Below are 143390 nucleotides of genomic sequence, written 5' to 3'. Positions count from 1 at the left end.
CATTTCTAGCTTCCAGTGCCGATGTTTCCAGGAAGAAAAGGTTTTCCTTCTGAGCAAACTCGCTGGCATCTTCTGTGGACACAGCCCTCTGGTCCTCAAGATCAGTCTTGTTGCCCACCAGCATGATCACAATGTTCTTGTCAGCATGACTTCGCAGCTCCTCCAGCCACCGTGGTATGTGGTCAAAGCTCTGACGCTTGGTTATGTCATAAACCAGCAAAGCCCCTACAGCACCTCGATAGTAAGCACTCGTGACAGCCCTATACCTGTAAATGTATTAAAAATCAGCAACATCAGACTCCAGTAAAGAAGAAAATTTCAGAGCATTATAGGAGCTGCATTTTTTTATAAAAAAAAAAATCATGGTTACCATTAACATGAACAGACGTTTTAAATATATTTCAAAATTTAAAATAGTACTGCTAGCTGGACGGTTTGCTTTTACATGCCATGAAGGATGGAAAGAGATAATTAGTCTTTTGATAGTGGTTCAAATTATGATCATCATAGAGAAGATATTTATCTCTACCATATTTAAAGATGGCAGTTATAGATTTTGGTTCACACCATCTAGATCACATCCCGATTTTTCAGATGTAATCGTTTTTCAAACCTACTAGTCTCTATTTAGCAAATCTTAGCAAAAATGGAGATTTGGACAAAGAGCTAGATGTCTTTCTTTCTTTGGGAAAATAAATAGGATTATATATAGCTCCTTGTCTCTATATTGGTCCAATTTTAATTTCTTGATTCGCACATCTCTCCAATCATCAACCAGTTAAACTATTCTTGACTGATTATAATTTAAACTTTAAAAAAGAAATGTTCACTTTAGAATCTTCCATCTCCATATAGTATCTATCGTTTTCCTTTTTAAGTCACAGCAACCCATTTTTATATAACATCAGTTCTTATTTAAATAATAGCTTTTCGTACATAATGTACTTTAAAATCTTATTTTCATTTCTTTCTTGTATGCGCCCAATGGCCAGTAAGCGCTCAAAAATCTCAGTTATGGTGAAAAGACACAAGTAGCTCTAATGGATATGTGCGTAGCTAATGGCATCAATATATAAACACTGTTCAAGATCAAACATCATATTCCATCACCCGAGAACATAATTGAGGCTACATTTGGAGGTTGTTAATTTGAGAATCATGACTTCATTCTATTTCTAGTATTTTAAAGCTAAAGAATTCAAGAGTAAAGATTTTTCTGAAACATGTTCAATTGTTACAAAGAGAAGTCTAATACTGGAAAAACATAACATGATAAGGAAAAAAATGTGAATTCAGAATACTTTCCAATTTCATAGTTTTATGACTATGAAGAAATTGCATGTTATAGATAAACACCTTGTATTATGAAATCATAAATTCTAGTTTCAAAAAGCATGTCAATGATGGAGTATCATGATTTTGTATTTTATCCAAACAATTATAATAACATCAGCCTAAAACCTTCATCAGCCTTAAAATTAAGCACCAGCATAACAAAATTATTCTCTTTTTACAAAAGTTCCCAAAAACAAAAGATTTTTACATAATCATGGAGTTTTAGTCTAACCCATGTCTGTATTATACCTCATCCATGGAGGCCCTACTCGGTAGACTAGCAAAATTTGCCTCACTATAGCAAAATAGCAGGGTGGCCATTCATCATCTTAGTATCAGGACCACATTCATAATCATCCAAGTCATGTGGCATCCCCAAATTCCTGATAAACAACTTATCCATCCTGGGTCCCAGATAATGCAGCCCCACCTAAAGCACTTGTTCTTATGCCACTCCTCTATATAGAATCATCTCTGTTATCTACAGTTTTGGAACACACCGGTCATGCTGTTATACTATTTTGTTAGAAGCAGTTTAAGTCCATTGTGAAATAGAAACTTATATGCTGAAGATCTTGAGATTGAGAAATGCCATAATGTGTTAAGAAATGTATTTAGAAGTTGTGAAGGACTGCTCAAATCTAAAAGTCCACCATCTATGGCCAGCAGGGCCCGAGGTGGAACTCGGTTTCCATTCCACAGCAGACCTAAACCACACTCCATTTTCTGATGTAACACATCTTAAGATGATTTTGTTACAGGACAAATTATCAATTTTCTCTCATTTTGGATAAGAATTAACGACAAGATCTTCTTTTTTCCAGAAAGTCGATCATTATTATTGATGATTACCATTAAAAATCATTATTCTGAGTGGTATCACTTAAGAAAGTATGAGGATCAATTATTTACCATGATTGTGTTCATCCAGTTTGTAAAATGGGCTTCAAACACAGCAAGAAAAGAGGTTCAGACTTCTACATAGAAATATTAACTTACAATTTATGAAGAGTAATATTTGCCTTGATCAAGAGCAATACTTAAGATGATATATACAAGAAAAAGTTTGTGAAAAAATCATCAATAATGCCTCTTTCAAAAATATCATCTTACATATGAGGGCTAATATATGGGAAATTAATAACATTCCAGCAACTTGGTTCAAAAGGTGATGCAGTTTGTCTCCTGAAATGCCTTTATTCTCTCATCATTTGTTGGTAAACATGATATGTAGTATGTTCACTCCATACACATCATATGAGTAGCTTGCACAATCAAAAGTATGAAGAATTTTTAGACAGTAGAATAACTGGATACTTCATATTGGAGATCAATATTTGTTGGATATGACTAGGATATGCATTGGATAATTATTTTAATTTTTCAGTGTAACATTTTTTAAAATTTAAAAAGGCTTCAGATACTTTCTGGATATGCTGAGGGTACTTATAATATGATGAAGCTACAATCAACTTATTAGGAAACTTGAGATCGCACCAACTCTAATAGTAACAATCATGAATATACTGTTACAATTTTACAGAGGAAAGGAAAAGCCTAGCCTCTGAGGAAATCAGAGGAAATGAAACCAAGGACCAAATGATCCCCAAGCAAAAGAAAAATGCAGTTTTGAAGGTATCAAAATAGAGAATAATGCAAAACATCATTTATTGTCACAAAAATGAGAATGAGTTTCATATAGTCAGGAAATAATGATGATGTGATCTAATATCACCAGAAGATGCATTACCTGTAAAAACCTTTTCACATCTGGGAGTAATATGGAAACTATTGTGTTGCATAAACATGAAAAAGATAAACCAAGGAAACCCAACAGCACTTTATACTGAAAATTTAATGAGAACAAGAAATTTGGTGTCCATCTAAAAAGAAAAGTGTGTATCTGAAAGTAAAAGGAGAGAGCAGAAGAGAAGATATGGAGTATCATTCCTCTAACTAAATTTGATCCCAGAAAAGGTAAAGAGTGTTACATAATCTCTCCATACAGATGCATATTGATGCACACATGCATGCATGCACGCCAATCTTAAAGAGAAGATTGACAGCTCCTTACATATGTCAGTCTACAAGAATTGCTTACGGACATCGCTCTCTAAAGCCAGGCGGCGGTAGTTAAGATCCCCCAAGGGAAAAAGAGAGATGACTCCTATGTTAATTACCAGATCTTGTCCACATCAGATAACCTTCCACATGTGGTGTTAGTTCCTTTTTTTTTTTTTGCATCTTGTCATCCAAGAACATAATGTGCACTACTGGTTATTAGCTTGGGACCATAGTAATCTTATACTTTCTTTTCACTATGGTATCTTTATTCAATGTTTGCAATTATCATGTCAACCTTATCACCTTGATAAAGCATGTAGGAGATATACACTTTGTCCTCCATGTGCTTAAAAGTCAGAAAAAACAACTAATAATCTATTATAATTTAAAAGTTGAAACTAAAAAAGCAGAGAGAATCAATCATCCAAATTTGGTGCAGTAAAAGACCACTATCTTCTTTTATAGAAACATAGATGTTACCAACATATGCATATGACTTTGACATCCATGTAAGGCAATGGATAAGTGCACAACTGGGTCGTGACATAACACGACAACAATACTGTGGGCCATATAGCTTCAAGAATATTTTGAATATGCAGCCAACATACATGTGCAAACTTTATACATAAATGCAACCTAAAAATTCAATTAGTTTATAATTTGAAAATGCATGCAGTGTGCATCTAAGCTCTTGATGGACTTTTGTTCAAAATATTGTATCATAAACTTGTGAAATATTGTAATGCACGGATGCATCATCCATGCCCCAAATACTGGAAAAAAGTTCAAGCATATAATATAGTTTTTATTTGTTCCATATTATTATAGCTATATATGAGTCACCATTAACAACCTATTTCATTTGCGTCACACATACTTAATGTTGGACCATCTGATGTGGAAGCTTCCAGAATATCTGAAGTGTGCGCTATTATAGATAAGTGAAAAAAAAAGCAAGAAAGCATTAATACCATTCATATTTTTAACACGATTTTTTTTTCAGAACCAGAGAATGAGAGAGAGAGAGAGAGAGAGAGAGAGAGAGAGAGAGAGAGACCCACCCACACTATATTTACTCAAGTCCAAATACTTGGGGATGCACCACCCAAGTCTTGAAATGGAAACCTCTATTTGCTAGGCAGAAGGGGTGCGATCACTGGAGCAAGCCCCAAAGCAGCACATAAAACCCCGTCTATCTAACAAAGGGATATGTAAGTACCCCTTATAATAAGTAAAAAAAGCTGCAGATAAAGGGAAACCTACATGATGAGGAGACATTGTCGTTATCGAACACAGATTGCACAATTCCATGATTCCCGCTACTGGAATAAAAAGTAGCACCAATCCAATACAGGATCGGAGAAAACCAACCAACCCTCAGCTAGAAATGGGAATTATCTGGCCTAATTATGGTATCTACAGATATTCTAACCAAAGCCTGGGTTGAGAGTGGTTTTTCACATACAACGTGAAGTTTGTTCATCAGTTGCAGGTTTCACTTGATTCTTCCAATCATACAATCAAGAAAAAAGATTCTGATAACCTCCAATTGCAGAGTAAAATCTAGAACAATAATCAAAATCTCAACTATTGGTCTCCGCTCCATGAACCCGGAATACCAATATATTTAAAATTCTACAATCTCCGAGTGCACATTTTGGCAACAACTAATAAGCAAACACAAATCCTCCAGTTTCATTGCCACTTTACTACACCACTTATGCTATGAATTAATAACAGAAGGAAACACAGTTGCATCCAGGAATACAAGAATCTCATTACTGATTCAGATCCTCGATGATGTCAGTAAATGAGTCAGGAAAGGATTTAACCATCCTTGAATACAAGCAAAATCAGAACATTTCTGGTCACCTCCCAAAGACGAATGTTCAACAAGATCAAGTAGCCATAGGATTACGAAAACAATACTCAACAATAGCTCAAGTATTAAAGACACCAAAAACACTCAAAAAGCATTCAAAATTTAATGCATTGGATCATCACGCTACACTCGATTCACGGAAAACTCTCGAGACACTCCAATCTAAAATTCAACAAGATCAGAAAGCAACCAAAATTTAAAGCATTGAATCATTACGCCACGCTCGATTCACGGAGAACTCTCAAGAAACTCGAATCTAAAATTCAGCAAGATCAATAAGCTCCCGGATAAAAAAAACAAACACACAACTCAAACACTAAACACGACCACATAGATTCAAACTCAAACGCCAACGAGAAACAAGAAGCCATTACTGGATCCAAGGAGTTCCACACCAAAGAAGACAAAATGGGAACAGATCCAAGAATGGAAGAGAACGAGAACCGGATCGGAAGTCTAGGGTTTGGGAGGAGGTACCTCTCTTGGCCGGCGGTGTCCCAGATCTGGGCCTTGACGCTCTTGTGCTGGATGACAAGGGTCCGTGTCTGGAACTCGACCCCTATAGTTGCCTTGGAGTCGAGGCTGAACTCGTCCCGGGCAAATCGGGCCAGGATCTGGGACTTCCCCACCGCCGAGTCTCCGATGAGCACCACCTTGAACACGTAGTCGATTTTCTCGCCGACGGCCGCCATCGCCTCCGCCGCTGTCACCACGAGAGTAGTAGAAGGAAGGAGCGGAGAAGAGCGAGACAGTGGAGGAGAGTGACCGTATCCCGCACGCGGCTCGCTCTCCCCTTAGTCTCCAGCTAACGACCGCGGAGTCTATTGAGACCTCAGAGGAGGAAAGCAAGGGAAACACTTGAACCGAGTAATTAAAACCTCGACGGGTTTTCGCTGGAGGCTAGCTGTCCTGGTTTTCGTCACCATTGGTGAGGATAAGCTCACCTGAAGGGCTTACCCGGCTCACCGGCTGGTATAAGGATTTTGGAGATGGCTATTTAGTTTGGAGCACCGGGTCGTGCGAAGGTGACGGGATCTTGGACGTAGTTACAAGGCTCCGTCAAACGACAAGGGTATTTTTTTTTTTTTTTGATAATCGGGAATTTAGCCGATCGAAATTTTGGTTGTAAAATTAGTTGGGTCGGCGAATGTTTCGGGCTGGAGGAAATGGAGGCAGGCAATGGGCGCATGAGGTCGCGGAACGGCACGTTGCTAGCTAATTTGAAATTTTGTAACGTGACATGGTATTTTACCCGCAGGGTTTTGTTCGCTTGTATAGGTTGGTGGGATTTCTTTATGCATGGTTGGTATGACTGTTTCTCGATTGGTCTGGTTTAATGTGGCCGACACCGTGTGGCCGAAGCTACTAGGGTGTTGCAACATCATTTTCTTTGCATTATCATTACTGGCCCATAAATTCTAGAAAGAACCAAGGGAAATTATCTAAATTTGTACTATTCCCTTTTTTTTAGCTGCCCACTATTTTATATGCGATATCACTTCGGATTTTTTTTCTGTTGTTCATAATTTTATAAAAATTTATTTGTTTTAGAATCTTTTTTTGGTTTTGAGGAAATCAAATTAGTAATATACAAATGGGTTGGTTTCGGCTATGGGGCGCAATTTGATGATTTGAGTCGAGGACCCAATCCAAAATATCCTCAATTATAGCGAAGCGGGTTAGATTGCAACTAACTGGAAACAAAATTGATATTTAAATAAATGATTTGACGGTATGGATGAGATGTAAAACTTTGATGAATTAGATGGTTTCCCCGAGTCAAAGAAAGTAGCTATCAAAAAGAAGTTACTTTAGCACAATGGTGCATTTGCTCTTCATGTTTTAAGATACTTTTCCTAGTACCCAACCTGCATTGTAATCTTACTAACTCTCTTTTTTTTTGAAAAATGGGAACAATGAATGGTTTTCTTTATTTTTAAATCGAGCATATGCCCTCCAAAAAATTTGGCATGCTATCCTAGTTCTAAATTTTGGGGGAAATGCTATGGTTCTCATCAATAATATAAGTATATGATCTCTAAATGACCTTGATCTAAGCAATGGGGGAGAAGCGCTAGATGGTTATTACCTATACGACCAGGGAAAGCAATACCAATGCATCAATTCTCAGAGCTAAGACTATAATAGTGTTGAGTATTGGTTGCTGATTGAGTTTGAATTCTCTATAGTGCCCAATTTGCACCGCAAAAAGCGGTGTAGCCTCGAATGGTTGCTACCTCGTTCGATTATAAAGATGGATGGCTATCAGACAGTATGAGCGTTGTATACCATGCACATATATTTTGCTTGTCATACGCCACTCTTAGTTTGATAATTGTTTATCTCCATAAATGAATCATGCAATGGCCATCCAAGGCCCTACCGCTCTATCTTTGGTACAAAATGCATTGCTCGAAAACTGTAAGAACATAGTTCTATTCTTATGATTATTGGCATGTGATGAAGCAATAGAAATTCTGATACCTACCAAATTATTTACATAATAAAATCACATGGTGATAAGCAATAAATGTTAGGTAGCATTCCAAGAAGGAAAATATGAGTATCTTCAACAAATACAATAATCCTTATTTGTTCAACAGTAATGATTCTTGAGTACTGTACTAGTGTAGAAAATGCAGCACAAGATGTATCATTGCGCATAAGGTAGCTATACATAAGTAAAACCATTTTAGATTCTCTTCCGCCACCACAATATAACCATGGCTTTATTCTCAATTATTTCAGGCCATCTTTAAAAACCCTTTACCACCATTTGTTCTTGTTACCAGGTACATTTGCTGTCACCGCCATCTATATGATCTCTTTTAACCACAATTCTTTTTAAGGCTGATCCTCTCCAAAACAAATTAGTTTTTTAAATAACTACATAAACAATTAACCATGAAAAATCAAGCAATGAATGCCCATGTTAATAATGATGTAGATAATGCCCATTAGCATCATAGCACTCAAGTTTAGCAAGAAAGATGTTAGAAAGAATAATCTTATTCTATTTGGGCAAACAGTGAAATGAACTAATACCTAGAAGTTTGCAATAAATAGTACAGAGCTTTCTCTTTCTGCAGTGATAAGTAATGATATCATATCAACTTAACAAATACAGGAGTAGTAAAAATGTAGCTTCTCCATATGGCAGTATACACCAACAAAAATACTTATGGATTGTATTCTCTAGTTAACAAATCTCTGCAATTATTAAATCGAAACGGCTGCAAACGGTTGCCTTCACAAGAACCACAGAAGACCATCCAAGATTGCCTTGCCGTTTGGAAATAGCCATTTTCCCACTCGACAGTGTGGCAAAACCCTTGTCCAAGAATCATCACAACCTCCTCAGATAAAACCACATACCAAGAAGAAGAACAAAAGCCACGGAGATGAAGGAAAAGAAGAAAGAGAGAAAGAAACATAACTTCATTTTGGAGTGGTTCTTTAGGATCATTCAGAGTAGATCTAGTAAGGCAAATAAATTCATTTAAAATAAGTGTTCTTCTTTAGCATTCACAGGTGTAGGCTTCATTTTTCAGAGATGTTCTTTGTACATGTTTAAATGTATTGCAAGAACTCTTAGACTACCAGGTATATCTAGATAAAAACAACGTTAGCTTTCAGATTGTTATCTTTTGATATGTAATTATGGATATTCCTTTAGGTCATGTAGTTGAGAATTGGTCTTGTAGTCAAATATTTTCACTAACGTGTGTTAGAGGAAATTTGTCGGAAGGCCCATAGTAATATAGTATATGTTTCATCAAAATAATGGTAATTAGTTTTGCAATTAACAGGAGAATAGGTTCCATCATCCCATACAATATGGACCTTTTATTATATCTAAGGAGGTTGGATAGTACTCTAGCTATTTCAAAGGTCATTATTCAACTTCATTTCCATTTATATAGTTAGTAATTATCCAAGAACAAGCGCTGGGATTGGTGAGGAGGATCAAAAATGAGTTCAAAAGACAAATAACTAGCAGGAGTGGCCTAATGCATTTGGGGGCCTAAGGCTAACTCACTAAGAGAGGTCTTTTTTCTTTTCATTTTGACTTAAAGTCTTTCCTGCAGTGGGCCGGCCTAAGGTAAACTCACTAAGAGAGGCCTTTTTTCTTTTCGTTTTGTCTAATTAGGCCCTGATAACCAGATGGTGGTGGCAAACAAGATAGCCAAGATGGATGAGAGCCAGTAATGCTCTCTATGACTTCTTGGAGCTATGCTACTTAGAGTGCCACCAAGTCCTCATCGTTGTTGTTGTCTAGATTATAACATTACCAACGTCAAGAACCATGGCTTTGACAAAGGTTATGTCTCGCTCACTCTCTTCTCTTACACCATGTTCCAAATGATTAATATTCTTATTAGACTATTCATATCCTTTGCCAGGATTAGGGTGAGTCACTTTTCTCTTTATACTCGAGTTTGATTTTGATTTCTTTTTATGTCTATAAAGTTCATCATTATTTAGACAGATATTTATGATAGCATACAATTTGGGATTGTTGATGGCATGGATCCTAAGCATGTATTGAATGAGTAAAATGCTAGCTTAAGTAAAATTAAGGATTGTCTTCTGGTTCTGGAAAAAGTGGGAGTCAAAAGGAAAACTTAGGCTCCTTTGAAGTAAAGTTATTACATATATATGCCATCCAGTTATGGTCTTGTGTCATATTTTTCCTCTTTTCTAAATCTAATATCTAATTTGTCTAATTCCTTTTACCTTTTCGTATGAGTCTGTTAGTTTTAAATCTTTTGGTCTTGAGTAACTTTTGAAAAAAGGAGGTAAGCATAAAAGTAATATTGTTAATAATATTTTATAAGAAAAGGTTCAAGAAATAATCCAATGTTTCTCTACAAGGTTCTTGGGTGTTGACATACATGAACAAGAAGAGACTACTTTACAAGAGAGATATAACGCTGCCGTAGTAGTTGGCGTGGATTATAATTTAAACTTTGTATGCAAATAATGATGTTTTGGGCACTATTTCAACTACAAACTTTGTTCTCGTAAGGCATATTGACCAAAGAGAAGGGGATAAATATTTCACTGATTGCTAATGTATTGTCTTGTTTAAAATGATTAGGTGTAGGTGATGTTTTCAGGTTGCGTGGCTCTCTGTTTTGAGGTTTGTTCTAATCAAGTTTGCCGGAGGTCTCTTTGTTGTGCTAGCCTTTATATGCAACAATCTTTTGCCTTGGGACTTATCTTTGCCATTCTTTGTTATATATATAATCCTCTTTAAATAGTTCATGGATGCCTTTGTACAAGAAAAATCTTTTGGCTTAAACAACACATAGATGAAAAGGAAAATTGGTTGCTAGGGCCTTAGAGTTATGCAGGTGTTGTAACAATTGCTTGATCTTTTTGAGCTTGCAGTTTAAGTATCTAAATCTAGCCTTGTTTTTGGTGGAAATCTATATGGCCTTCTTAACCAAATAAGAGAAAAGAGTCAAGGTCTGGAAATTGGTTGTGCATGTTTAAAAAATTTAACCATCAGCCTGCTATATTAATAATATTAGAGGCCTTTCATATATAGATGTATATAATAAATTCTCCAGATAACTATCACTATTAGTTCGCCATAATTAAACTATCATCAATTTCATTGAAATGGTAGTGATGGTGGTAAAGGATACTTCTCACCAGAAATATTGAAATCTTGCCGAAGGGATTTAAGAAAAAAAAATTGACCAGCAACTAATGAAGTAAAAAATTCATAGGACTATCTTTAGAGTCTGTGCTCGGTAGTTGATAGTATAATGGTTAAAATTTAAAGACCATGACCAAATAAATATTCTTAGCATCAAACTATAAGGCCATAAGAATGGCAGTGTTGCTCCGTTAACCTGGGAATTAGGCATAAGGCCAATCCAATTTGTTAATAGAAATAAGATATAATAAAATTTGGTTAACATGGCTAACGAAGACCAAGTAACATAGGCAGATGAAGTGAGGATGATTCGAACTTACAAGTTCAATTTACCTTTTTCTTTTTGTCACAACAAAACCTTGTTGCATGCTTTGAAATTTTTTTTAAAATATTTATAATTTATTAATTTTATTTTTATTAATATTTTTTTATAATTAATTGTTTTAGAAAGTTCTTGGCTGTAGAGCTTTTATAAAAAGTTGTTTGCTATTTGGTAACTATATTTCTAAAATACTGTGGAACTTTAACCTGTGCTTGGTAACCAAATTGAGAAAATACTTTTGGTATGATAAAATAATATAAGGGATATTACATAGTTTATACAACAGAGTATAATAAAATATAATATGTATTAATACATAAATATATGATATAGTATCATATTAATGTAATATAATATAATATTATTATAATATAGTAATATAATATTATATACTGTAGCATAATAATTTAATATAATATTAAATTATTTAAAATAACATATCAATGTATTATGATATAATGTAATATAATATTATATTATAGTGTAATATAATAATAAAAGTATAAAATATCATAATTATTACCGTAAATTAATTTTCCATCCTCTCGATGACCGTGGGATAATATAACATAATATTAGATTATTTAACATAACATATCAATATATTATGATATAATATAATATAATATTATATTTATAGTATAATACAATAATAAATATATAAAATATTATAATTATATCACATAATACATTTTGTGTAATTATTCTATTTTATTACGAGTATTTTGGTTTTAAAAAAAATATTATAACTCAAAATATTTTTCGATAATTTCTAAAAATGCTTTTTTCAAAAATTGTTTTTTTTACTAAACAACCTAAAAGTACTTTTGGAGGCTAAAAGGTATTTTTTAGCTTCCAAAAGCTTTCCCAAATGGGGCCTATACTTGAAAAGAAAAAAATACCCTCTGAAAGTCATATTTTAAAGCATTGACAATTGTTTGCACAAAAAATAATAAAAAACTGTGTTTGTGGACGCGCCGCATTCACAGAATATTAATCAATTTAAATTTTAATTAGAATATCGATTAAAGATTCTGTTCCAAAATCACATTAATTAAGAGATCCCAATCATGTTTACATAAAAAACAGCTCGTTGCCCCGTAGGCCGTAGCGAGCATATCACCAGGCTAAGGTCCTGTTTGGGGGAACTGTGGGCAGTAGAGCTGTTGGAAGTAGAGCTATCTGAAGTAGAGCTGTTATAAAAAGCTGTTTGCTGTTTGGTAACTACATTTGTAAAGTGCTGTGACACTTTAACATATGTTTGGTAAAAAAACTGAGAAAATACTTTTGTATGACAAAATTACCATAAAGGACATTGCATAGTATTATACAACAAAACATAATAAAACATAACATATTTTAATACATAAATATACGATATAGTATAATATTATTGTAATATAAAATAATATTATTATAATATAGCATAATAGTAATATAATTATCGGAGTAAATTAATTTTTGATAATATAACATAATATTGAATTATTTAACCTAACATATTAATGTATTATGATATAATGTAATATATATTATATTTATAGTATAATACAATAATAAAGGTATAAAATATTATAATTATTAGTATAAATTAATTTCCTATAATATAACATAATATTAAATTATTTGAAATAACATATTAATGTATTATGATGTAATGTAATATAATATAATATTTATAGTATAATACAATAATAAAGGTATAAAATATTATAATTATTAGTAAAAATTAATTTTTCATAATATAACATAATATTAAATTATTTAAAATAACATATTAATGTACTATGATGTAATGTAAAATAATATAACATAAAGGTATAAAATATTATAATTATTAGTATAAATTAATTTTCCATAATATAATATAATATTAAATTATTTAAAATAACATATTAATGTATTATGATGTAATGTAATATAATATAATATTTATAGTATAATACAATAATAAAGGTATAAAATATTATAATTATTAGTATAAATTAATTTTTCATAATATAACATACTATTAAATTATTTAACATAACATATTAATGTATTATGATATAACGTATTATAATATTATATTTATAGTATAATACAATAATAAAGGTATAAAATATTATAATTATTAGTATAAATTAATTTTTCATAATATAACATAATATTAAATTATTTAAAATAACATATTAATGTATTATGATGTAATGTAATATAATATTATATTTATAGTATAATACAATAATAAAGGTATAAAATGTTTTAATTATTAGTGTAAATTAATTTTTCATCATCCGAATGACCATTTATCTCTCTAACAATTTTTCTTGCGGAAGGAAGTTTGACGGCTAGAGTTTTTGGCTCCAACAGATTTTTAGGTTTATAAAGGGACAAACTATGTAATTATTATATTTTAATATGGGCATTTTTGTCAAAAATACAGCTTTCCGACAAAGCTGAAAACAATATTTTCGGAAAGCTCCAAATTGGAGCTTTCCCCCAAAAGCTGTTTTTAGCTTCCTGCAAAAGCTGAAACAGATTTTCAGAAATTTTACCAAACACCATTTTTTATCTAAAAGTACTTTTGGAAGGTCAGATAGTGCTTTTTGGCCCTCCAAAAGCTCTTCCAAATAGAACCTAATAACCACGATTTGGGACCGTAATTAGGGAAGCGAATCAGCAGAAATATCTTGTCCGTCCATTGCCCTTTGTGACCGTATTATGCTTTTGAAGCTATTCCTTTTCCCCTTTTTTTTCGGTACATATTGCTTTGCCCTTCTCAGTGACCGGTCATACTGCAATCGACTCACCACACGTGTAACTCAGCACGTGGCTTTGATAAGAACCTACGAGGGGAAGAAGGTTGTTTCGCAAGAAAGGAGGATTCAGCTCCTTTGCCCGAATGTACCGTTGGATCAACCATCGCACACATCTCAAAGCTCTCAACCTGGGTCCTGCAACCTGGGTTCAACGGTGGATTCGCACGAAGTAAGGTCAATCCTTCTTTCGCGCGTGCACGGCACGAGGAGCCGCGGTACAAGTGTCTCAGCTTGTTACGGGGGTTCAGGATTACGCCTCTCTCACGTGCCAGGCACTCGTAGAATTTTAGCCCATATAAAAGGAGATCCGAGAGAAAGGAAGCGCGGTGAAGGGGGGCGACGGCTAGCGGAATGGAGGAAGAGGAGCACGAAGTCTACGGCGGAGAGATCCCCGACGAGGGCGAGATGGAGGGCGAGATGGATGCTGCCAACGCCGACGTCGACATGTCCCGCGCCGACGAAGACGCCTCCAAGGTTATCCTCCTATCTTCTTTCCTCTTCCCCAAACCCTAAGGCTAACCCTAATCCTCGAAGTTTACGCAGTTACAGGAGCTGGACGAGATGAAGAAGCGTCTCAAGGAGATGGAAGAAGAGGCCGCTGCCCTGCGTGAGATGCAAGCCAAAGTCGAGAAGGAGATGAGCGCCGTCCAAGGTCCGCTCTCCCTGTCTTGCACATAGCTAGGATTTCTCAAATCTTGATCGATTTTGGACAATCCAGGGCTTCTATTTCTTATAGATAGTCCACCTAGATTTTTTTAGATTTGAAACCCTAGGCCCGTTAGCTGGAGGACTCGTCTCTGTTCTAATTTGCTTCTCTAATACTATCTTAAGAAAGGGTCGAAGGTAGGCATGTCAAATGTGTTCATGAGGAAAAAGGGGTTCTGAGTAGCTCCAGACTGCTCTTCCATCATTTTTTTTTTCAAAGTAGAAAAATCATGTGGAGTATATACTCGTATTCATGCACAAGGGACATGAAGAATTGTTGATTTATATTTTTATTTGTTTATATATATTAATAAGTTTTTCGTTTATGTTGTGTGTTTAGATCCTGCTAGTGCAGCTGCAACTCAAGCAAGCAGGGAGGAGGTAGATTCTCGGTCGGTGTTTGTTGGAAATGTAAGTTTCTAATCCCAGTAATCATGCATACTGTTTGAACATTAAATTGTATCATAGTGAATGTTATGATCATAAGCTTATTGCGAAGTAATTGATCCATGGATTGAGAATTACCGGCTGTTCACATAATTTTCAAGAGAGAGTTTTGATTTAGCGTGCATTGAAGACAGTGAGAATTAGCATCATGTTGACCTGTAAGCATCTCCTCTATGGCTAAACTGAACCAAGTGGTCCCTGTTTCTTCACTTTTCACCCATTCCCTTTTACTTTTGCAATCACCATGTGTTGGCCTGTTGAAACCTGTCAATCTGAGTGAAGCTTGTTGTGCAAGAGTTGATGGATATCATGTTGAAAGGTGCATTTATCGAAGTACAGAGAACATCAGAGCAAAAGGGATGAAGGAAATATAGTAAATGCTTTTCTGTCCTTGAAGCAGGTAGCAAGAGAAGATTGATTCTATATAATTGCTTCTATATAAATAGAGTGCGGATATTGGTAGACTGATAATAGAGATTTCCATAAAATAGTTAAAATTGCAAGGAATAATTTTCTCTAGTATTAGATTTTTCTTTTATTGTGCTCAATGTCATGGAAGCATTTGTCTCTTCATGCATGTGCATGGACTGTCTGTTAGCATTCATTACTGATTATTAAGGTTTTCTTCTTTTTTCTTGAGTTTTTAATGCTTTATGAGGTGTGCGATTCTGTACTTCATGATGACTTTGATAAATGAATATTGATATGAATAATCTTGAAATAACATTAGAGGTAGCCCCAAATAGGGATGCTTGGTTACTGAGGATGCATATAGCTGATGTCAAAAGTTGGGAGAGGGCTTGATGGTTATGTTTACAGTTTATAAAGAAGCTACTTCAGTTCTGTTACTGAATTTTGGTTGTAATGGATTTAGTTTAGATAGAAGAGCTTTTTGTGTTTCATGGTGATGTCCTCTATGCTATAGCTGCTAGCAAGGGAACTTGATGGTTTCATATTTTCTCTGTCATGTTAGTACATAGCTCTGAAACTTATGGTTTAAAGGCTCATATTTCCTGAAAGCATTAATACAATTTTACACATTCCATCATTATGATTTTTGATCAGTTCTTTCGTTCTGTACAAAAGAAATTGTCCAATGCCCCTTGCTTTGGTATAATTAAAATAGTTTTCAGTCGCACTTGGGGACATAATTCTCAGCCATATTGCATTGCAGCATTGTCTAGGACTATGCAATACATGCTAATTTCCAGATATTAGAATTTCTTCTCATGTTATTGTTCTCCATTTTGCAACTGTTTACTAGGGATTCCGTTTATCATGTTTTTGGTGTATTGTTCATGACTTATATGTTATATGCGGCGTTTCCTTTTGAGTTATACTAAACTCTGCATCAGCTTTTTTTTATGTATTTGTCTCTGTGTGTGTTTGGAAATCACAGTCTGCTGTATATCTGTCCTAGAATTGATTTTGTACCAAAAGTAAAGTCTTGTAAACTTATATGATGTGAATAGTTGTTTATTTATGTAAGTTGTGAGGCTCATTGCAAAGTAATAAATATAATGTTCTGGATACTGATTTGCACCTTGTGTCACATTAGCAGTCTGTTTTCCCCCCAGTTTTTGTCTGTTGCTATTTTTTTCTTGATTCTATTGTAGTCCTTTGACTGTACGTCTAATAATGGTCGCAGGTGCAATCTTCAATCATTTGAGTTCTCTGATACCCAATGTTAGGGGTGCCAGGAAGCTCTATTTTAAAATAGCTTGTGGTTGGAAAAAAAAAAGAACAAAAGAAGATTAAAAAACAATTCTCTTTAGAAAAAAGGATGAGTGCAAGGAGGCCAAAGAGAGCAGAAAATTCAAGGGCCAAAAAAAGGAAAAAATCTCAGGAAGAGGGGAAAGGAAAAAGAAAAGGGGAAAAATAAAAAAAGATGGATATGACTATAGAGTTAGATGTTTATATTATTGTTAACCAGAGGATGAGGAAAGAATGTCAGGATATAAGTATTTTGGCGAGAGCAAACTGAATTATAGGACTTCCTGGCTTGGCGTAAGACAATGGTGCAAGTGGAGTTATGAATTCCTTCGTGCTGTCAACATAATGGAATATCATGTGAACATGCAACTTTAGATGCTGAAGCCTCACCATTCTTGGAGGTGGAGTTGAAGTTCTTGGAGTGTCTTGTTGCTTTGCATTATATGGTGAGAGGTCCTTGATCTCTTGCTTGTAACAATAATAATTTTTCTTCTGCCACTTTTTATAAATACTTTGTGGACTCATTTTTCCTGTTTGATAGTTTCTAAATTTCCAGTTTAGTACATTCATTATCTTGTCTTTAGGGTTTTGGCTGTTGATTTTGTAATATACCACTAATCCAGAGTCACCAGTTTTCTGATTGTGAAGAGAACATGCCGGATATATTGCAGAAGGCAAGGTTTATATTTAGATTTAAGATACTCAGTCATGACTCTGCACCTTTTAGATGGGTCTTGGGAGCGTCATGCTCTTGTTCTTCCTAATAGCATCATTACAATGTCCAGTTCTGTGGCTATTACTGAGTAGCTATACGATATTAAAACTTCGGTTGAAAAAAATCAGATATTAATTTTCCACCCTTTTTTATCCTCTTGCTTTGTTTTAAAGCTTGCTCTTCTGGCCTTCATCTTGATGAAGATATTGTGCTTGTGCCGCTTTATGGATTATAGATAAGGGGGTCAACATTTTGGGTTTTAGTCAGGTTTGTCTATATTCATACAGAAACTTAAGTTATATATGTCAAAATCCAAATTTAAACCCGACTTATATCCTACATCCATACCAAAAATAGACTTAAAGATAACTTGGTATCAGTCGAGTTTTGTGTTATTGTCAGGTATTTATTGGTCTTACTCAACTCTATCCTATCCATGAGGTCAGGTAAAAGGGTAAGTCTCAGTGCAGATTGTGAAGGGATAAGAAGAAAAATAGTCATCAGATAGTGTAAACTAATACTGTAGTCTAGCAGACCTGGTATACAATTACTATACATAGCTCGTCATTTGATTAAATCAGTCTTGGAAGGTAAACTAAACCTAGAATGTGAGACATGGGACCAATTATTTTTTGATCTCTCTGGTTGGATTGAATTTTAATTGTGAAACATTAAGGTTTAGTTGGTAGATGTAAAGGCTTTTTTATGGGTTGAATTGAAGGCTTAGTAGTTTATGCTGTTGAATTGGCTACTTGCTGACTCTAAAGGAAAGGGAAGAGGGCGCATTTACTTCACCCAAGAGACATGGATGATTAATGTCCCTACTGTTATATGGACATGTGTGGTTTACTAATCCTCCACTCAATACACATTCTTCCATTTGATCAAACCATCAAGGACTCCTTCATGAGACAATTTATCATCCCCAATTGACAGCAAGGTGTTAATGGTCTTGCATCATCTTGTCCTGATGTGAACCGTAATAAGAGTATCCAGAGCAGCAGCTTTTCAATACATTTTTTTAAAAAAACATATTGCTTGAGGACAAGATGTTTCAAAAATAAATTAAGTATTTCCAAATTGGCTCCTGAGATGAGGAAGGGAATATTTTTCTTCTAATATTGCTTCACAAACTTTCAGGTTTTTAATATAGACCAAAAGAGTTTAAACTTTAAAGAGCACTTTAATAATGCTACTGTGAAGTTTGTTGATTAGACAGTATCACTTGAAGAAGAGGGAAAGGGAAGGATGAATATGGAGGAGGACAACAGTGAATAACTATTAGTCAGGGTTAATACTTAGAAATGCAAAATCTAGAGTAGGAATTATCAGAATAGAGGTTGAACATAGAGGAGAAAAGCGAATTATTATTAGATAGGCTTAATACTTCGAATGGAAAATATAGAGTTAAGAGCTAAGGTGGTAAGATACTTTTTTTTCATGTAACTTAAAAATCCTGTACATAAATGGATTTGTGTATGAAAAAGAATTAGAGGGAATGACTGATGTGGAGAGAGATGCATTAGGTGATTATCTTTCCATTGAAGGTTATGTTTTATGAAGAAGGGAGGCGAGTAACCAACTTGGTAGTTTTGTATTTTGTCCTTTTCTTCAGGACTACAGATGTAATAGTATGCTGTTTGAATTTTGTGGAGGAGGTTTCGATAGGGGGAAGGTTCACAAAATGGTCTTTGATTTGACAATATGGAAACCTTTGCATAGGAAAGATTATAACATCTTTCTATGAATAACTGCAGGACATCTTCCAAGATGAAATTGTGGATCTGATCAAGAATTCCAGAAGACGAGAAGATGGATGAAAACCTCCATTTCATTACTCTTTAGCCTATTGATTCTTTTTTGCTAGGGCAGCCAAGGTGATGGCATTATAAAACCAAGGTGGTTATGTTTAATGTTTATTTTGCTGTCCAAGTTGCTATTACTAAGAGGAAAGGAACTTAAGATGGAATGTTTATTGCATATGAGTGTTTCAGATAGAATAAGCAAAGATGGAATGTTAATTGGAATGCAAAAGAGGTTTGATATGGTGGAACTAGACTTCTCGTATACATATAAACGAATTTGAAATGCTGTGCAAGTTGATCTTTTTGGGTAGTCTTGCATAGACATGTCCACATTTTTTTCCTGCTTTCTAATGGTAGTTCTAGAGTTTGTTTTGATGCTTCAACCATTTCAAGCCAAGATTTCCATAACAAATTTGGCATTTTGCTTTTAGTGGGAAGCTGGTGGCTGTTGCATTATGTTTTTAGTTGTGCAAGTCATTTATCTTTTTGCAAGGATGATGAGCTGCTCTTGCATGGATAACATGAATCTTATGTTTCAAGTGATATTTGACTCAAGACCAATGTTGAGACAGTGAGGTGGAAGGAAGATACTAAATCCTGCAAAAGTTTTCGATTGCAATGTGGGGGATGTCTTCTGATGAAAATTATGGGCTATCTCTAGGTATCTTACAAAAGTTGAATTCATGTTGCAATGCTATTGTTGGAAAACATTAGTTTATGCTGCAATGCTATTGTTGGAAGCATAGGGGGATGGTTCACCATTAGGAGTGCAACTATCTTTTTGCATAGAGGGTATATCATAATTCAGTCTGCCTTAAAAGATCTGGTTGCATATATACGTTCCTTTAGTATGCCTTTGGTTGTGAAACTCGAATGACTTGAAGAATGTACTTTGGAGTAATTAACAAGTGGGATAGTCCAACATATTGGTTGGGTGCATGTAGAGGAAAAAAGGTAATGGTTTAGTTACAAAAGGCTCAAGGGGGTGTTTCTCTGAAATTAGATTTTGAGATTCATAGAAAAGTGGAATTTCTATTGGACGAAAGACCTTAAGGACAAATATGGTGGAAACACCAATGGTTTTTGAATTTGGTGTTTTGGGTTTCGAAGAACATCAAGTTTAAAGCAGAGTTTTTATCTTGACTAAACTTTTTTATGGTCATGCGACTGGGTGTCTATCTGTATTTGCCATTGGTGGCTTTTATCCCTTGCAGTACCCACCAGCAATTAGTTATGACCCTTTTTGTCTTTTTTTTTTTTTTTGAGAGATAAGGAGGGGCTAATCCCCCACCTAGTTTTTGCACCCTTGGGGGCTGCCTCTAACCTGAATCAAATCTTAACCTCTTACCCAAGTGGCAAGAGGTGATACCATACCGTTTGAGCAAGTGCTCGGTGGTTCTGAACTTTGCTTGTAGAGACAAAACAGTGACATGTATAAACAAATTTCTAGTATCAGCTTTCTGCATGCCGACTGTGATTAAAGTTTCAAATCTGACATAATTTGGCTGTATTTGGTCAATTGTGGTTGTTACACTGCAGGTGGATTATTCTTGCACACCTGAAGAAGTGCAGCAGCATTTCCAGTCTTGCGGAACAGTCAACAGGGTCACTATTCTGACAGACAAGTTTGGTCAGCCAAAGGGGTTTGCTTATGTTGAATTTCTGGAAACTGAGGCAGTTCAAGAGGCTATTCAGTTGAATGAATCTGAATTACATGGGCGTCAAATCAAAGTATGTTTGGTCCAAGACTTCTAATTTATTGTCTTCTTTTCCCCTTTTTTTTGGGTACGAGCACTATTTTTTTTTCCGAGTTGTTGAAGCAACATATCTGCATCTGGTCAGCTCTTCATACATAGAAATTGTAATTTTTTGCAGGTATCGCCTAAACGAACTAATGTCCCTGGAATGAAGCAGTTCCGTCCAAGGCGCTTCAGTCCATACATGGGATATCGTTTTAGGGGGCCATATATGCCACCATATTTTTCCTCTCCATATGGATACGGGTCGGTCGGCCGTTGGCTCCTAGTATTGTAATAAGAACTTTGTTGCATTCCATACATGAGTTGCCTTTGACAAGTTATTTCTTGCCTTTGCAGGAAGGTTCCCAGATTCAGAAGGCCAATGCGCTATAGGCCTTATTTCTGAGTAGTGGATGGTCTTGTCAGGCTTCCGTGCTTAGGACCAAAGCATACATTTCCTTGAAATACCTATGGTTTAACATTTGCTTCTATTCTAGCCTGTATTTTGTGGGCGGTCAGACTTAAAGCAACCCGTGGTTATCAATTGGGCTTAACCCGTATGTTTTTGTTCGTCTCCTAGAATAGTGACTGCTATGGTGCGACTGCCGGTCTGTTGAAGGATAACATCTTTATCTGTTATGCCATTATTTTTGCAAAGCAACTCTATAGTGCTTTCATAAGAGTCTGCATGGTCATTATAAACTGCCTTGTGGGTACTGTTTGACCCTCAAAAGGTTCCCGATGTGCAGAATGTTTCAGCTAATCTTTCAGTTGCTTCTTTCATGATTGATTTGGTTTGCGTCTCCCCGTTGTCAAGAAGAACTAATTATATTGTTATCTTCTCTATTTTTTTTAACGTGAGAAGTTCTTGGTAAGTAATGGTGGCTGATGGGTCATCATATCCTCGGTAAAATAACATACAAGTTTGTTGGTGGCACTGAATAGTGTCTGTCTTGCAAAGATTGATCAGTAACTTGTACAAATGATATGCTGTACCAAACTAGATGGTATTGAGCATATTGTACTGGTTCGTTATCGGTATACGTGGCGTACCGATATTTGGTACGCTAAAAAAATTTCGTAACATACTGTATTGCATTATATAAGGATGGCATTGGTATGGGTCTAGTATCGAAATGGCGAACCTTGCTTGTAATTACTTCTTTTTTCGTTGATAATCTTTGCCCATGTCTCTTGGTTGTCAAGCTGGCAAATTTCAGCTTCCGATGGAGGACCCAAAATAACTTCCTTCTTTGATGAGGCTGAACCTAATATGCCATAGGTGTGATTGGACATGATCTCTCTTGATGAAGGAAGGGAACAATTTATGGAATCTGGGATATCCGGTAAGAGTAGAGTTGGAAAATGGCGTGGAGAACGCCATGGAAAAGTAAGCGTCGGTATTGCAAAACCTACCAAATTAACAAGTCATTGAGTGTTATCATCAGGTGATTTTAATCGTAATTGATCAACCGTTCCCACTCCAAATCACCATCTCCGGTGCAGGAAAAATTTAATCCGAGAGTTGTGGTGCTTCTTTTAGGCACGTGTGATTGTTCCTCTTAACAGGTACGAGACTATCACCAAATAATTTTTGGGCCCCTCGTGGATAAAATGGCCAAGTGAAATTGAAGGGTTGCGATGGCCGATGGAGGGCTCTATCCTTTGTGTGAAGAGCAATCTTGTTGCGTTCAGTTTTATCATTGGTGGCCATATGTACAATGGCTGCTACATTAATCATGATAGAACCTGGAACATGGAGAAACTATCCTCAATATTTTCTACTGATATGGCGACCCATATAAGCACAATACCTATGTCTGTAGGGCTGTGGGCTGATCAGTTATGTTGGGAGATAAACAAACCAAAACATATTTCCGTCACAGAATTATATAACATATTAACACCATCTGATGCCGCAAATTTAAAGAATTCAAGGTGGATCTGGACGTTGCAGTTACCAATGAGGATCAAAATCTTGTGCTGGAAACTTATGTGGCTCAAATTATCTTGCGAATTCTATCTTTATGAAGGGAATATTTTAGGTGAAGAAATGATATATTGTAACTTATGTCCAGGCCAAATTGAAGATACTAATTAATGGGGGGCGAAATGGATCGTTCAGTCTATAACTAAAAGGCCGTCCCGTTCTGGCCTAATAAATCCGGTCGAATCTTCAGTCTGGCCCCGAACCAGCTCGGCTTCAGATATTCGCCGACTTCTTTGATCGAGTTTTGGGTGCCTCCAATATTCGCCGACCCGCCCCGACCAAACTTGGGGCCTAATTTAGTAGTACGTCTCGACCCTCGAGCTCGGGGCGCTCCACCGAGCACACCTCGGAACCCAGGAAGTCGAGCTACTCTCGGTACCCGTCAAACCGACCTCGTCAAACGTATGATGCGAGCTCTTAGCGGGCTCGGCCCCGCTAACGACCACACCCATGCGCGAGCCTACGCCTATTTACGTGGCCGTACGTTACAACACTACCGTGCCACGTCTCCATAGCCGGCTTCAACAGTCAAAGGACGGCACCATGGCTACTCCGACCATACCCTGCTGTGACTATCAACATCCTACCGTTCTCAAGAACGGACAATACTACATGCCACCAACCAGCTTAAGCTGCGCACCATTCGGCTCGGAGCCATGCCCCCCTTATGATGAGGGCTGATAGTGCCTCTGCTATCTGAGCTTCTCCATTGGGACTATAAATAGCTCGGTTAGGTAACTTCTAAGGGACTGGGGGTTGGACCAAATTTAGCCCACTCTAACTTGATCGTTGGAGGACCCTCACCGGAAACACCGATGAGGCTTTGTGCAGGTTTGCGGCCATCGCGCAGGAGGTGGCTTCTGTCTCCTTCTTCCAACAACCGGCGGCTCCCTCGACTCCACCGGCGTGGTCATCCTCGGGCCAAATTTGAACCACAACACTGATCATGTCATCCTTGCTTGTTCCTCCGCAAGACAGTGCTGGCAGCTAGTTACAGCAGTAACAGGCATATACTCTCTTCTTTGCCAGCGTCGCTAAATTTGATGGCGAAAGCGCCGGTAGAGAGGAGACAGACATCCAAAATGGCTTGCCTAGCTTGGCAATTGTGGACAGCAAGAAATGCAAGGTTATTTCAGAATGAAACACCATCTCCAATCCAACTGGTAAGAACTACTACGTTTTATTTGATTGATGAGCTTTCTACTTTAAAACAGAATTATGATAGGGCTCAGTTAAGGAACTGGGACGCTTTAATCAGGGGTCTTTGGATCCACTATCAAACAGCGGAGTCCTATGGCTTCCTCCACCCCTTGGAGTCCTTTAGCTGCAGCAGGTTTCATAATCAGAGATCGTAATGCTCGGTTACTGTGGACAGCTGGTAGACCAATTTCTTCTTGTTCTGTTCCATATGTAGAACTTGCAGTGGTATGGGAAGGTATCAAAGGCGCAGTGCAGCAATTCCAGGCTACTCAACTGTGAGTCCAAGGAGATTCCATGACTATTATATCCCTGCTCAATTCAAACAATGTACAACATCTACAAGCTAACCCATTGTTACTGGATATCCAGCCATTGAAGCAGGTCATAAATGCATAAGAAACAAAGCTACACGAACAAAGCCGCAGATTGGGCAGCAGCTCAAGCACTTGCAAGGCAATTCAACAACAACTACATACCGTAACATATTTCACTCGTCAGCATGATCTTCTCCTCCATGGCAGCCTAAAACTTGTCATTCTTTGCACGCCAATTCACCGAGGCAAACATCTCATGCTTCTCGACACCATGGAGGAGGAGGAGGATACGATGCTCAAGATTGAAGGTTTACAGGCACGAGAAGGGAAGGGATGAACCCAGTCTTCCCGGCAGAAAGAAAGTGCGTGTGATCTGCGCCGACACGTATCGTTACGGTGCCCGGGTCGCATCTAAACATCGCCCGGAAGGGGCTTGACGAGGATCAGAACAGACGAACATTTGTTATCTTGTGGACCGAGAGTTAACTGGGTCGCCTTGTGAACATTTGTTTATGTATGATATGTATGTGCGCGTATGCTTGCAAGGCTTCTGTAAGGATGTTGCACCATGTGATGACGCAATTGAGGCTGGTAGTGATTGGTGAGTGAATGATGTAGAGACCATGCCTAAAATTCTGGACCACAAAGAGAGATTTCCACCGCATTGTCAGATGACGATGAAATAGAGTAGAGAATGTAGCTATAAACCAGCTTATCACATATTTGCCAAATGTATCTCATATGCACATATTTATAAACTTTTACAGCTTAAAATTTAAGAATATATGCTCTTTCACTAACATATTTATTGATTGATGTATTATTTATTAAAAAAATCTAAATAAGTGTTTGTTTGAGGACTATGATTTTGGTGTGACATCTAAAAATCGATGTTCCTCTTTGGATATATTATTCCAAATATATGCGTCTTTTTTCTTTCATTTTTTAGGCAGATTCTATTTTTAAGGCTGCAAATGAATCAGTTTAAATTTATGACCCAATCTGAATTGATCCACAGAAGGTATTCTAAATCTTTTTTTTTTTGTCAAGATAAAAGTGCTCAAACTAATCTCGCTATATTAGAAATGACTCAACCCTATGCGAACAAACTGCTGGGTCAAATATTTTCCATGAACTCAATTTGAGCCAATCACCTGTTGGATTAGATCTGGATCTAATATCAAGTTATGTTAGGTCATAGTTAAGTATACCCTATTCCGATTCCGATCCGGCCCATTTGTAGCTATATCCATTTTCAAGCCATTGTAAAATTGACTTTGAGAATAGCCAGGGTATAAGAAGTGCATTCAAAAACCCTGCACGGCTTCTTTTTAAGACTTGCATTAAGAACCAATATATCAGCAATTCTGATTGACAAAAGAAGAATATGAGTTGCATGATGAACGCATAAAAATGGACAAGGAACGTTAAGGTGGGAGGGAAAGAACACTTTTGTTTAAATCTGTGTGATAAAAATGGCATCACACGTTTTAGCCCCACCAACCACACTACTGCCTTCTGGGAGAACCTCAGCCACACCGACTTCCAACCCAACCACTGGATGTACAGCGGCCATTCTACTGCTTTTATTCTATTATCAAAGACCGAAACCCAGCCCTCTAACGCGCACTCATACGAACATATAACTTTAATACGATACATAAGCTTATATGATTTATAGTCAGAGAAACCATCAACCAATGATACCGAGATAGACATCCCAGATTATACCGAACTTCATGCACTCAGAAAGGCAATGGGGGCAAAGAGCTCAAATTGGTGAAGCGCGGCAACCGGATCCTCTTATTTCTAAGACGCTCTGCAATGATGAAAGCAAGCTCCAATGACTGAGATGCGTTGAGCCTTGGGTCACAGTGGGTGTGGTAGCGTGAGCCCAGGTCGTCAAAGGTCACGGTCCGAGACCCACCAATGCACTCGGTCACGTTTTGCCCTGTCATCTCCAGATGAATGCCTCCAGGATGGCTCCCTTCCTGCTCATGCACATCAAAGAATGCTTGTACCTCCGCCTGTCAAGAAAGGAGCCGACATTATCACCAGCAATAAGGCAACAGATTTTCATTTCCATCTTGTTAAGCAAATTTTGTGAAGGGTGATGCATTTTGTTCTTAACTTTTATGGGCCTATTTTGAGTAATTCAGCAAGATCTGAGCTGAATTTCTTGATGGATTCGTGGACTAAGAAGTTAATTTGAGCATGGCCATATCAACCTAACACCTCCTTAGTCCGAATCCCACGGAAAGAATGAAAGGCTTATGTCTTGAAGACCAACAAGTCCACAGATTAGGATTTAGGCTGGAACTTTGGTGGACCCTTAAAAGATGCGGACTGGGTGAGACAACAAGCTTGACTCCTACAGGATATTCTTGCAGGAATATCCAAACAAACTCTAAAGAATTTCAAGATCGTCTCAATCCTACAACCTCAACTGTAATTGTGGACCCTAAAGATGCAATAGGAACATGCCCCTAAAAGTCCCCACCAACTTTGGTCCATGTGAGATGGAGTCTCAATTATTGTGAGATGATTGATGAAGAATTAGGTCCGACCATAAAGAGATCTTGAGAAATGGGTAGCACATCCAAGAAAGGCTGCACATGCAAGTTGCTAAACAAGAAATGCTAAATTAACATCCCAAAACATTTTTTTTTTCCTGATGGGTCTAGTTGCTATGAGGTGCCACAGAATACAGACACTACCACCTCAAAACCAACTACATGAAAGCTATGCACTTCATGGTTCCCAAATAGCTTTTATTGTTTCAAACTTAAATTTTATTCTACTCCAAGAGATCAAAGTTAGAAATTCATCATCAGTCTAGAAAAAGAGAAAACGTTAATTGAGATCATTATTTAAAAATGAAATGCAGTATATTGGCAAGAGCTTTACATACAATTCTGGATAAAATGACATATGAGATGGAAGCTGGACATACCCGGATGGCATCAAAAGGTCTAGTCTTGAGGCCACAGGGGGCCTTGATGGTGTTGCCATGCATGGGATCGCTGACCCAGGTGACGAGCTGGCCTGCCCCACGGACCGCCCGGATGAGGTGAGGGAGCTTCACCCTCATGTTCTCAGCCCCCATCCTTATAATTATTGTGATCCTCCCCGGCTTGTTGTGGGGGTTTAGTATTTCTATCAGCTTCACCAGCTCCCTCGGGTCCATCTTATCACTTACCTGCATCAATTCACCCATCAAAGCACCTATTTTTTGTCACCAAAACATCGCATGCTAATGGGAATTTTTCTTTGGAGGGAAAGCTGAAACGTTGCAGCTACCTTGATGCCAAGGGGATTGGCAATGCCACGGAGGAACTCAACATGGGCTCCATCGAGCTGGCGGGTGCGCTCGCCGACCCAGAGGAAGTGGGCAGAGCAGTCATAGAAGAGGCCAGAGGTGGAGTCCTCGCGAGTGAGGGCCTGCTCGTAAGGGAGGAGGAGGCACTCATGAGAGGTCCAGAACTCGGTCGTTGTCATGATGGGGTGGTCCACTGTCAGCCCTGCCGCTGACATGAGCCCCAGCGCCTCGTCCACTCGGTGAGCAAGCTCTTGGTACCTGCAACGTCGTTGCCGCCAACACAGCAAAATAATGAGCAAGTCTTAGATTTCGGACTTCGGATAAGAATAATGGTAACTAGAACAGGTCTCAGTCTTGACTCAGTAGTCGACTCTTTTTTGGATGTTGAAGGCAAATATTTCTTACATTCCCGCTACAACATAAATATTGATAAATGGAAACGATTTAAGGTTCTGGATTCTGAAAACCGAAGATAAAACAGAAAGAACAAAGCAAGAAATATTAGAAGAAAATTATAGTAATGTCATGTAGCAAAGAAGTAACAGAGCAAATAGAAGAGTGAAATTCATGTGATGATGGGAATATATTTTATATTTCTAAATGTCACAAATTCCTAACTCCAAACTATGGTAGCCAATTTGGTATTTGTCGATATTGGACTTAACATGCATCCACTAACAATATGTACATTTATTATTGGAAACCAATTTCATGATCAAATAAATGGACCGATGCAACTTCTACAGAGAAAACTTGATTCAAAATTAAGCATATAAGATTATTAATAGTTTATTTGAGAGTTCAAAAGTTCATCTTTTCTCAAGAAATAAAAGTAATAACGAGAAATCTCCGAAAATTTTGATTACTAAATAAGAAAATAAACATTAGTTATGGAAATTGCTTTTTTTTTTTGTGTGGAAATCTCCAGCAATTTCACCCAAAAAAAGTATAAAAACCGTATCTCTTTGCAACAAAAATAAAGAAAACTCCGAACAAATGATCAAAAAGAATTAAAGCCGATGGTTACGTAAGAACCTAGGACCTCAACCAAAATGACTACACGAAAGGTATTATTTGGATTCTACCTAAAATCTATCCAGCAAATAACCGATGTAAAATTAAACACACGTGCACACCGCCATTTAAGCTATCAGATTAAAAGTTCAAATTCATTTAAATCTAATCACAAGCACTACGACCGGCTCATGATTAACCTCAATAGATCTGTGATGTAGTGTCTCCTTGTCCATATAGATAATAGGGATCCATATCATTAAAAAAAATTAATTAAAAGATATTATTTAACTTCCTTTTATCCTTGATCCTGGAAAGCATTTCCACCAAAGAGGAAAATAATATAGTAAAATATTGATACGTGCGAACGCTGCTAAATTTCTGATCGATCGGGATGAGACGATCAGACGAATCTCCCCGCAACTCACCGGTCACCCTGCTCGCTGTGCTCGGTGAAGTCAAGATTCCAGTGCGTTACCCGCTGCATCGCGGCGTAGCCTCCGGTGGCGAAGGCCCGGAGGAGGTTGAGCGTCGCCGCCGCCTGACAGTAGGCCCTGATCATCCTCTCGGGGTCCGGCACCCTCGACTTCTCATCGAACGCGTCGCCGTTGATGTTATCTCCCCTGTAGCTCGGGAGCTTCACCCCGTTCCTCTCCTCGAACGGTTCCGACCTCGGCTTCGCGAACTGGCCCGCCATCCGCCCCATCTGCGCCACCACCGAAACCACAATCAGAACCCCAGATCCGGACCATACGATGGCCGAGAATCCAGATTAGAGGGGTTTTCAAAGGGATCTTACCTTGATGACCGGCATCTGGCCGCCGAACATGAGGACGGCGCCCATCTGGAGGAGGATGCGGAAGGTGTCGCGGATGTTGTTGGCGTTGAACTCCTTGAAGCTCTCGGCGCAGTCGCCTCCTTGGAGGAGGAAGGCCTTGCCGACGGCGGCGTCCGCGAGGCGCTCCTCGAGGTGGCGGGCCTCGCCGGCGAACACGATCGGCGGGAAGCTCTCGATCGTCCGGAGCACCGACTCCAGCTCTTTCTTGTCCGGGTACTCAGGCAGCTGGAGCGCCTTCTTCGACCTCCAGCTGTCCAGAGCCCACTTCCCTGGAGCCGCCGCAGAGGCGGAGGCTGGGAGCTTCTCCGCGACGGCCGGGTTCTTAGCGGGCTCCGCCGTGTGGATGGCGGCGATCGGGCGGGGGGCGGCGCGCCGGGGCTTAGCGGGGAGGAGGGAGGGGAGGTGGGGCTGCTGGACGCCGGCGGCGGCGGAGAGATGGTGGAGAGGGTTGGTGATGCAGAGAGTGGAGCCGCTCGTGAGGGCCATTTTCTGCTCTCTCTTCGTTCCTTTGTTTAGAATTAGAGAGAGGGAGCCTGAGAAGCTCAAGAGGAAGTGACGGGGGAATTTATAGCGGCGGAGTGGAACGACATGAGTGCGGGAGTTGGTGGGGAGGTAGTTGAGGAGGGGTATTTCGGGAATTGGACGAGAAAAAAATTACAGCATACAAATGCAATGGACCAGACTGCATAGAATCTTCCGTTTAAATGAATGGATATACTTGTGGATTAAAATATATGGGCAGCCATTGTTAACCCTTTAACTTATATAACTTATTTTAACTCGTTATAAATCAATCTATGTTATCAATATAGTAAAATGATCAAATTTAGATCTAAATTTTTTAATCTTGATGGAATTTAGATTGATAGATTTTTTTATCTATCCTATATGACCCATAACTTATCCAGCTTGACCCAATTACCATCCCTATTAAAATATCGGTATCTACTAATTATTTTCTAATCTATGATTAACAAATTGGATGTGCGATTGGTGAAGCCGGGAACGGCTTCAAGCTGAGCTAAGGAGATTGTTTTTCCCCCCTTCTTTAGGGCTATTTAGATATTCATGTAGAAATATTCAATAGAAATCAAGTGATCAGTTCTTCCGACCCGTATTCTAAGAATTCATCAAAATTTCAATCTAAATCTCAGATCATGGATCCATTGTGTTGAGAATCATTACTTATCTAACTTATGCTAAGATTCTATTTCTAGTTTTTTTATTAAAATACTTATCTTTTAGTAGTTATGAAGTCTTATCTTTTTAGTGGTGATAGTTATCATTATTCTTTAATAGTGATCAAGCCTTATCTTTTAGTGGATGATAGTTATCCTTATCCTTTAATAGTGATCAAGCCTTATCTTTTAGTAGGTGATAGTTATCCTTTTAGTGGGTAATAGTTATCATTATTTTTTAGTAGTCTTATCTTTTAGTTGGTGTTGAATTTGAGTAGGAATTAAATATCCCACCCATTGATGCTCTATTTAAAAAGATGCTTTATTTAAAATAATCATTAGTGTCTCCTTTAGTGTGGCATGAGAAAAGAGAGAAGGAGAGGGTGAGAGTTGTCCTTCTTGGTGAGGAGTGAGAGAGAGCACTTAGTGTGTCTCAATTTTCTAATAAAATATTTTTTTCTCTCTTCTAATTAATTTTCTTCTAGATTCTCTTATATATTATTTTGTTTAGTATTTGTTCTAGATCTTGGACCAGCACGGTCGATCTATTCCACACAACGTGCTATTCTACGTAGTATCAAAGCGAGGTTGGAGAGTGGTTGAGTGGTTTGTAGCTTCGATCAGATTTATTTGAAGCACCGTTTTTGGAGCGGCGACTTGATTGTTGGTAGTTCGTGTGCTCTTAGCTTGGCGTGAATGAAGACTTTTCGATAATTCGATAGACAATGGTGCAAGTGTGTGGACTCTTGTTTTAATGATTCAAAAGGTGAATCATCATGGTTGATGCTACTATCTTCTCTCTTAATAGGTTCAACATGCTTGACTTCACCAAAATCAATATGGCCACTTTCGCTACGACCGCTTCTCTCAATAAGTTGAATAACATTTATTTTCTAATTAGGCTATTGTCAAGTCTTATTTGAAAGGACAAGATTTATGAGATATCTTGGATGAGTTAAAAATGATGCCAACAGATACTTCCAACGATGATATTGCAAGAAAAAAGTAGAAAGTAGAATCTAAAATCTAGGAAGGTGATGTGGATTATTCAAGTTTTAGTTGATAGAAAAAATTATCTCCATATTTAGAATATACAAGAGACAAAGAAAGTATGGGATATTCCTGCGGTCGTCTACTCAAATTCAAGTAAGCCGAGACATCTTAAACATAAGTTGCATGAAGAGTAGATTCTAGTTCCATGCTTCCCTAGAAATCTAGATGATCAAGAACAAAATTGGTTTAAAAATAGAAATTTGAATCAGGAGAAGTTTGATTAGTTAGAGATTGGTTCAAGTTTTGAAAACTTAGAGCAAAGCAAAATTGATCAGTCTGAGGGTCAGTCAGGTCTAGAAGAGAATCTAGAGCAGAGGGAGCTTGATTATATGGATGTTATATTAAGTTCAGAAGAGATCATGACTGAAGTTGCTCAAGAAGAGTCAAAGGATGGTATAGTTGATCTGTCTCTAAAGATCCATACTGAGAAATCAAATAATATAGAAGAGTTTTGTATCGAAGCTATCCAAGATATGGATATTTAGTTAGCCATGAGATTGAAAAACTAACTAATTTTGAAGTAGTTTTAGTGATCAAGTAGGAAGAAGACATGCTTGGTGGAGATGATTCATGTTATGCCTTGGTAGTTGACAAGATTTTTAGTGTACCAATTGATTTTAAAGCTACTCCAAAGTTCGAGCTATCAGAAGACTTTATACATGAGGATTTGATTTCATGTGTAAAATCCAATTGTATGAAGATACTTGAAGCTGCTCAAGTGGACGTATATGAATACAACCAAGCTTTACTGCTGATTTTATAGTTGTGCAGGTAACAAGCAATGCTTTGGTAAGTAGTGATTATAACGGGCAACCTGATACTCGTTCGAATAAGCTGGATGCTTGGAATCTCGACATTATGACCGTATAGTCAATGCTAAGGAAAAGTATTGTAGAACATCATCAATTTCAACATATGCATCGACAAGGATGAGCCATCAAAGGAGTTATCGCTCGAGACAATGAAGAAGTTCTACTATTCAGTTATTAGTTCGACAAGTTATTACATATTGTTACTGCGGCAATGCTGGCAATAGCTGCTATGACGTTTCATGACATCGACAACATCAATGTTGTCAACATGGACTTTGCAAGAAGGGGGAATGTTGAGAATCATTACTTATTCTAGATTCTACTCCTAGTTTTGTTCTACTAGAATACTTATCCTTTAGTAATTATCAAGTCTTATCTTTTAGTGGGTGATAGTTATCTTTTAGTAGTGACACTACAGGAAAAAGAGCAATACCGATGTATACATACCAACACGAGGTAGAAGCATCAGTAATTTTGGCTCTAGCGCCAAAATTTGCCAATGCTTCTTAATTGCATCGGCAGGATAAAGTGTAAGATGACATTTTTAAAAGCGTCGTCGGAGGCCAGAAGAGTAGGTCGGTGGTACATGGGAGATGACGCTTAAAAGCATCGTCAGAGTCCCCACGACGCCCTGCCAAGTCCCCTTATAAAACCCCCACTCCCCCAGCAAAGGAAATCTTGCCGCTCAGAGAGAGAGAGAGAGAGAGAGAGAGAGAGAGAGAGAGAGAGAGAGAGAGGAGGATGGAAACCCTAGCCCCGGATCCTGCCGTCTTCGAGGCCACGAAGGCGATCCACACCCCAAAGGTCGATCCCGACGGCGAGGAGCACCCCAGAAGCTTAGATTGGGGATGAGCTTCCTCAACCATCTCTTCGCTTCTTTTTTGTTGGTAAATTTTGTAAATTTGTAAACGAAAAAGAAACATCCTCAGATTGAGGATGTAATTAAGGGGTTGTAAATTTGTAAATGGAACTCAGATGGATTTGGGGATGGGGTTAAGGGATCTTTTGTAGTTTATTATAATTTGTAAAAAAAATATAGATTATATGTAATTTATTATAATTTATTAAAAAAATATTATTAGGTTTCCAACTTGAATTTTTTGAGTTTATAAGCGTCTAGGCTTGAATTTCCCAAGCATGATTAGGTAATTCTCTTCACTTCTTCATCGACAACGGAATTCTTGAAAGCATTTTATTTGTACAGTTGCTTGGCAAATGCCGACGCTTATTAGCGTTGGTGGACTCCAAAATAGGCCGATGCTTATAAGCGTCGGTATAACTTCTGTTTTTTGTCGACGCTTTTTCGAAGTGTTGGCAAAAAAAATTTCCACCCCCACCTACCTTATGCTTTTGCGACGCTTTGAAATGCATCGACGCCAAAATTACCGACGCTTATAAGCATCGGTAGATGCTCTAAAAAACGCCGAAAAAAACTTTTTTTTAATGGTGTGATCAAGTCTTATCTTTTAGAGGGTGATAGTTATTCTTATCCTTTAGTAGTAATCAAGTCTTATTTTTGGTGGGTGATGAATTTGAGTAGGAATCAAACATCTCATCTATTGATGCTCTATTTAAAATAGAGGCGTTGGTGTCTCCTTTAGGGTGGCATGAGATGTTGGAATATTTCAAAATTCTAAGTCTTCCCTTCTTTGTCTTTTGTCTAGTGTACTTTTTTTAGTTCCATATTGGAAAGAGATAAAACTCAAAAGGTCTTTATGTAGTCTTCAACCTTTTAACTTAGCAAAGCAAAGAAAGTAAGTAGCCCGCGCGCGTATGAGCCCAATGGAGGTCCAAGCCAAAATTGGCGGATCCGATTCGGAAACATGTTAATTGGGCGCGTTCTCGATCATCGCGCGCAAGGGGGGACCCCTCCTGTGCGGGAGTTGGGCTTGAGCCTGATTTGTTTTTGTGTCTCTTGGTAAAACATCGTGTCTTTAAATAAACACCTCTTTCTTCTCATTTTAATATAAGCAAATCTTATCTTCCTTCTCTTTATACTCTCTCTGTTTTCTGTTTTCCTGAGCGGTTCTGGGCTATTCGATAGTATCGCTACATTTGCAAGTTTACGCTTGGAGTGACCCGGCTGTTGTATCCTGGAGGATAGGCCGCCATTACTTGCTACACCGAGATCATTCTCAGAGGGGTGCGATCTATTCTTAAGGACAGTGAAATCAAGCCTCAACCGATAAGTTCTTCTTTCCATCTGTTATTTTCGTAACAATTTTAAGAATAGATTACTATGGATTCTGCTATGATTACTGCTAGATCAATACCTGATACTTCTAAAATTGAGAGTTTCAATGGCATGCATTTTAAGAGATGGCAAGAACGTGTTTATTCTGCATTAGATATGCTTAATTTTGCTTGGTATTTAAATCAGTCAAAACCGATAGAAGCGTCTGAAGATTTTGACACTAAACTCAAAGAATGGGAACATGGAAATAAAGTCTGTAGGCACACAATTCTGAGTACACTGTCTAATGAACTTTTTGATGTCTACTGTTCGTACAAAGAAGCTGCAGAAATTTGGAAGAATCTGAATAAAAAATGTGTTAGAAGATGCTGGAGTACAGAAATATGCTATAGAAAATTTTCTGCACTTTCAAATGTCCGAGGATAGGAAATTTTTTTTTCTGTTCTTATTATTTTTATTCCAATGTTTTATTTTTTAATTTTTTGTTTGGTGTTTGTGCTAGATTTTGGGCCAGCACGGTTAATCTACTCTGCGTAGTATATCGTTCTACACATTGATCTAAAAAAAAAAAATTATTGAGATCTTTCTACTATTCCTAATTGAAAGGTATTCTATAGGCTGCGCTTAAATGGAATTCCCAGTTCACTAATCTTGGAAGAGTTCAGCCTCTACCTTGCAAGTGATCCTTTGGTGTTCGTGTCACTATTAAACCCGGCTGTTTCGATTTGCATGTAGCTTGTGCATTTTGTTTCCTTATATAATTTAGGAGCTTCTTTTTTGCTTTTTATATTTGTTTTCTTTGTGCAAAGGGTTTTAATTAACTCATCATCCGTAGCAAGCACAGCAATCTCATGGATCATGATTGCGCAGTAAGTATGACATACCGGGGGCATGGTAATGTCTGTGCAAGGTTGTGCAAGAACGGATAACTTTTTTATTTATAATATACATACGCACCATTCATAGAGTAATCTACGTGCATTTCCAGTTATTTTTTTTTTGTGCCGCAGTTACATTAATTGCCGAGTTCTTTAACTTAAAAACCTAACTAATATAATGATTTGCCAAAAACATTTCCAGTTATTTTGTCAATTTACATATACTAAAAATTGGTTAGCTGTTCTGCTGATTTGTTTTCATTTGATTAGCACTGTTTGAACCCAAAAGGGTGGAGACTAATGCAAGTTACTGTAGAAGGGCATTCCTGATTCTTCAGTACGTTCAAAAGACGAAACCAAATGCTTAGTCACGAATTAATCTTTCTTTCTCAAGAAAAAAATTGACAAAATGACTCCACCATTTCTCTTCACCCATGTTACTGACATTCGATAGAGTACCCTTCGTTTTCTTTTTGGTACAAAAGATTACACTTCTATAATAACTTGTTCAATGCCTAAGTGGTAGCACTTAGCTACCAAAATGGACACAAAGTCCATTTTGTAGGGTAACTTAATGTGGTTATGAAAATATTATTGTCAGCCTTTTTTTTCTTTCGAAAAGGGGGAAATAAGAACATTGAAAGAGACATTACAAATATGAATATAAGAGTATAGCTCACTTTTTTTTTTTCTAAGGAAAATTATATAACCAATTCTTTTAATAGAAAAGGAAAAACTAGTTTGCAAACCGTATTTATAAATTATATTTATAGTGTGTTATTTGATGAAGTAGAATTTATAATTATATTAGTTTCATTAACTTTGTCTTAATTCTGATTTCCATCACCATGTATCTATCTATGATTAGGGGTGACATTTACTCTGTTTATTAGGTACCTAACCTAATCTGACCTTACTCTAATAAGGTGGGTTTTACCCGACCTATTTAGAGTTAGCAACGGGTACAGGTCTTGATTCCAAAACTTGTAGTAGAATAGTAAAATTTGGTACGGACTCAATTGGAATATATATCCCGCTTCTTTGCTCTTATGCTTTAGTCACTCCACTAATTCATTTTATGACTCCCATCATATTGTCGTCCCCTCTCTTTCTAATTTCAAACCCTAGCCGCAGAGCCAATTCGCCACTCCTATGCACATATTTCTATCCACCAACTTGTTATCCTTTATTTTTTATGATCACATATTATGATCATGTATTTGTCCTATGATTTTCTAAAGAATAATATTTTTATTTATTGTACTTCTATTATTTTTTAAAGTTTAGTTTGTTATGCTCTATATCTTAAATTTATTTTTATTTAGTATTATGTGAAGTAATAATGGTTATTTTTTATTTTTTTAGTAATTTGATTTGTACGTGAAAAAAAATTAATTTCTATAATTTTATCTGGTCAAACCTGTCCAACCTACCACATCCCTCCTTAGGATGGATAAAGAGTCAATATGGGTACATGGTTCCAAATTGTGGAGTGAGTACGAGTAAGGCTTATTTGATCCATGCCCGATCTGTTGCCATCCCTAAAGGACCCAAACTTTGTATAAGTTTACTCTAGCATATTCCCAGACCATGTGGCCCTTGGTGTGATTTGCTGGTTGGTTTAATTTATGAATAACTAATCTTATTGTGTCGTGCTATGCCAGCAATGCAGGGGAAAGTTTTAGCAGGAGGATTGAGCTTTGCATGATTTTTCTAAATCAAGTTCTTCTAGGCATCAATGCCTTCATTTCATGCCCATTTATTTAGGTTACGTGATCAAATCATTTTGATGTGAAAGGAGGCCTTGCCTAGGACCTTGCGTTCCACCGCATTAATGCCCAAATTTTAAGATTCAACATGAAAGAAAAAGACATATCAATATTGAGGTAATTATATCGCTTTTCTTCCTTTTTGTCCACCTTTCCTGCATCAACATGGGTTTGTTTTGGGAACAATCCTCAGTATTGAAATTTCTTATTATCCTTTATGTTACAAATGTCTTGTATTTTGATAATTATATTGTAGATACCTCAACAAGGAAATGAATCCAAGAATTCTTATGTACAAGAATGGGTCCTTTCAATAATTGAGATTTTCTTGGGACATAAAGACCATTGTTGGCTGGCCAATGATCATGTTCTTTGCTCAGTATATTCTTCTTGATTCTCTTTCAGAAACTTTTCAGGAGAAAGAGAGAATGCTCGTGCCAACATTAAGCTAAATTTATATATTTCACTTTGATCAATGGAATCTCAACTTCCATCAATTATTTAGCTTCTCTTGCGTTTGTTCTGTTCACCGAGCTGACTGCTTATCTCATGATTTCTTTAGTTTTTGCTCATTTTAATGGCGGGATCGTGACATCAAGATGTAAAAGAGGACTTTAAACAATGCATTCAGATCAGGATTCCTTCACATGTGCTGCTTAAATGAATTCGAGAAATAATCACCTTTTAAACACCCTCCATTCTTTTATTTTTTTCCTGCAGTCTTTTGGTATTCATTCAAATAAAAATACAATGGACCAATTGACGTATCAGACAATCGAGAATATTTGCAGGTTTGGACGGTTCGGACTTTTCTTGGAGACCATGAGGACCAAACATGTTTGTTAATGTAATGTGTCGTACCGCTTCTCAAGTATAGCCCCATAATTTTGAAAATCATTGCACCTGGTTTGTGTTTGATTGACAGGCTTTTTGTGGTCCCTTGCGAGCTAGTGAAATAATAGACACCCCAATAATTGGCTAAGGGTGGTAGTTGCATAATGAGATGTGTAACTACCTCTTTTTTCTAGGGAAGTGATGGTGTCTACCTTCTAACATTTTTTGAGTAGCTCTTAAATTATCATATTATGGATGTAATGAGCAAATTATTATTTTAATTTTTTTTAAATTAGATCTATTTCTTTAATAGTTGTCTTAATAATGATGAGACAATCTTGGGTTATCAATATATCTAAGATTTATTACATGGAATTATACGCACATGGTAGGTGAGAGCAGGTAATTAGTGGAAGAGAGAGGGATTTTTTAATTTAAGGAAGCTTTCAAATTGACAATCCTATAAAATACACAAATATGGTAAATCATATTATAAGAGGAACATTGAATCCTTATTTTTTGGAACTATATGATTTAGATGCTCCTAAAATTGTCAATCATGTTGGGTCAGATTATATACGGGTCGGATCCGAAAATTTCAAATTTGAACATAATTTATTTATTAAACAAATTTATATTTGAAATCTGAACATGCTATGTTTAATAAGTAGGCTAACTTGAACCGATCTGCTTAACTTATTTAATAAGCAGGTCTGGTCCAGTCCAGCAGCAAATCTATTTAACCTACTATAAAAAATGGTTAACTTCTTAATCTATTCGTGACATATATGCAACCAACACTTGCTTAGTGCTAAAAAAAAAAAAGATGAACAGCAACACAAATGTGCCAAACAGGTTACATAGTTAAATATTTTTGATATAGGATAATTAGGTTATAAACGTATTTAGCAGGTAAATAGGTTTGCTACTGGACTTGACTTGATATGATTGATTTATTAAATAAGTTAGCCGGTCGGGTTGGATTATGTACTTATTAAATATAAAGAGTTTACCTTTCAAATCCCAATCTATTTAATAAATAGCTCATATTTAGATTTAGATTTGAGAATTTATGACCAACACAATTGCCAACCCTAGATTCACCTACTCTCCATATTAGTTAACCAAATAGAGGAACCATAGCTGCAACTTTCATATGCAAGCCAAATAGAGACGTGACTACATCTACCAATACAGCTATTTAGAAATGCAGGTAACCAGACAACACTAGATCTAGAAAAAACAGAAATCAATTCTTTATCTAAGAAGGGAGAGGGGAGCGTTGTGCTCTAGGATGGTTGCCGCAACCGAGAGTACCCGTGCCTCCGGCAGAGGAGCTCACCACCATTTGATTGGGGCTTGTGATCAAAGATTTATGCTTGGAGATTCCTATTGTCGCCAGATCCATGTCCATCATTGCCGGATCCATCATGATGAAATGCTGGCCTTTGCTAGATCTATGGTAGGGAGTTGCATTTACCAGGCTTGCGCCTCTCGTTGCTTGATATACGGTGGAGAAGCTTGATAGAGAAGGGTGGCTGGTCCAGGAGGACCTTTTCTTCTTCTTCTAGCCTTGCTCCCTATGGAGAAGGGTGGCTGAATCCATGGAGCAGACTAACCTCGAGGACCGTGGTTAACTCGTGGTCGGACCGATGACCCATGACCTTGCCATAATAGCGGGTCAAATGAGGTCAAGATATCTGTATCTCCTCTTTCGTTGCTCCCCTATTCTTTCTTTTGACCTATTTTTGCCTTGCCCTCCCCTATTTTTTTTCTACTTTGATCTTCTCTGCTCTTGGTCTCCCATTCCTTCTTCCCGTTCTCTCTTCGGCCTGAAACGAATATCAGTCCTTGAGAAAGTGGCCCGGTGCAAGCATCGTTAATCGGTAGCACAAGAGCCGGCCATGACAGCAGGTCAAAATCGGGTCTGCAGGTCCAACGCAGATTATATCATACACTGATGGTCGATTTGTGAATCTCTATTGGATTAGGCTAAAAATTTTATAAAATTCATAAATTAAGTTGTCTATTAAGCACGACTCAGTATCAACCAAGTACCACCCAGTCCAAAAATTCTGTATTTTTTTTTCAACATTCTAAAGACTAAAATTTGATTTGAATTTAGAGGGACTTTTAGAAAATATAAGATAGAAGGACTAATAGGCTAGAGTTTTATAGAATTTTCAGTCTAATTTGATAAAAACATCCAAACAAATCTTGTGGGGTTACAAATGCATAAGCACGTGCATAGCACATGGCAATTTTGTACAAAAGGATGACCCGGCTGGCACGAGCTACCGTTTGATACCTGTTCACCTTCCATTTCTTTGGGCGGAGTCCATGGTAATGCTACTACCTCTACCCACCGCTATCACACCTCCATCCCTTCGGTCCTCCGCCGCGAATGCCGTTACGCTGTTCCCGGGGGGCACCCGTATCCGCCACTTCCCCCGCTCCCACTCCAGCAATGCTCCCACGTCCGACCAAATGCCCGACCGAGATCCCCCTGGTTGGGCCGCCCTGATACGGCGGCGCGCCCGCGACGGCCGGCCTGGCGAGGCCCTCGCGCTCTTCCGGGAGATGGTCGTCGAGCACCGTCACAAGCCGGACGACCTGTCCATCACCGTCGTCCTCGGCTGCTGCGCCTTGCTAGGCGCCGTCGGGTCCGGGAAGGAGGTGCACGGTTTCATGGTCCGAGACTCTGGAGATAAAGTTCGCGACGCCTCCTCCGAGAGCTCTCTTGTTAGGTTCTACGCCAAGTGCGGCCTCCTCTCAAGAGCCCGAGAGGTGTTCGATCGTATGCCCGAGAGGGACGTAGTTTCTTGGACCATCATGCTGCTGGCCTATGCCGATAGAGAGGAATGCCAGAGGGAAATGATGGATTTGTTTGTGGAGATGCTATGTGGCGGTGTCCTGCCGAATGGATATACTTTCACGGTGGTATTGAGTCGGGCTACGCTGGAGCAAGGAGAGCAGCTCCATGCCCACATTGTGAAGAGGAGTTGGGACTCGGATGCATTTGTTGGCAGTTCGCTGGTTGATTTATATGCTGAAAATGGGAACTTGGGGGGTGCCCAGTTGGTTTTTGATAGAATCGAGCACAAGGATGTGGTGTGCTATAATAGCTTGATATCGGGTTATGGTAGAGTGGGGTTCGTAGGGGGCCTGTTCTCTCTGTTTGAGGAAATGCTTTTGGTGGGGTTAGTGCCGAACCAGTCTAGTTTTGTTGCATTGCTTAGTGGGTGTACTAATTCTGGATTTATGAGTCCATCCAAGCAATTCCATGCTCAAGTTATAGTGAGGGGGTTGGAATCTGATCAGATGATTCAAGGCGTCATTGTTGATTTGTATGCAAAGTGTGGAGATTTGGAATTAGCCCGTGTTGCCTTTGATAGAATTGGCGTTACAAAGAATGTTGTTGTGTGGAATTCAATGATCGATGGATATGCAAAGCATGGCCGCACAGAGGAGGCTCTCCAGGTCTTTAGTTTGATGGAGTTGGCTTCGGTTCACCCGGATTACATTACTTTCATATGCCTCCTATCTGCTTGCAGCCACTCTGGGTTCGTTGATGAGGGTTGGAGATTGTTTTGTTTGATGCGTGAGGTCTATGGAATACCAGCTCAAAATGAGCATTACTGCTGCATGGTCGATCTCTTGGGACGGGCAGGGATGGTATGTGAAGCCTATGAGTTTATTTTAAGGAGTAAGTGTGGATTCCTAGCTTCAGTATGGGGAGCTCTACTGAGTTCATGTAGATTCTTGAAGAACGCTAGGATAGGAGAGATTGCTGCGCGGAGACTGTTTGAATTAGAGCCTAAATGCTCAGGATCATATGTTGCATTAGCTAGTATCTATTCAGCAATTGGGCAGTGGGGTGTTGCCGCTGCGGTCAGAGAACTTATGGATGTCAGAGGAATAAAGAAAGATCCTGGCTATAGTTGGATTGAAGTTGATGGCGTGGTGCACAAGTTTAGAGCAATGGAGGGACTAGGGGGCCACAACTTTATGAACGAAGTGTACATAATGTGCAATAGGCTAAATTTGTGTATTCATGATCATTATCACCTTGATATGTTATTTGATTTCGAAGACTACTACTATAGTAGCGAAACAAAGATCAAAATGAAGTAATAGTTCTGAGAGATTGGTTGGTTGATGGGATTAGTAGCGGGATGGAAGTGCGAGTACAGTGCCCCATATTTTGGTTGACAGTAAGGCCTGCAAACAAGCAGTTTAGGGAATTAAAATAGCTAAGCCAAAAATGGTCAATGCTTACAAGAATGAACAGATATTGATAATGAGTACTTTTGTCTCAGTGAGTTGGGTTGGTCAGATTACTACCTATGAATATGAATCTCGAAGGCAAGATCCCTTGCATGTGAACATAGTAGTTGCATTGGCACGCCCTCTTGGAAGAAGGGATGATTTTGTCCAAAGATGACAATCTTCACAGAAAGAGATGAGATCTTTTTGCAGGCGGCTATGAGGTCGAGAACCTCTAGAGAAATTCTTCTTTGAAGGACTGGTTATTTGACAAGTTCATCTGCAATATTTGCTATAGATAGAGAGAACTATTGCAAGTCACTCCATCAGGTAAATACAGCGATTAAACTGAGTTTCACACATTCAACTCAATATACTAGTTTAACTTGCCATGAGTTTCTCACATTGGTTCACAAATATAAATTCGAAGCATTGTAAATAGCACTACAGACAGAAGTGGGAAGTCCTTCAGCATTATTCATGCCAGTTACGAAGCAGGATGTGGCGTCTCTGGAAGGTAACTATGTTCTGCAGCAGTTTCCTGGATTTGAACTAAAATTGAATTGCACAGAAGTATTCAGTGAAACATTGCAAGCGATACGATGGAGTTTATGAGGAATAATTTGCTGACTATTGATTATCCTGATGTATCGAGACTTGGTTGGCACCCCTCTCCACATGGGAGAGGTCCAGGATTTGAAACCAGGTTGTTGTATTCTATGATGAATTCTGTTCTGGAGTGTATTGGTGACCTACATGGTACACCAAGATGGTTGTGATATTCTTGTATGATAATAATTAGCACAATGGGCTCATGTTTTTGTGATATATACCACCAGCTTTAGTGGCTTTCTATCAAGGGTCGACTTTGTAACGTGCATAACAAAGATGCTGTTATCTTGTTGCATTGCAGGGAAGTTGGTACTCGGAGTAAGTTTTCTATTGATTATATGTATGTCACTTAGATTCATTCTTACCATTGTAGTTTTAAACAAATGGTATGATGTCATTCTCAACATGTATTAGTATACCTTCGTTTATTTCCAAATCAAGAATTAAAAAATAGCAGTATGGAGGTGTATCGGTCTTCCGTACCATCCTGTATCCCGATCATCGAGCCAGGTTGCATCCTAGTCGGTCCTTGACTATCTCTTCAGAATTTCAGTGGACCATCCGTTAAGATGCTAATTAAAAGCCCATACGGTACATGAATCCCGAGTCTATGAATTCGGGATTCGTGAAGTAAATGGGGAGGATGAACCCTAACTCCCCCCTCCTCCTGTAGCAGCCGCTGTGCTCACCAGCTCTCTTTCTCTCTCTCGCTCGCTCGCTCTGCTGTTAGAAGACAGCTCATTCTGTCTTATTTTTGTGTTGAAAAAATACAGTACCAGGATATTTAAATCCATGTTCCGAATGATCTAATTCTTGATTGTTCACAATCTAAGTACACATCTTGACTTAAAAATGTATGCCCCATATCATGTTTCAAGAATATTTGAAACTAGCTCGTCTACAATTGTTTCCAGAGTTGCACTAAATCTACGAGTTTATAGGTGAAAATTGCCTGCGTGTACCATGACATACTTTTTCTCCCTAGCATGAAGTGTATCATACATACACAAACTTGAATCGAAAGGACGTAAAAAAATTCAGCTAGAATAAGCTCGGAAAAGTTGCAGTTTCTTTTTGCTGCCTTGCTTTCATCAGAGTCTAGCATTTTTTTTTCTGATGTAGAAGGAAAGACAGGTTAATTGCTCCGAGGAAGTGCTTATTTGCCTTGATATCTTTCCCCAAAATCAGACTCCGTGTGCGCGCGCGCCGTTAGAAGACGGTTCATGAGTTGTATGACTTGCCATGTGTTAGTGTGACTCTTCCCCTCTAGTAGAAAGATAGAAATCCTGTTTGCTATGACAAATTGACAATGCATGCTATCTTCATTAATAGTACATGCACAATCTTTCTATCTGCTTGTTAATTTCTTGTGATATTGCAGTTGCACACTGTCTACTTGTAATAATCTGAAGGTTGTTAAAAATGGATTTTGAGTGGGAAAAGGGCTTCCCAGGAGGCAAAGGCATGCATGCAGGGCCATTTTCTCGTGCAAGCCGTATCTGGTATAGGATCTCCGCTCAATGCAGCAGAGAAACCAAGCTTCACGTGCCAGCCAAGGTGCCGTGTCCTCGTGCAACCCATATCTCTCCCTTGTCAACCACTTCCCTCGCATGCAGCTCGACAGCGAAATCTATGAGAACCACCCCATCCCTATGCGTTGCACCCAGCCCAAGCAACCACCACCCTTAAGTCATGCTCGCCAGATGTCACCCTTCTTACCCGGAATCCCGTGATAGATGATTGAGAGAATCCTTCTTTCCTTGTTCATGAACCCAATCCCGGCCAATCTCCCCTATATATTAACGGTATCACCTTGCTCCCTTCTCACCCCAACCACCATTCCCGATGGCCTCTCTCCATTCACCTAGAAGTACAACTCTTCCTCTCATTCTCCTGCTTCTTATCAGCTTTGTGAACCTTTGTCTTGGGTCCAGAAAGCTAAGTTCTTTATATCAACCACCCCCTACCATCCTAACATACCACGGAAGGGCCTTGCTCGAGGGACACATCCCCATCTCCATCCTATGGTATGGAAAATTCTCACCAGCCCAAAGGTCCATCATCTCTGACTTCCTCCTCTCACTCACTCCCACTCGCCACCACCTCCCCACCACCGCCGCCGCCGCCGCCACCACCACCCCAGCCCCATCCGTTTCCAAGTGGTGGACCACCGTGGACTCCTACGTCCAAGAGGCCGGGAAGAAAAATACCCATATCTTACTAACCAACCAACTGCTCGACGAAGACTACTCCATGGGCAAGTACCTCAGAAGGCCCCAAATCTCCGAGCTAGCGGGGAGGCTGGGCGTCATGAGGAGCGGCCTCGCGGTGGTGCTCACGGCCGAGGACGTGGCCGTGGAGGGCTTTTGCTCGAGCGCGTGCGGCCTCCATGCGTCTCGCCCCGCCGCCGGTGCCGGCGGGCGGGCGCGGGCGGCGTACATTTGGGTGGGGAACGCGGAGGGACAGTGCCCGGGGCAGTGCGCGTGGCCGTTCCACCGGCCGGTCTACGGGCCGCAGGGGCCGGCGCTGGGGCCGCCCAACGGGGACGTGGGGGCGGACGGGATGGTGATCAACCTGGCGACGCTGGTAGCGGGGGCGGTGACGAACCCCTTCGGCGGGGGTTTCTTCCAGGGAAACGCGGCGGCACCGGTGGAGGTGGCGGGGGCGTGCCCCGGGGTGTATGGGAGGGGGGCGTACCCGGGTTACGCGGGTCAGCTGAGGGTGGACCCGGCCACCGGAGGGAGCTACAATGTGGTGGGGGTGAACGGAAGGAAGTATCTGGTGCCGGCCTTGTTGGACCCTGTCAGCCATTCGTGCGTTCCGATGGTTTGATTTGGATGGGTCCACAGGGTACCTTGTGGTTCGAGGCCTAGTGAGTTTGTACATGTTTGTACAAATTATGGCAGTGTTTGCAGAATGTTAAATAAGTTGTAGTTTGGATTGGTTTTAATTATGATTGTATGTTGGAGTTGGAAAAGTGATGAAAGCTGTAGAATCATTGGCTTGGCGTGCAATCCAAGTTTAGTCCTACGTCTTTGGCCCAATTCAAACTCATTTAAGTTAATATGTCAGGCACGATGGGTATATGGTATTGCTTCTGATAGAATTACCATCAAACTCGTCTTATTGTACATAAATTATACCTAATGTCACCAGAGGTGTTGTCTGAGACTTGCACGATTCATGGAATGTTGGGTTTGGAATGAGTAGGAAGGAAGTTAGGTTCCAGCCTAATCGCTTAACCAATTTCATTTGTCTTATTTTGCAGAAATTACATCTAATGTTGTCAGAGGCGTCGTTTGAGACCGCACATTTCATGGAATGTTGGGTTTGGATTCATAGAAAGGAAGTCAATTTCAAGTCTAATTGCTAGACCCATTCATTTCTTCCCATTGTAAATTTTTGGTGATCAACTGAGTTCCTTAAAATTCTTATTTTATGTTAATAGTATTTATGATGCCAGGCATGGCCCGTGCAAACACTGTCGTGGCCTGAAAATTCTAGAAGCTAAGGCTTCATTATTATCATTTTTATCTCTAGTTTTATATTTTTCTACTTTTCATATCTTTATAAATTAATATGTTTGATAAGTATATACCTCTAGTTTCATTTCTCGCTGCTTATGAGAAGAAAAAGACGAGAAATGTGCGACCCAAGACTGTATTAAAAAAACTTATCAAGTTGTACCAGAAAAAAATGGTTATATTGTTATTGCTGCTGCTCTCGTCATTTCTCATGCTAAAGCTAGATTATGCAGTTAGACATCAATCACAATTATCAATGCTCCCCCTTATGCACATTGCAATTTAATGATCATTTCTATCTAAAACAAAAATTAAAACAAAAATACTGAAAAAAATATACCACAAGTTGCATCTTTTATTTTCTTATTTTGGACATTAGTGAGAAAACTAACATTGTCATATGGTATAGATCGGCCATTAACTTACCTCACCAAGACCTATTGGGAGGAAGTAAAAAAAAAAAATCATGTGTACTTCTATAATTACACATAGGTAAATTTAGTTTTTGTAACCCCCCCCCCACAAAAAAAAAGGGGGACGGGCCGGCCCGAAAAGACCGGGCCCATCCCCTTATCACGATCGTGCCCTAGGCACGATTGGGGTGGACGAAAGGAGGGGGGCAAGGGGCGACGGCGGCGGCGGAGAGGCCGATCGCCGGAGGAAAACGAGCGCCGGAGCCGAGAACCGGTCGGCCGTGGAGGAAGCCGGAAAGCCTCTCTTCCCTTCCCCACAAACCGGGAGAAAAGCTTTGGACCCGTGCGGGGAAAATCCGAGTTTCCTCTCCGATTTCGTCGCCGGAAAGGCCGCCGGAGCACCCCCACCGGACCGAGGTAAGCATGGTCCCTTCCTTATGCTTCTTGTTCTGGATTTTGGATGGCGTTGGAGGGGTTTTTGGCCGGTGAATCGTCGGAGAAGAGTCCGAAATAGGGTACCCCTGTTTCGGCCTCTCTCTTCCCGATTCCGCCGCCGCCGGCCGCCGGAATGGCCGAGATGCATGGCGGGAAGGGGGTTGATCGGATCTGTGTGAGGGTTGGAGATGATTTCTAGGGTTTTAGTGGGGATGGGGATGGTGGACCGAGGGCGTCCCGCACGGTTCCACCTCCTTCTTCTCTCCCTCTCGCGTCGGCTGGCCACCGGCGGCGACGGCGGCGGCGGTCGGGGGCCACTGGGGTTGCCGTCGGGTGGGGGCCGAGCCACTGCCAGTGGATCTTCGGAAGAAATGGAGGAAGGGGGAGGGGACAGTGTCGGTGGAAGAAGAAGAAGAAGAAGAAGAAGAAGGAGAAGAGAAGAAAAAGAAGAAGAAGAGGAGGAGACCTCTTCTTCTCTCTTTCTCTTGGCTAGCCACCATCGCCGTTGACTGCAGCAGGGGCGGCCGGCGATGGTTCGGCCAATGGTGGCCGAGGGTGGGGAAGGTGAGGGCACGGCCACCCTGGCTGATGCCCTTGGACCAAAGAGGTGGAGGAAGAACCCTTCTCTCTCATCCACCCCTTCTTTTGGTCTCTTCACCGGAACCGATTATCGTCGCGGCGTGGCTGCGGCCATGGCTGGCGACGACATAGGCCGATGGTACAAGGGTGGGAGTCGGGCCACCCCGACTGCCTTAGATTTGGAGGGATTGAGATGTTTGGGGATCTGGTGATGGACCCCATAGTAGATGTGAATTATGGTTTAGAATATTTAAATATTAAATAATTTAGTTGTGAAATATAATTGATGTTGTAGGGGAAGAGTCAGCGGTGCCAGAAGATTTTGGTCAGGGGACTCAGCACCCCAGCGAGTAGGTTGTGACTCGGATCCGTGATTGAGTCAGTCTACAATTTCTGTAAGAATCCCTACATCTGAGCACCTTTATTTATGCATATATTGGATTTATCGTTGGATATATTTTATCAGTATGTTGCTATTTGTTTTTGAGCTTGTATGACACTATGAGGTGTGCATTTTGCTTATTATGAAAGTATTGAAATAATTAAATTGGGAAGGAAGAACATATTTTTGAGAAATTATGAAAATATGTGACGTGATTGAAATGTAATTAAACATGTAAAACTAGACATGTAAAATGGGTTGGACTAACCTTGTCATGAGATAGCCTCTACGAGCTTATGCGTAGGATAGCTGCCACGAGCTTATGCGTGGGATAGCCTCTACGAGCTTATGCGTGGGATAGCCTCCACGGGCTTATGCGTGGGATAGCCTCTACGAGCTTATGCGTAGGATAGCCTCCACGGGCTTACGCGTGGGATAGCCTCTACGAGCTTATGCGTAGGATAGCCTCCACGGGCTTACGCGTGGGATAGCTGCCACGAGCTTATGCGTGGGATTTGTGCAGTCTTGGACTGGGTCATGATCTTGGTTAGTCCAACGCCAGAAGTAAAAAGTCTGAAGACTTGGGAATCATGGTATTACGTGAATGAATCACGAAATGTGAAAAAGGGATTTATGTATACAAAATGGTTTGTGTATATATTTGTTATTTGTTGAGCCTTTTGAAATGATGAAATGACATATATTTGATGCATTGATTATTTTATGATTTTTACTGTGTGTGGCTGTTGGGATTCTTACTGGGCTGGAAAAGCTCATACTACACTTACTTTCTTTTTCAGAGGCACTGGATTTGTAGAGACCATTGGGTGGAACGAGAAATAAGATCAGCATGGAGTCTGATTGCTGGATAGATAGAAGTTAATCTATCTTTTATTTATGGACATTTGAAATTATGTAATAAATCAGTACATTTTAGTTGGTTTGTTTTAAATACATTAATTATGGATTTATTGGAATTTTTGTTTATCTTAGGCCTTGCATGATCTTTAGGGCACTGCTCTAGGGCTCATGCGGCCGGTCGCGTGCCGGACCCGGGTGCTGGGTTCGAGGCGTGACAGAGTGGTATCAGAGCTTAAGGTTAAGGTATCCTAGGGTTTATGTTCAGGTGAGTATCAGTGGAGAATTATGATAGAAAAACTATCAGAGATTTGGTTTATAATCACTTGAGATTGTAACAAGAATGATATTATAATCTAAGGTTTAAGACCACTAGGGACTGTGGCCTTAGTGGCATTAAAGTTTGAGGTTTAAGATTATTGGAAAATGTGACCAGTTGGAATCTAAGCATATGTTTAAGATCACTAGGGATCGTGACAGAAATATATCATAGCTTAAGGTTATGATCACTAGGGACATGACAATTAGATTCAGTGCTTAAGGTGTAAGATCACTGGGCATTGTGATAAAACGTATGCATCAGGTTTGGTTTTCGATGAGTGTGGAAGGAAAGTATAAATTGTCTTTGATCATGATAAGAGAGGTTTGACCTAAGATAAGTGTAGGTCAACAATGGCATATCGAGTATACCATGTTCAGATATTATTTAAATGATTTGAAAGTTCAAATTTGATGTGGGTTTTGACGTGATCATACTTTTGGTTTTGCTGCTAATTATTAGAGTGGGATTTATACGTTGATTTAGTATTGGAGTAAGCTAAGGAGATTTCATAATATTGAAAGGACCGTTCTTCGAAGTTGAAAATGTATGTGGATTATATCTGGTGTTGGCATGTTGGATATTGCAAATAGGTCCATTTCCTATGGATGTATTTGATTATTTTGAGGCCATGGAATATGCATATTGATGGGAGAATTCTAATTATTTGAATTCTCATGTTTGGATTGGGCTACTGGATTTTACTTATAATTGTAGAAGACTATTTGATGTGTTAATTTAAAACTCAAGCCTAGGTTTAAGATTTAAGCAGGGATCTTTTGTCATTGTTGATGAAGCCACTAATAAATGTCATATTGAGTAGAGACTTCGGTCATGAGATGCTTACATGAATTATCATATATAGCATTGTTGATGGATGTTAAGAATCTTGGTGAAGAAAGATCTGGAGGTTGATAGAGTTAATTCCTACTCATAGTGATATTGGCTCAACAATTCTAACTTATTGAATTTGAAGTAAATTCTGTTGGAAGGAAAATTAATGTAGATTTTCTGATTAAATTGCTAAGGGAATACAAGAATTACCCCTTTAAATTAAACCTAGATATTTTTTGGATTCTAAAAAGGTTGTGGAGATCATGTAGTGACCTTAAACTTGACTAAAGGATTGGGGGTTAGTTATGGTAAGTATACTCTATATAAATCGAGAACAAAAAGATCTAGAGGTTTTGCTCTAGTTCTACTTGAAAATTTAAAATTTGGATTTTCTTAGTCTCGATGCAAAGTGATACTTTGGACAGAAATCATTTTGTGACTTTAGAGAATTTGATGAGTTAGATCAGAGTGCGCAGCGGAAGTGTAGTGGTTTGAGTTATTTTGAAACCGATTAGAAAAAAAAATAAAAATAATGATAATACCTTGATCTGAAGGGTATTATTATGGAAGACTTGAGTTAGTTTTCTAGTAGAGGGGAATGTCATTGATTCTTTGCCTACTGGAAGTAGTTATGGCTCTCCTATTTTTGATAATTCTAAGAAGAATTTTGGGGCATCTCAAATTTAGCGTTAACGGATTGATAGCTCTGTGATTAAGCTTGGGCCTGGAATGATTTAACATAGTGCTTCAACTCCTAGCTCTAACATTGTTAATATATGTTCGTCCGATTTCTGTCTAACTAAAAATATGCTGGACAGATCGTTGTTAGAACCGACGAACAAAGTTTAATTTAAATTTTTACTCTTACCTGTTCTACTCGAAGAATAGCGGTTGTAAGAGGTCGATCCACAGGGAGGCGATTGGAGTTGCATAAAAATTAGAACATTCACTCGGATTCAAAATCGACTTTTGAATGATGGAAGAAAAAAAACATTATGTCGGGGATATTGACTGATTTCCTGGTCTACCAGAGAATTAATTTTTATTGAAATCAACTAGAGGACATATACTTAGATTTAAAAAGCATTTATATATTTAATAAAAAAAAGAAAGCTCTGGCATAAAATGGATGAAAACAGTGCTAGGAATATTGAAGACTAGAACATCAATTGCATGAAAGAAATTTTAATGTATTGCATAAAAAAAAGAAGAAAGATTACAGAATTTGAGGAACGGAAATTAAAAACAACAGAAATTAAAAACTTTAGTATAAATAAAACTCTCTATTAAAATAAAACTAAAAATCCCAAAACAACATGCTCTCAATTAAAATTCCAACTACAAACAACACATTACTCTTAATTAAAATAAAACAAAAAAAAACAAAAAGCTAAAAACTAAAAAAAAGGAAGAAAGAAACACCATGCTCTGTTTTCAATGAAGTTGAAAACAGAGCACAACACTCTCTCTTCTCTCCCCTGTTCCGCCTTGAACAAGCCGATGGCCTCTCCTTCTTTGTTTCTTGGCCTCCACCCCAACCGAGCACTCTGTTTCTTTGGCCCTCAACCGAGTACTCTGTTTCTTTGGCCCTCAACCGAGCACTCTTCTCCTCTCTGCCTGCCTTCTTCCCCTCTTCTTATAGCCCTTGGAGATGCCGTGAATATGGAAGGCGATCTGGGCATTTTCACCGCGTGAAGAACGCGGTTGCTGGGACGAGGAGGAGAATGCGGATCTGGACTTGCTTCTTTGGGCCATGCTGGAATCATTGCGGAAGGAAGAAGATCTTGATGCGTGATCGCTGGGAACGTCGATCACGGAAAAGGAGGATGATGCGGGATCGACGGGAGGACGCCATTCACGGACGCGGTGCTTGGGGTTGCTAAAAATCCCCTGCTAATTCGCTGCTGTGGCCGGAAGAAGAGGAGATGGGGATGCTGCTTGGATCGCGGAGATGAAAGAAGGAGCAAGAGGTGTGGGATGCTGGGAATGGAAGGTGATCCGTGGCTGGGGCACTGCGGGAGGAAGAAATGGAAGGGAGCTGGGAGGACGTGGTGCGGTTGAGGAGCTGGGATGCTGGAATCGCTCGGAATGGCATCTGGGAAGCACGGTGATTGCGGAGGATTTGGAGACGCCTTGCAGCTGGGCTGGCATGCTGAGATGTGTCGGCTGGCATGATGGAGACGCGGACGAACGCCGGGCTGAAACGCACGGATGGAAGGTTGCTTCTGGGCTGATCGCGAGAAGAACGGGATCACGGGATGAGATGGATCCGTGGGTGCAGAGGCGGGTCACGGATGCGGTGGATTTTGAACGCGGAAGGAGGGAGGAGCCGGGAGCTTTGTGATGCGTGCGGACGGCTGGGAGGATATGGGAGACATCAAGTTCCATCCGATTAGTCATATAGTATGATATGAAATTTTGCTTGTAGACGGACGGGTCATCTATTCTAGCTGGAGGTCAAGTGCAATTCTTTCAAGTCATGGGTCACCCAGCACCTTATGGCAAATTTAGATTTGCCCAAAATTATTTTCCAAAGGCTCAAAAGAAATGGATCCGATTCGGACCCGAACCCGACTCGGACCCGATTTGAAGTCAAATTTGTAGTCAATGTGCATTTTATCTATAATTTATACTAATCTATGTTAAATCCAAATATAATATTAATCTAGTGAATTTATTATTATCGGTTAACAATAACACTAATTTTAGTAACATGTAGGTCGCACTTTTGTGCTCTCATCACACCCCCCAACTAGCTTATTGCTAGTCTCTAGCAATTCAGTGCGAAAATGATAAAATGAGAGAGCAAAAGTGTTATTTATTATATAAATATCCTAAGATAAATACTCACTTTCGTAGAGCATTGCGATTGCACTTAGCATGTGCAACAAGCCGTTAAACCCCTAGGTTACCCTAGCGGACGAGTGTTGTCTCGTGAGGGTTTGCAGTGAAGTTACCCACAAACTTCATCAGTCAGGAATTTCCAAATTTTAACTCGAAATTTGAATAAGTATTACTGAATGAAACTAGAATTGCAAGGACAATAGAGACTTGTTGTTATCATATTTAAACAGACTCTAACTCAAGTTTCATTACACCCCATCTATCTGCTAACAAGTCAAGAATGTAGTGAGGTGCAAGATAGTATCATATAAATGAGTGGCTTTCACTTACTTCCAACATGATCACTCCAATTTTCAAGACTTTCTAGAGTTAAATGGTAATGAACACCCCGGATTTATTTATTCTTTTTTTTTTTCAGACTGAATGCTAAGAAGAATGACTTGTGCAATATCTAGCCTTATTAAGCTTTCTAGCTAACCCATGTAGCGAGTGTTAGGCCAATGACTCCCGATCTAGATGGCTCAGGGCACTAGGTGTAGAGACACCCTAACAGGTTTAATAACTCAAGTTAACTAGGCTTCAAGGCCAAATTAGTCACTCAGAGTTTAATCTCAATGTCCTCACCTTTTTACGCGAACACTCGCTGCTTGCCAGGCAGGAGGCCCGGTTACTCAGTGAGGAGACTTAAATTAAACTCATTATTTTATTTTATCTCTTCTTTTTTTTTTCTTTTTTTTTTTGGTTAGGTTAGGGTGTTCATCACACATATAACTCTAAATTATCCCGAAGATTAAAAGTATTCATATTAGTCGTAAGTTTACATACCCCACTATTCATGTGCTTATGTGTAGGTGCTAACTCATCTTGTATCATGTTAGCAGAAGATAGGTGGGACGACAACTCAAGCTAAAACTGCTATCATATTTCTTAACTCAAAGCTATTGTCAAAGCAATTCCTACTTTACACAGCCAAGAAGATTAGATTTTGAGTTAAAAATTTGAAATCCCCCTTTTTTTTATTATTTTTTAATTTTAATATTTTTTTAATTGCATCAAAAATATTCTCTCCCCCACACCTAAATCTAACATTGTCCTCAATGTGAAAGAAAATTTAAAACAGTAATAGGATAGAGGAGAAGTTACCTGATATGGGTAGGTAAAGTGACAATAGGGGCAAAAATCACAAACCTGCAATTTTTTTTTTTTTTTGAAAATATTTACATGTTGGGTTGCCTCCCAAGAGCGCTAAGTTTTATGTCTTCAGTCAGACAAAATGTAAATCCCCATTTTTTCAACCATTATCTAAGAATGGTTTTGGAAGAGTCCAAGGAAGAACAGTTGGCTGGTGACGATCTATGCTTATAAGAGGAACAGAACTAGGGGGTGTATGCTCGACCACTTCCTCAGAATGGGCAAGGTAAGCTTCTAAAGGGTCCTTATTATAAGTTTGTAAGAAAGTCTCCTGAACCAGACTTTCAATCATGTCAACTTCATTGATTTCTTTGTCGTCTGGTGGTTGTTTACTTATATTAAAGACATTAAGTTCGACTTTCATATTGCCAAAAGATAACTTCAGCATCCCATTCCGACAATTGATCACAGCATTTGCTGTGGCTAAGAAGGGTCTACCTAAAATTATAGGTGTGTGATTGTCTGGATGTATTACAGGTTCGGTCTCAAGGATAACGAAGTCCACAGGATAGTAAAACTCATTTACTTTCACTATTACATCCTCTACAATCTCCTTGGGGTACTTCACTGTCCTATCTGCTAAGGAAAGGGTAATATTTGTAGGTTTTAATTCCCCCAAACCTAACTTTTGGTACACATAGTAGGGAAGTAGATTTACACTGGCTCCTAAATCTAATAGAGCTCTTTGGATGATCGTCTCTCCTATTTTTATTTCAATAGTTGGGCAACCAGGGTCTTTGAATTTCGGGGCAATCTGTTGTTGAATGAGGGATGAGGCTTGTGCAGCCATAACAGCTTGCCTAGAAATACTTGTTTTTCTTTTGACCGTGGTGAGGTCTTTCAAGAATTTTGTATAGGAGGGAATTTGTCTTATGGCATCGAGAAAAGGTATATTTATCCGAACAGTTTTAAAGACTTCCATGATTTCATCAAAGTTAGATTGTTTCTTGGAGTCCTGAAGTCTACTGGGGAAGGGAACCTTGGGTTTGTATGTTTCTATAGGTTCTTCCCTTTTTTCTGGTTTGTCCTGTTCTTGACCTCTCTTCTGAATTGGGTTCTTATCGGATTTATTTTTATTTTCTTTTTCATGTTCAGGAAGTTGGACTTTATTGTCCACTTGCTTGCCAGACCTTAGAGTGGTAATTGCCTGGACTTCATAGGTCGGATTTCCATTGATTTGATACTGACCTCTTTGATCTTGGATTTGTTGTCTACTAGGGTTAGGCACTGGTTGACTAGGTAGTTCACCTTTCTTCCTATCCCCTAGAGAGTTAGCTATTTGGCTCAGACTAACCTCAAGTTTTGCAATTGCTTGCGCATGGAATTGGTTAGTCTGGGCTTGGGCTGTATTGGTCTGTTGTTGTTGCTTGATAAAATCTTGTTGTTGTTTCATCATATTAGCCATCATGGTTTCTAATGGTGAAGATTGCTGTGGGATAGGAGCATTATAGGAAGGTACAGATGGAACCAAAGATTGGTTCATTTGTGGTGGCCCTATCCTGGAAAAGTTGTTCTGAAAACCTGGTGGACCACCTTGATGCTGAATAGGTTCGTTCTGCTTATATGAAAAATTTGGGTGGAACCTATTATCAGAGGGTGGTAAACTGGGCTGAACGAATTGGGAGTGGGCTTCTTAAAGGCACTATATGAATTTAGAGCATTTGCTTGCTCGGCCTTTATGGTGGACAGATTAGGGCAGCACTCCACTAGATGCTCTGGACTGTTACACAAGACACACAAACTATATGACTCGTGATCCACTTTCATGACGGGATTTGACTCTTTATATAACCCGGAACTAGTGGACACAGTGAAAGCATCAAACTTTTTGCCTAAATTGTTTACTCCAGTCACCAGATTGGATATAATATTTTTGAGATCTGGGTCTACTTTCATTTCATAATTACCTGGTTTCCTAGACCCGAACTCATCTCTATTTACTTCCTCACCATAGCTACTCCAATTTTGGGCATTTTCAGCTAAGTCAACAAGAAATTCATAGGCTTGATCTGGGGTTTGGTTCATGAACCTACCTTTGTGCATGGACTCGATCATGTTTCTATGCGCCGGAGGTAGTCCTTTGTAAAAGAAATGTACTAGATCAGCCTTGTCAAGCCCATGGTGCGGGCACTTGACCAAAAGATCATGGAATCTTTCCCAAAGTTGGGAAAATTCCTCCTCAGATTTCCTCTAAAAGTTCTTATGGCATCCTTAATTTTTTCTGTTTTAATCATGGGGTAAAATTTTGCCATGAACTTCTTAGATAGTTGTTCCCATGATGTGATGGAATTTGAAGCAAGGGAATACAGCCATGCAGCAGCACGATCCTCTAAAGTCATGGGAAACAACCTTAATTTAATACCCTCTTCATCTAAGTTTTGATTTCTAAACGTTTGACAGATTGTCAAAAATTTGTTTAGATGAATGTAGGGTTGTTCACTCTCGAACACATGAAACTTGGGTAACATATTTATTGTTGCAGCCCGAATTTCAAATTGGGCTGCATTATTTATTGGCAGTACTATACATGTAGGTGGACTAGCGGATGCAGGAGCGAATAATTCATTCAGGGTTCTAATATGTTCACCCATTGTAGAGATCGACAGTTGGTTTACAGTTCGCAGGTTATGATGAAAAGTTCTGTCAATCTCAGGATCAAATGGGGTTAACTTATCCCTTAATGACCTTCTACCATGCATACATTTTCCACAACTTAATTAGACTCAATTTTTTAAACGAAATCCTAAAAGATAAGAAGAAGGGCTAGACCAAGATGACCACAATCAACACCACACAACAATTTGACCCTATTAGTCTTAGAGCTAAGTGAGGTTTAGTAGCTTCTTAAATCTAGTTGCACAGAGACTTTCAGGTTAAAAAGTTCTTGAAATTCTCTCTAGATTAGACAGCCCCTAATCTTCCTTTCAGATTAAGCTTGAGCTTACCAGTTAAGTGATCCAGTAACCAGTGACCAAGAAAGTCCCGGGGTGTGCGGTGGTGCCAGAAGGGATACACCGATACCACAATACCCGTAACAGTTCTCACTGTTGTAAAACTTTCCTAGACATCACCAATTACTAAATCCTCACTGGAGTGGCTTTCAGCCGCTTCTTTCCAAGAGCCTAATTGAGCTCGAAAACCCTAAGGCCAACGTCTAATTTGATTTTAATTTAATTTGGCTTAGGATAAGTATGCAAGGTGGTGATTTTTGGGCTAAGGACAGGTAATGACTTCCCGACCTTATCTTTTTAATGGGTTTTGTCCTTAATTACTTTATGCAAATGCTTAATACTAAATGCAGCAAATAATCAATATTTTTTTTTTAAAGTTTATGCAATGTCATTAGGTTGTATTGATTAAATGAGCAATCAATAATTTTTTTTTTATTTTTATTTTTTTATATAATTTTTTATTTTTATTTATTTTTTTTTATTATTTTTTTATATAGCAATAACTTGAATGTAAACTAAACACAATTCTTATGCGTCAGTCAATCTCCGAATGCCCGTTGAATAAGCTCTGGAGATTACTCCGTGAGGAGTCCCAATAGAGGTATGATAACCTCGGGGGATTGCACCCTGTCAATTACTAGCAAAAATAATAAAATTATATATATATATATATATTTTTTTATTTTTTTAAAAAAAATTTTCTTTTTAAACTTCAAATTTCGAATCTCAGAATTCAAATTTTGAATTTAAAAAATTTTGAATTTTTGAAAAAATTTTTTTGAATTTTTTTTTGAATTTTAAATTTCGAATTTCAAATTTCAGAATTTAATAACTACGAAATTATTAACTAGAGATTATAAAAATAAGAAAAATTAATAAAAAAAAAAAAATAAAAACTTACTACCGGAGTACGTTCACTCCGGGCATCCAAAATTTGATTTGATCTTCGTGATCGTTCTTGCTTCTCGATTTGCCTCTCCGGCAACGGCGCCAAAATTTTGTTCGTCCGATTCCTATCTAACTAAAAATATGCTAGACAGATCGTTGTTAGAACCGACGAACAAAGTTTAATTTAAATTTTTACTCTTACCTGTTCTACTCGAAGAATAGCGGTTGTAAGAGGTCGATCCACAGGGAGGCGATTGGAGTTGCATAAAAATTAGAACATTCACTCGGATTCAAAATCGACTTTTGAATGATGGAAGAAAAAAAACATTATGTCGGGGATATTGACTGATTTCCTGGTCTACCAGAGAATTAATTTTTATTGAAATCAACTAGAGGACATATACTTAGATTTAAAAAGCATTTATATATTTAATAAAAAAAAGAAAGCTCTGGCATAAAATGGATGAAAACAGTGCTAGGAATATTGAAGACTGGAACATCAATTGCATGAAAGAAATTTTAATGTATTGCATAAAAAAAAGAAGAAAGATTACAGAATTTGAGGAACGGAAATTAAAAACAACAGAAATTAAAAACTTTAGTATAAATAAAACTCTCTATTAAAATAAAACTAAAAACCCCAAAACAACATGCTCTTAATTAAAATTCCAACTACAAACAACACATTACTCTTAATTAAAATAAAACAAAAAAAACAAAAAGCTAAAAACTAAAAAAAAGGAAGAAAGAAACACCATGCTCTGTTTTCAATGAAGTTGAAAACAGAGCACAACACTCTCTCTTCTCTCCCCTGTTCCGCCTTGAACAAGCCGATGGCCTCTCCTTCTTTGTTTCTTGGCCTCCACCCCAACCGAGCACTCTGTTTCTTTGGCCCTCAACCGAGCACTCTTCTCCTCTCTGCCTGCCTTCTTCCCCTCTTCTTATAGCCCTTGGAGATGCCGTGAATATGGAAGGCGATCTGGGCATTTTCACCGTGTGAAGAACGTGGTTGCTGGGACGAGGAGGAGAATGCGGATCCGGACTTGCTTCTTCGGGCCATGCTGGAATCATTGCGGAAGGAAGAAGATCTTGATGCGTGATCGCTGGGAACGTCGATCACGGAAAAGGAGGATGATGCGGGATCGACGGGAGGACGCCATTCACGGACGCGGTGCTTGGGGTTGCTGAAAATCCCCTGCTAATTCGCTGCTGTGGCCGGAAGAAGAGGAGATGGGGATGCTGCTTGGATTGCGGAGATGAAAGAAGGAGCAAGAGGTGTGGGATGCTGGGAATGGAAGGTGATCCGTGGCTGGGGCACTGCGGGAGGAAGAAATGGAAGGGAGCTGGGAGGACGCGGTGCGGTTGAGGAGCTGGGATGCTGGAATCGCTCGGAATGGCATCTGGGAAGCACGGTGATTGCGGAGGATTTGGAGACGCCTTGCAGCTGGGCTGGCATGCTGAGATGTGTCGGCTGGCATGATGGAGACGCAGACGAACGCCGGGCTGAAACGCACGGATGGAAGGTTGCTTCTGGGCTGATCGCGAGAAGAACGGGATCACGGGATGAGATGGATCCGTGGGTGCAGAGGCGGGTCACGGATGCGGTGGATCTTGAACGCGGAAAGAGGGAGGAGCCGGGAGCTTTGTGATGCGTGCGGACAGCTGGGAGGATATGGGAGACATCAAGTTCCATCCGATTAGTCATATAGTATGATATGAAATTTTGCTTGTAGACGGACGGGTCATCTATTCTCGCTGGAGGTCAAGTGCAATTCTTTCAAGTCATGGGTCACCCAGGACCTTATGGCAAATTTAGATTTGTCCAAAATTATTTTCCAAAGGCTCAAAAGAAATGGATCCGATTCGGACCCGAACCCGACTCGGACCCGATTTGAAGTCAAATTTGTAGTCAATGTGCATTTTATCTATAATTTATACTAATCTATGTTAAATCCAAATATAATATTAATCTAGTGAATTTATTATTATCGGTTAACAATAACACTAATTTTAGTAACATGTAGGTCGCACTTTTGTGCTCTCATCAATATACCTATTTGAACAGGTTTGCGGTTTTCCTAGGATAAAGGTTGATCATTTAATCACAGACAAAGTTAAGAAAAGAAAAATGATTATAGAATATTAAGAGCATTTGATACTAAAGATTTCTCCTATTTCTGTCAAGCCAATTATGATCTCTGTGTAGAATCAAGAGAAATTAATTTCTTGGGATATAATTATGGCATTTTAATCTAAGGTTGGAAGTTTGGAATTCTTTTGAAGGAGATCAAAAGAACTTACTATGTGTGGTAAATAAAAAGGATCAAGTTTTGAGATGCTGTGATTTTTGTATGTCAAAATCTTGTGAGTAGATACTTCGAGAGGGAGACTACTTGAGATCTCAGGGATGATGTGGGAGAAAGAAAAGTATTGGGTCCAAAGATAGTACAGCAAACTGTGGATAAGATACAGGTGATCAGAGAACGGCTCCTTATAGCTCAGAGTAGATAAAAGAGTTATGCTGACAATAGGAGAAGAGAACTGGAGTTTCATGTTGGTGATCATATTTTTTTGAAAGTATCTCCTACTAAAGGTATGATGAGGTTCGGGGTTCGTGGCAAATTGAGCCCTAGGTATGTTGGTCCGTTCGAGATCCTGGATAGAATTGGAGAAGTGGCATATCGTTTGGCTCTACCACCAGCTTTATCAGGTGTACATAATGTATTCCATGTTTCAATGCTGAGAAAATATATTCCAGATCCGAACCATGTGGTAGATTTTGAGCCTATAAGTCTGCATGAGGATCTGACTTATGACGAGTACCTGGTTAGGATTGTGGACAGAAAGGATCAAGTGCTGCGACGACGGACCATTTCTTATGTAAAGGTACAATGGAGCAATCACTCCGAAAGAGAGGCCACTTGGGAGCTCGAGGAAGAAATAAAAGTCAAACACCCTCAACTCTTTGGTATTCCAGGTACGTTAATTTCGAGGACGAAATTTTTTTTTAAGGGGGAGAGAATGTAAACCCCCCCCCCCCAAAAAAAAAGGGGGGACGGGCCGGCCCGAAAAGACCGGGCCCATCCCCTTATCACGATCGTGCCCTAGGCACGATCGGGGTGGACGAAAGGAGGGGGGCAAGGGGCGACGGCGGCGGCGGCATTGGAGAGGCCGATCGCCGGAGGAAAACGAGCGCCGGAGCCGAGAACCGGTCGGCCGTGGAGGAAGCCGGAAAGCCTCTCCTCCCTTCCCCACAAATCGGGAGAAAAGCTTTGGACCCGTGCGGGGAAATCCGAATTTCCTCTCCGATTTCGTCGCCGGAAAGGCCGCCGGAGCACCCCCACCGGACTGAGGTAAGCATGGTCCCTTCCTTATGCTTCTTGTTCTGGATTTTGGGTGGCGTTGGAGGGATTTTTGGCCGGTGAATCATCGGAGAAGAGTCCGAAACAGGGTACCCCTGTTTCGGCCTCTCTCTTCCCGATTCCGCCGCCGCCGACCGCCGGAATGGCCGAGATGCATGGCGGGAAGGGGGTTGATCGGATCTGTGTGAGGGTTGGAGATGATTTCTAGGGTTTTAGTGGGGATGGGGATGGTGGACCGAGGGCGTCCCGCACGGTTCCACCTCCTTCTTCTCTCCCTCTCGCGTCGGCTGGCCACCGGCGGCGACGGCGGCGGCGGTCGGGGGCCACTGGGGTTGCCGTCGGGTGGGGGCCGAGCCACTGCCAGTGGATCTTCGGAAGAAATGGAGGAAGGGGGAGGGGACAGTGTCGGTGGAAGAAGAAAAAGAAGAAGAAGAAGGAGAAGAGAAGAAAAAGAAGAAGAAGAGGAGGAGACCTCTTCTTCTCTCTTTCTCTTGGCTAGCCACCATCGCCGTTGACTGCAGCAGGGGCGGCCGGCGATGGTTTGGCCAATGGTGGCCGAGGGTGGGGAAGGTGAGGGCACGGCCACCCTGGCTGATGCCCTTGGACCAAAGAGGTGGAGGAAGAACCCTTCTCTCTCATCCACCCCTTCTTTTGGTCTCTTCACCGGGACCGATTATCGTCGCGGCGTGGCTGCGGCCATGGCTGGCGACGACATAGGCCGATGGTACAAGGGTGGGAGTCGGGCCACCCCGACTGCCCTAGATTTGGAGGGATTGAGATGTTTGGGGATCTGGTGATGGACCCCATAGTAGATGTGAATTATGGTTTAGAATATTTAAATATTAAATAATTTAGTTGTGAAATATAATTGATGTTGTAGGGGAAGAGTCAGCGGTGCCAGAAGATTTTGATCAGGGGACTCAGCACCCCAGCGAGTAGGTTGTGACTCGGATCCGTGATTGAGTCAGTCTACAATTTCTGTAAGAATCCCTACATCTGAGCACCTTTATTTATGCATATATTGGATTTATCGTTGGATATATTTTATTAGTATGTTGCTATTTGTTTTTGAGCTTGTATGACACTATGAGGTGTGCATTTTGCTTATTATGAAAGTATTGAAATAATTAAATTGGGAAGGAAGAACATATTTTTGAGAAATTATGAAAATATGTGACGTGATTGAAATGTGATTAAACATGTAAAACTAGACATGTAAAATGGGTTGGACTAACCTTGTCATGAGATAGCCTCTACGAGCTTATGCGTAGGATAGCTGCCACGAGCTTATGCGTGGGATAGCCTCTACGAGCTTATGCGTAGGATAGCCTCCACGGGCTTATGCGTGGGATAGCCTCTACGAGCTTATGCGTAGGATAGCCTCCACGGGCTTACGCGTGGGATAGCTGCCACGAGCTTATGCGTGGGATTTGTGCAGTCTTGGACTGGGTCATGATCTTGGTTAGTCCAACGCCAGAAGTAAAAAGTCTGAAGACTTGGGAATCATGGTATTACGTGAATGAATCACGAAATGTGAAAAAGGGATTTATGTATACAAAATGGTTTGTGTATATATTTGTTATTTGTTGAGCCTTTTGAAATGATGAAATGACATATATTTGATGCATTGATTATTTTATGATTTTTACTGTGTGTGGCTGTTGGGATTCTTACTGGGCTGGAAAAGCTCATACTACACTTACTTTCTTTTTCAGAGGCACTGGATTTGTAGAGACCATTGGGTGGAACGAGAAATCAGATCAGCATGGAGTCTGATTGCTGGATAGATAGAAGTTAATCTATCTTTTATTTATGGACATTTGAAATTATGTAATAAATCAGTACATTTTAGTTGGTTTGTTTTAAATACATTAATTATGGATTTATTGGAATTTTTGTTTATCTTAGGCCTTGCATGATCTTTAGGGCACTGCTCTAGGGCTCATGCGGCCGGTCGCGTGCCGGACCCGGGTGCTGGGTTCGGGGCGTGACAGTTTTACCTACTTTTCTTCAGTATTGCAATGCTTATTTGATTATTTTTTATGGTGGAAGAGGCTCATAAGGGTTAACGCTCCTCTAGCACTTCCAATCCTAGTAAAACCAGAACTTGGACCTAAGAGAGAAGGGAGCTTTTTTTTTTTCTTTAATTTTTTATTTACGGCCTCTTTAATTATACCTCTGAATTTAGTTGGGCTCAGTAGAAGTAGAAGCCCACTTTGGGGGTTTAGTTGGCCCGAAGTGCAGTAGAAAGGAAAACAAAGAGTTGGACGTCATTTCAGCCCAGGGAGCCGAGGCCACATCAACAGGGTGAGTGCCCACTCGGTTGTAAGTGAAACCAAATAGGCCCATAAAAGAAGATAGGCCGTGTCTGTCAGTTGCTCGGTGAGAAAATGAACCGGTAGGACTTGAACTTGCACTCATATTAATCTGCTTGATTTCTTTTTTTTTTTTTGCAAAATAAAAAAAAAAAAAAGGAGAAGAAGGGAAGAGGGGGGGGGGGGGGGGGGGGGGCGAGGAAAGGACAAGCCCACCCACGCATAGCAGCCCCCACCTCGCCAGGAGAATATTCGATGCGGACAGAAATGACCGTATGTTGGGCACCCCGGCCGGTTTTACTCATACCCTTTCCATCCGTGGGCTTAGCTCGGTTACCCCTCTAGGCTCCGGCACGAACTCTCCGTATGAGTACGTCATACCCGGCACCACCGAGGCTACAAGCAGACCAATATGCCCTTCCAGATCCCGTGCCCCAGTAGGGAGCATCCGGTCTCCACAATTTAATTGACGCCTGTGTTTCGAACTCGAAATCACTTGGTTGGAAGTAAGGTCATGGTACCACTGAGCTATCACCTCAATGGCTGATATCCTTTTTTGGCAACAGAGAATGAAAGATCACTAGATCATCCGCTCTAAAACGATGAGCGAGATCCGGAGGAAAACTTTCAGTCCAAACTGACTCTAATTGCTTCATGCTAGAGAAAATTGGCCAAAAGATCTGCCACTTAGTTGGCTTGGCGCGGAACCTGACGACATAAGAAGTTAGGCGTTATGGAGCAAATAGACTTTATGTTTCGAAGTGCCGGATGGTGGGAAGTGCGTAAGGCCCTATTTGGGGGAGCTTTTGGAGGGCCAAAAAGTACTTTCTGGCCCTCCAAAAGTGCTTTTAGATAAAAAACTGTGTTTGGTAAATTTTTGGAAAAGCTATTTCAGCTTTTGCGGGAAGCTGAAAACAGCTTTTGGGTTTGGAGCTTCCTCCCAAAAGTTGTTTTCAGCTTTTTCGGAAAGCTGTATTTTTGACAAAAATGCCCATATTAAAATACAATAATTACACAGTTTGTCCCTTTATAAACCTAAAAATATGCTGGAGCCAAGAACCTTAGCCGTCAGACTCCCTTCCGTAAGAAAAAGTATTTTATACCTTTATTATTTTATTATACTATAAATATTTTATTATATTACATTACATTATAATACATTAATATGTTATTTTACATAATTTAATATTATGTTATATTATGAGAAATTAATTTATACTAATAATTATAATATTTTATACCTTTATTATTGTATTATACTATAAATATAATATATATTACTGTTGCTGGAAATTGAACCCGGGGGCGATCGTCGGTCGAAGAGAGGGAGCGGCAGGTGCTCACAGGGGAGTGGCGGTCTGTCGGCGGGCGGCGTCCTCCGTCCGGGTGCCTGCAGAAAAGCCGGTGGCCGGGTCTTCCGGCGCCGGCCCTCCGACGCTCAAGTCAGAAGGGGGGCAAATTATATGGGAAGAAGAAGAATAGTGTTTGTAGAGTGCCCAGTCTCCAACCCCCCTCTGAGAAGCAAAGGCTCCCTTTTATAGGGGGGTCGGTTTGCCTGTGATGTGATGGGGCGAGGCCTTAGTACGGCTCGGCATGGTGTTCGGATCGGCGCACGATCGGGTGAATCATTGCATTGATGTCGGAGGTGAGGTCGCCGTACGACCCAAGGTGGCACGCGATCGGGCGAATCATTGCATTGATGTCGGAGGTATGGCCGAGATCAGAGACTTATCATCGTTGATTGGACTCTGCTGGGCTGACTTGCCGTGGAGAGTTGCGGGTCCGTAGATGACAGAAGCCATGCGCATTGATTGTGGAGTAAGCCGGAGATCCGCACTAATTGTGGAGTAAGCCGGAGATCCGCATTAATTGTGGAGTAAGCCGGAGATCCGCATTAATTGTGGAGTGAACTGGGGGTTTGCAGGGGTCATGCGCAATAAATGCCAGGGCAGTGGCAGGATATGGCCCTCGGCCGGACCTCGGAAGGGTACGGCCGTAGTGGGTAATCGACAAGAACAGACCTCGGGTATCGGAGGTTCTGAGGTCGGATGTTCCGAGGTCGGAGGTCGGACGCCGACTTCGGCTGCACCAGATCGGCGGTTGTGCGGCTTCTTAGGGGTAATTATGTCACTGGGGGAAAAACCATATTTCCCCAACACTCCCTCTACTTGCTTCTTCCAAAGGGTATCCCTCGCATCCAGGGTTTCTACGGGTAGTGAGGGGCCTGTTGGCTGAATCGGCGCCTCGGTCGGTTGCCTTACTCTGTGGGCCGCCATGTAGCACTGCTTGGCAACCAACTGATCTCCGCGGACCTCGCCTACTCCCCGGCCGGTGGGGAACCGCATGAGCAGATGGCGGGTTGAAACCACGGCTCGAAGGGCGTTTAGCCCTGGCCGCCCAAGGATGGCGTTGTAGGCTGAGGGCAGACGGACCACAAGGAAGTCCGTTCTTACAGTGCTCTCCCGGGGAGCGAGGCCAACTGTGACAAGGAAGCTGGCCTCACCTTCAACTGGGACCGAGTCTCCGGTGAACCCAACCAGTGGGGCATTGATTTTCCGGAGACGTCCTTCTGGCAACCCCATTTTTTGGTAGGCATGGTAGTACAAAACGTTAGCTGAACTTTCATTGTCAACTAGGACACGTTTTACATCAAACTTATTTACAATCATGGAGATGACCACAGCGTCATCGTGGGGGGTCTCAACCCCTTCCAAGTCCTCGTCCGAGAACGAGATGACTTCTTCAGCACGCAGGCGCTTCGGGGGGGGCTCCCTGGGCTGCTGCTCCTGCCGAGACTCCTCCGATCATATTGATGGTACCGGCGATGGGCCTGTTGTCGTCCGGGTTTTCGGGCAGCGTGGCGTTTTCCGCCGGCCTCCTTTCCTCGCGTCGGTTTCTCACGAATCGGTTGAGTACTCCCCGGCGGATGAGCGCCTCTATCTCGTCCCGGAGCTGGAAGCAATCCTCCGTGTCGTGCCCACGGTCTCGGTGGAAGCGGCAGTACTTCCTGGGATTGCGGGGAACTCCCGTATCCCGCATAGGAGGCGGGGGTCGGAAGAAATCCCGACCCTCGATTTCCATCAAGATCTCGGCCCGGGGGGCATTGACAGGTGTGTAGTTCTCGTACCTCCCTGGGTACGTCCGAGGCCGTGGTGGAGATCTTGGTCGAGGTGGGGTCCTCCGCTGAGCTCGCCCCTGCTGCCGAGGGGGGCTCCTCAGCCGAGGGAGGTTCTTCTCTCGACGGGGGGATCGGCTTCTCTGTCGGCCGCGCTCCTCGCGTCGTTTCTTCTGTTTCCTTGAGGCGGGCTCAATCGCACCCCGCCTGGAGGCAACTGCCTCCTCGGCCTTGGCGTACTTCCGGGCTCGGGCCAGCATTTCGGTGAAGTCGGCCGGGAAGCTCTTCTCAATGGAGAAGAGGAATCGGTAGGAGCGAACCCCAGTCTTCAGAGCCGACATGGCTATTGACTGGTCTAGCTCGCGAACTTCCCACGTGGCGGCGGTAAAGCGGTCCAGATACTCCTTGAGAGATTCCCCCTCCTTCTGCTTGATGTCCAGGAGGGAGTCTGACGTCCGTCGGTGGCGTCGGCTGGCGGCAAAATTGGTAGCGAACTGCCTGCCGAGTTGCTCGAAGGAGGACACCGTGTTCGGCTTTAGTCCAGAAAACCAAAGCCGAGCGGTCCCTCGAAGAGTCGCTGGGAAGGCCTTGCAAAGTATGGCCTCCGAAGACCCTTGTAGAGCCATAAGGGCTCGGTAACTCTCCAAATGGTCGAGGGGGTCGGTAATTCCGCTGTAGGGCTCCACCTGAGGCATTTTGAACCTCGCGGGGACCGGCTCATCCTCGATCTGGCGGGAAAAGGGGGACTTGGTAGTGAACTCAAAGTCTCCCTCCTGCCTTGCCTTCTTACTGTGGAGCGCTGCAATTTGGCGCTCCAAATGCTCAACTTTCCTGTCGAGCTCCCCCGCCCGTGGGATTGTCACCGTGGTCTGCGCCGGCTCACGGTGGTCCGGGGCTGACTCAGCCTCAGAGGGTTGGGGTCTTCTGTTGAAATCTTCCCCCGGTAGCTCTCTCCGGGGAGAAGTCCGCTCTTCATTGTTGGCTCTGGAGGAGCCATGCAAGTTCTGGCCTGGGAGAACTGGGCCGTTGGGAGGGAATTCCGGCAAGACCTGGGCCTGCGGGGGGAGCGTTGGTAAGGCCTCCTCGCGTCGCAGGCCCTGAACGGCGGCGGCCAGGGCCTGGACTTGTTGTACCAGGGCATTGAACTGTTCCGGCTGGACCTGAGGAACCGGGTCAGCCGGAGTAGGCGAATTCTGGACGGAGCGTCCAGGACTTTGCGGGGGACGCCGGGAGATGTTGGAGGCTCCCTTGCTTCTCAACTTCATGATCGCTATTCGGGCCCTTCCTCTAGCGCCAACTGTTGCTGGAAATTGAACCCGGGGGCGATCGTCGGTCGAAGAGAGGGAGCGGCAGGTGCTCACAGGGGAGCGGCGGTCTGTCGGCGGGCGGCGTCCTCCGTCCGGGTGCCTGCAGAAAAGCCGGTGGCCGGGTCTTCTGGCGCCGGCCCTCCGACGCTCAAGTCAGAAGGGGGGCAAATTATATGGGAAGAAGAAGAATAGTGTTTGTAGAGTGCCCAGTCTCCAACCCCCCTCTGAGAAGCAAAGGCTCCCTTTTATAGGAGGGTCGGTTTACCTGTGATGTGATGGGGCGAGGCCTTAGTACGGCTCGGCATGGTGTTCGGATCGGCGCACGATCGGGTGAATCATTGCATTGATGTCGGAGGTGAGGTCGCCGTACGACCCAAGGTGGCACGCGATCGGGCGAATCATTGCATTGATGTCGGAGGTATGGCCGAGATCAGAGACTTATCATCGTTGATTGGACTCTGCTGGGCTGACTTGCCGTGGAGAGTTGCGGGTCCGTAGATGACAGAAGCCATGCGCATTAATTGTGGAGTAAGCCGGAGATCCGCATTAATTGTGGAGTAAGCCGGAGATCCGCATTAATTGTGGAGTGAACTGGGGGTTTGCAGGGGTCATGCGCAATAAATGCCAGGGCAGTGGCAGGATATGGCCCTCGGCCGGATCTCGGAAGGGTACGGCCGTAGTGGGTAATCGACAAAAACAGACCTCGGGTATCGGAGGTTCTGAGGTCGGATGTTCCGAGGTCGGAGGTCGGACGCCGACTTCGGCTGCACCAGATCGGCGGTTGTGCGGCTTCTTAGGGGTAATTATGTCACTGGGGGAAAAACCATATTCCCCCAACAATTACATTCCAGAATAATACATTAATATGTTATGTTAAATAATTTAATATTATGTTATATTACCAAATATTAATTTACTCTAACAATTATATTACTATTATGCTATATTATAATAATATTATTTTATATTACAATAATATTATATTATATCATATATTTATGTATTAATATATTTTATGTTTTATTATGTTCTGTTGTATAATACTATGCAATGTCCTTTATGGTAATTTTGTCATGCAAAAGTACTTTCTCAGTTTGTTTACCAAATACAAAATAAAGTACCACAGCACTTTACGAATGTAGTTATCAAACAGCAAACAGCTTTTTATAACAGCTCTACTTCAGACAGCTCTACTTCAGATAGCTCTACTTCCAACAGTTTTACTGCCAACAGCTCTTCCAAACCGGGCCTAAGTCTATTTGCAGGCTGGAGGCCTGGGATGATTGCTGTTGAACGTACCACTAGCTATGGGCCTGTTTGGTATTGCATTTGTTATATGTTTTTGTTTTCAAAATCCCAAGAAGAAAACTATTGAACTAAAACCGAACATCTGGGATGTAACCCTTTTGTTTTCTAAATTCTTTCGTAAAAATCTTGAGGTGAAACTAAAAACAAGAAATAGCCGAAGTTTTCTTCAAGCTATTTCCAACATTAATCTCCCTATGATATTTCAGGAACAAAAATAAAAAACAGTAAGAATACCAAATGGACCCTATTTTTACGAAGCCAATTCATCTTCTTAGCTCATGCAGAGTAAGATATTCTTTGAGCAATGTTACGGTGATATGTAGTATGGCTCTAACAGTTACGAGCATTACCCTACTTTTCACTGCATGTTAGGATTAAGATCTGATAAATTGTATATTATATACGTATTCATATCGTATCAAAATTATTATACGACATCTTTTGAGATCAAATACCACTTTTTTTTCCCCTCCTTTTAGTGAGTTTTCTTTTTCTTTTTCTTTTTAAGTGTTGTCCGATTCTGGACCCACCAGCAGCCAGAAAAATTTATCTGATAACATCTAAATCAAACCATGAGATGAGCAAAGGTGATAGGGTTGAGTTAGCCAGTCAAGTCTGTTCAATCATCCTGTCACCTCGATCTCTTTCAGTCATCCTGCGGTTGCTGTCGGAGCGATTTGCGGATAAGATGGTGAAGTAAGATGGTAGATGTGGGGCATAGTGAGGATGAGGAGCGGTGGCCATGGCTTTGGTGCTCGAGTGCGATCTCCGATCCCGTTGGATTGCAGAATAATTAATTCAGCGCTTTCGATTCTTGACGGCGTCTCCGGCTCAAGACCGTCAAACCTCAAGTAATGCTTGATTACGGAATCTATGGGCGGCCGCTTTGTCATGGTCTATGAATGTGACTCGAGGCAATGGACAGACAAAAGATCCCAGTTAATAAAATATCTACTTGGGTTGAAGGGTTTTTGAGATGGCCTTGGAGAGCCGTCTCTTGTAGCATCTTTCTTGCTGCCTACGCACGGCAAATGTCACCACCAAAGCTGGCATCTTTTTTCGTCAGTCTTTCCCGAATGATGGAGAAGGGCAATGGATCCAATACCTGGACCAATGCATACATATACATACCTACACACACACACACACACACACACACGGGGAATCGCAATCTTGCTGAAGATAGCGTTGGAGGCCCATCTCTTGTAGTTTCTTAATTTCTTGCTGCCTATGCACGGCAAGGATCTTTGGGTTTTATGTTGTCGACAAAAGCTGGCATCTTGTTTTGTTAAAACTTTCCTGATTGATGGGGATCGAAGGGCAATGGATCCGTTACCTGGGAACCATGATGTTGACCTAGCCTGCGTAATATACTGTATCTCTATTATTGCTAGGAGAAATCCAAAATGAGTTGCATCATCCCTTGCATCCCCCACTCCACTTGCCTTCTTGTTATCTCCTAGTTGAATCCAATAATTATTTTGTCTATAAACATTGAATATTCATAGTAACATGGTTGATTATAGTGATCGACAAGCAGAATAGGTCAAAAAATGGCAGCGGCGTTCACAATTTTTAAACTTTTGTATTCATCACAGCTACTCTCTCAACGCACAAGCAATTTTTCTGTCAAATTACTTATTATTTAAGTTTTACAAAGATATATATATATATATATATATATATATATATATATATATATATATATATATATATATATATATATATATATATATATATATATATATATATATATATATATATATATATATATATATATATATATATATATATATATATATATATATATAATTTCATGTACAATATGGCATCAACAGGGTTTAAACATTCTTTTCTAAGAGCTGAGAATAGTTAGTAATAAATCAGCTGAAGTTGCAATGACTACTGACTGACAAAGATATAATCTTAAAACTAGAACCCCACAACCAGAACTTTTTTCTTGACCCAAGAAAATAAACCATTTCACTCGAGAAAATCAAATCCGGAGAAAATTCCGAAATAAAAGATTTTTGCGGATTAGACTTAGGCTAAGCGAGGCCTTTTCCATTTGACTTGCATAAGTATACTTTGCGATTTAACACATATTTTATTTTCTGTTTCCCACTGATGTGTTTATGGTAGAGTGCTATAATAAATCTTATTTACCAAAAAAAAAAGTATACTCCCAGCAGAGCACGGGTGAGATTTTTTATTGGCCAGATTCCGATCTTCAAAAAGATGTCATTACCACTGCGAATTAACTTTGGTGACAAACTATATATCAATTGGCACCCATATGATAATTTACCGTTCTCATTTATTTTGATCAAGCTACGTTTATCAGTTAAGCTAGTGTTATCCGTGTATATCATTGCAAGGAACAAGATAATTTTATTGCTCGAAAGAAATAGCAGGATCAAAACACATATTACAACCATAGCGAAAAAACTGTTCCATAAGTCCTAGTTCCATGCATCTGATTGCATAGCCATATGAACGCATTTTCTTCAAAGCAGCGCCTCCTTGACCAACCTGTCGAAATTCTGAAAAGAGGAACCACCTGGCTGCGTTGCTCTGATTGCACTCTCCTTCCACTCCACCGCCCTCCTCCTCATCTCCTTTCCCTTCTCCCCTTCCATCAGTTCCCTCACCAACCTCTCCACCTCCTCTCTCTTTACGTTGCTGTCAATCTCCATTCCGATGCCCCACTCCGTGCAGGCATACCTACAATTAGTCTGCTGCTCCGCAAAGAATGGCCAACTTATCGTCGGCACTCCACCGCATATGCTCTCCAACGTCGAATTCCATCCGCTATGAGTCAAGAACACTCCGATGGAGGGGTGCGATAGCACCGCCTCCTGCGGGCACCAGCTCGCCAGCAGACCCCTCTCCTTGGTCTCGCTCAAGAACTCTTGTGGAAGAACAGCTGAGTCTCCTTTCACAAGGTCAGGCCTGATCACCCAAAAGAAATCATGCTTGCTGTTAGCCAGCCCCCACGCGAACTCGATCAGCTGCTCGTTCGTCATCACCGTAATGCTTCCGTAGTTCACGTACACGACCGACCCGGGCTCTCTCCCTTGGAGCCACTCCAAGCAAGTTGGGTCCTCCTTCCACAGGTTCGAGCTTATCGACGTTAATGGGCTCGTGGTGATTTGGCGAGAGAGCAAGGATAAAGGGCCTATGGTATAGATAGGAGGGAGCATCGATGCCATCGCATCCAATACAGGACGTTCGAGTTCGTCGAAGGTGTTTAATATGATCGCCGACGCCATGGATGATCTCTGGGCCGCATGATTACAGAAATGGAACATGATGTCCTTGGAGTCTAGGGTACGAAGAAAGATTGGCAAGTCCCTTAGCCGGACATTCTTCATCCCCGATATCCAATCGATGGGCCTCTCGAGATATCCGTTAGTGAGATCACAGGCATCTGCGCACCAATTAAGAGAGGAGAACTGTAAATATTGATGACTCGATATTGTGGTTGTATCTATTGATTTAACCTAGCTAGGAAAGTTATCTAGTAACCTTTGAGAGGAAAGATGCCTCTTTCAATGAGATGCTGGTAGTGGAGGTAGCCCATGTAGCCGCATGCACTAGGGGTCCAGAATAAGACCTCGGGGATTCGGAGCTCCTTGGCAACATCGAGTGTGAAGCTCATGGCCCCGTCGGAAACTATGCATGACACCGCAGGTGTGGGAGAGGAAGGGTCATTGAGCTCTGTGATGAGGTCACGGAAGGGGGGAATGCAATTTTTTGGGATGGAATCGCAAAGGGAGGGGATGTCTTGGGTGGCATCCGTGTCGGTCGGAGGGAGGCCGTCCGGGATGGACTGGAAGCGGAAGTCCGGGAGGCTGTCGAGGGAGGAGATGGCTCCGGACCTGAGGAGGCGGTTTTGGTTGAAGTGGTTGTTGACGAAGGTGATGTAGAAGCCACGGGAACGGAGGAGCTTGGCTAGCTTTAGCATAGGGGTTACGTGGCCTTGGGCTGGGTAGGGGATGAGCACTGCATGAGGCCTCTCCGGAACTATGGAACCCATATTTCCTTCCGCTCCCTCTCTCTCCCTGCGCGCTTGCGTAAAAGCCCTTTTTCCCCCCTTGTTTCGGTTGAAGGATGTCAAGGGCTAGGATGTCAAGGGCTTGGCTGTTTTTTTGGTGGATGTGAAGGGCTTGGTTACCGAGCTTTATATAGCCATGGGAAGGAGTGTCAGCGTCACCTCTTTTTCAGGGATACCAGCGAGTGAGGATGTCAATTGATCAGCACCTCTCCATAATAAAATATCAGAAGGATCTCGTGGTAAAAGTATGAGACGCGTTGCAGTGCGTGTATCGTTTGGCACATTTATCGGAAAAATGATAGGTCGGCTAACTGGATTGCCAAGAGATCGGCATTCGGCCGAATTTCCATACTTTGATTTGCAGTTCATTCCCATCCCGTTTCGAATATTTTACTTTCTAATTTTTGGATATATTTATATTAGGTAATACGATCCATCTGTTATATATATATAAAATAATTTTATCGTGCGCCGAATCGGGACCGTGGGATTGAGATAAGGATGCGCTCGATAACCATGCGGACACACAGAGGTTTTGTTAGTTTGTACTTGAAGCCTCCTTTTGCCGTATTGAAAAATCATTTTCACGTTGTTTATCTTTTTCTTGGGCAAGATGAAAAGAGAGAGGGAGAGGAGCGTACTATTGGCCTGCACCTCCGGCTAGCTCCTGCCCCTAAGCTCTCCTTAATTCTTTCCATAAATTGTATATCTTATTTTTTTTAATCACCAATAAAAGTAAAGGGGATTAGTTAAGCTTCACTACTACAATTCTTCCATCTTTTTTAAATTTTCTTTTAGAAAATTAAGTTAAGCAAATTGAGAAAAATCTTCCAACTTCCTGATTGAATTACATATATGAAATATGCCATCCATTTCTTGATGGTGGCCATCGCAGGCTGCACAACTATCAAACATAGCGGGCCCACTAGTATATATCGTATCATACACGATACCTATCTTTGATGATCGTGACCGATGGCTACACAGCCCTATGGTATAGCTCGCACACCGCAGAGGATCCTAGTTGAAGATACAACTTTTGGGCACCTTTTAGTGGAAGTATTTTAGGCCTAGCAAATGTTAGTCAGAGAGTAATTTACTCAATAATAGAGAAGTACCAAACACCGCTCTATTTATGGCCATCCATATATGTCAACAGAATATTGGAAACATGTTTCTCATTAGAGTTTCTTTCCAATCACCATCAGGTAGGAACAACTGGTTGTTTCTTGTGTAGATCAATATCCTCAGCATCCATTGGACAAGCCATTCCAGAGTCTAGCTTGAAAACCAAAGATCTTTCCACACACATATGGAGCTTCCATCACCAATCGTCCATCCGAATGACCCAATCAATCTTTTGCTACTTTTATACACTGCCTTCCAACAAGTCGAACTTCTTAGATGAAGATTTTAGACGGTCCGATCAATATAAATATTATATTTCTACATTACAAGGCTGCTCCAAACACTGTGGGGCATGAAAATTGGAGATGCCAACACCATCTTAAGTTTGTTAGCTAGTGATCTTACTATCAGTTTATAAATAGTATTACATAATCTATACGTTAGATTGCTTCGGCTCAGTAGGGTTCGGAAACCTGGACCACATGAGTTGCCTCCCAAGCATTAGGCATGTGAGTAAATAGAGAAGAAATGACATACAAGTTTATACACATCCTGCTTTACAATAGACTATGAACTTTTGTCCAATCCCAGTGACTCCAATGCTATCTAAATCTTTATGAGGATTCGTACGGTCGTGTGTTTAATCTTACATCGGTTATTCGCCGAGGAGATCTTGGGTACTTATATAAAACTAAGAAATCCAAAAAAATAACTTTCGGCTAGTTTTTTTGGGTGAGGTCCTTGGTAGTTACAATCTCATCCATACTGACTTCCCTACATGGATACACTACAAGAATAATGGTCATTAGCGACGCTTTCTTTGGCCTTTAACGACGCTTTTAAGCGTCGCTAAAAACCATCCCGACGCTTTCGTAAGCGTCGGCAAAGCGTCGCCTATGCTACAGTGGAGAAATTTTTTTCCGACGCATTGAAAAGCGTCGAGGCTTTCCCGACGCTTTTAGCGTCGGCAATTGCAAACTTAGCGACGCTTTAAAGCGTTGCTAGCTGTAATGTAACGATGCTTTAAAGCGTCGGTAGCTAACGACGCTTTAAAGCGTCGCTAATTGATTTCTGGTCGACATTTTAGCGACGCTTTAAAGCGTCGCTAATTGGTCGACATTTTAGCGACGCTTTAAAGCGTCGCTAATTGATTTCTGGTCGAAATTTTAACGACGCTTTAAAGCGTCATTAGAATATTAATTTTTTTTAAAAAATAAAAGCTTTTAATATTAATTCTTGCCTAGAAATCAAACTACCACGAGTCCCTGAAGAATCCCACACCACCTCCACGTCCACCAGTGGCTACGCTATGGCCAGCTGCTCATGCTCCACCGCAACCCAGCCTCAGCCCCCATCCCCACCTCAATCAAGGCGTCCATCACCATCCCGATCCCCATCAGCCACTCCAACAGAAATACCGATCAGGAGGATTCGAGCTCCACCACCATCGCCCTCACCGTCGCTGTCACAGAAATCATCTCAGAAGCAGCCAGCAGAACAAACATAGCTGCAGCAACCATCACCATCTTCTAGAAGATCTTCAGAGCCATCTCCAACTCCAACAAGGTCAAGATCTCCCTCACCACCCCAAGAAACCTCCGAGCCACAACAAGAAGCAACAACTCAGGAGCCCAAATTGGTCCAAAAGCTGAATCTTGGGAAGTTGCAGCAGCTGGGGAAGCGAGGGCACAACAAGAATCATAACCTTAGCAGGTGAGAACAAAGGGGCTACCATGTTAATAGGACATGAGACCGCAAACATGCAAGGCATCCTCCACACTCGCAGAGGCCGCAGGCTTAACAACAACAAGGCCGAGGCAAGCAGCGGTAATAAAGAGATCCAGAAACAGTTGTTGAATCATACAGGTAATAAAAATCCAGCAATCACTGCAAGCATCAATAGCAATGTGCAGAGCATCAACAACTCATTGCTACATGAGAGTTCTCTCATACATTACTTTATAGTGCATTAGTACAAATGTCCTGTGTCAGATGATAATTGCAAAATTAGATGCTAATTATAAAGCTAAAAAGATGGTTTAGGTAGACCTAAGGATCAATTACTTTTTGAGAACTATAGTAGGACCGTCAGCACCACATCAGGACCACCAGAAGAACCAACAGAACCATGAACTTCTCTTGTTTGTAGTATATAAATATCTTTGGTCAGATGATGACTATAAACATTAGGAGTACAACATGTCCACAGCTATGGCCAGATCAAGAAGGGAGGATAAAATAACCAGCACTAAGAGAAAGCAAGATGGCTGAAGAAAATTCTATTTTCTGTAAATGGATTGAAGTCAAAATCCAGGTCTCTCTTTCAATACTAACTCTGTCCCAGTTTCATCGGCAAGTATCCTTCCTCTAAGTCTTAAACCTGAAACACAACAACACATTCAAACTTTCTTAACTCAACCCAAGCAATGTTAAGTATGCAATACGTTCGTCTGAAAGGATTTTCTTTTTAAACACTAATTTCTGTCCATGGGACTGAGCCAGATCAATGAAGTTTTTTTCGACAAAAACTTGATGCAAACAACAGTAATGCATGACATGCTCTCCCATGCACCACATGCCAAAGCCATAACAAATTCTCTGAAAGAAAAGAGAATTTAGAAGAAGTATTAATAACTGTAGAATCCCCAAATGTTAAAAATGCAAGAGTAACTAATGTATAAATCATAAAATATTAAAAACAGTGGATGAATCACAAACCCATACTTAAGAACTGCATTAAATTCCTCATATGGGAATTTATTCTTACAACATAGAAAAGGGAAAGTTATCCCTCCAGTTACTTTTTTTATTCTTAACCACTCTCTAAACACAACAAAAAGAATGAGAGGATAAATTCAACCTTGTAATAGAAATCCAAATCATCATCCTATGCAGCATTAAATATACTTTATTTCTTGTATTTATCCCTCTAACCCAATGCCAAAAAAATTCTGTCCTATTAAATAAGTCGCATCATTTCAACAATATCTGGATGAGTTCTTCTTATCCCCTTAAAATTTATTCTGCAGCCAAATACTGATGCTCAGTAGCCTCAGAGGTGGGAAAGTCAGGCTTACGGTGCCTTGTGCTTTCCTGTAAGTGTACTGTCAGAGGCTGCATAAGAATTAACCAGTCCAAGCATGGAACAATTTCCAAATTACCAAAAACAAGCATCTCAATTATTTGTACCAGGTCAAGTGTAAATACCGGACATTTATATTGGATAGAATGCAGTAAGGGATTTACACATGAACTAAACAGAATGGTACCAAAGTTGGACCCATTTCACAACCATCTGAATCATACTTGCAGCCATCTTAGCCTCTTGCTGTGCTGATGAGATCTTGGGAATATTTGTGGATGATGAGGAATGAAACTTGGGCATAAATCCCACTCTTCAAGCTAACATTAAATTCAGTAAGTATGGGTAAAAATAAAGATATACTTAAGAACTGCATTAAATTCATATGGATCAAAACATTTTCTCTAGCAGAAGTTTCCAAGTTTATCTATTTGAGTTGTTCTAGAACATCACAATATCTAGGCATTCAATTGTTTTTTGTTGACATAGCCATCTCTACAGAAGAAGTAACTATCAAATAACAGCAGAAATTTTAATTAGAATACGAACATGTGAGAGTGTGATCAGCCTTCAAAGTAAAAGACATACAATTTTTTACAGAAGCTAATGCCCCATTGCCTGATCATATGCATTTGTTAATATGTAATTCAATTTAGATTATTTGGAACAGAGGACTAAAAGATTATAAGACAGTTCAAAAGGAAATAAGGAATTAAAGAAAAATCATGTAGGTCTCATCCAAATTTGTTTATCCTTGATTACAAAAAGTAACTGAAGAATCCCGGTGGGGAAAGGAAATATAATTAGAAAGGTGAAGGAAAGAAGAACAAGATTTCCAGGTCTGCATCAATATTTCTGCGTATTATGGCATGCCTTCAAGAGTACGTTAACAGCATAATCATCCCATATCTCTCACTGCAAACTAAAACTATCTGAGAAAGAAGAAGCCATTATTATTAATGGAGAAAGAAACGATACCTGTGGCGAAGATAATAGGATAATGTTCTTGAAATTCTCTAATGTCTTCTGCTGAAAAAGGATAAACAAAATGTATCAGCATATTTTAATTTGGGAGCAATAATGTGATCGGTAATAGATCCATAGTACTAATCCCTATTTAAGGTAATTGTTGGAATATAATTAAGCCTTCAAAATTCATGGCTTCCTTATGGTATCCATACCATAAATCCTAAATTCTGTAACGATAACATGGTCAAGACATTTTTTTGGTAGGCTGGAAGCTCATCTTGCCTCATGCCTTGAGGCAAAGTTCTTTGAAAATGCCTTGAGGCTCATGGGGGAGGCTACATATAATGTGACACCTAGATCCAATGGAAGTCTCAATGATGGCCGACTTATCCTTCAAAATGATGGAAAAGTACTTTGAAAGTGCCATCAGTGCCAGCTAAACCAGGTATTTTATCTTAGAATATGCCCTTCACCACAAAGTGCAAAAGGTGAAAGCAAAAGATTTCCATCAATAAAAAAAGTATAGCCTATGACAATGATATATTTTTGATATTTTGTTCTTGTAATTTTGCTGCTTTCTTTTGAGTAGGAAATCATTTTACTAAATGAAAATGGTGAACACAGAGAAAAATATCCATCGTTGGAGCTATGAGAGTGTGAAATGCAGCCTATGAGAATAGTCATTGCCACACCGATGTTTAGAAGTGTGGAACTCTAAGAATATCTGATTGGTGGTAATAAGCAATCAAAAGTTCGGCACAAGCATTAGCAGCAAACCTTGTAAAATTATCATTTAAACATGGAACCACTGACATAACATAAATTGTGTCTGTCTACTCACTGAATGTGTAACGACATTCTCTGAGCATCAATAGTTTAGGAGCTGGCAGACCAGCTGATTAAATCAGGTCTGATTGGAACCACCAGGACATTGTTTGGCAAGGTTGGTTCTTCTAGTAATCCATATGAACAGATCAAACCAGCAAGTTCCAAGCAGATAGGCCAGGTTGCATATCAGTGGCATGTTTGATTTATTAAAAGACTGTGCTGAAAGCATCAGCCAAGGTTCAAGCGAATGACATTAATTTGGCATAGAATCACTCAATCACCAAACAATAAATCTAATTGCAACCACTAGGGCATTTAAATGTAGTAAAACTTTAATATTAAAGCACCATCAGCTAACAAAAACTATAGCAGCATTGTTTAATACCATCACATCTGGCTTCATTGTCATGCTTCTGATGATCCCTTCTGCCTCTTCCAACAACCCTGCTCGAATCAACAAATCAACCATGCAACCATAATGCTTCATCTCAGGCTGAACCCCATAAACTTTTGACATATTCACAAAGTACCTGCACCCTTCATCCACCAACCCAATGGGCTTTGCACTCTTCTCCAGTTGCATCACTTTAAAGCGGTGCAGTGCCTTCATGAACCTGTTACTCTGCATAGCCCGAAATCATGCAGCTCCAAGAAACCACACCTCTTTCTGCCATTAGATCAAATAACTCCCTCACCAAATCCAGCCGCCGAAGCCGGTCGCCGTCGGCGAGCTCGCAGAGGCACACCACGCAGCCCGGCTCATCTCGTTCCCCCTCCGCGGCCGCCGACGGCAAGGCCTCGTAGGCGAAGGGGCGTCCGGAGGAGGCCACGACGACGAGTCCGGCGAGGCCGGACCCGGCAGCGGAGAAGAGGGGATCGTCGGCCGCGGCGGAGGAGGGGTGGAGGCGTTGGAGGCCGAGGGAGTGGAGGAGGCAGAGGAGGAGGGAGCGGAGGTAGGAGACCCACCCGGCGGCCGCCACGACGAGAAGGATCGGGATGGAGTCGCTGGAGGCGTCGTGGAGTCGGTTCGGGAGCCCCATTTCTTTCCCCCTTCTCCATTCCTTCTTTTAATTTAATTCCTTTCTTAATTTAATAATTATTACAGAGTGAAGAATCGGGAGAAAGAAAGAGGGAGAAGAGGCAGTGGGCGCCTGGGGCGGCGGCGGGGGAGAGGGAGAGGGCTTTGAAGGGGGCATTGAGGAGGAGGAGGAAGGGGATTTGGGCTTATCTGCGGCGGAGGAGGCGGGAGATATCCACAGAGAGGAGGCCAACGGAGAGGGGGAGGAGGGGAAGGAGATGCGGCGGAGGAACGCGATTTGGGGTCGCTCGAAGGAGGGGAATGGCTGAGATCGGCGGAGGGAGGGGGGAGTCGGTCAGCGTGAGCTATAAGGGATTTAAGGCTGCGGAGGGAGAGGGTCGATCGGGGTTTGTGGTGGGAGATATGAAGTCCGACGACGCTTATAAGCGTCGTCGCATTTCTCCCTTATGCCGACGCTCTTTAGCGTCGGTGAATCCATCCAAAGCGTCCGCGAAAAATTTTTTACCGACGCTCCCTCAAAGCATCGGCATTTACTGTTGCAAGAAAAGAAATTGCCGACGCTTTTATCTAGCGTCGGCAATTTAGAGTCGGCAAACATCTCTTTTGTTGTAGTGATAGTACTGTCCATGAGCCAAGAGCTTGGTGGTGTTAGATCCCTAGAGGAAGTCCACCTTTGTTTCAAAAAATGCAGAAAGGCAACAACAATAGAATCCTCCTCCTCCACTCCTTTTCGAGTTCATAACCTACAACATTCTGTTTCTCCTCCTTCTGAAAACAGTCAATTGGTGATAGAACCTAATATTCCCATCCCATTCTGCAGCCATTGAGGTCTTGATTTTTGAAGCTACAAAGTTTCTTGCATTCTCAGCAATTTGTGACACTTGCTAGGGTGGCGCCTAAGTATCTACAATTCAACCCCCCTAATTCCCTGCTCTGCCTCCCTTTGCTGAGTTTGCTCTCAGAATATTGCCGCTTGTCTACTCCTAGTTGCAAAAGTAGCTCTGGTGGCACTCTGAATTCTCTCTTTTGTAACTTCTTTTGTTCCTTTCTCACAAGTTGTCTTATTCTACTTGGCAACCATACTTCTTATTAATCCTTTTTGTATTCTTTATTGTTTGCCTCAATCAATAAAAGATGGGTGGTCCATAACCACCCTTTTAATCACAACAAAAAAATGAAAATCTCCAGTGGCACTCAACTTCTGAGAAACGTTATATGTGGGAGACCCAGTAGTATGAATTTGCCAAGCATCGTGGACAACATGTCTGGACTATCAAACTAACAACCATAAGTTCTCAAAGCGAAAAGTATGGTGGAAACCACTCCTCAGAGCCTACATGAAGGCATCCAATCGTTCGAAATCGAAGTGCAGGAGGTGCTTTTATGACAAGAAAGATTCGAGTTATTCTAAGTAAGAAAATTATTCGATGGACCAGATCTAGTGGGCCAATCCAAATCCGAGGCATGTATGTAGCCGATTATAGGATGAATTCTTACCCTTTGATCTTGAATAGTTTAGATACAAGGAGGGTAATGTGGCAAACGGCTATTAGATTGGTCCACTGGCAACAAGGGGATGTCAACAAAAACTTACCTCTGGTGAGCTCTTTCGGCCTGATTGACGGCAAAATCCTCGAGATCCTCCATGGTAATAAACTGAAATTCATTCTCTAATTGAGGGATTCCAAAGACAAATCCTGGAGGAGAGGGAAGAGCCCCTTTTATAGATGAAATTCAAGGCTTAATCATGGTAGGATTGGCTCCTCAGTCTCTGAATATGAGTCCTCTTTTTCCTCTTCCATCTGCAGGCCGTGTGAGCCGTTACTCATGCTAGGCTTGCGGCCCAAATTATGTGTGGGCTGGTTAGTGGACCGGGCCCTCACATTCTCGCCCCTTTAAATAATTTCGTTCTTGAAATTAACTGTTGCCCAGAAGACAACCCAAGGAGGGGGGGGGGGGGAAGTGAATTGGGTTCTAATTAAAACTGGATTCTTCAAATTTTATCTAATGTAATTAATGAAAGCTTTCTTGATTTTAAGCAAATGGAATTGAGTAATCTATAAGAAAGCAGTAAAGAAGTAAAGCAAGATAGATCACAATACAAACACAAGATTTTTATAGTGGTTCGGAGCCAACCCTTGCTCCTACGTCCACTCTCCAAGCTTCTCTTGGGAGTTCACTATAATCTTAAGATTACAACACAGTTATTTTACAAACTCACAACCTAACTTGTTGTTTTTGCAGGATCACAATGAACCTGATCGATTTTTCCTGGCTCACTGACTAAAACCTCTCTGTTTGTTTTCTTGGGCTCACAAAAAATTCCGTTAGTTTTACGGGCTCACCAACAAACCTTTACCCCTTAATTCAATCTCCTGATTGAATCAAGTAACAAATAACAGAGAAATAAAGTTTAAAGATTATAAGCTTCTAAATAAGCAGATATAGCAATATAAAGAAAATATAAAGGAAGAAGCCTTCAAACAAATTTTACCGATGGAAGACTTTGCTTCTCCTTTGCTGGATCCTCTCTTGAATGCACTGATAGTTGAGGACTACTTCAATGAGCCTTTAATGTGAGGAGTGCTTTGAAATCGCTTGGGATGCAATAACTCCTCCTTTCGTTTTGAATGGCTCTAACTCTCCTTCAGTGGTTGATAGACTTGAATGCTCTTAATGAATTTTTTCTCTTGTTGTTGTTTAAACTTAGAACCACCTTTTATAACTTAACTTCTCGAAAACTAGCCGTTAGAGAGGAGAAAAGAGTCATTCTGACAAAACTGCGCGTCCTAACAAAGTATCCGTTGGGATCGGAGTCGACTTACCCATCTTGGAGTTAGCTCGGCTGAAACAGGAGACGTCTCGTGAAAATCTGGAGTCGAATCGAAATCGGGTTCTTACAAATTGGCTCTCTATCGATCCTGTAAGAGTCGGCTCGAAGGAATCGGGAGTTGGCTCGCCTACGACATTTTCAAATGTGAATTACCAGCTATTCTATAGAAAATGGCTCAACCAATTCCGGAGTTAGCTCGCATTCTGGTCTATGCAAAATTGCTCTCGGCCTTTTCTTGTAAGAGTCGACTTATGAATAGTTGGAGTCGACTCGGCCACTGTGCCAAAGAAATTACTTTTCAACTTCAATTTGCGGGAGACGAGTCAAAACTTATGGGAGTCGACTCGCGCACCGTAGCTTGAAAATTTGTTCTTTGATTTTTCTGTAAGAGTCAGCTCGTGAACAGTGGGAGTCGACTCGAGCACTGTGCCTTGAAAACTTGCTCTTTGACTTTTCTGTAAGAGTCGGTCCTTGAAGAGTTGGAGTCGACTCGAGCACTGTGCCTTAAAAATCACCTCTTTGTCTTTTCTGTAAGAGTCGACTCATGAACAGTTGGAGTCGACTCGCGCTCTGTACTTGAAAAAACTGCTTCCTATTTTTACTGACTCGCCTCATTTGGGAGCTGGCTTGAGGAAGTGCCAGAAGGTAACCATGTGCCAGAGTCGATTCGTGAATTCTGGAAGTCCACTCGAGAGCAAAGCAAATACTTTAATGGTTCCAAACATGAGTAAAGTTAAACTTGAATTTCCTAAACCATATTCTAAGGCATTCTTATAAGTTTAAAAGTATTTTACCTGAAACACTTACTTGAATTCATTAGTACAATATGAAATATACTCAAGTATTTTGGGCTCATCAAAATCAGATAGGGGATCAACAATCACTCAGCATTAACATACCTAAATTTTCAAAAGGCTGCGGATGCTTGACCTTCATCTCTTCTTTGAGCTTCCAAGTGGCCTCTCTTTTTGAATGATTGTTCCATTGTACTTTTATAAAATGAATGGTTCGATACCATAAGATGCAACGGCTCATATGCTACTATATGACTTGGGTCTGGAATATATTTCTTCAACATTAACACATGAAATACGTTGTGCACACTCGATATGCCACCTCTCCAATCTTGTCGAAAATCTCAAAAGGACCAGCATACCTAGGGCTCAATTTGCTACGAACTCCAAATCTCATCACACCTTTAGTGGGAGGCACTTTGAGAAAATTATGATCCCTAATTTGAAATTTCAGCTCTCTCCTTCTATTATCGACATAACTTTTTTGTCATCTCAGAGCTATACGGAGTTGTTCTCTGATCACTTGAATCTTAGCCATAGTCTATTGCACTGTCTTTGGGCCTAATAATTTTTACTCACCTACGTCATTCCAATAAATAGGAGATCGGCACTTCCGACCATACGTCTCAAATGGAGCCATTTGTATGCTTGCTTGATAACTATAATTGTAAGCAAACTCCACTAGTGACAAGTGACTATCCCATCCACTTTGACATAGGCTCTCAGCATATCTTTTGAAATTTTGATGGTCCTTTTTGACTGTCTGTTTTAGGATGGAAGGCTGTGCTAAAGCTCAATTTGGTTCCAAGGACTTTATAAAAACTTCTCCAAAATTGTGAAACAAATCTACTGTCTCTATTTAATATAATGATAACTGGAACTGCATGAAGCTTCACAAACTACTATATATATAAACCTGCCAATCTCTCTAAGGACAAACCGACTTTGAACGGTAAGAAATGTGCTAACTTAGTTAGCCGATCAACAATTACCCACACTGCATCATTATCTTGTGGACTTTTTGGCAAGCTAGTCACAAAATCCATAGTGATATCGCTCTAACATAGGCAACGCTTTGGCGATACTTTCGATGATCTTTACCGATACTTATAAGCGTCGGTAATTTTCTTTTCGACGCTTTTAAAATCGTTGCTAAAATGTTGCCTATGTTAGAGTGAAGAACTAAATTGCCTATGCTTTTCAAAAGTGTCGGCAAAAATAGAAGTTAAAGCATCGGCAATACTTTTTCTAACGACGCTTCAAAACATCGATAGAATTATTTTTTTTAAAAAATAAAAAGCCAGATTAATTTTTTTGAGGCAAAAAAAATCTGTAGAGAGAGATTAACAAACTTAATTTAAAGAAAAAGAGTCCAATTTCTGTTCTCCATTACTAGTTCCTTCTGATTCTGCTTCTTCTAATAGCATAAGATAGATAAAAAAAATAAAATTAAAAAAGAAATAACACAGAAACAATAACAAATACTCAATTTATTGTTGTTTTTTTTTAACAATTAAAAATTAAAAATTACACTAGAAATGAAAGCATCCCTTGGCCGCAGTAGCTTCTTTGCAATCTTCGATGCTGCAGTCTTCATCTTCATCTTGGTTTCCATCTTATTCCTTATAAGATTGTCACTACGATAAATAACCTAAAAATTATGCAAATTAATCACATAAATCCAAGCAAAATGAATGTATCTCATAGATCCATTACATTCTAAAAAAGATTCATTCAAGAGACATACCTTCCATGGGGAAATCATGAAAGGTGCTAAGGGTGATGCCCTTGACGAACTCCTTAAGCTCCTTGGTGATGCCGTCGAGATCCCAGGCCGGGTCCAGCACTGCGGATCTACTTGGCACGAGGGGGAAGATATGAAGGCTAGGGAGGTCAACGGTGAGGGTCTTGATCTGGTTGGCGGTGCGAAGGGCCTCAGAGTGGATGCTGTCGGCCTTCTTGGTGGCCTCGGTAGCGAGCTCCTTGGACTCACTATAGAAAAATAGTTATTCCCGACACCCAACTGCCGACGCTAGGAAGAAGCGTCGGCAATTTGACTGGCATGCCAAATTTTGCTAACGCTCCTAAATAACGTCGAAAGATATCGATAGTTTGGTGGGAAGTCTGACTTAGACGACACTAAAAAGCATTGTCGGAAACCAAAATAGAAATGACGCTTAAGAAAGCATCGTCGGAGGCTGATTCCTCCAATGACGCTTTAGAAAGCGTCGTCGGAGGACGATTTCTCCAACGACACATTAGAAAGCATCGTCAGAGGCTAAGGCTTTACTCTTTTTCTTTTCCTCCCAAACAACACTTTAAAAAGCATCGTTGGAGACCCATTCTCTCTTCCACCAAAACAAACCCCCTTCCCAACAACGCTTTAAAAGCGTTGTCAGAGACCCTAGCCCCCTCCCTCTCCTTACAAATCCCTAACCCCCTCCCCATCTCTCCTTCAAATCCCTAACCTCCTCCCCATCTCTCCTTACAAATCTCTTCGAGCCCTTGGCCCTCGACACTCTGAGCATGTTCCAGGCGGTCTCCCTGACCAGCTCTCAGGAATGCGACTCTCTCCCCTACTCTCAAGAACGCGCGATGCCATCACCTTCTCCTGCTCGCCTCTCTCTCCCTTCCTCCCCTGCTCTGCCCTTAGCAGCGGCGAAGGATGAAGAGGCGGCGAACTCGCCTACACTACAACAAAATCGTGCTTTAACGACTCTTTTTTGCCGACGCTTTCTCTAAGCATCGGCGATTTTCCGACTCGCGCCCAAATCTCCCGACGCTTTCAAAAAGCGTCGGCCATAGACGACGCTAATTAGCGTCGTCGTAGACTATGTCCTAAGACGACACTTATACGCGTCGTCAGAAGTAAAATTGACAAGGCTTATATGCAAAACCTAGTGGCCATTCCCCTCCTCCTCATTCTGCATCCCGATCAAGGCTTGCCCTAGCTCCTCCCCTCCTCTCTCCTCTCTGACGACGAGCGGCCGACCCTTGTCTTCTCCGGCGCCGAGCGACGTCCGACGGCAAGCTCCTCTCCTCCTCCCTCCTCTCCGACGACGAGCGGCCGATCCTTGTCCACTCCGGCACCGAGCGACGTCCAACGGCGAGCTCCTCTCCTCCTCCCTCCTCTCCGACGACGAGCGGCCGACCCTTGTCCTCTCCGGTGCCGAGCGACATTCGACGGCAAGCTCCTCTCCTCCTTTCTCCTCTCCGGCATTTAATAGCAGATGAGTTTTTTCGCCAACCCTCTCCGGCATTTCAAATTTTAGAATTAACCAAATATTAGTAGCTCGTGGATTGGTCCATAGAAGTTCTTATTTATATGCATGATGTACTGTCTGTTACTTCTGATCTTATTTGCGGTGATTTGTGGTGCTTATTTCTCTAGAGACAAAATCCCTATTCTACTAGAGATAATATTGGGATAAACAAGTAGGACAGCCCTAAAATGATAACCGGGAATAAAATCCTAATATAACAGGAGCAATGATTTCCAATACACTTATGCCTCCCACAGGCTGGGTTATTTGAATATCAAGCTCAACACTATCATTGTTCAGACCAGCAGATTCTTTCCATGATCACGAGCATGATGGTGGTGGTTACATGATGACAGCAACAAAGAAGAATAGGAGTCCGACAAATTTTCCAGAAGAGTCCAACTGTGTTCATTCTTTTCATCAATTTGGTAAAAGCTCATGATTTTTTATACCTCTTCCTCGTTATTCATTTTTGTAATATTATTTACTCTTTTAATATTTTTTTTATTTTTTGTATTTGTTTTTACCTTTCATTTATTTTTTGTGGGAAAAGAATAGGAAGCCAGACAGGAAATCACTCAGAAACTAGTTTGAAGTGTGTTCATGTGCATATGCTTGTTTGTTTCTTGCCAGTTGCCTCATTTTGAGGAAATGGAATTGAATCTGTTTCCAATGAATATGAAGGTTGTACTGTCTCTATCATCACTTTGAAGAAAAAAAAAAGCACAGCAACCTGCATGGAGAAAAGCATGAAACCTTGTTCAACCATCTGCTGAAAAGTTGGCAGGCTGATTTTTTCAATCCAAACATTTGATACAGTGAACAGCATTAATTCTGCAACTAAGGACCAACAGCTATTTCATTGTAATACATGAGTATAGTAATTTTAGTGATTAGTATTTGGTGGGATCCTGCTAAGCAAATCTCATCATGCTTGCAGAGTTAGATGGTTCATGGTTGTCAGAAGTAACTGCTGTCATAATCTGAGAGCATGCTAATTTATTCAGACCTCCAATAGGGTATTACATTTGGTTGTTCTCAGAAGAAGAAATCAGTAAGAAGGAATGTTGATAAAAATTTTACTCTGTAGGAAAAAGGGAATGAGTGATAACTGATGAGAAGCTGTGCAGTCAAATTTAACAATGTTATTCGAAATTCTCCAAGTATGATAATGCACTGGTTGAAACAATTACAACATTTATAGATATTTGCGGAACACCAATGACCTATAGATTACTCTGGCTTTTTTCCCCTCTAAATAAACATATGCATTACTCTGTTGCTGTCACTATCAAGAGAGTTTATTTTGATGATTGAGAACAAGAAGGTGGGAAAAAGTCCATTACAGAACTCCAGTCTCAGGACCACTGAGAATGTTCAGAGATTGCCGAACCTTCAAGCCTCAAGTAATCATAGAATAGCCCAAGGAACTGATTGAGACGTGGCCTGTCTGAAATATAACATGCTATCTCCTTTGGCCAACAAGGGAGCAATGGTGCTATCCACACCCAAATCATATGCTTCTCTCTTTGTGCCATTTGCCGTATGCCATATTGGCAATAGAAAGGTTCTTTGTGATTATAGGATTGCTATGATCTCTTTGCAAGATAATTGTTGACAAGGTCAATTTCAATTGCTCAGCTGATCACATTAAATTAATTAGCAATTCATTTAGATTTTATTTATTATTTAACTAGTATTGCTTCTTTTTGTGCATACGAGGTAACAACATGCCGCGAAGAAAACGATTCAAAGATGTTGAGTTTCAATACACGTCCGTGGGATCTTCTTCCGATCAGTCCCTGCAGTCCCAGCAGCCTGACGAGCCCTAGCAGCACGAGTTCCATTTTCAGCACGAGTCTCACTCTCAGCACGAGTCTCAGTCTGAGCACGTGCCACCTGCTGATTGTCCAGACATGGATGACGTGAACATCCAGGGTAATTTGATTTACATTTTATATATTAATTTTTTTTACAATCTAATTATATTAAATCATTTGCCTTTAATGTTTTAATTAGTAAATGGATATTTTATTTTATTTTTATAGATGGACTAGGGAGAGTGAGGAGGACACGAGGACCCACTCGAGCACGGGACGTGTGGAGCCTACATGAGGATGAGAAGATTGTGGTACATTGCAATGAACTGGGGCAGCCTATCAAGAGGGCTGCAAGCATTTTATCGACTTTTCTGGGATCGGTTGCGCAGAAGGGTCAGTTGTGTCCGCTCAACTATACGAAATGGAATGAAATGCTTCCTTCGTATAAGGTTGAGCTTCTTAAAGTTATTGAGGTAAAGAATTGAATTTGCTTACTATTATAATTTTATTTTTTGATTTAACATTGTTATAACATTCTTTAATTACTTTGGTGTAGAAAAAGTTTTTGCTCCCTAAAGAGAGCCATGATTGGGTGCTGAAGTTCGTCAACCGCAAGTGGAAAGAATATAGGGCCAAGTTAAAGGCGGACTGGAAGCACGATGGTATGACAGAAGAGGAGGTTGCCCGTATTTGTCCTCCTGATGTAATCCCCCATTAGTGGAGGGAGCTTGTCCACTATTGGTTTTCCGAGAAAGCTCAGGTTGTGTATATTTTTTCAATACCTTAGATTGTATTTACTAACAATTTAAATTACAAATTTATATTGTTTATTCTTTTTTTGGGAAGACATATTCCAACATTGGTAGAGCTGCACGAGCCTCTCAAACTGTTCCTCATACTTCAGGCTCGATGAGTTATGCTCGACGTAGAGCTGAATTCGTAAGTTGTTTTGAAACTCTTTGAAACTATTTTAAATTGTTCTATCATATAGCATGTAGCATGATAACTAGCTTGCCAATATACTTTCTGTTGTAGATGGATGATAATGGGAGGGAGCCTGGTAAGGTGGAGTTTTATAAGATGACTCACACCCACCGAGATGGCAGTTTTGTTCGGGAGGAGTTAAGAGATATAGTTGTATGTATTCATCTTTGAATCTTTCAACGATATTTTTATTAGTTCTATTATTGGCATACATTAATATGATTTTTTCTTTTGAGAGATATATGATCGGTTCTTTCAATTTCAAAAATAAACCACACAATAGCATGTATCCTGTAGGATAGTGATTACGGGTGTCGGTCCACAGGGATTGAAGAATAAGTTATTTTTCTTTTAAAAATAAATCAAGAAGAAGGATTTGCTAACTTGATTTAACTAAATTAATCTATGAGTACGAATTGAAATTTATCAAAGTAGATAGATCTAGGGTTTGGAATCCACTGCGTAGCATTGCATTAGGGACTGTGTTCTTAATTTTTATCTTTTGGAGAGGCATGCAAATTGGCTACAAGCCTTTTAAAATAAAAGCATAAAGAGTGTTAGGAAGATCCATCTTCGGTGTAGCATGAAGTGTCTACCTAAGTATGCTAATCTAGGATGCAGCACACTTCATCTTCCTAGGCATGAATCATCTTAGACTACTTTAGCAAACATGATTAGTAACTAGCATGCTCAAAGTTTAAATATCATAAAGAAATATTTTATTGAAAATAAGAATTTAAACAAGCTCCAAAATAATAATAAAAATAAGAACTACAATGCCCTGATACATTGCTAGGGCTTCATCCAGCCCTAGACTAGACGTTTAGCCACGCATGGCTTCCAAACGGCCTCCCATCTTCAAATGAAATTGATCACCTTCCATTTTTTCCAAAATATCCAAAACTATTCTCTTTCCCCCTCCTTTCTCTCTTTTTTTTATTTCTTTTTCTCTTCTTCCCTCTCGGTTTTCTTCTTCTTTTCACTGAAACAGGGGGTCTCCCCTGTTTTCTCAACCGAGCTCCCCTTTTCTCCTCTCTTCCGTCTTCCTCTTATAGATCGCTGAAAACCCAGTGGTCGATTCCCAGAGAGGAGGAGGGCGTGGTCTACGGTCTTTGATCTCGCGGAGGCTGGATTATGGGCGCTGTTGCATGCGGCTGATGGCTGGAAATAGGCGTGATCCGTGAAGCTCGGACGCGGAAGAGTTTGGCTCACAGGCTGCTGCGGCTTCCTTGACGGATGGCTGGAGGATCCAACGGATGCATTCCGGGCGAATTACGGGGAGATTGGATCACGGAAGAGGAGGATACGCTGGGAGATTTGATGATCGCTAGCTGCACACGGCTGATGGCGGAACACCCGAGGACGCTGGGACGAGCCGATCACGCTTGGAGCTAGGAATCCGGAGGAGGAGGAGTCGCTACGCCATCTCTGGGATTCGAAAACTGGTGGCTGTGATAAGTGCTAAATAATACATAAATTAACCTCTTTCTCATAGCACTTATCATTATTTTAATGCACATATTTTGTAAAGTTAACCATAAAAGATGTGTAACCCTCATCATTGCATTTTAATAAATTAATTCGAGTTTGATTTAATTATTTATTAATTGAGCCTAATGTATGCAGGTCGAATCAAGCTCAATAAGATAAAGCCTAAACCTACACTGCATCATTTCATAATTTCACATCCTCAGTCGACTCCAAGAACTTTCTTCCAAAATCCAGCGATTCCCATTAATTCCCATCTTCACCTAATTCTCTTCCCACACTTTTCAATCATTTATTTCTCAGATCTCAAAGTAAATCATCTATTCATCTATAATTGCACAGATCTCAGAGGAATCTAGTCACTGGCCTCGTTCCAGCCGAATAGGATTAATTCCCAGCTTCAAAACAGAGCCAAGACCCCCTCCTACGCATGCTCCCAACATCCCACACTCCTTTATTTCTCCCGCTAGATCCCCTCCACGGGATAAAGCCCAGGAATCCAACTCCCTCCCGGCATCTTCCTAACCTCCCAAATCTCCTGCTTCCAGCTCACCTTATCTTCATCCTCTTGCGATTCATCATCCCTTGTTTCCAACCAACCGTATACATCATCCCCGTGTCCAGCTGCTCAACTCCAAGCATCTCCCTGCATCCACGTCCGCCCGTTCGCATGAGATCCTCCCAACGTCCACGGTCTTCCATTGCTTCGGAACAGCCGGGATCTTCCGAACCAATCCAACCGGTTGCATCCTTATCCCTTCTTCAAATCCCAGCAACCGTATGCTTTCATCCCAGCAAAATTCCAATATCCCTCTGGATTACGTGGATCCAATCTTCATCTCAGTTCACGGCTCTTCACTCCTTCCCAGCCGAATCAACCAACCTTCTCCAGATTCCACGTCCACGAACAGATCCCATGCCTCCCAGGCGACCGTTCCCAAGCCTCCCCTGCTTCTCTCCCACAAACAATGCTCCACATCACAGCCGTAACCTCCTTCCAAACCAAATCCAGAACCTGTCCTAGCCTCCCTCCGGATCGCGTTCGTGATCTACGTTCATCCCACGACCGCATCAAATCCCCTGTTACGTGTATCTCCCGTTCACGATAGCCTTCATCCACCCACGCCTCCCCTATTTCATGAGCTTCATCTCCCAGCCTTGCATCCTTATCTCTACTTCGGAACAGAGTTCCAGCATCCCGTTCGTGAGCCATATCCTCCCTAATCATCCACGATTCAAGGGATCAGCTTCCAGTTCCGTTCCCAGCACCTCATCCACGGATGTAATCCATCTCTTCTTTATCCAAATCCCCTGCATTCTAGAGTCATCTTCTCCGAAAATAAAGCAACCTGTGAGCCACTTCCTCCCAACCGAACTAGCATTCCAGCCGTTCGGATTGACTTCATCTTCCCACGCGTCCGGCTTCACGCATCTTCTCCTTTGATCAGCATCCCAGCAGCTGGATCTAAGATCCGAACCACAGCAGTCCAACGAATCAGTCCAAACTTCATCCCAACGGCAAAGGGTTCATCCTTATCCATGATTCGAAATAAGGAAGAGGAAAGAGAGAGTGGAGCCTATAAAAGGCCAGGCGTGAAACAGAGGAAGCAACTTGGCGGGGGATCCACTCCTCTTCGGCTCTTCACAGGTTGAGTGCCCACGAAGAAATAAAAGAAGAGCTGGTCGCGATGGAAGTCTTCTCCACTGCTACGGCTGTTCAATTCTCCATGGAAGGCTGATCTCCTCTTTAGGGCTGGATGCAGCCCTAACAAAGGGCCAAGAGTTTTATATTTTTGATTTCTATTCTTGGAGTTGTATAAACCTTATTTTGCTTCTAATGAATATTTTATTTCATCTCATTTTTAATTTCTGTGATTTTAAATGTGAAGTTTATACAACTGCTCTTCATGATCACTAAGTAAATATAAGATAGTCCATGCTTAAGGAAGATGCGATGTGCTGCCACCTTAGATTAGGGTAGACATTTCATGCTAACTAAAGATGGATTATGCCTAAATTACTTTTGTAAATTTTTATTTAAATGCTTTTTAGGCTTGTAACCAATTTGCATGTTAATCCAAGAATAAATTAAAATACAAATAACCCTTGTTCCGATGTTAGTGGTGAATTCCATGCGCTAGGTTCTCCTAAACTGATATCATTTTAATTGCATTTTCTTTTATTAAATTGCTTAGTTTAATAGTCTTCACAAATTCATCCTTTTAAATATTTTTATTTTTAAGAAAAACAACTATACCCCAATCCCTGTGGATCGATGCCCGTAATCACTATCCTACTAGATACGTGCTATTGCGTGGTCTTTAAAATTGACTATCAATTTTTGGCGCCGTTGCCGGAGATTGCTAGCGTAGTTGTTTTCTTTTCATAAAATATTAAAAAAAAACTTTCAAATAATAATAATAATAATAATAATAATATATTATCTAAAATAAAATAAAAATATTTTTAATTTTTTTTTACTTTTCTTATCTCCTTTCTCTTTCTTACGAATTCTTGATTTTTATTTTGGTATTATTTGATCAGGAATCGAGGAGAAAATTTGGGACGATCAAAAGGGAACTACTAGAAAAGAAATGCTGTAGAGGTTTGCTTAAAAAAAAATTGCTGGGAAATTCCCTTTGGTAACCTCTAAACTTTTCTTATTTAAATTAGTTCCCTTTTTGTGGTGATTGTTTGATTTTAATTTTTTACAAAAGTGTGAATGCATGCTTGATACACATACACCAATTAATCTGCACATAGTAAGGGCAATCACCCCAGCAAGATAAGAACTGGATTTCATCACCAGATTCTTGCCCAAATTAGGTGAATCAATTCTCACATAGCTTTCACCTTAATTAAAATCAATTAGACGTTGGCCCCTAGGGACATTCGAGCTCAATAGGACGAAGATCACCGAAAGTTGCACCAATTTCGCTCTGTGGCCCAGTTGATGTCTAGGCAAAGCTTTGTCCCTTTAAGGGAGACAGTTCATCTGTTCGAGGCAAGTGGTTTTTAAGTGGGACCTTTGCAACGCATCGTGACCCCCCCACTTACCTGGGAGCTTACCTGGTCAGCTCAGTCATTAGACCGGATTGGAGGCTTAGGTGCCCTCTTCAAACCAGTTAGGAGCTGTCTAGTGATTTTAGGGTGAACATAAGGAATTGTGTTTTTCTTTTTAGTGCATGCTTGACTGTACTGATCCGAGGAGTCTTAGTGTATGCTAGGGTGTCGTTCCAAATCTCCCGAATTAGTACCTTTTGACTCTGAAATAGAGCGTTCTATTAGGGCCCTTCGAGCTGAAATCCGCACCTATAGAATCATAGGATCTGCTCCACTTATAGAGATGGCTGAAGAACAACCCAAACTCCTAAAGGAGTACTTCAGTCCTTCCATTTATACCTCTCCATCTTGTATTCGACTACCTGATACCACCGCTGCTGCACATTTTGAAATTAAGTCTAGTGTCATCCAAATGCTTCCCTCTTTTTATGGACTTAACAATGAAGACCCATATAAACATTTGGATGAGTTCCTTGAGATCTGCACTACTGTCAAAATTCAGAACTTCACTGATGATGCTCTGAAACTTAGGCTGTTTCCTTTTTTCCTTAAGGATAGAGCTAAACAATGGCTCCATTCATTAGAAGCCAATTCTATTCTCTCTTGGGCTCAAATGCAACATGAATTTCTAAAGAAATATTTTCCCATAGGAAGAACAAACCAATTTAGGCGTGCTATCACGAGCTTCTCCCAATCTGACGGGAAAGAATTTCATGAAACTTGGGAAAAATTTAGAGATTTACTCCGGAAATGCCCGCATCATCAAATACCCAAGTGGCAATTAGTGCAATGCTTTTATGACGGACTATCCGAACGAAATCGTCAAATGGTTGATGCTTCTTGTGGGGATACTTTCATGCTTAAAAGTGAACATGAGGCATGGCAATTGTTTGAGAACCTTAATGAAAATTCCCTCCACCATGCCTCCTCCGCTCGTCAAGCACCCCCGAGTTCTCAAAGAAAAGGAACCATATATGAAGTTAGCCAGTCCATAGGTCTATCCGAGAAAGTAGATGCACTATCCCGCAAATTGGACCAGCTAATGTCTAGAGAACAGCTTCCAAACTTTCACCAAGCACAAGTCTGTGCTCTTTGTTCTAGCCCGTCTCACCCTATACATGAATGCCCTTCGGCAGCTCAATTCCCAGAATTTGTGCAAGAACAAGTGAATGCTGCCCAAGCACAGTCCCGACCGGGTAATGATCCATATTCTAATACTTATAACCCGGGATGGCGCAACCATCCAAACTTCTCTTGGAAGCAGCAGACTCCCAATACTTTCCAACCTTATTCCCAAAACTTTCAACCATTCCATAATATTAATCCCTACCGTCCTTCGACTCAATTTCAACACACTCCTCCTCCACCCCATAGAAACACAGCCTTTGAGGAGAAAGTGTTGACCTCCCTTCAAGGTTTGGAAACCATTACACAATTGGTGCACTCTCACACGCAATCTATCGCCAAGCTAGAATCCCAAATGGGGCAACTAGCTAATGCACTGAACAAGCGAGAGGAAGGAAAGCTTCCAAGCCAACCAGTGAGTAATCCTAGGGGACAATACATGGCTCAAGAAAATCAACTAAATACAATTCATCATGAACAAGCCAATACTTTGACTACCCTAAGGAGTGGACGTGTAGTAAACAATAAGATTGGGGAGGATAACAATAAGGAAGGTAAAGAAGAGGATAGAAATGTGTCAAATGAAAATCTAAAACCTTCTTCTTCTTCTTCATCTAGTCCACCTTCTGCCAAAACTCATATCCCAAAGGCCCCATTTCCTGAAGCTCTTAATTCACCCTCTCCCTTTGGCAAAAAGGGAACTTCACTGGAGGAGATGATGGAGGTTTTCAAACAAGTCAAAATCAACCTCCCGCTTCTTGATGCTATTAGACAAGTTCCCTCCTATGCCAAATTTCTCAAAGATCTTTGTACCCAAAAGCGAAAATCTAGGACACATGTGCCTAAAAAGGTCTTCCTAACTGAGCAAGTGAGTTCTATTCTCCAACACAACACCCCACCAAAATTCAAAGATCCTGGTGCTCCCACCATCTCCTGTGTCTTAGAAAATAATTTCATTGATCGAGCACTCTTAGATCTAGGGGCAAGTGTCAACCTTTTACCTTACTCAGTTTATGAGAAACTTGGGTTAGGTGAGTTAAAACCAACCTCGGTATCCCTTCAATTGGCTGATCGATCTGTAAAAACACCACGTGGGATAATTGAAGATGTTCTTGTCAAGGTAGACAAATTCTATTTTCCAGTAGATTTTATCGTCCTTGATATGGAACATGAGCCTAATCCTAAGAAACAAATCCCCATGATCCTTGGGCGCCCCTTTTTAGCTACAGCCAATGCGAGTATAAATTGTAGAACTGGGGTGATGAATATATCCTTTGGGAATATGAAGGTCAAGTTAAATATATTTTGTGCCTCTGATCAACCTGCAAAGGAAGTTGAGTGCTTCCTAATAGACAAAATGGACGATCTTGTAGAAGAAACCCTTCCCTATATTTTGGCAGATAACCCTCTGAAAACATACTTGGCCCATTTTGACTTTGATATAGACAAGGCCATAGAAGCAGTCAACTTCCTGCCCAACAATCAGTCTTCCACAAATTTTCTTCCTTGGAGAACCCCGCATGAACCCGGTATGATTTGATAAGGATGCACTGCGTCTGGCTGAAGACGTTAAACTTAGCGCTTGTTGGGAGGCAACCCAATTCTCGTAGGTTATTTTTGCATATTTTCTTGTCGCATTTTTTTATTTTCTTAACAGGATCCCTCATATTACTGATGCAACTACGGTAAAATGCTTCTATCCTCCATATGCATCATATTTTCGTCCAAAATAAAAAAATATATTAAACAATAAAAATAATAATATAATATTCAAAAATAAAAAAATATATTAAACAATAAAAATAATAATATAATATTTAAAAAAAAACATTGAGGACAATGTCTGATCTAGGTTGGTGGGTAATAGGATTCGAATTTTTAAAGGAATTTTTCGCATTTTCACATTTTTAATTGAATTTCAAAAAAAAAGTGAATTTCAAAAAAAAAAAAAAACTAATTTCTATGCCTTAGTGCTGAAATGATAATCACACAAAGTATATAAAATCTAAAAAGCCCAATGATTAGTCAGGAATAAGTCAATTTGAGTTCTTTTCATTAAAAATTCCTTTAGCGAGTTGTAAGATAATTTTTACTTTGAAATTTCACAACACGTATAGTCTGCACTTCTAAGGGTTAGGTTTAACATGATGTTGTTAAGTCTGGTAGCAACCTTGAGTCCTGATGAATCATACCTATCTAATTCGCTATTAAAAAAAAAAAAGCGAATTTAGTCAGGTACATCGAAAAGGGCTACCTATTGTCAAAGGTCAGCGGGCTTGCAATGATGAATCCGAGCATAGGTCCGTAGGGGAGTCTTGATGCCTAACACCTTATGCCATCTGGTGTGGGAGTGTTGACTGAATGCTCGTTACATGGAGGAATCATTACAAGAGTAAAAGTGCGTAATAAATATAAAATAATAATAATAATAATAAAAAAATAAAAAAAAAGAAAAAGAGAAAATAATATTGACCTTGAAAAAGACGATAGTGTGAAAGCCGTCGTTGTAAAAATTCGAGTAAACTGGAATATTACAGATAAAGCCCATGAGGTATTAAAGTAAACATCCACAACTCTCGAAATCCTGCAAGGTAGGATGATTTTGAATCAGTGATTAGGTTTTATCTGACCAATTCTTGGAAACTACTAGTTTTAGCAGTATTTTGGAGAATCTAAAGCCTTAGCTTGTGTATGGTCCGGACATCACCGAGCACCCAAGTATAAATTAGCCTTACAACTCTCTAACGGAAACTTAATGACTTCAACTTAAGTTGCATCTTGACCTAGGATTTGGGCTGACTTAGTAATTAAAACTTTGTGTGCTTTTGAAATTCTTGGCATTAATGCATTTGAAATTAGATTTTATAAAACAATAAAATAAATTCTTTCGACAGCAGTTTGTGGGTATCTGAGCCGGAAACCCTCACGAGACAAAACTCGTCCACTAGGGCCACCTAGGGGTTTAAAGCCTTATTGCATACGGTAAATGCAATCGCGATTCCTGCGAAAGTGAGTTAGTTTTTATTTTTCTCGAGGACTAGCAAAATGTAGGTTTGGGGGTGTGATAAGTGCTAAATAATACATAAATTAACCTCTTTCTCATAGCACTTATCATTATTTTAATGCACATATTTTGTAAAGTTAACCATAAAAGATGTGTAACCCTCATCATTGCATTTTAATAAATTAATTCGAGTTTGATTTAATTATTTATTAATTGAGCCTAATGTATACAGGTCGAATCAAGCTCAATAAGATAAAGCCTAAACCTACACTGCATCATTTCATAATTTCACATCCTCAGTCGACTCCAAGAACTTTCTTCCAAAATCCAACGATTCCCATTAATTCCCATCTTCACCTAATTCTCTTCCCACACTTTTCGATCATTTATTTCTCAGATCTCAAAGTAAATCATCTATTCATCTATAATTGCACAGATCTCAGAGGAATCTAGTCACTGGCCTCGTTCCAGCCGAATAGGATTAATTCCCAGCTTCAAAACAGAGCCAAGACCCCCTCCTCTGCATGATCCCAACATCCCACACTCCTTTATTTCTCCCGCTAGATCCCCTCCACGGGATAAAGCCTAGGAATCCAACTCCCTCCCGGCATCTTCCTAACCTCCCAAATCCCCTGCTTCCAGCTCACCTTATCTTCATCCTCTTGCGATTCATCATCCCTTGTTTCCAACCAACCGTATACATCATCCCCGTGTCCAGCTGCTCAACTCCAAGCATCTCCCTGCATCCACGTCCGCCCGTTCGCATGAGATCCTCCCAACGTCCACGGTCTTCCATTGCTTCGGAACAGCCGGGATCTTCCGAACCAATCCAACCGGTTGCATCCTTATCCCTTCTTCAAATCCCAGCAACCGTATGCTTTCATCCCAGCAAAATTCCAATATCCCTCTGGATTACGTGGATCCAATCTTCATCTCAGTTCACGGCTCTTCACTCCTTCCTAGCCGAATCAACCAACCTTCTCCAGATTCCACGTCCACGAACAGATCCCATGCCTCCCAGGCGACCGTTCCCAAGCCTCCCCTGCTTCTCTCCCACAACCAATGCTCCACATCACAGCCGTACCCTCCTTCCAAACCAAATCCAGAACCTGTCCTAGCCTCCCTCCGGATCGCGTTCGTGATCTACGTTCATCCCACGACCGCATCAAATCCCCTGTTACGTGTATCTCCCGTTCACGATAGCCTTCATCCACCCACGCCTCCCCTGTTTCACGAGCTTCATCTCCCAGCCTTGCATCCTTATCTCTACTTCGAAACAGAGTTCCAGCATCCCGTTCATGAGCCATATCCTCCCTAATCATCCACGATTCAAGGGATCAGCTTCCAGTTCCGCTCCCAGCACCTCATCCACGGATGTAATCCATCTCTTCTTTATCCAAATCCCCTGCATTCTAGAGTCATCTTCTCCGAAAATAAAGCAACCTGTGAGCCACTTCCTCCCAACCGAACTAGCATTCCAGCCGTTCGGATTGACTTCATCTTTCCACGCGTCCGGCTTCACGCATCTTCTCCTTTGATCAGCATCCCAGCAGCCGGATCTAAGATCCGAACCACAGCAGTCCAACGAATCAGTCCAAACTTCATCCCAACGGCAAAGGGTTCATCCTTATCCATGATTCGAAATAAGGAAGAGGAAAGAGAGAGTGGAGCCTATAAAAGGCCAGGCGTGAAACAGAGGAAGCAACTTGGCGGGGGATCCACTCCTCTTCGGCTCTTCACAGGTTGAGTGCCCACGAAGAAATAAAAGAAGAGCTGGTCGCGATGGAAGTCTTCTCCACTGCTACGGCTGTTCAATTCTCCATGGAAGGCTGATCTCCTCTCTAGGGCTGGATGCAGCCCTAATAAAGGGCCAAGGGTTTTATATTTTTGATTTCTATTCTTGGAGTTGTATAAACCTTATTTTGCTTCTAATGAATATTTTATTTCATCTCATATTTAATTTCTGTGATTTTAAATGTGAAGTTTATACAACTGCTCTTCATGATCACTAAGTAAATATAAGATAGTCCATGCTTAAGGAAGATGCGATGTGCTGCCACCTTAGATTAGGGTAGACATTTCATGCTAACTAAAGATGGATTATGCCTAAATTACTTTTGTGAATTTTTATTTAAATGCTTTTTAGGCTTGTAGCCAATTTGCATGTTAATCCAAGAATAAATTAAAATACAAATAACCCTTGTTCCGATGTTAGTGGTGAATTCCATGCCCTAGGTTCTCCTAAACTGATATCATTTTAATTGCATTTTCTTTTATTAAATTGCTTAGTTTAATAGTCTTCACAAATTCATCCTTTTAAATATTTTTATTTTTAAGAAAAACAACTATACCCCAATCCCTGTGGATCGATACCCGTAATCACTATCCTACTAGATACGTGCTATTGCGTGGTCTTTAAAATTGACTATCAGGCTGGATCGACGATGATTGCGGAGGAGATTCGGTGTGGATGCGGGAGAGCTGAAGAAGAAGGTGGCTTGATCGGTGGCTTCGGATGCTCCGTGGATGGCTGATCACGGACGGCTAGGAAGAGAGACTGGCTGCGGGATCGACGGGAAGACGCAGTGGAAGGTGGACGGCCGAGATGCTCTGCGGGAGGAAGAAGATGAACATTAAATGAGTTTTTTTTTTCTTTTCCTAACACTGTTCATATGAACAGTGTTTTCACGGAACACTGTTCATATGAACAGTGATTCCAGTAATTTTTCCCCAAATTACTGTGGATATTTTATTATTATTTTTTTAATTTTAAAATTATGAATTTTACACGAAGGTAGGTACGAAATTGGTTGGGAATTGGCTTTGGATTTGAGATGGGTCATGATCGTTGATTTGCTTGAACTTGTTCTCGAGCCCAATGTTATTTAAATTTAATTCTTGCTAAACTGCTTCAGACCGATCTCGACCAAATAAAATAAGCAAGACTAAAAACAAGATCGTGTCTTAATAAAACGGGTTAATCAAATATTTTCCCCATACAAAAATAATTAATTATAACTTTCAATCTAATCAGGACCAAAATCCATTTAATTATAACCTTAGCTAGATTACAACTCTATCAGGTTACCAAACCGGATCAACATAATCTCCTCCTTATATGTTTTTCTGTAGTTTTCATGAAAGATCGCAACCAAGGGAGAGACAAGTTCATAGTCTGGTTTAAGAAAAGAATTATTTACTTCTTACCATATTTTAAATTTATTTCAATGATTATTCAATTTCATGGTAAAATATGTATTTATCAGTTTAAGAACATTGATAAGTGCTATGGAAAGATAACAAAATTATAAATTATTAAGCACTTATCACACCCCCAAACCTATGTTTTGCTAGTCCTCGAGCAAAATAAAATTAGAAAAGAAGAAACTCTAACTCACTTTCGCAGGCATCGCGATTGCATTTACCATATGCAACAAGGCTTTAAACCCCTAGGTTACCCTAGTGGACGAGTTATAGTCTCGTGAGGGTTTCCAGTGAAGATACCCACAAACTTCAATATTAAAATAAATCATTTATTGTAATGATTTTTTTTATTTTATTTTTTTTATTATTTTTTTTATCGATTGATCTATGAAGTAAAAAATCAAATTCCAAATGCATACTAGCTAAGAATTTCAAAAACTCTTTTTTTTATTATTAAAATCTAATTTAAGATACATAAATGATAAGAATTTCAAAGCACACACGGTTTTATTTACTAAGTCAGCCCAAATTCTAGGTTAGTATGCAATTTAAGTTAAAGTCATTAAGTTTCCGTTAGGGAGTTGTAAGACTCATTTATACTGGAGTGCTCGGTGAAATCTGGACCGTACACAAGCTAAGGGTTCGGATCTCCAAAATATTGCTAATACTAGTAGTTTCTAAGGATTGGTCGAAAGGACCTGCTCACTGATTCAAAATCATCTTATCTGCAGAATTTCGAGAGTTGTGGATGTTTACTTTAGTACCTCACGGGCTTTATCTATAATATTCCAGTTTACTCGAATTTTTATAACGACGGCTTTCACACTATTGTCTTTTTCAAGGTCAGTACAGAGTTTTTTTTTTAAAAAAATATATAAATTGTGCACTTTTACTCTTATGGTGATTTCTCCATGTAACGAGCAGTCAGTCGACAACTCTCACACCAGTTGGCATAAGGTGTCGGGCATCAAGACTCCCCTACGGACTTATGCTCAGAGTCCTCATCACAAGTCCACTTGACCTTTGACAATAGGTAGCCCTTTTCGATGTTCCTGACTAAATCCTTTTTATTGATGATTTTTTTTTTTGAATTAGATAAGTATGATTCATCAGGGTCCAAGGTTGCTACTATACTATCAACATATTGTCGAGCGTAGACCTTAGAAGGGTCGGCCAGTGTGTAGTAAAATTCCAAAGTATTAATTAGCTTACAACTCCCTAAGAGAGACTTAATAAAAAGAACTTGAATTTATATTACTTCCGACTAGTCATTGGGCTTTTTAGATTTTATATACCTTGTGTATTTATCATTCTTGCATAAATGTATAGAAATTAGGTTTTTAAAAACAAAAACCTTTTTTTTATTTAAATTTATTATTATTATTATTATTATTATTATTTATTTTCTAAATAAAAATGAACATATTTTTTCGATTTTTTTTCTTTTTTTTTTGTTTGGATGAAAATCAAGATGAATACCCCCAAACCTAAATCTAACATTGTCCTCAATGTTAAAGAAATCTAAGAGAATTGGGTTGCCTCCCAATAAGCGCTAAGTTTATTGTCTTCAACCAGACACAGTGAGGTAGTTTTTGCATCTCCTTCTATGAGTTCATCTATTTTGTCTATCATAAAACACTCAACTTTTCCCACGGGTTGGTCGTCCGCATTGAACACATTTAATTTTACCTTCATGTTCCCAAATGATATGTTCATTACCCCTGTTCTACAATTGATGCATGCATTGGCTGTTGCTAAAAAGGGCCGCCCAAGGATCACGGAGATTTGTTTCTTAGGATTAGGTTCATGTTCCATATCAAGGACAATGAAATCTACTGAAAAATAGAATTTGTCTACCTTGACAAGAACATCTTCAATTATCCCACGTGGTGTTTTTACAGATCGATCAGCCAATTGAAGGGATACCGAGATTGGTTTTAATTCTCCTAACCCAAGTTTCTCATAAAATGAGTAAGGTAAAAGGTTGACACTTGCCCCTAGATCTAAGAGTGCTCGATCAATAAAATTATTTCCTAAGACACAGGAGATGGTGGGAGCACCAGGATCTTTGAATTTCGGAGGGGTGTTGTGTTGGAGAATAGAACTCACTTGCTCAGTTAGGAAGACCTTTCTAGGCACATGTGTCCTAGATTTTCGCTTTTGGGTGCACAGGTCTTTAAGAAATTTGGCATAGGAGGGAACTTGTCTAATAACATCAAGAAGTGGAAGGTTGATCTTTACTTGTCTGAAAACCTCCATCATCTCCTCTAGTGAAGTTCCCTTTTTGCCAAAGGAAGAGGGTGAATTAAGAGCTTCAGGAAATGGGGCCTTTGGGATATGAGTTTCGGCAGAAGGTGGACTAGCTGAAGAAGAAGAAGAAGGTTTTAGATTTTCATTTGACACATTTTTATCCTCTTCTTCACCTTCCTTATTGTTGTCCTCCCCAATCTTATTGTCTACTACACGTCCACTCCTTAGGGTAGTCAAAGCATTGGCTTGTTCATGATGAATTGCATTTAATTGATTTTCTTGAGCCATGTATTGTCCCCTAGGATTACTTAGTAGTTGGCTTGGAAGCTTTCCTTCCTCTCGCTTGTTCAGTGCATTAGCTAGTTGCCCCATTTGGGATTCTAGCTTGACGATGGATTGCGTGTGAGAGTGCACCAATTGTGTAATGGTTTCCAAATCTTGAAGGGCGTTCAACACTTTCTCCTCAAAGGCTGTGTTTCTTTGGGGTGGAGGAGGAGTGTGTTGAAATTGAGTCGAGGGACGGTAGGGATGAATATTTTGTTGGGTTTGAAAATTCTGAGGATTTTGAAAATTTTGGGAATAGGGTTGGGCTGTGTTCGAAGCTTGCTGCTTCCAAGAAAAGTTTGGATGATTTCGCCATCCTGGGTTATATGTATTGGAAAATGGGTCATTACCCGGTCTAGGCTATGTTTGAGCAACATTGATGTGTTCTTGCACGAGTTCGGGGAATTGGGGCGCTGAAGGGCACTCATGAATAGGATGTGAGGGGCTAGAACAGATAGCACACACTTGTGCTTGGGAAGAGCTAATGACATGTCCTCCTATCATCAGTTGGTCAATCTTATGGGACAATGCATCTACCTTGCTAGACAGGTCCATAGAATGACTTATTTCACAAATTATCCCTTTTCTTTGAGAACTCGGGGGTACTTGACGGGAACAGGAAGCATGGTGGAGGGAGTTTTCATTTAGATTTTCAAATAATTTCCATGCTTCATGCTCATTTTGAAGCATGAATGTCCCCCCGCATGCAGCATCGATCATCTGATGGTTTCGTTCAGTCAATCCATCATAGAAACATTGCACTAGCTGCCACTTAGGTATTTGATGATGAGGGTATTTACGGATTAGGTCTCGAAATCTCTCCCAAGTTTCATGAAATTTTTCTCCCTCAGTTTGGGAGAAGCTTGTAATGGCACGTCTAAACTGGTTCGTTCTTCCTATGGGAAAGTATTTTTTAAGAAATTCTTGTTGCATTTGATCCCAAGAACGAATCGAGTTAGCTTCTAAAGAATTCAGTCATTGTTTGGCTCTATCTTTAAGGGAGAAAGGGAATAATCTAAGTTTCAGAGCATCATCAGTGAAGGTGGACGGCCGCGGGATCGACGGGAAGACGCAGTGGAAGGTGGACGGCCGAGATGCTCTGCGGGAGGAAGAAGATGAACAGTAAATGAGTTTTTTTTTTCTTTTCCTAACACTGTTCATATGAACAGTGATTCCAGTAATTTTTACCCAAATTACTGTGGATATTTTATTATTATTTTTTTAATTTTAAAATTATGAATTTTACACGAAGGTAGGTACAAAATTGGTTGGGAATTGGCTTTGGATTTGAGATGGGTCATGATCGTTGATTTGCTTGAACTTGTTCTCGAGCCCAATGTTATTTAAATTTAATTCTTGCTAAACTGCTTCAGACCGATCCCGACCAAATAAAATAAGCAAGACTAAAAACAAGATCGTGTCTTAATAAAACGGGTTAATCAAACATTTTCCCCATACAAAAATAATTAATTATAACTTTCAATCTAATCAGGACCAAAATCCATTTAATTATAACCTTAGCTTGATTACAACTCTATCAGGTTACCAAACCGGGTTAACATAATCTCCTCCTTATATGTTTTTCTGTAGTTTTCATGAAAGATCGCAACTAAGGGAGAGACAAGTTCATAGCCTGGTTTAAGAAATGAATTATTTACTTCTTACCATATTTTAAATTTATTTCAATGATTATTCAATTTCATGGTAAAATATGTATTTATCAGTTTAAGAACATTGATAAGTGCTATGGAAAGATAACTAAATTATAAATTATTAAGCACTTATCAATATAGGACAGGGCAACAACTCTTATTTCAGAGCGCGTCGGGGAGTCATCATCATCCGACGCGACCAGTCATGTCGAAGCTCAGGTGCTAGCTGAATTATTGGGCCCAGAGCGTTATGGTAGAGTGAGGGGTTATGGCGTTGGGGTTACCCCCACTTAGTTGTCTGCAGTGGGCATGTATACAAGAAATGCTGGAGAAGGCAGTAGCAATACAGAAGTTAGTAGACTTCGGGCAACAATTGAAGATATGAAGGATCGCCATCAGGCAGAGTTGGCGGAGCTGAAGCAGAACCAACAAACTTTGCAGTCTCAGCTTGAGCATATTTCATCTATGTTACAGCGATATCTCCCTCCTCAGGTAAATAACTATATGTATTTGATGACTTTACATAATTATCACTTATTTTGTATGAGTTAATAATTTTTATATTTCTAACTTCTAAAGTTTCTCTTTTTTTTTGTAGATTCCTGATACTTCAACAGTTCATAGAGATGGTGATGGTGCTGAATCCGGTCCCTGATACTTTTTAGACTGTTATTTAAGGAGTTTTATATGTATCTTTCTTATATTTTTCAAAGTACAATGTAATTCTAAAACTTATTAATCATGTATGACAATATGAATGTTTTGAATGACCTGAATATTTGTGTTGATATAAATGTAATGCAAGTTTATATTGATGTAAATGTTGATTTATGATATGCATTTGTTTTCTAATATTTTTTTTAAAAAAAATTCCTCTTCCGACGCTTTAAAGCGTCGTTAAAACGCAGTGCCTGGTACGCTTTCGCCGACGCTTATATGCTTTAAAGCGTCGTTAAAATGCAGTGCCTGGTACGCTTTTGCCGACGCTTATAAGCGTCGGCCAAAACACCCCGCCAGTCCCCCTTTAGTTTATGCCGACGTATTTTTACGTCGGAAATGGCGCCTACACCGACGCTTTCCTTAGCGTCGAGCAATCCCAGGTTTTACCGACGCTTTTGTTTGGCATCGGCAAAAACCTTTCCCACTCCGATATGATCGACGCGTTTACGATGCTTTCCTTTGCGTTGGTTGGGTTTCTGCCGACGCTTATTAGCGTCGGCAAAGGCCCTCAAAAACGTCGGTAAAACTTATAATTCCTGTAGTGCTATGACCGATGTCCTCTTCTTCTTTTGATTCGATGTGGGAGTTGTCCGTCAAGAAGATGATATCGGAGAACCCTGTCATCATCTACTCCAAGACTTGGTGCTCGTGTTTTCTGATTTCTCTCTCTGATGATGTCGATTGATTCAGTTACGTTTTGGTTGATGGAGAATGGAGGTTTTCAAAGAAGGTCAAGCCGCTCTTCAAGAGGATTGGAGTGGAGTCCCTCATCATAAAACTTGATCATCTTGGTGAGTTCTTGTTCTTGTTTATTGAATCTTTTCTCGTAGACCTTCATATTGGTTTCTTGATAGTTTTCTCATTGATTTTCACTTAATTTGAATCGGATTAGTGGTTGGAATTTTCTTGAACTATATAGGGGTTGTTGTTGTATTTCATGGTTAGGATGGAATATGTGATATGATTTGTTTGTAAGACTTAGAAATTGGAATCTTGGCTTTTGATGTTTTGGACCTGTTGCATCGTGAAACAGTTTTTGTGTTGATTGTAAAATTCAGGTGTTTGATTGGTACTCAGGAGGAGGCCTCCTTCTTGATCTTGAGGATGCCCTTCTTTCGTCCGTCCACGAGGCAGTCAAAAGAAAGAGAGAAAGGAGCGGCTATAACGCAGGAGTCGTGGCGGTGGGGACGACTTTTGAGCTTCGCCGCCAGCAACCCCGATATCCTGATTTGTTGATCTTGCTAGAAGGAAAGGCACCACAATGCTGGGAGGATGACCTTTAAAAAAAACTTTTTAAATATATTTTTTAAAAAATAATTATAACAACACTTTAAATCATTGTTATAATTATTTTTTATAAAAACTAGCGGTTAAAAGCCGATGCTTTAGAGCGTCGCTAATTGTGCTTTTAGCGTCGCTAAAACCGACCCTTTAGCAACGCTTTTCAAATGCGTCGGAAATTTTTTTCCCCTCTCCCACCTATCCAACGCTTTTACGACGCTTTAAAACGCGTCAGTGGAAAAATTACCGATGCTTCGGTATAGGCTTTAAAATGCACCAAAAAAGATAATTTTTTTTGTAGTGATTTCTTGGCGGTCTTGGAGACAAACTCTTGGGAGAACTTGGTGACCCCAATTGTCAGCTCCTACGACCGCTTCGCCGCCTCCCCCGCGAAAACCCTAGCCTTCTGCTATAGAAAGGGTTAGGGATTTTTCTCTGAAAGAGAGAGAGAGAGATCGGGGAGGAAGGTGTTGGGATCGGAGAGGAGGGGGGGATGGGATCAGCGAGGAAGGGGGGCTGGGATTGGGGAGGAAGGGGGTGGGGTGAGGGAGGGCTGGGATGATAGTGGAAGGGATTAGGGATTTTCTCCACATGTGCGAGAGAGAGATAGAGAGAGAGAGAAGGGGTTGGGATCGGGGAGAGGGGGTATCATTAAGTATTTGGCTGGTTCTTCCATGACACTCTATAAAGCATCGGTCTTCATTTGCTAGGCCTCCGACGACGCTTTGTAAAGCGTCATCTTGGGGGGAGGGGATCATTAGGCCTCCGACTTTGCTTTTTAAAGCGTCGTCTTGGAGAAAGATTAGGCCGAAGATGATTAGGCCTCCGACAACGCTTTCTAAAAAGTCACAGTAGCGCACTAATGCTTCCGAACGCTTAGGATTCCGACGACGCTCATAAGCATTGTCTAATCTGAGAGAGAGATAGCTTTCGATGATGCTTTTAAGCATCGTAAGATTCCGATGACGCTCATAAGCATCGTCTAATCTGGATTTCTTCCGACGCTACTAAAAATCGTCGGCAAATTTTGGTGCAGTGGCCAAATTGCCGATGCTTCTTTCTTGCATCGATAGCTAAAAGTCGGAAATACTCATTTTTGCTGTAGTGTATGCTCCCACTTTCGTTGAGGAATGAGAAGAGAATGCAATGGTCCAGCAGGTCTCTGATGCTCTGCTCTTACTTGCCGATATACTAAATACTGAGCTTCAAATTGAGCAATATCCTTTTTCATACCACTCCACCAGAAATATTTTTTTAGATTCTGGTACATCTTAGTGCCTCCTGGATGCACCGTATAAGCTGAGTTATGAGTCTCCTCTAAAATTTTACTCTTTAATTTTGGAACTTTAGGAGCACACAATTTGCTCCCAAACCTTAAGGAACCATCCTTATATATCCAAAATTCAGATTGGACACTAGACTCTATTATTTCTCTTATCTTTTGCAATTCTGGATCCTCTTTCTAGAATGACTTAATTCTCTCAATCAGGGTGGGCTACACTGTAAAATTAGCAAGTCGAACTTAAGGATCATGCAGTCATCCATCAATCTCGTATCTCTCTAAATCAAACAAAATGCTTCTTTGTGTAGTGATTAGGGCTGCTAATTAATTCAAAAATTTCCTACTCAAAGCATTAGCCACAATATTTGCTTTTCTCGAAGAACGAGGGAGCAGGCTACGCCTTAGCGCAGGGCTTTGACCAAAGCGCCGCCTCGTTCTCCTGCGGACGACACTGCATACGGATGCGTGTCTCCGAAGCCAAAGAACTCTTCTAAGAGCTGACCGCAGAGTAGACTCGACAGTGAGAAAGGTACTCCTCACTCAACACTTATGCTATCGCGTTCATTTGCTTACGCTATAATATTCGACAGTCCCGACTAAGCTCGGAAGCTCCCCCGACCAGGGTTGAGATCCGTCTAATGTCTGTCCGAACCTTGGTTCATAACCCCGTCGGGGACAGACTTTAGAACCTCTACGAGTTTATACCCGTAAAGCCGAGTCTAAAGACCCGGCCAAAGCCTCTTGGAAGGTTAACCCTGCCAAGGCCAAAGAATCGAGCTCGATGCTCCAAAAATTCGGATCCAAGAACTCGGCAGAATTCGGTTCCGAGCTCAAGGGCTCAGCAAGTCCGAGCTCCGACCAGAGCGCGAAATCGATTAAAGCTCGAAACGAGTTCCTATCAGATCTAAGTTCGGAGCATTTCCTAATGGGCCTATGCTTATCGAGCCCGAAAACTTGTTGAAAGGAACTAGATCTAACCGGTTGAGAAGGAAAAGGCAAAACAGGCGTAAATTTAGAATGAACTTAGAAAAGAGATCTTCATTAATAAAAGCCCGAAGGCTAAGTACAAGACTCGGGCTCGGCCATACACTTTTAAGGGCCGACCTTACTTACAAAACAAAAAAAAAAAAAAAGGGTAAATCCCGAGGAGGCGGGCGCTGCTCGTTAGTTATCCGCATTCATCACCTTGGCCCGGGCCACGTCAGCAGCTTGAAGGGCAGCATCAGAAGCTCCTTCGACCGCCGAAATTTCACCCTCCTCGGCCGTCGGGGGTTCGGCCCTATCCGAGTCTTCGGACGCGTTGAGCCCCTCGACCCCTGCTCCAGGTCGGAGTAGATTAAGGTCGAACTCGGAACAGAGCCGCCTCAGTTGATTTCGGAAGTCATTGAAGCCGCGAACGAGCCCATCCACGGCTTCCTCCTCCATCAGTTCCTGAAACTCTTCCGATTCTCGAAAGAGTTGGACCGCCCTCTTCGCCTCCTCTTCGACCTTGAGGTGAACCTCCTTCACCTCCTGCTCGCGGATAGCGAGCACCGAAGTGGCCTCGGCCAGACGCGCCTCTGAAGCACGCAACTTTGACCTGGCCAGGGCATGTGCGCCCTTCTCTTCCTCGAGCTCGGCGTTCAGAGCCCGAATCTCGTCCTCGGCCGCCTCCACCTTCGCTTGGAGCGCCTTTTGCTCGGCTTCGGACGCGAGGCGCCCCGCCTCAGCTTCCTCCTATCCCCGCTGATACCTTCGGGCTCGATCCCGATAGTCTGCGATTATATGCATCAGCGTCTCGATCTCGTGGAGGTGCTGTAAAAGAAGGAGATAAAAAACAAAATCCGAGCCAATTCGAAACGAACTTGCACAAATGCGAAGGCAAATTTACCCGGATGGCAGAGCAGACGGTCGTATCCATGAAGGCGCCATAACTCATGGACCGGATCTTGGCCTGGTCGGCCGGGAGCAGCGCGACCCGAAGAACTTCGCGCGCCGTTTGGGGATTATCCAGGGCCGAATCGCCCTCGAAGACTGCCCAGCCAGGAGCATAAGGCACTCTCTCCTGGTGGCCCTTGTTCGTCCTTTCCTGTCTAACTAAAAATATGCTAGACAGATCGTTGTTAGAACCGACGAACAAAAGTTAAATTTAAATTCTACTCTTACCTTTCCTACTCGAAGAATAGTGGTTGTAAGAGGTCGATCCACAGGGAGGCGATTGGAGTTCAATAAAAATTAGAACGTTCACTCGGATTTGAAATCAATTTTTGAATTATAAAAGAAAAACATTATTTTGAGGATGTTGATGGATTCTCTAGTCTACCGGAGAATATTTTTTTATAAAAAGATAAGTACTTAGAAATCAAAGAGTATTTATGAATTCATGAAATGTTTAACTATTCAAAGAAGAATTTTTGCATTAAAATGGATGAAGACAAGTGCTAAGAAGATCAAAAGCCTAGAATATAAATTGCATCAAAGAAAATTTAATGTATTGCATCAAAGAAGAATTAAAAGATTGCATTAAAAAAAATAGAAATTAACTTGAACCTAGAACAAGGATTGCATGATAATAAATGTACTGATTACATAAAAAGGATAATTACAAAAGAAATAAAATGAAGTTTGGAAGCCTAGTGCCTCCTCCTTCTACAAAATAAAACATAAAAAAAAACAAAGGAAGGAATAAAAGAAATTAGAAAACTCCTCGTTCTCCCCTCCTCTATTTTTTTTTATTCTTTCTTTCAAACCAAAACAGAGCATTTCTCTTTTTTTTTTTTTTTCTTCTTCTTCTTACCAAAAGAGCTCCCCTGTTTCCTTGGACCCGCCGGACACCACCACTCCGAGCTCTCTTCCTCCTGCCGAGAACTCCCCTATTTATAGATCGCCCGAGCCTGGAGGAAGAGAAACGGGCGAGGGATCATGGCCGCTGGGATTTCGGAAGAGGAGGAGGGCGCGGTCTGCGACCGTGGGCGGGATCTCGGCTGCATCACGGCGGAAGCATAGGCGGAGGAGGCTAGATCACGGGACGGTTGCTGGAGGAGGAGGCGATCATCCGAGATCACACATGGAATGGAAGGCGATCCGAGATCGATGGGAGGATGCCGTGGAAGATGGACGGATGCAGGATCACTTGGAGGAGGCGGTTACGGCTTGGATCCGTGGATGGCGCCGTGGGACCGCTGGGAGGTTGACTGGCCGCGGGATCTCTTGGAGAAGCTGGGAGGCGGACGAACGGCTGGATTGCATTCGAACGGGCGCCTGGGAGGAGGCATGGATCACGGACGCGGCGTCGGAGGCTGGAGATGTGGACGGCTTGGTGCTGGGATCATGGATTAAAATCGGGAATGGAAGATTGGCTGCGGTTCCTTGACGATGCATCGCGGGATCACTGGAGGGGACGGTCGTCCGGGTCCACACGGAAGAGGGAGGAGCTGCAGACGCATGATTTTTGTGAGGAATGAATGCACGGAACGGCTGGGACGGGCTGGATCTCTGCATGCATCACGGGATCTTGGACACGGAAGGAGGGAGGAGCTGCAGAAACGGAGGAAGAAATGCTGTTGTGAACCGTTGGGAGGAGCGGAAGAAGCCGGGAGGGAGCTGATCTGGATGCACTGGATGCGGGGAGAGGCGGACTCGGACGGGCACGAGCTTCGTGGGATGCTAGGAGGAGACGGATGCGGCTGGATTACGGCTTGCATCATACTTGCAGTCCGGGTGTGGGAGGCTGGATCATGGAATGAGCTGGGGTCTCTCGTGATCGCATGGACTGGCTGGACTTGAATTGAGCTCGGGCTGCCGCGCATTGGACTCAAACCCAATGTTATTGGGTCTTTTGGACTCCTTGCACTCAAACACAAATACAATGTCAATTAATTAATTTTATTATTAAAAATTAACTATAATACTAATTATGGTGGTACGATGATTGCACTTTTGTGCTCTCATCACACCTCCCAACTAGCTTATTGCTAGTCTCTAGCAATTTAGTGCGAAAATAAGAGTGCAAAAGTGTTATTTATTATATAAATATACTAAGATAAATACTCATTTTCGTAGAGCATTACGATTGCACTTAGCACGTGCAACAAGCATTTAAACCCCTAGGTTACCCTAGTGGACAAGTGTTGTCTCGTGAGGGTTTGCAGTAAAGTTACCCACAAACTTCAATCCCAAAATAAAATTTGGTTTGTGAAATGAAAGTCTTATTTCAAGTACATAACTGATAAGAATTTTAAAAGCACACAAGGTTTTAATTACTAAGTAGCCCACTTTCTAGGTTAGTATGCAATTTGAGTTGAAGTCATTAAGTTTTCCATTAGGGAGTTGTAAGACTTATTTATACTTGAGTGCTCAGTGAAGTTTGGACCATGCACAAGCTAAGATTTTGGATCTCCAAAATATTGCTAATATTAGTAGTTTCCAAGAATTGGTCGGATAAGACCTATTTGCTGATTCAAAATCATCTTTTCTGCAGGATTTCGAGAGCTGTGGATGTTTACTTTAATACCTCATGGGCTTTATCTGTAATATTCCAGTTTACTCGAATTTTTACAACGACGGCTTTTACACTATTGTCTTTCTTAAGATCAATATACAATTTTTTTTTCATTTTTTTTCATTTTTTTTTAATATTTTTTTTTGTATTAAAGAGAAATGATAATGTATATATTGTGCACTTTTACTCCTGTGATGATTCCTCCATGTAGCGAGCAATTAGTTGACAATTCTCACACCAGTTGGCATGAGGTGTCGGGCATCAAGACTCCCCTACGGACCTATGCTCGGATTCCTCATCACAAGCCCGCTGACCTTTGACAATAGGTAGCCCTTTCCGATGTACCTGACTAAATCCACCATTTTTTTTTTTGGATCAGAAAAAGATGGTTCATCAGGATTCGAGGTTGCTACCATATTCTTCAACACAATGTCGAACCTATACCTTAGAAAATGCAGGCCAGATGTGTTGTGAAATTCAAAGCACTAATTAGCTTACAACTCACTAAAAGGAACTTAATAAAAAGAACTCACTTTGCACTACTTCCAACTAGTCATTGGGCTCTTAGATTTTATATACCTTGTGTGTTGTATATATATATATATTTTCAAAAATTTTAACTAAAAACTCTTTTTTTTTTATAAAATTTCAAATGCGTAAAAATACCCCCAAACCTAAATCTAACATTGTCCTCAATGTTAAAGAAAATTTAAAGCAGTAAGAGGACAGAGGAGAAGTACCTGATATGGGTGGGTGAATTGAAAGTTGGGGCAAAATCCCCCAAACCTGCATGTTAGTAATTTATTGATGTTTTTTTTTTTTTATAAAAGAAACTTACATGTTGGGTTGCCTCCCAAGAGCGCTAAGTTTTATGTCTTCAGCCAGACAATTCTAATTCATTCATGATAAACAGGGTCGGTCAGAAGTGTCTCCTCAACTTCTGGACTCAGATACTCAAGGTATGGTTTTAAACGATGTCCATTGACTTGAAAGGACCTACCATCCTTGGTATTGCATATTACTACTGCACCATGCGGGTGCACTTTCTCTACTGTGTATGGGCCAGTCCAGCGAGATTTAAGTTTTTCAGGAAATAGATGTAATCGAGAATCATATAGAAGGACTTTTTGTCCTTGGTGAAATTCCTTACGAATGATCATTTTATCATGCATGATTGTGGAGTGATTGATTAAAACCCTATTTGATTTTGATGAGCTCAAAGCATTTGAGCATATCTCTTGTTTACTAATGAATTCAATTAAGTGTTTCAGTGAAAATCTTGTCGAAGTGTCTCTAGACTTGGTTCATAATATTTTGGATAAGTTAAGAAGTCAGCTTGAACCAAAGTCTGAGACTCGAGTCGACTCCAGAGTATCACGAGTCGACTCCAAGCGTATCAAGTTCACTGGCACGAGCTCGAGTCGACTCCGGATCAGTACGAGTCGACTCCGACTGAGAACAGACAGACGAACAGAAAGCATCAACTCAAAATCTGTCAGCGAGTCGACTTCTGAAGTGCGCGAGTCGACTCCGATGTTCACCGAGTCGACTCCAGGGTAGTATGAGTCGACTCCTAGGAGTCACAGGCAGAAAAGTCAGAGAGCAGTTTTCGGGTCTGAGATTCGAGTCGACTCCAGTGGAACGCGAGTCGACTCCGATGGTTGGCAAGTCGACTCCAAAGAAAGTGAGAGTCGACTCTCAGAGGAACACAAGGAAAAAGTCAGAGAACGTTTTTCGGACTCTGAGATTCGAGTCGACTCCCGCAATACGCGAGTCGACTCCTAGACACCGCGACCCCAAAGAAGACAGAAGACCAATCTGCTGTGTCTGAGAGCCGAGTCGACTCCTAGAAAGCTCGAGTCGACTCCAAGGCAGCGGTACACCAAAAGGGCAGAAGACTTAGTTTCGGAAACTGAGAGCCGAGTCGACTCTGGGGAAGTTCGAGTCGACTCCAAGACTGGACGAGCCAAAAGACAGAAGATCGGGAGTTCGGGCTCTGAGCGCCGAGTCGACTCCCAGGACAGTCGAGTCGACTCGAGTTGCCAAGTTGAAAATTGGCTCCGTGGACTTCATGGGATGAGCCGACTCCAAAAATGCCAAGTCAGCTCCAGAAGTTGGCGAGTCGACTCCGGGTCAAGACGAGTCGACTCCCAGTCGAAGAGGCTACTTTAATTCAAATCCGAAACAGTTGCCGAGTCAACTCCCGAAAAGCATGAGTCGACTCCCGCTACAGCCGAGTCGACTCCTGATCGCGCGAGTCGACTCCAACCCACCAACGGACATATTGTCAGGCTGTGCAGAGTGTGCAGAACGGGCAGAAAAAGGTCTCTAACGGCTAGTTTCCGTGGGGGTTGGTTTAAATAGCCACAGAGGACTGTAGCAAAGTAGAGAACAACTATTCAACTCAAAGTAATCAAGCATTCAATCTCTGCAACCTGTTCTTCAACGAAAAGAGGAAAGAGCGGCATTAACTCCATCCAACTTCCTCTTCCCAGCAATTAAAGAAGCCTCCTCCTGCATTCAAGTCGACCACACATTCAAGAGGAGACCCGAAGTTCGAGAAGCCCCACTCAACTCCAACTCAAACGTGTTTGAGGGCTTCTAACTTTTCTTCTGTTTATATGGTTATTTATCTGCTTTTTGAGAAGCTGTGTTTTCTGTTTGTACCTTTTATTTTCACCTTGTCTTTACTTGGTTCAATCGGGGGATTGAATCAAGGGTATTGAGGTTGGTTGGTGAGCCGAGTGTAAAACCAACGTGTGTAAGGGTTCGATTGTGATCCCGGAAAAACAATCGGAGCGGTTCTAGTCGGTGAGCCAGGGAAAACCGACCGAGTTCGTTGTGAGCTCGTAAAACAACAAGTTTGGTTGTGAGCTTGGAAAACAACCGGCTGTAATCCAAGGGGTTATAGTGAATTCCCAAGTGAGACTTGGAGAGTGGACGTAGGAGCAAGGGTTAGCTCCGAACCACTACAAAACTAGGTGTTTGTGATTGATTGTCTCTCTTTCTCTTACTCTCATATCACTCACAGCACATAGCAATTAATTAAACAACTTGCAATAGTTTTAATTAGTCATCCACAACGTTTTAAATAGCTAAATTATTTTAAAACCCAATTCACCCCCCCTCTTGGGTTGTCTATCTGGGCAACAAGTGGTATCAGAGCCTAAACTCTTCCACCCAAGAGTAAAAGATCGAAATGACAACCCCATTTGGATCTTCCCACATTGAGGGTCAGTCCACCCAAAGACCCCCATTCTTTAATGGATCCGACTACTCATATTGGAAGGCTAGGATGAGAATATTCATCCAAGCCCAAGACTATGAGATGTGGACCATTGTAGTAAATGGGCCATACATCCTATCCATATATGTAGAGGGTGTCACGGTACCCAAACTAGAAAAGGATTGGGATGAACATGACATGAGAAAGGCACAACTAAATTCTAAAGCTATGAATGTGCTTTATTGTGCCTTAGATAGAAATGAATTCAATAGGGTCTCTACTTGCAATTCTGCAAAAGAGATTTGGGACAGACTTGAAGTGACCCATGAGGGCACGAATCAAGTCAAAGAATCCAAAATAAATATATTGGTTCATAAGTATGAATTATTTAAAATGGATTCTAATGAAACAATCACATGCATGTTCACTAGGTTTACTGACATTGTCAATGGCCTAAAAAGCCTTGGCAAGAACTATACTAACAGTGAGCTTGTCAGGAAAATTCTTCGCTGTCTACCAAGGTCATGGGAAGCCAAGGTGACGGCAATCCAAGAAGCTAAAGACTTGAACAAGCTTCCACTTGAAGAGCTCCTTGGATCCCTAATGACTCACGAGCTCACAATGAAGCAGCACAGCGAAGAAGAGTCCTCCCATAAGAAAAAGGTAATAGCTCTTAAATCTACATCATCTAATAAAGACTTGTCTTGCAGCAGCAGTAGTGAAGAAGAAGAGCTTGAGGGAGATGATGGTGAGGCTCTTCTTGTGCGCAAATTCAGAAAATTCATCAACCACAAGAAGTCCTATCATCAAAGGAGAGGCCCCTCAAATTCCTACCGCAAGGACAAAGGTAAGGAAAGGGAAAATGAGGGGATTGGGTGTTACGAGTGCAAGAAGCCGGGTCACATAAGAGCTGAGTGCCCTTTACTGAAGAAGGGGAGCAAGTACAAGAAGAAGAAGGCTCTTGTCACAACACTATCCGACTCTGACTCATCATCCTCTTCATCGGATGAGGAACAAGAGGAAAAGGCCAATTTCTGCTTCATGGCCAATGAAAATGAGGTAACGTCCGAATCGCCTTTAGATTTTACTTTTGATGAGCTTTATGATGCTTTTAATGAACTAATGATTGAATATAAGGCTATAAATGCTAAAAACAAAGAACTAAAAGTAACTAACCAAACTTATATCCGTAAGTATGATTCATTAGTTAAGGATAAAGATGTTCTTATCAAAAAAAATTTAGAACTTAAGACAAGCAATCAACTCTTAACTCAAAAGACTAATACCTTGAGTAAAGATAATGAAAAATTAACTAAGGAAATTTCAGAACTTAAAAACAATAAACAAAACTTAAACGAGAATCTCATAAAAGATTTAAACATTCTAAAAACCGAAAAACAAACTCTAACTAAAGAACTTGAAAAGTACAAACCTTTGGTAGAAAAGTTTACATATCGTTCTGAAAAATTGAACATGATACTAAATAGTCAACGAGCAGTATTTAATAGAGCGGGTTTAGGGTATAAACCAAAAAATAAACAAAAACTTCTTAGTAACTTCTTTGTTAAAGCTGGAGAAAGCAAAACTAAGAAAGTAATCTGCTTTTGTTGTGAAACTGTAGGACATAAGGCAAATGTATGTGACTATAGGAAAGGAAAAACTAAAAGAAAAATTAAAAGGGTATGGGTTCCAAAAGGAACCAATATGACTAACCATGAAGGACCCAAGAAAACTTGGGTACCTAAGATTATATGATCTGCTTGTGTAGGAGTGTCTTGCAGCCAAGGTCAACAAAAATTGCTGGTACTTGGATAGTGGCTGCTCAAGACACATGATGGGTGACAAGGATCAATTTTTCACCCTTGAAGCTAAGAAGGGAGGTGCTGTGACTTTTGGAGACAACAACCAAGGTCACATCATTGGTATTGGTAAAGTTCAAATTACCCCTTCTACTTTTATTGATAATGTTAGATATGTTGATGGTCTTAAGCATAACCTATTAAGCATTAGTCAATTATGTGATAAAGGGTATGATGTTATGTTTAAACCATCACTATGCATTATAACAAACCCAAATGACAATAGTTTAGTTTTTAAAGGAATTAGACGTGGGAATGTGTATGTTGTAGACCTTGAAGATCTTGCCAAACATAACCAATGTTTAGTTGTTAATGAAACTAAGGATAATGATGCTAGTTGGTTATGGCACCGTAAGTTAGGTCATGCAAGCATGGACACAATAACTAAACTAGTTAAAAGAGATTCCGTGATAGGTTTGCCAAAATTAAAATTTGAAAAGAATAAAATATGTGAAGCATGTCAATTTGGTAAACAATCTAGAAACTCATTTAAATCCATAAAATGTGTCTCTACCTCTAGACCTCTAGAATTATTACACATGGACCTATTCGGACCAACTAGAACAACAAGCCTAGGTGGAAATAAATATGGTCTAGTTATTGTAGATGATTATTCTAGGTACACATGGGTCATGTTCCTAGCACATAAGGATCAAGCATTTTCTGTTTTTAAGAAATTCCATAAAGAAGTAACCAATGCTAGAGATACCTCAGTAATAGCTATTAGAAGTGATCATGGTACCGAATTCGAAAATCAGTCATTTGATGAGTTTTGTAGTAAAAAGGGGATAACCCATAATTTTTCTGCACCCAGGACACCCCAACAAAATGGAGTTGTGGAAAGAAAAAATAGAACTCTAGAAGAAATGGCTAGAACTATATTATGTGAAAGTAACCTCCCTAAGTACTTTTGGGGAGAAGCCATTAATACTTCTTGTCATATATTAAATAGAGTTTTATTAAGACCCATTATAAAGAAAACACCTTATGAACTTTGGAAAAACAGAAAACCAAAAGTTAATTACTTTCATGTTTTTGGATGTAGGTGTTTTGTTCATAATAATGGAAAAGATAATCTAGGTAAATTTGACTCTAAATCTGATGATGGCATATTCTTAGGTCACTCCACAACTAGTAAAGCCTATAGAGTCTTTAATAAAAGAACCCTAGTTATAGAAGAATCCATACATGTTGTGTTTGATGATTCTAGTGATTTTTCCTCTAGTAAGAAAGGTAATTTTGATGATGATGCTGAAATTCTTGAAGAAAAGATAAATGAGATGACATTACAAGATGACAATCAAAAATTGATTGAAGATGCATCATCAAGCCAAGAGGCTATTGTGGATCATGGGCTAACTAAAGCTTGGAGGTATGCTCACGGGCATCCTAAGGAACTAATTCTAGATGATCCATCTCAACCGGTTAGGACTAGAGCATCCCTTAGAAATTTAAATAACCATCTAGCTTTTGTCTCACACTTTGAGCCCAAACACATAGAAGAAGCCGAAAATGATGTAAATTGGATAAATGCAATGCAAGAAGAATTAAACCAATTTACTAGAAACAAAGTATGGAATCTAGTTGAGAGACCTTCTGAATATCCAATTATAGGTACAAAATGAATTTATAAAAATAAACTAGATGAAAATGGAATTGTAATAAGGAATAAGGCTAGACTAGTAGCAAAGGGTTATAATCAAGAAGAAGGTATAGATTTTGATGAAACCTTTGCTCCCGTAGCTAGACTTGAGGCTATTAGATTATTATTAGCATTTGCATGCTCTAAGGACTTCAAGTTATTTCAAATGGATGTAAAAAGTGCATTTTTAAATGGGTATATTAATGAGGAGGTATATGTAGAACAACCTCCTGGTTTTGAAAATCATCAATACCCTAATCATGTTTATAAATTGAACAAAGCACTTTATGGTTTGAAACAAGCACCTAGAGCATGGTATGAGAGGCTTAGCAAATTCCTACTAGAACATGAGTTCTCTAGGGGTAATGTAGATACAACACTATTTCTGAAAAAGAAAAACCAAGATATGCTACTAGTACAGATTTATGTTGATGATATCATTTTCGGTGCTACTAACAATCGCCTCTGTGAAGAATTTGCTGATTTGATGCAGAGTGAATTTGAGATGAGCATGATGGGAGAGCTGAACTACTTCCTCGGGCTTCAAATCAAACAGTCTGAAGGAGGCATCTTCATCAATCAAGCCAAATATATCAAGGAGATGCTCAAGAAGTTTGATATGGAGGGAAACAAGTCAATCAGCACCCCCATGAGCTCATCATGCAAATTAGGCCAAGATGAATCAGGTAAATCTGTAGATCAGAAACTGTATAGAGGTATGATAGGATCTTTATTGTATCTTACTGCAAGTAGACCTGATATTATGTTCAGTGTTTGCATGTGTGCTAGATATCAGGCTAATCCTAAGGAATCACATCTAATTGCAGTAAAGAGAATCTTTAAATACCTAATAGGAACAAAGAACATAGGGTTATGGTATTCTAAAGAATCTAGCCTAAACCTAATAGGATACACAGATTCAGACTTTGCTGGATGTAAGCTTGATAGAAAAAGTACCAGCGGGTCTTGTCAATTTCTAGGAGAAAACCTAATCTCATGGTTTAGCAAGAAACAAAACTCGGTTGCATTATCTACTGCTGAAGCTGAATATGTTGCAGCTGGGAGTTGTTGTGCTCAAATCTTGTGGATCAAACAACAATTAGAAGATTATGGCATTAAACAAGATAAAATACCTATTAACTGTGATAATACAAGTGCCATTAATCTAACTAAAAATCCAATTCAGCATTCAAGAACTAAACACATTGAGATAAGACATCACTTCATAAGAGATCATGTACTGAATGGTGATGTGACACTACAATTTGTTTGTACTGATGATCAATTAGCAGACATTTTTACAAAACTCATAAGTGAAGAAAGGTTTAGTGTGCTTAGGAGGGGATTAGGAGTGATTGATCCATCCTAGTGGTAGTTTCCACTAGATTCGTTGATTTTGATGATTAGATTGTGGTTAAAATAGAGTTTCTTTTCAATGATCATCAAATAAGATCATAATTTAGTGATTTTCCCTCATTCGGCACGAACATAACATGATTTTTAGGTGCGTGCCAAAGTTAGAGACGACTCGAGTAAGTTTCAGAGTCGGCTCCTGAGGGGGAGTCGACTCGCGCATTTGCGGGAGTCGACTCGAGATTGATGGCAGCAGAGGGGGAGTCGACTCGCATATAGTCGGGAGTCGACTCGAGGTCTACTGGCGCATAAGGAGAGTCGACTCGCGCATATTCTGGAGTCGACTCGAGGTCGAGTCGACTCGCGACTCAGTGGAGTCGACTCGCAGTCGGGATCCGACTTTTTAACCCTAACTTTGTCGTTTCGAAAACACTTCTATTCTCCGCCGCCACTGTTCACAAGCCCTAGAGCCGACTCCTAGGTCGTCCCCGGTCGTCCCCAAGCCTTTTCCGTCAACCTTTCACCGTCCCTTAGGGTTTTCCTCCCAATCTAGGTCATTATGCCGCGTAAAACCGTAGTCCGGAAGAGGTCCCGACCCGAGGCCGGTCCCGAGAGGCGCTCCAAGGCTCGGCACGATCCCGCGAGGCAACAACCTTCGGCTCGTTCCCCGCCGAGGGCGGTTCCCGCGAGGCCGTGCGCCGGGAAGGCCGTCACCACCGGGAGATATGTCGATTTCGACTATCTCTTCCGGGAGGGTTTCACCATAGGTGAGAGATTGCGTGTCCAGGGCTTAGAGTATTTTCTCACATTAGATCTCCCAACTTACCCTAGATTAGTTAGAGAGTTTTACGGTACCGTCCATCGGAGAGATGGGGGTATCGAGGGCACGGTAGCCGGTGTCCCTCTGTTCATTACGGAGGATCTTATTGCCCACATCCTCCACCTTCCACAAGTAGGGGTGGCTCCCACACACCCCGAGGACAGGGTTGAGGCCCTTACGGCCATTCTAGGGCATCCACCCCAGTCACCCTTAGACGAGGTATCCGCTAGCTCACTTCCGATTGAGGTGCGGATCCTCCTGAGTATATTGTCTAGGTCCATCTTCCCTAAGACCGGGAGATTTGATTTTGTATCTGAGAGAGACCTAGCTCTCATGTTCTACATGCTTCAGGACACCCCAATCAACTTCCCCAAACTCATTTATCGATACCTGTGTGAGCCACTAGACAGACCTAGGCTCACCCTACCCTACGGTATGATCTTCACTTTGTTGTTTAGGGAGTACGAGATTCCTATTCCTGAGGGGGAACCCTTTCGCGCATTGCGATGGACTGATCGCATGCGTCCGGGGACCCTACACAAGATGGGGTTTCGGAAGATAGAGGGGACATGGGTTAGGAAGTCCTCCATCACCACACAGACCACCAGACACTCCCCTAGTCCTGAGCCAGATTCTGACTATCCTGACTTACCGGACTTTCCATCCACTTCTGCTCCTACCACCTCCGCCGGACCCTCCTCCTCGGCTCCACCACCCATGGAGGTCCGCATCGCTCCTGAGCAGCTCCGGGAGCTGCGGCAGGAGATAGTCCGAGATCTGCGGGATGATCTGCTTCGGGAGCTCCGAGGTTCAGTGCCTGCTCCCTCTCCCGCTCCATCTTCAGCGTTGGTCCCTTCCCTGACGGCCATGACTGACATGACGGCTCATGTGCGGGAAGAGATCTACAACATGAGGACTTTGCTCCAGGCCCAGTTCCATAGCATGAGTGAGGTCACGAGCACCACTCGACAGATGCGGGATGACATAGGACGTGACATGCACACCACTACCGAGGGGGCCGAGCGCTTGTCGAATGTGCTCATCGACAAGCTGGACGCACTTCAGACGTCGGTGACTGAGCTCTCCACTACACATAGCAGAGCCACTACGTCTATTATCACTCAGCTCGGGCATGTTACAGATGCAGTCACCCTCCTCATGGAGCAGAGCAGATTGAGAGGAGGAGCCACATCCTCGAGAGGAGGAGCTACATCCTCGAGGAGACCATAGCTGCTTTTTGTGTTTTGTTTTGACATGTATTGTTTTTGCTTTACTTATTGTATTCTCAAATGTATTTACATACAAATCAATACAATGAGTAGCCATATCTTCTTCAATTCTGTGCCATTTGATCTATGATTGATTGTGTGTGCTTACCTCCTTTTTGATACGATGACAAAAAGGGGGAGAAATATGTATGAAATATGTAAAAAGAATCAATGAAAATCAACAAAAAGAACAACTTTTAAAACACACAACAATTTGTTCTAAGTGGATTTGGTTCCTCGAGGCTCATTATCTCTCTTTTGGGGCTCCTAATGGAGTAATCTCCAGAATCTATTCAAGGGATATTCGGAGATTAGCTGAATCCTACTCAAGAACAAATTGACAGATTTTTCCTCTAAAAACCAAAAATTTAAAAGTCAAAAATTCTTAGAATCAAAACAAAGTAGATTGCATATATTGAGGGGGAGAATCTGAATTTTAAGCAAGCTAAATCATTAAAGATATATAAGCCAAACAATTGATTGCATGATATGAAGGCTTATATAATTCCAAATGAAAGGGAGAGCTTTAACTCCGAAATTTATTGTTCACACCTTTCAAACTTGGATAAATTAAATTACCAGACATCTGAATTTATTTATGGATTTTACTTTCTTGTTTATAGAGCAATTCACTTTACATATACTCAATGTTTTGTCATCATCAAAAAGGGGGAGATTGTGGAGTGATTGATTAAAACCCTATTTGATTTTGATGAGCTCAAAGCATTTGAGTATATCTCTTGTTTACTAATGAATTCAATTAAGTGTTTCAGTGAAAATCTTGTCTAAGTGTCTCTAGACTGGGTTCATAATATTTTGGATAAGTTAAGAAGTCAGCTTGAACCAAAGTCTGAGACTCGAGTCGACTCCAGAGTATCACGAGTCGACTCCAAGCGTATCAAGTTCACTGGCACGAGCTCGAGTCGACTCTGGATCAGTACGAGTCGACTCCGACTGAGAACAGACAGACGAACAGAAAGCATCAACTCAAAATCTGTCAGCGAGTCGACCCTGAAGTGCGCGAGTCGACTCCGATGTTCACCGAGTCGACTCCAGGGTAGTATGAGTCGACTCCTAGGAGTCACAGGCAGAAAAGTCAGAGAGCAGTTTTCGGGTCTGAGATTCGAGTCGACTCCAGTGGAACGCGAGTCGACTCCGATGGTTGGCAAGTTGACTCCAAAGAAAGTGAGAGTCGACTCTCAGAGGAACACAAGGAAAAAGTCAGAGAACGTTTTTCGGACTCTGAGATTCGAGTCGACTCCCGCAATACGCGAGTCGACTCCTAGACACCGCGACCCCAAAGAAGACAGAAGACCAATCTGCTATGTCTGAGAGCCGAGTCGACTCCTAGAAAGCTCGAGTCGACTCCAAGGCAGCGGTACACCAAAAGGGCAGAAGACTTAGTTTCGGAAACTGAGAGCCGAGTCGACTCCGGGGAAGTTCGAGTCGACTCCAAGACTGGACGAGCCAAAAGACAGAAGATCGGGAGTTCGGGCTCTGAGCGCCGAGTCGACTCCCAGAACAGTCGAGTCGACTCGAGTTGGCCAAGTTAAAAATTGGCTCCGTGGACTTCATGGGATGAGCCGACTCCGAAAATGCCAAGTCAGCTCCAGAAGTTGGCGAGTCGACTCCGGGTCAAGACGAGTCGACTCCCAGTCGAAGAGGCTACTTTAATTCAAATCCGAAACAGTTGCCGAGTCGACTCCCGAAAAGCATGAGTCGACTCCCGCTACAGCCGAGTCGACTCCTGATCGCGCGAGTCGACTCCAACCCACCAACGGACATATTGTCAGGCTGTGCAGAGTGTGCAGAACGGGCAGAAAAAGGTCTCTAACGGCTAGTTTCCGTGGGAGTTGGTTTAAATAGCCACAGAAGACTGTAGCAAAGTAGAGAACAACTATTCCACTCAAAGTAATCAAGCATTCAATCTCTGCAACCTGTTCTTCAACGAAAAGAGGGAAGAGCGGCATTAACTCCATCCAACTTCCTCTTCCCAGCAATTAAAGAAGCCTCCTCCTGCATTCAAGTCGACTACACATTCAAGAGGAGACCCGAAGTTCGAGAAGCCCCACTCAACTCCAACTCAAACGTGTTTGAGGGCTTCTAACTTTTCTTCTGTTTATATGGTTATTTATCTGCTTTTTGAGAAGCTGTGTTTTCTGTTTGTACCTTTTATTTTCACCTTGTCTTTACTTGGTTCAATCGGGGGATTGAATCAAGGGTATTGAGGTTGGTTGGTGAGCCGAGTGTAAAACCAACGTGTGTAAGGGTTCGATTGTGATCCCGGAAAAACAATCGGGGCGGTTCTAGTCGGTGAGCCAGGGAAAACCGACCGAGTTCGTTGTGAGCTCGTAAAACAACAAGTTTGGTTGTGAGCTTGGAAAACAACCGGCTGTAATCCAAGGAGTTATAGTGAATTCCCAAGTGAGACTTGGAGAGTGGACGTAGGAGCAAGGGTTAGCTCCGAACCACTATAAAACTAGGTGTTTGTGATTGATTGTCTCTCTTTCTCTTACTCTCATATCACTCACAGCACATAGCAATTAATTAAACAACTTGCAATAGTTTTAATTAGTCATCCACAACGTTTTAAATAGCTAAATTATTTTAAAATCCAATTCACCCCCCCCCTCTTGGGTTGTCTATCTGGGCAACAATGATCTTCATGCGATCCTTGTACTTTTTGGCACACTCGTAAGCATCGTTTCTAATTTCTTCAAGCTCATCGAGTTGAAGCTTCCTATGTTCTCCTGCTTTGTCAAGATCGAAATTTAAATGTTTAATAGCCCAATAGGCCTTGTGCTCTAACTCAACAGGTAAATGGCAGGCCTTGCCATAGACAGTTCTATATGAAGACATTCTAATTGGTGTTTTGTAAGCCGTCCGATATGCCCACAGTGCATCTGTTAGCCTAAGAGACCAATCCTTCCGAGATGTATGAACAGTTTTTTCAAGGATGGTCTTGATCTCCCGATTGGAAATTTCGACTTGTCCACTTGTTTGTGGATGATATGGTGTACTGACCTTGTGATTAATGTTGTACTTTCTCATAAGGGCTTTAAAGATTTTATTACAAAAATGTTTCCCCCCATCACTAATGATAGCACGAGGGGTGCCAAAACGAGCAAAGATAGATTCTTTAAGGAACTTGATCACCACTTTGTGATCATTGGTCTTACACGCGATAGCCTCAATCCATTTTGATACATAGTCAACTGCCACAAGAATGTACTGATGCCCAAACGATATAGGAAAAGGACCCATAAAATCAATACCCCAAACATCGAAAATTTCTATAATTAAGATAGGGTTCAGGGGCATCTCATTCTTTCTCGAAAGTTTTCCTAATCGTTGACATCGATCGCAAGATTTACAATAGTCATGCGCATCTCGAAAAAGTGTGGGCCAATAAAATCCGCACTGCAAAACTTTTGCAGCAGTTTTCTTCCCACTAAAATGACCACCACAAGCATGGTCATGACAAAAGAAAAGGACATTCCTTTGATCGTGTTCAGGGATGCATCGTCTGATGATTTGATCAGGACAGTATTTGAACAAGTATGGTTCATCCCAAAAATACCATTTTACACGAGCTAGGAAGCGGAATTTCTCTTGTTTGGTCCATGAACGGGGCATTCGTTCAGTAACTAGATAGTTGACTACATCAGCATACCATGGAACATTGGTATGGGAAATCATCATTAATTGTTCATCAGGGAAGGTCTCGGACACAGGTATTGATTCTGCAGATGACTCAACAATTAGTCTGGACAAGTGGTCAGCTACTACATTTTCAGATCCCTTTTTGTCTCGAATTTCGAGATCAAATTCCTGGAGCAATAGGATCCAACGAATGAGCCTTGCCTTAGCATCCTTCTTTGTGAGAAGGTACTTAAGGGCGGCATGATCAGAATAAATAAGAACCTTAGATCCTATCAGGTAGGGGCGGAATTTATCTAGAGCAAAAACAACTGCCAACAATTCTTTTTCAGTGGTAGAATAGTTGAGTTGGGCGTCATTTAGAGTTTTACTTGCATAATGAATAACATGGGGAAGCTTCTCTACTCGCTGACCTAAGACAGCACCTATGGCATAATCGGATGCATCACACATGATTTCAAAAGGACGACTCCAATCAGGACTCCTTATGATGGGTGCTGAAGTTAGTTCAGACTTTAGTCTTTCGAAAGCAGTTATACAAATTGGCGAAAAATTAAAAGTAGCATCTTTCGCCAACAAATCGCATAAAGATTTCGACAATTTACTGAAATCCTTGATAAAGCGGCGGTAAAAACCCGCATGCCCTAAAAAGGATCTGACTTCCCTAACAGTTTTGGGAGGTGGCAATTTAGCAATTAATTCTACTTTGGCCTTATCCACCTCAATTCCCCTTTGTGACACAATGTGTCCTAAAACAATACCTGATTCTACCATGAAATGACACTTCTCCTAGTTAAGAACTAAGTTTTTCTGTTTACAGCGTTCTACAACAAGTGTCAAGTGGTGTAGACATTCCTCAAAATTGGATCCAAATACAGAAAAATCATCCATGAAAACTTCTAAAAATTTCTCCACCATGTCGGAGAAAATACTCATCATACACCGTTGGAATGTAGCTGGTGCATTGCATAGCCCAAAAGGCATGCGATGATAGGCAAAAGTGCCATAAGGATAGGTGAATGTGGTTTTCTCTTGATCCTCACGTGCGATAGGGACTTGGTTATATCCAGAATAACCATCGAGGAAACAGTAATGGGAGTGGCCAGCTAGCCGTTCTAGCATTTGATCGATGAAGGGTAGAGGAAAGTGGTCTTTCCTAGTCATGGCATTAAGCTTCCTATAGTCGATGCATACTCGCCATCCCGTTTGGACTCGAGTAGGGACTAACTCATTGTGATCATTTTTCACCACAGTGATGCCAGACTTTTTAGGTACGACTTGAACTGGGCTTACCCATTGACTATCAGAAATAGGGTATATAATCCCTGCATCTAAGAGCTTGATGACCTCGGCTCGAACTACGTCCTTCATGATTGGATTAAGTCGCCTTTGTGGTTCTCTAGAAATTTTTGCATCTTCTTCTAGATGGATTTTATGTTGGACCACAGAAGGACTAATCCCCTTAATATCAGCTATAGACCAACCGATAGCTTTCTGATTCTTCCGAAGGATACTTAACAGCTTCTCTTCCTGTTCTTTAGTTAGATTCGATGCAATTATAACAGGTAAGGTCTTGTTTTCTCCAAGAAATGCATACTTCAAGTTTTCGGAAAGGTCTTTGAGTTCTAGTTGTGGAGGTTTGACATTGGATGACACTAGCTGAGATTCCGAAATAGGCAATGATTCAAACTTGGTGGCCCATATGCTAGTATCCATCACAGGAATGGAATCTAACAATGCATTAACCTCTTGACTTAACTCGCAATCTTGACCAAAATTAGCCAAACATCTTTCCAATGGGTCAGAATAACTCGACTCTTCAAAAGAACTGCTAATTATATTCTCAATCATGTGAATTTCTTCCAAATCGTCCATCTCAGTTGACTGACTACTACTATGAAAAACATTGAGCTGGACAGTCATGTTCCCAAAGGCTAGAGTCATTATTCCATTTTGGCAACTAATCACAGCATTTGAAGTGGCCAAAAATGGTCTACCTAGGATCACCGGAATGTGACTTTCTGGATTTTTTACTGGTTCAGTTTCAAGGACTACAAAATCCACAGGGTAGTAGAATTCATTAACTTTTACAATCACATCCTCTACAATTCCTTTGGGATACTTCACAGTCCTATCTGCTAATGATAAGGTAATGGTTGTGGGTTTTAATTCCCCCAAACCTAGTTCGGTGTAGACAGAATAGGGTAATAGGTTTACACTTGCTCCTAAGTCTAGTAGGGCTCTCCGAATGATAGTGTCTCCTATTTTAATTTCAACAGTGGGGCAACCAGGGTCCTTATATTTTGGGGCAATCTGTTGTTGAATAAGAGATGAGGCTTGTGCCGCCATCACAGCTTGCCTAGGAATACTGGTTTTTCTTTTCACCGTGGTTAGGTCTTTTAAGAATTTTGTATAGGAGGGGATCTGTCTGATGGCATCTAGGAAGGGTAAATTTATTTGAACATTTTTAAAGACTTTCATGATTTCATCGTACTGAGATTTTTTCTTTGAGTCTTGTAGTCTACTAGGAAAGGGAGCCTTAGGTGTGTAAGTTTCTATTGGTTTCTCATCTATTCCTTGTGTTCCCTGTTCTTGTGCCTTTTTTTGGGTGGGGTTTGGTTCATGTTTTTCTTCTTTTTCTTGCACAGGAAGTTGGACTTTGTTGTCCACTTGCTTGCCAGACTGTAAAGTGGTAATTGCCTGGACTTCATGGGTAGGGTTTCCATTAGAATCAATCTGAAACTGGCCTCTCGGCCCTTGATTCTGTTGTCTACTAGGGTTAGGTACTGGCTGACTGGGCAATTCACCTCTCTTCCTATCCCCTAGAGAGTTAGCTATTTGGCTCAGACTAACCTCAAGTTTTGCAATCGCTTGCGCATGGAATTGATTAGTCTGGGTTTGAGCTATGTTGGTCTGTTGTTGCTGTTGGATGAAGTCTTGTTGCTGCTTCATCATGTTAGCCATCATGGCTTCTAATGATGTAGTTTGCTGAGGGATAGGGGCACTATAAGTAGGAATAGGTGGAGCTAATGATTGGTTTATTTGTGATGGACCTATCCTAGGAAAATTTTTCTGAAAACCTGGTGGACCACCTTGATGCTAAATAGGTTCATTTTGCTTGTATGAGAAATTTGGATGGAACCTATTATCAGGATGGTAGACTGGGCTGAATGAATTGGGAGTGGGCTTCTTGAAGGCACTATATGAGTTAAGAGCATTTGCCTGTTCAGCCTTAATGTTGGGTAAACTAGGACAACACTCCACTAGATGCTCAGAACTATTACACAAGATACATAAACTATGTGACTCGTGATCCACTTTCATAATGGGATTTAACTCTTTATATGAACTGGAACTAGTGGAAATAGTGAAGCATCAAACTTTTTGCTTAAGTTGTTCATGCCAGTCATCAGATTGGACATGACATTTTTGAGTTCTGGGTCTGCTTTCATTTCATAATTACCTGGTTTTCTAGACCCGAACTCATCTCTATTTACTTCCTCACTATAGCTACTCCAATTTTGGGCGTTCTCGGCTAAGTCAACAAGAAATTCATAGCCTTGATTCGGGGTTTGGTCCATGAACCTACCTTTGTGCATGGACTCGATCATGTTTCTATGTGCTGGAGGTAGTCCATTGTAAAAGAAATGTACTAGATCAGCCTTGTCAAGCCCATGGTGGGGGCACTTGACCAAAAGATCATGGAATCTTTCCCATAGTTGGGAAAATTCCTCCTCAGATTTTTCTCTAAAAGTTCTGATTGCATCCTTAATTTTTTCAGTTTTTACCATGGGATAGAACTTAGCCATGAACTTCCTAGATAGTTGTTCCCATGATGTGATGGAATTTGAAGCTAGGGAATACAGCCATGACGGTTGTAGAGATCGACGGTTGGTTTACAGTTCGCAGGTTGTGATGAAAAGTTCTGTCAATCTCAGGATCAAATGGGGTTAACTTATCCCTTAATGACCTTCTACCATGCATACATTTTCCACAACTTAATTAGACTCGACTCCTACAATGAACGAAATCCTAAAAGAAGAGAAGGGCTAGACACAGATGACCACAACCAACACCACACAACAATTTGACCCTATTAGTCTTAGAACTAAGTGAGGTTTAGTAGCTTCTTAAATCTAGTTGCACAGAGATGTATCAGGTTAAAAAGTTCCTGAAATTCTCTCCTAGATTAGACAGCCCATAATCTCCCTTTCAGATTAAGCTTGAGCTTACCAGTTAAGCAATCCAGTAATCAGTGACCAGAAAAGTCCCGGGGTGTGTGGTGGTGCCAGAAGGGATACACCGATACCACAATATCCGTAACAGTTCTCACTGTTGTAAAACTTTCCTAGACATCACCAATTACTAAATTCTCACTGGAGCGGCTTTCAGCCGCTTCTTTCCAAGAGCCTAATTGAGCTCGAAAACCCTAAGGCCAACGTCTAATTTGATTTTAATTTAATTTGGCTTAGGATAAGTATGCAAGGTGGTGATTTTTGGGCTAAGGACAGGTAATGACTTCCCGATCTTATCTTTTTAATGGGTTTTGCCCTTAATTACTTTATGCAAATGCTTAATACTAAATGCAGCAAATAATCAATATTTTTTTTAAAAGTTTATGCAATGTCATTAGGTTGTATTGATTAAATGAGCAAGCAATTTTTTTTTTCACTTTTACTTTTTTTTTAAATTTTTTTTATAAATTTTTTTTTTTTAGCAATAACTTGAATGTAAACTAAACACAATCCTTATGCGTCAGTTAATCTCCGAATGCCCGTTGAATAAGCTCTGGAGATTACTCCGTGAGGAGCCCCAGTAAAGGTATGATAACCTCGGGCGATTGCACCTTATCAATTACTAGCAAAAATAATATAGATTTTTTTTAATAATTTTTTATTTTATTTTATTTTTTTTTGAATTTTTTATTTTATTTTTATTTTTATTTTTTTAAAATTTAAATTTCAAATTTCGAATTTCAGAATTCAAATTTTGAATTTAACTTTTTGAATTTTTGAATTTTGAAATATATTTTTTTTCCATTTTTTTTGAATTTTTTTTTTTGAATTTCAAATTTCAGAATTTAATAACTACGAAATTATTAACTGAAAATAATCAAAATAATAAAAATAAAAACTTACTACCAGAGTGCGTTCACTCCGGGCATCCAAAATCCAATTTGATCTTCGTGATCGTTCTTGCTTCTCGATTTGCCTCCCCGGCAACGGCGCCAAAATTCTGTTCGTCCTTTCCTGTCTAACTAAAAATATGCTAGACAGATCGTTGTTAGAACCGACGAACAAAAGTTAAATTTAAATTTTACTCTTACCTTTCCTACTCGAAGAATAGTGGTTGTAAGAGGTCGATCCACAGGGAGGCGATTGGAGTTGCATAAAAATTAGAACGTTCACTCGGATTTGAAATCGATTTTTGAATTATAAAAGAAAAATATTATTTTGAGGATGTTGATGGATTCTCTAGTCTACCGGAGAATATTTTTTTATAAAAAGACAAGTACTTAGAAATCAAAGAGTATTTATGAATTCATGAAATGTTTAACTATTCAAAGGAGAATTTTTGCATTAAAATGGATGAAGACAAGTGCTAAGAAGATCAAATGCCTAGAATATAAATTGCATCAAAGAAAATTTAATGTATTGCATCAAAGAAGAATTAAAAGATTGCATTAAAAAAAACAGAAATTAACTTGAACCTAGAACAAGGATTGCATGATAATAAATGTACTGATTACATAAAAAGGATAATTACAAAAGAAATAAAATGAAGTTTGGAAGCCTAGTGCCTCCTCCTTCTACAAAATAAAACATAAAAAAAAACAAAGGAAGGAATAAAAGTGTTACGGGGGAACTTAGCCACCATGCCCCACGTGACCGGCACGCGCGCCCAGGAAGACTACGGCTGCCCCTTGATCCAGCAATCCGACCTCGGGTCGGATATCTTCGGCTCCGCAGCCTGACCCCGAGTCGGCTGCCCCTTGATCCAGCAATCCGACCTCGGGTCGGATATCTTCGGCTCCGCAGCCCGACCCCGAGTCGGCTGCCCCTTGATCCAGCAATCCGACCTCGGGTCGGATATCTTCGGCTCCGCAGTCCGACCCCGAGTCGGTTGCCCCTTGATCCAGCAATCCGACCTTGGGTCGGCAATCTCTTGACAACAACAGACTGTTCCCCTGAGGCACGCCGCGGCCCCCTGCTCCACTACTCCCTGCAACGGCCGAATCCGGCGCTGCCCCACGATCCCCTGTAACAGCCGTACAAAGCGGAGCTCCACTACGCCCTGCCATGGCCGTACCCAGCGCTGCCCCACGACGCCCTGTAACGGCCACGTCAGTGGCAACCCCATCGTGCCACACGATGACCAATCCCCAGAAAAACCCCCCAGCCTGATATATATGGGGCTGGGGGGGGAAGGGGGAGGGTAAGAAAAGATTTTTCAGAGTATCATCTTACCTGCTACCTCTCCTTCTCCTTCTCCTTCGATCTCCCCTGACTTGATCGTCGGAGGGCCCCCACTACCCTGGTGGTGGTGCGAGGCTTGCTTGCAGGTTTTCCGGCGGAGGGCGGAGCGCTACCAAAGCAATTCAAAGGGAACCCCGTTCACACCGCTGTGCCAATCGTTCTCGGTTTGGACCCCCAGCAACAGTTGACGCTAGAGGAAGGGCCCGGATCTCAGAGCGATCGTAATGGCACGGCGAGGTGGTCGTGGAGCTTCCAATGCTTCCGGTCGCGGGGCCTCTCGCGCCTCTGGCCGGGAGGCCGCTGCATCTCCAACACACTCTCAGCAACACTCCACTGCCCCACCGCTCATTCAGACGGTCAAAGCCGCCCAGTTCGACCAGCTAGCCCAGCAGGTTCGCACCCTCGCGGAGGCGGTGCAGAATCTGCAGGGTGCGATGTCCCGGGCGCCGCAGCGGGCTCAGGAGCCGCTGCTGCCTGAGCGTTCGCCTGTCCTCCTCAACCCGCGCTCCTTCCTCTCCCATGGGGAGGAGCGCCGGCGCGAGGAGGATTCTCGAGCACGCTCCATTCTGCCGGGACCTTCCCACCGGAGCTGCGCGGGGTACGAGAGGCGGGCCCGGGCGCGTTCCCAGACCCCCCAGTCCTCGAGGAACCCGCGCTCCAGTCGGTCCCCCTCTCGCCGCTCCTTGTCTCCCACCCACCGGTCGCGCTCCCTGGACCGGCGGGTGGACGATCTCCACCGACAACTCCAGGTCCTGAAGGGCCATTCCAAAGATCCCTTCGCCGACTTAGAGATCTCCTCCCAGCCGGCGCTCGCCTCGAGGATCCTGCGGACCCCGAATCCGCCGGGGTTCAAAATGCCGGCGATCGAGCCCTATGACGGGGCGGCGGACCCGCGGGATCACGTCGAGAGTTTCAGGACCCTTATGCTCCTCCACGGAGCATCAGATCCCCTTCTCTGCAAGGCTTTTCCGGCAACCCTCCGTGGCCCGGCGAGGGCGTGGTTCGCCGGGCTGGAGGCTGACTCAATCCGGTCCTTCGACCAGTTCACTCGCCTCTTCATCACTCATTTCGCCGTCAGTAGCCGGCGGCGACTGGTCTCCGACTCCCTCTTTGATGTCCGGCAAAACGAGGGAGAAAGCCTGCGGGATTTTCTTACCCGCTTCAACAGGGCTACGCTGGAGGTCCGGAACCTGAGTCAAGAGGTAGCTCTTTCAGCCCTGAAGCGTGGCTTCCGGAAGGGCAGACTCACCTTCTCCCTGGACAAACGCCTGCCGCGGAGCATCCCAGAGCTGTTGTCCCGGGCGAACCAGTATGCGGACGCCGAGGAGGCGGCCGCCCACCGGAGCAAGGAGGCCGCCGAGATCCCTCAAAAGCTTGGGAAGAAAAGGCGGAAAGAGGCACGCCAGAGGAGGAGCCCGACGCCTCAGCATCGGCGCAGAAGCCCGTCGCCGGCGAAGAACCACGGCGCCCCACGCCCTCGTTCTCCACCCCGACGTTTTCACCGGTACACCCCTCTCCTGACTCCTCGGGCCCAGATCCTTATGGAGATCAAGGGGCGGGAGGACCTCCCGGCCCCGAGACAGATGCGAAGGATCCCTAGGAAGAGGCCCTCCCGGGCGTACTGTGAGTACCACCGAGACCACGGCCACGACACGGAGGACTGCTTCCAGCTTCGGGACGAGATCGAGGCTCTCATCCGCCGGGGGCGTCTCGGTCGATATGTGAGCGACCGACGTCCCCCCGCAGACCCGCGTCCGGCCGACCCGGCCCCTCCGGAGCCTCGGGAGCAGAATCGACCCGTTGCGGGCGTGATCCACACTATCACTGGGGGCTGCCCCCGGCCCGTGAGGAACGCAGGGGGCCCGACGGAAGCGTCAGGAGCGGCCGTCGCAAAGAGACAGAGGGTCGGCAATGTAATCACCTTTTGTGATGAGGATGTAAAGGGGGTTCAGACCCCCCACGATGACGCCATGGTGATCTCCCTCACTATGGCAAACTATGATGTAAGGCGTGTTCTTGTGGATAGTGGAAGCTCAGCTGATATCTTGTTTTACGAGGCCTTCCAAAAGATGGGCTTGTCCAGACAATTGTTGCACAAAATATCCACCCCCCTCATAGGATTCACCGGTGACGCTGTCCCGGCGGAAGGTGTCGTTGAGCTGCCTGTGACTGCGGGCGTCGCACCCGCAGAAGCCACGGTGTGACTCGGGTTCTTGGTCGTCCGTGTTCCCTCGGCCTACAACGCTATCCTCGGACGACCCGGACTGAACGCCCTTCGCGCGGTGGTCTCTACGTACCACTTGCTCATGCGGTTCCCCACGGCGGTCGGGATCGGGGAGGTCCGAGGCGACCAACCGACCGCACGGCAATGTTTCCTAGCGACCCTCAAAGGGAAGAAGCCCGCAGAAGCCCTAAGCGTCGAGTCCCTTGATGCCAGAGACGAGGTGGCCTTGCGGCAGGGGGAGCCGGCCGAGGGTGTGGTCGAAGTTCCCCTCGAGGAAGGCTGCCGGGACCGGGTGGTCCGGGTCGGCGCCAATCTCGACCCGGGAGCTCGGGCCCGGTTGGTGAAATTCCTCCGAGCCAATGCAGATGTATTTGCCTGGTCGGCGGCCGATGTACCTGGGATCGACCCGGAGGTCATTTCTCACGCCCTCAACGTCGACCCGACCCACCGGCCAGTGAAGCAGAAGAAGAGACACTGTGCCCCGGATCGGATCCGGGTGGTCGACCAGGAGGTAGACAAACTCTTGGAGGCAGGATTCATAAGGGAGGTGAGTTACCCCGAGTGGCTGGCAAATGTTGTACTTGTCCGGAAGGCGAGCGGGAAGTGGAGGATGTGCGTCGACTATACCGACCTGAACAAGGCGTGCCCTAAGGATAGCTTCCCGCTTCCGCGGATAGACCAACTGGTCGACGCGACTTCCGGATATCAGCAGCTGTCTTTCATGGACGCCTTCTCCGGTTACAACCAGATAATGATGGCCCCACAGGACGAGGAGAAAACTGCCTTTATAATGGACCGGGGGCTGTACTGCTACAAGGTAATGCCCTTCGGTCTGAAGAACGCTGGCGCCACTTACCAGCGCCTCGTCAACAAAATCTTCAAAGAGCAAATCGGCCGGAACATGGAGGTGTACGTGGACGATATGCTGGTGAAGAGCCGCCAGGCAGACCAGCACATCGTGGATCTGGAGGAGACTTTCACCACCTTACGGAAGTTTCGCATGAAGCTGAACCCAGCGAAGTGCGCCTTTGGCGCTTCGGCCGGGAGGTTCCTTGGTTTCATTGTCAACCAGCGGGGTATCGAAGCCAACCCGGACAAAATCAAGGCCATCCAAGGTATGTCCCCTCCGACCAAAGTAAAGGAAGTTCAGGAGCTCGCTGGAAGGGTCGCCGCGCTCGGACGATTTGTGGCAAAATCGGCCGAACGCTGCCAACCATTCTTCAAGATGTTAAAATGCCCAAAAGACTTCCTCTGGACGGCCGAATGTCAAGCAGCATTCGACCAGCTCAAGGAATACCTGGCGTCTCCTCCCCTACTGTCCAAGCCGCAAGAAGGGGAGATGCTCTACCTCTATCTGGCGGTCTCCCCAACCGCGGTCAGTGCGGTGCTGGTTCGGAAAGAGGCAAAGCTCCAGAAGCCTGTGTACTACATCAGCCGGGTCCTACGGGACGCCGAGACGCGGTATACGAAGGCTGAAAAGATCGCCTTCGCGCTGCTGACCGCAACCAGGAGGCTCCACCCCTATTTCCAGGCCCATTCTGTCACCCTCTTAACTGATCAACCGTTACGACAGATCCTCAGCAACCCCGAGAATGTGGGACGGCTGGTGAAGTGGGCAGTAGAACTCGGTGAGTTCGACATCCGCTACCAGCCTCGACCCGCCATCAAGGCCCAGGTGCTCGCGGACTTCCTCGCTGAGTGCACGGTGTAGGAGGCGGAACCTAGACCGCCGGAAACGCCCAGCCTCGACCTCCCGACCTGGACGCTTCACATCGATGGGTCGTCGAACCCCGAGGGTGGAGGGGCCGGGCTGGTCCTTACCAGTCCTGATGGAGTGATAGCCGAGTATGCCTTGAGGTTTGGATTTTCAGTTACCAACAACGAGGCGGAATACGAGGCCCTAGTCGCGGGACTCAAACTCACCGAGGAGCTCGGCATCCGGCGTTTGAAGGTCTTCACCAACTCCCAGCTGGTGGTCGGGCAGGTCCGTGGGGAGTTCGAGGCCCGGAGCCCGACCATGCAGAACTACGTCCGGAAGGTGCAAGCACTCATTCCCGACCTCGGCAGTGTCGACATCCAGCAGATCCCCAGAAGCGAAAATGCCAGGGCCGACAGGTTGTCCCGCTTGGTGGGCGCAGAGGCGCACAACTTGTCGAGGGCAATCTACCTGGAGACCCTGGATGCCCCGAGCATCGGCGAGGCTGGAGCGGTGATGGCGATTGATCCAGAGCCGTCTTGGATGGACCCGCTCGTCGCCTACCTCGCCGAAGGGATCCTCCCTGAAGACAAAGATCAAGCTCGGCGACTTGTCAGGAAGTCCGCCCACTACGTACTCTATGAAGGGAGGCTGTATCGGACCTCGTTTACCGCCCCCCTCTTAAGGTGCCTCCGCCCCTCGGAGGCGGCCTACGTCCTCGGCGAAGTCCATGAAGGCGTCTGCGGATCGCACTCGGGGGCTAGGTCCTTGGCGCACAAGATCATGAGGCAAGGCTATTATTGGCCTACCTTGTTGGAGGACTCAAAGGATCACGTACGGAAATGCGACGCCTGCCAGCGCCACGCCAACGTCCAGAGAGTCCCTTCTGTCCCCTTGGCACCAATCACCGCACCCTGGCCCTTCGCACAGTGGGGAATGGATATCCTCGGACCATTCCCCGTCGCTTCCGCCCAGCGGAAATTCTTGATTGTTGCAATCGACTACTTCACCAAGTGGGTGGAGGCAGAGCCGCTGGCCACTATCACGGAGGCGCAAGTCCGGAAGTTCGTGAAGAAAAACATCATTGTCCGATTTGGGGTACCCCAGGTCCTCATCTCGGATAATGGTCGACAGTTCGACAACAAGCATTTCCGTGACTTCTGCGAGGAATTCGGGATCGAGCATCGGTTCACATCTGTGTCGCATCCCCAAACCAACGGTGAGGCCGAGGTGACAAACCGGACAATCCTCCAAGGAATTAAGGCGCGAATCGGTCGGACGGGGCAAGCTTGGGTCGAAGAACTCGAGAACGTCCTTTGGGCGTATCGGACCACGCATCGGACCCCTACCGGGGAGACGCCTTTCAGCCTAACCTATGGCACGGAAGCGGTTGTCCCCGTGGAGCTCGGACTCCCCTCGCCCCGGGTGGCTACGCACCGACCCGAGGCCAATTCGGAGCAACTCCGAAGAAACCTGGACCTCTTGGAAGAAGCGAGGAAAATGGCGCAGGTTCGGATGGCGATGTATCAGCGGAGGGTGGCCCGATATTATAACTCCAAGGTCCGACCAAAACTTTTCAGAATCGGAGATCTGGTGCTAAGGTGAGCCAAAGCATCTCAACCCGCGGAAGGTGGGAAGCTGGCGCCGAATTGGGAAGGCCCGTATAGGGTTCGCTGGGTAAACCGACCTGGCTCCTACCAGTTGGAGGCCCTAGATGGTCGAGAAATTCCAAGGAGCTGGAATTTCGCTAACCTACGGGTGTATTACCAGTAGAAAGACAAAGCCAGAAAGACAGTTCAAAAAATGTATAGTCCTTTTCATCTCAATAATTCCTGGTTACAATGGCGTGTTCGTGTGATTACAAAGAATTCCCAGAGGAGAATTGGGGAGTAAAGAAAGTAAGGAAGAGGTGGGGACTCCGTTAAGCTGAAGATCTGGGATCCCGAACCCTCCATCCGAAGCAGCTGCAATCCCACCGGGCGTGGGTGCTTCCCCCCGGAGGCGCCATCGACGCCTCACGCAAAAGACGAAGAGCCGGCGCGGACGAAGAAGAAGTTCGCACTGCTTCTAGAGGAACGCCACCTCCAAGGGATATTCCGGTCCTCCTCAGGAGAAGGGGAGGAAAGGAATACAAGGGAGAATAGCGCGAGGAGGCGCGATCCCGGATGAAGCGTCTAGCGCAGAGCTCAATCGGGAGGTGGGACTGAAAAGAGGGGGGATGTGATCCCGGATGAAATGCCTAGAGCGGAGTTCCGCCGGGGAGAATCTCCTTGTTGATCCCAGATGAAACGGCTAGTTGGCGGAAGTCGCGAGGGGCGCGCCTCCCGTTCCTCCGGCAGGGGTTTTCCAGCCACGCACCGGAGAGGAGGTCCACGATCCATGGCAACCTGAACAGCTCCGGCTTGGCAGGCTCCACCGCACCTGCACTTATATTTATAGCCAAACTGTGGCCCCCCGGTCGTTCCGATGCGGGTGGCTCCAATAAATGCGGGCGCATCGAATCCGGAGCCGTTCCGGCTCTCGAGGCGTATCCTCCCACGACCTCCTAAGCGTCGTTCTCCTTAATTGCATTCTTCATGCAGGACACTCCGGGCGGCGTGTATCCCACGGCCCACGTATCTCCGCACGCGCCCAGGCCGCATCCGCCTCGAAGAACGCGCGTATCGCGGCCGCTTAACTGGCACTCCTCGCAAGCAGCAACTGGCCGATCCGATTTCCCAGGTAACGCCTCAATTAGCATTTAATAGCCTTCTGGTGTTCCCCAGGCGACGCTTCGAGAGGAGGAGAAATACGATCGCAGCTGGCCACGGAGAAACCCCGTCGAGCGGCAAGTGATAGGCGCGCGACCAACGAGCGGAATTCCCCGAGGCTCGGTCCTCGGATGCCAGGCTAACCCGATGATCATCCCGGGAGCAGACTAGCCTGAAGCCCCGACCGGTCGCCTCGGCTTGCGCCAGCCTTGGCCGACCAACGAGCGGAATTCCCCGAGGCTCGGCCCTCGGATGCCAGGCTAACCCGATGATCATCCCGGGAGCAGACTAGCCTGAAGCCCCGACCGGTCGCCTCGGCTTGCGCCAGCTTTGGCTGACCAACGAGCGGAATTCCCCGAGGCTCGGCCCTCGGATGCCAGGCTAACCCGATGATCATCCCGGGAGCAGACTAGCCTGAAGCCCCGACCGGTCGCCTCGGCTTGCGCCAGCCTTGGCCGACCAACGAGCGGAATTCCCCGAGGCTCGGCCCTCGGATGCCAGGCTAACCCGATGATCATCCCGGGAGTAGACTAGCCTGAAGCCCCGACCGGTCGCCTCGGCTTGCGCCAGCCTTGGCCGACCAACGAGCGGAATTCCCCGAGGCTCGGCCCTCGGATGCCAGGCTAACCCGATGATCATCCCGGGAGCAGACTAGCCTGAAGCCCCGACCGGTCGCCTCGGCTTGCGCCAGCCTTGGCCGACCAACGAGCGGAATTCCCCGAGGCTCAGTCCTCGGATGCCAGGCTAACCCGATGATCATCCCGGGAGCAGACTAGCCTGAAGCCCCGACCGGTCGCCTCGGCTTGCGCCAGCCTTGGCCGACCAACGAGCGGAATTTCCCGAGGCTCAGTCCTCGGATGCCAGGCTAACCCGATGATCATCTCGGGGGCAGACTAGCCTGAAGCCCCGACCGGTCGCCTCGGCTTGCGCCAGCCTTGGCCGACCAATGAGCGGAATTTTCTGAGGCCTAACCCTCGGATGCCTGGCCTAGCGCCGGAAGAATTTCCTGAGGCCTGACCCTCGGATGCCTGGCCTAGCGCCGGAAGAATTTCCCGAGGCCTGACCCTCGGATGCCTGGCCTAGCGCCGGAAGAATTTCCTGAGGCCTAACCCTCGGATGCCTGGCCTAGCGCCGGAATAATTTTCTGAGGCCTCACCCTCGGATGCCTGGCCTGGCGCCGGAAGAATTTCCTGAGGCCTGACCCTCGGATGCTTGGCCTGGCGCCGGAAGAATTTCCTGAGGCCTGACCCTCGGATGCCTGGCCTGGCGCAGGAAGAATTTCCTGAGGCCTGACCCTCGGATGCCTGGCCTAGCGCCGGAAGAATTTCCTGAGGTCTGACCCTCGGATGCCTGGCCTAGCGCCGGAAGAATTTCCTGAGGCCTGACCCTCGGATGCCTGGCCTAGCGCCGGAAGAATTTCCTGAGGCCTAACCCTCGGATGCCTGGCCTAGTGCCGGAGGAACTTCAAGAGTCAGGAGTCGGCGAGACGCTACCAAGAGTTAAAAAGAGGAAGGACGAAAGTGAAATGGGGAAACACTTTGTTTGCATTAACTTTCGTTGCATCAGGGCCGAGACCCATACAACATGGCAAAACGCCAACATACAAAGAAAAGAACAAAGAAAAAGTACAGAGGGTCAGCTTGGAGGAACC

The 143390-nt window shown here is 42.0% G+C and overlaps 7 protein-coding genes, 3 long non-coding RNA genes and 1 other non-coding gene across 16 annotated transcripts in view; 7 read left to right on the top strand and 4 right to left on the bottom strand.

The window, feature by feature from the left end:
- The window catches only part of LOC103717982 (ras-related protein Rab11D-like), a 6580-nt gene extending 407 nt beyond the window's left edge, over positions 1-6173 (bottom strand). Inside the window, exons 1-2 of the mRNA XM_039116785.1 lie at positions 5762-6173; positions 1-266 (exon numbers count right to left, since the gene is read on the bottom strand). The exon at positions 1-266 is cut by the window's left edge and continues 407 nt beyond it. Of these exons, the coding sequence (XP_038972713.1) occupies positions 1-266; positions 5762-5976 (481 nt within the window). The 5' untranslated portion in view covers positions 5977-6173. The remainder of the gene's footprint in view (positions 267-5761) is intronic.
- An 8209-nt stretch (positions 6174-14382) lies between these two features.
- On the top strand, positions 14383-21982 carry LOC103717959 (polyadenylate-binding protein 2-like). 3 transcript variants are annotated; one of them, XM_008806544.4, is made up of 6 exons: positions 14383-14549; positions 14625-14727; positions 15121-15191; positions 21000-21191; positions 21336-21463; positions 21557-21982. In XM_008806544.4, exons 1-6 carry the CDS (start codon positions 14427-14429, stop codon positions 21603-21605), a joined length of 666 nt encoding a protein of 221 aa, XP_008804766.1. In that variant the 5' UTR covers positions 14383-14426; the 3' UTR covers positions 21606-21982. The 3 variants fall into 3 exon arrangements, with proteins under 3 accessions (XP_008804766.1, XP_008804765.1, XP_008804767.1); XM_008806543.3 differs by having other exon boundaries at positions 14384-14549; positions 14619-14727; XM_008806545.3 differs by lacking the exon at positions 14383-14549 and adding an exon at positions 16876-17386 and having other exon boundaries at positions 14619-14727.
- Positions 21983-26103: 4121 nt separating this feature from the next.
- LOC103717958 (phospho-2-dehydro-3-deoxyheptonate aldolase 2, chloroplastic-like) lies at positions 26104-30412 on the bottom strand. The gene is made up of 5 exons (XM_008806542.4): positions 29836-30412; positions 29465-29742; positions 28004-28280; positions 27657-27902; positions 26104-26730 (listed from the first exon to the last, which is right to left on the bottom strand). Exons 1-5 carry the CDS (start codon positions 30358-30360, stop codon positions 26449-26451), a joined length of 1608 nt encoding a protein of 535 aa, XP_008804764.2. The 5' UTR covers positions 30361-30412; the 3' UTR covers positions 26104-26448.
- Positions 30413-40932: 10520 nt separating this feature from the next.
- Positions 40933-42726, top strand: LOC103717981 (pentatricopeptide repeat-containing protein At3g12770-like). Its single transcript, XM_008806577.2, has one exon. The coding sequence runs from the start codon at positions 40933-40935 to the stop codon at positions 42724-42726; it is 1794 nt and encodes a 597-aa protein (XP_008804799.1).
- Positions 42727-45244: 2518 nt separating this feature from the next.
- On the top strand, positions 45245-46534 carry LOC103717957 (protein PHOSPHATE-INDUCED 1-like). Its single transcript, XM_008806541.4, has one exon. The coding sequence runs from the start codon at positions 45316-45318 to the stop codon at positions 46300-46302; it is 987 nt and encodes a 328-aa protein (XP_008804763.1). The 5' UTR covers positions 45245-45315; the 3' UTR covers positions 46303-46534.
- Positions 46535-48747: 2213 nt separating this feature from the next.
- LOC120104886 lies at positions 48748-49790 on the top strand. Its single transcript, XR_005507238.1, has 2 exons — positions 48748-48816; positions 49604-49790. It is a non-coding gene; the product is annotated as an uncharacterized LOC120104886 (long non-coding RNA).
- A 13132-nt stretch (positions 49791-62922) lies between these two features.
- LOC120104885 lies at positions 62923-63952 on the top strand. Its single transcript, XR_005507237.1, has 2 exons — positions 62923-63030; positions 63766-63952. It is a non-coding gene; the product is annotated as an uncharacterized LOC120104885 (long non-coding RNA).
- An 8509-nt stretch (positions 63953-72461) lies between these two features.
- Positions 72462-74260, bottom strand: LOC103717956 (7-deoxyloganetin glucosyltransferase). Its single transcript, XM_008806540.4, has 2 exons — positions 73624-74260; positions 72462-73525 (listed from the first exon to the last, which is right to left on the bottom strand). Exons 1-2 carry the CDS (start codon positions 74132-74134, stop codon positions 72603-72605), a joined length of 1434 nt encoding a protein of 477 aa, XP_008804762.1. The 5' UTR covers positions 74135-74260; the 3' UTR covers positions 72462-72602.
- A 2912-nt stretch (positions 74261-77172) lies between these two features.
- LOC120104889 (putative pentatricopeptide repeat-containing protein At3g05240) lies at positions 77173-81318 on the bottom strand. 4 transcript variants are annotated; one of them, XM_039116784.1, is made up of 4 exons: positions 80690-81318; positions 80545-80603; positions 79341-79391; positions 77173-77660 (listed from the first exon to the last, which is right to left on the bottom strand). In XM_039116784.1, the coding sequence occupies exons 1-4, from the start codon at positions 80785-80787 to the stop codon at positions 77584-77586; spliced, it is 285 nt and encodes a 94-aa protein (XP_038972712.1). In that variant the 5' UTR covers positions 80788-81318; the 3' UTR covers positions 77173-77583. The 4 variants fall into 4 exon arrangements, 3 of the variants coding, with proteins under 3 accessions (XP_038972712.1, XP_038972711.1, XP_038972710.1); XM_039116783.1 differs by having other exon boundaries at positions 80545-81318; XM_039116782.1 differs by having other exon boundaries at positions 77179-78682; positions 80545-81318.
- Positions 81319-94985: 13667 nt separating this feature from the next.
- Positions 94986-101161, top strand: LOC120104888. Its single transcript, XR_005507239.1, has 2 exons — positions 94986-95022; positions 99805-101161. It is a non-coding gene; the product is annotated as an uncharacterized LOC120104888 (long non-coding RNA).
- Positions 101162-106128: 4967 nt separating this feature from the next.
- Positions 106129-106234, top strand: LOC120104895. The gene has a single exon (XR_005507254.1). It is a non-coding gene; the product is annotated as a small nucleolar RNA R71 (small nucleolar RNA).
- Positions 106235-143390: the final 37156 nt, after the last annotated feature.

The sequence above is a fragment of the Phoenix dactylifera genome, unplaced genomic scaffold (assembly GCF_009389715.1).
Source record: "Phoenix dactylifera cultivar Barhee BC4 unplaced genomic scaffold, palm_55x_up_171113_PBpolish2nd_filt_p 000139F, whole genome shotgun sequence".
Classification (NCBI taxonomy): Eukaryota; Viridiplantae; Streptophyta; class Magnoliopsida; order Arecales; family Arecaceae; genus Phoenix; species Phoenix dactylifera.
Note: the sequence above shows the minus strand (reverse complement) of the source record. Positions and strands in the feature narration are given on the sequence as shown.

What these genes read in the sequence shown, in the direction of transcription:
- LOC120104889 (XM_039116782.1), bottom strand. Translation starts at nt 80,787, where the DNA reads ATGCAGAGTAACAGGTTCATGAAGGCACTGCACCGCTTTAAAGTGATG. An exon ending in CAATGAAGCCAGATGTGATG is followed by an intron (nt 79,392 to 80,544) that starts GTATTAAACAAT and finishes ATCCTTTTTCAG; the next exon opens with CAGAAGACATTAGAGAATTT. An exon ending in TCCTATTATCTTCGCCACAG is followed by an intron (nt 78,683 to 79,340) that starts GTATCGTTTCTT and finishes ATTTAATGTTAG; the next exon opens with CTTGAAGAGTGGGATTTATG.
- LOC103717981 (XM_008806577.2), top strand. Translation starts at nt 40,933, where the DNA reads ATGGTAATGCTACTACCTCTACCCACCGCTATCACACCTCCATCCCTT.
- LOC103717956 (XM_008806540.4), bottom strand. Translation starts at nt 74,134, where the DNA reads ATGGGTTCCATAGTTCCGGAGAGGCCTCATGCAGTGCTCATCCCCTAC. An exon ending in AGGCATCTTTCCTCTCAAAG is followed by an intron (nt 73,526 to 73,623) that starts GTTACTAGATAA and finishes ATTGGTGCGCAG; the next exon opens with ATGCCTGTGATCTCACTAAC.
- LOC103717958 (XM_008806542.4), bottom strand. Translation starts at nt 30,360, where the DNA reads ATGGCCCTCACGAGCGGCTCCACTCTCTGCATCACCAACCCTCTCCAC. An exon ending in GCCAGATGCCGGTCATCAAG is followed by an intron (nt 29,743 to 29,835) that starts GTAAGATCCCTT and finishes GTGGTGGCGCAG; the next exon opens with ATGGGGCGGATGGCGGGCCA. An exon ending in CACAGCGAGCAGGGTGACCG is followed by an intron (nt 28,281 to 29,464) that starts GTGAGTTGCGGG and finishes ACGACGTTGCAG; the next exon opens with GTACCAAGAGCTTGCTCACC.
- LOC103717957 (XM_008806541.4), top strand. Translation starts at nt 45,316, where the DNA reads ATGGCCTCTCTCCATTCACCTAGAAGTACAACTCTTCCTCTCATTCTC.
- LOC103717959 (XM_008806543.3), top strand. Translation starts at nt 14,427, where the DNA reads ATGGAGGAAGAGGAGCACGAAGTCTACGGCGGAGAGATCCCCGACGAG. An exon ending in GGAGATGAGCGCCGTCCAAG is followed by an intron (nt 14,728 to 15,120) that starts GTCCGCTCTCCC and finishes TTGTGTGTTTAG; the next exon opens with ATCCTGCTAGTGCAGCTGCA. An exon ending in TCCTCTCCATATGGATACGG is followed by an intron (nt 21,464 to 21,556) that starts GTCGGTCGGCCG and finishes TTGCCTTTGCAG; the next exon opens with GAAGGTTCCCAGATTCAGAA.